Genomic DNA, 144,179 nt, shown 5'->3' with positions numbered 1-144,179 from the left:
AATTTATACCAGTCTGATGGTCCCTTTATGTTGTTACAGGAATGTAAATATGGCCTAAGGATATGAGATTAACCCTGTAGATTTTAAAGCTAGAAGGGATCATTGTAATAATCTAGTTTGACCATAAAATTTCATTTATTATTGCTTGCCATCAAGGCCACACCTACCCACTGAATTAGAATATTTAAATACACCACACCTGAAGGTCTTCACCAACAGTCCCTCTACTTTTTTCCACCCATGTACAGAATTAGTTTTGTTATGCACACCAAGTCATGTGCAGATGAGCCCCACCAATAGAAACACATGCTGCTGACTGTGGGTGGATGTGGGCACTCTGCTAATCAACTGGGTAGCATTTGAATCTCTTCTGGGCAGCCACCCAAGCGCTCAGCTTACAGAGAACACTGGTCTTCACAATATGGAAAGTGAAGAGAGTAACCAGCATGCAATACCTCAATAGCTGTTTTATTCACGGAAGTGTCAATGTGGCAGTTGGACAATCTTTTAAGGTGGCCTGTTGGTAGAAACAGGGTCCCTAATATTTAAAACAGATTTTAGTGCACAGATCTAAGTCTGCAACACTGCTTTAAAATTTGATCTAATTCCCAAATGCTGCATCCTGGAGCAACGGGACAAGAGTGAACAAAAACATTAAAGAAAACTTGGTGCTAAGAAGAATTCCTTCTTCACTGTTCATGGCAATCGACTTTATAGGCTGTGGCTTTATAAAGGCTTGAAATAGAGGTTTGAAACAGGAGAACATGACTCTGTTAATCAGATTGTTTAGCTGATGACAGTCAGATTTTGTTGTGGGAAAAAAAACAAGGCGCTGTTCTCAAGCTGTTGTGGCAAACAGCTGGGAGACAGGAGTTTACATTCAAATGAGAGCTAACTGCTCAATTCATATTGGGACAGTAAAAGTCAGTGGCATTCTTGGAGCTAATCTCACATCCTTACAGTTATGCACGTTAAGCACTGTGCTGGATCAAGGCTCTTTTGCTTTAGTTGACTCAGTTGGAAAACTGGGTTCAAAAGTAGGTCCTCATTGAGCCCAGCTGCTGCTGTATGTCAGCTAAGCAATCTTGAGTAATTAAATTACAATAAAAATTGCTTCTTTCATTAACTAGGGTAATTGACCAAAAAGTGATAGGACTGGCTATTCTCAGTATAATTGGAAGGATATAATTCAGGGTGCAGACTGTGCACGTAAATGGTCATTTATGTCTAGTGTAACTTCAGACTGCTGTATTAAATAGATCATAAATGCCCTCACTCACTTTTCTACTTCTAATCATCACTGATTTCAACAGAGTTAGACCAGAAATGAACTTAGCCTAAGGGTTTAACAACTGGCATTTCATCAAGTTTCTTTTTGTACTTATATTCAAACCTCAGACTCCTTGGTGCTTCTCTTTCACTGTCTAGCAACAAATACATAGATTTCACAAAGTTCAGAAGAAGTTTCCCTACTATTGTTTTTATGTTGTAAGTGTAATTATGGGATGAGTTAATTTTATTTAGTAAGTGCCAAGACATAGAAGCCTTGTTCTTGCATTGCTTACAGTTGCAGAGACATAAGCACCAGGTGATTTACAGAATGGATTAACTTGCAATAAAGATAGTACATCTAAGGATACAATATTGGGCCAAATCCTGAAGTCCTAATTCAATTGTTACTCAGACAAGTTTCCTATTAGAGCAAACTGGAATTTTGTTCAAATAAAAGCTAATTATGGGGACTATCTACAAAAAAACCTCATAAATAGGACACATTTCTCAAACTTAATTTAAGGTAGGGGCTTCTGCTAAGTAATAAGCAAACTTGGGCTGCATCAACCGTACGTGATAAAATCAAATTTATTAATATTGATTTTGTAAAGTAATACAGGGACCCTGAAAAGCTTGAAGAAAGATGACAGTAAAGTTTTAGGGAAAAAAAGAGTTGCTGAGAGGAAGGTACTTGGCTTTTCAGTGCGCGCTCAGGCTTTTGTGCACAAAATGGCTGGGTCTACACAGCACAGCTTTCCCAGCAGGTCCATGCTAATGAGCAGCCTAGAAATTGCAAATGGTGGCTTATTAGTATGGTCTTGCAGCTCATTAGCACAGCCACACAAGAGTTGGGTCTTGGCAGAGGCGGGTGCCAGCAGTAAAGAGGCTGTGTGGATGTGCCCCCACCAGCAAAAAGCCCCTCTGTCTGGGGCATAAGGGTCTGGTGACAGAGGGGCTTTTTGTTGGCAGGGGCATGTCCACACGGCCTCTTTACTGCCGGCAGCCCCTTCCGCTGAGACCGAGTTCTTGCACAGTTATGCTAATGAGCCATAGGACCATGCTAAGGAGCAGCCATTTGCAATTTTGATGAGGCTTATTAGCATGGACCTGCCAGGAAAGCCACGCCATGTAGACCCAGCTAATGTGTTCTCAGCTGGCCATCCACTAACTGTCCCGTCTGTGGTTGCATCTGATCCCTGAAAATCAGAGACTATTCTCAGCTGCCCCTTCACTCTCTCTTCCCTGCATGAAGGGGTTAAAGTTAGAAGAATACAAATTTCTAGGAAAAAATATTTGTCTTCACTACACAGACATTGCCAGTACCTGGGATGGCAGTGAAATCTCATACACTGAGCTTATGACAGAAACTAGAAACTCAACAGGCCCTCCACCTTGTGTTTTTTTTTTGGGGGGGGGGAGGTCAAAGCATGAAGAAAGATAGCAAATGTGAGGGGAAGATTTTAAGAGAAATATCAAAGATGTCACAAAAAACAGTAAGCATATGCAATGGGCAGCAAGCCCCCAGAAAATATTTTTGGTGGTGGGGGTGCTATGGTGTGCAGCTCGTGAGCCACTTGAAATGTTGAAGTAGTCGCCTGGAATATCTTAACTGCCATGGGAGACATTCCCTGACAGCAGCAAGCCCCTGAATATCTTAGCCACCAGGGGAGATTTCCACCAGGCAGCAGAAAGGCCCCAAAATATTTTTGGTGGGGGGACAGTTGAAGTAGTCCCACGTTAATATCTTAGCCACAGGAGACCTCCCCCAGTGGCAGCAAGCCCCATGGGTCCATTACTAGGGGTGTGGGGAGCTTTCAGTGGAAGGGGGGCAGGTGAAGTAGTGCCCCTGAATATCTTAGCAGCTGGGGGAGACTTACCCCCAGTGGCTGCAAAACTCTGAAAACCTTTCCTATCTCAGAACCCTAACCACACAGAAGCCAGGACACTCTGCCAGACAGCACCATGGTCAGCACCGACCAGCAGGCACGGCCTTTTATTGTGTCGGGGGCTACCCACGGGAAAGAACCCAGCTGCCTGGTGCCTGTCAGGGAGGAGGTGGGTTCACGCACAAATGTAAACCACCATGAAGGTGTGGCGGAGAAGCGGCTGGCACCAGGCAGCGCAGAAAAAAAGTCCAAGTGTAGAGACAGAACCATGAACTCCATGCAGGGGCTACTTGTAACGGGTAGATGCACTCACAGTGCTAACAGCAAAGACAGACCTTTCTCAGGCTCTCATACACCTTGAGCCCACAGCTACAGGCTTCCTGGTCCCAATCTGAAATTTAGTCTTCCTGTTACCTAATTCCTGTGCACCTGGAGAGGAGCAGCCAAAGTGGAGCACTGAGGGGCATTGTGGGTTAGATATGGGACACTTTTGGAGACTAATAAATTTGCTTTTAAGATGTGGGGCTTCCATACTGGCCTTTAATCGAGGTTTTGAATTCGAGCCTGACACTATACCCAGCAGGTAATAACAATATTGTGACATCGATATTAGTGCTCCCTAAATCAAGCTAATGGTATTTACAGTGAAGACAGTCACATGGTAATAGAGCTAACTGCCTCAAGTTTGAATTTATCTCGTAGTGGATATACAGCCTAAATAAGGACCCTATAATGGCACAACATAGAAGTTTAACTTTTAGTGTCAATGCTAGACCATATCTAAGAATCTCTGAAGTCAAGATCCTTTTGCAGATTAAATCACAGAAAATAGTTTCTCTAAGGCCTGCATCTTCAGTCTCAGCTGAAGAACTTTTACAGTACATTGAATGGTTTAAAGAAAAAGATCAGAAAGACTAGAATCAGCAGACTGTTCTTTGTTAGCTCTTAGTCACAGTACAAATTCAATAGACTGCGCTGCAGGCATGCGTGGAAATGGCAGAAAGGCATGTGACAATATTGAATAGGCTGGGATTTTTTATTTAAAAAAATTAAGCTAGTTCCCATATTTAGTCATTAATGAAATGGCCACACAAACTGAAGGGATGAACATGAGGGGAATGAACATTTCTCTCATGTATTGCAACAGTTATTCTGTTCTGCATGTATGGAATGAGTTAGTAAACACAAACTTTGCTCACAAAAGCCAGTGTTGCAGACAGGATACATTCGCATTACTGTCCTTACCACGGCTATATACTAACTAGACACGATCATGTACAAACTAGTACTGTATGTGCATAAAAATAGATATATGCTTTTCCCTTATAGGATAATGTTTGAGATATGCCACGACGGTCAATGTTGAGTATAAAGATGGAAATAAACATATTAGGAATGTCTATAGTATCTGCATATATGCATTTGTTTGCTCTTCAGTGGATTTAATAAATTGCATCAGCCATAGATTTATAAATCTCAAGTTGACTACTCTTTATGTGGGCTAACACACGATACCTTGTAATGTTTTGTGTTTCTGTAGCACCCACATCCATCCACCAGATTTCCCAGGGCAGGAATGTGGGACAGCTGGGATAGAGAGGAATACCTGCTTTATAGTTAACAGTAGAAGAAATGCTGGCCATTAACACCTAAGCACAGCTCTACTGTCCTGAAAGTGGCATGTATCTTCAGGATGCAACTTCAGCAGAACAGGGCATATATACATGTGCACAACTGTTTGCAGATTTAACAGCAGGACAGATTTAGTTTGTAAGGTGGGAAGCAAGATACTGAAAATCTTCTAAGAGAGAAGGGCTGAGCTGAATCTGCCTGGATTTGTGCACATCTCCCTGCGTTTTAGTCAAAGCCGAAGTTTGGAACAACAAACATCTCACTGGAATTTAGAATGGAGAAATGTGAAAAGTACCCTTAAACTGGGGAACAAAAGATAGAGAATTTGACCTTCCAAGGATGGCAACCAATGGCCTACAAGCATATGAGGATGTCATGGAGTGTTCCACCCACTACTCATCTGGCACCTCTTTCTGGAGATTAGCTGGAAGTCACACTCCGTGGTCATACACCATCTCTCTCAGGTCTGGTGCTTCACTCTCCTCCTAGGAGATGGAGTTTCCTCTTCATGAAAGAGATAAGGCTCTCCAAATACTCTGAAACTCCCACAATGATCCAGGCATCTGGCACCTCATTGTAACATATCTGATCTATGCCAGACCTTCAGTTCCTGGTAGGAGAGCCCAGGCCAAACCATTACTCTGGGTTCCAGCCCAGGGACCCTGAACCCAGCAGTTCTCACCTTTACTCTCCCAGTCGTCTTAGCTCCTTCTGTAGACTGCTTCCTGGGACTCCTGGGTCCCCACCACAACCTTTTCCTATGGAGACCTGGCTCCAAATCCTTTTCCCAAGGACTGACTGCTGTCCACACATCCATGCAGCCTTTACATTCTCCTCCTCCCTCTTCTCAGGGAAAGATTGCCCTTTCTTCGCTGCAGCCCTGTCTGTTGCCAGCCTCATGGGTTTATTAGCCCCACCTCTTCCAACACAGCTGAATCTGCTAGTAATCAATTCCTTGAGCCCTGACTTTCTCCCAGGTGCAGCCTGTGGAATTAATAGGCCATCTTAACCCCTACAAGTCCTGTGTGGGTTGGTAACCAAATAAAAGCAGGTGAGCTGCTGTAAGCAGGTTGGCATTTCCTGCTGAATAATTTTCTACAGGGGAAGTAATGGCTTTGACTAAATGCCAGCCAATGGGATATGATATGCAGTGCTATATGCCCTGTTTACTTTAGGCAGCAAACTCTGTCACCTGCCTATATTAAAAAGCAGCGCTTTGGGCAGCTGTCTGGCATGGTTTCTACAGGTCATTAAAATAACTAATAATGAAAGAAATCCCAATTACTCAGGTATTAAAAAAAGACATGACAGATTGAGGTTCTCTTTCAACAAATGTAATGAGAATGGCTTACAGTTGTACTGCTCCCCATTCTCATTACAATCTCTAAACTGTAATCTTGTTTTCCTTCTGCCAAGCCTTATTCACAGTAACTTGCAGCAAATCAAACACTAAGTTAAGCCTCTTAAATATTCTTAACTACTCATTTAAGATGGACATCGAACGTTATTGTATGTTAATCATACCATTTCCTCATTCCTACTTTAAGGAAATGAGACATTTCAGAGCATATCTGTGATCAGATATACAGTGAAGTTCAAAGAGAGCTTTGCACCAAATCATAAGGTATGTGATACTGGTCTGTGCCTGATTACACAGCGAAGGTGGGATTTTTCAAAATACACTTATTGGCTTAACTGATCCCACCAAAATTATCACGTGGTTCACCATTAAACTTCAGTTGATGGAGAGTAAAGTGCTGAGCACCTTTAAAAATGGAACCCTCATATTACACATGTGGAACAAAGGCTAGGCTGCTAAATTAGCAGCTTGATTTTCAAAAGAATCCCATGGGAACTGCTGGGTGCATGATACTTGATAAGTCAGTAAGCATGGAAGCAGAGTACTCACCAAAAAAGCCTCCTCCTTTTGCAAATCTTGATCATAGGAATCAGCCACCAAGTTGAGATTGTTACTAGTTGTATGATAGAAAAGTGGATATGGTGTTTGACAGATAACTGCAGCATCAGTACTGGGATTTAACCATTCTTGAAGAAGTGTCTATGTGGACCTTTACCCAAACTTGCAAGTACTATTTAGCAACTATAAAATTTTAAAGTTTTGCTTCAATAACTAAATTGTGACCCAGTTTAATTGTCCTGAAAAAAGTATCTTTCTTGCTGTATCTTGCAGATTATTACAGCAGATCATCATTCACAATCCTGTTGCTGTACAGGTGCACTGATTACCTTTGTAAAACAGCTGCATATAATAAAATGCTGTGATTCCATGCAAATAGCTAGGAAACCCACTCCAAACTAAGAGAGGTTTGGAAATGCATGGTGTGTAATTAGTAGATAACAAGGCATGCTTTCAGTATAACTGCAAAATGCATCAAAATTATAAACTACACAAGCCACAATAGTAACAGAATTTGTTCTTATATCAATTCTCTTATTGCTCAAAACAAATAGCATTTGGACCAAGAGTGAGAAATAGATTAAAATAGGGTCTCAACGTGGCAGGGTCATGTGAACATGTGTCAATAGCTTGCAACCCCTTGCCCTTCCTAAAATGGCTTGGCCTGAGTGTGGTGGGCAATCCAACTAGATTACTGCAACATGTGAGAACAGTTGCTGAGGTGGATATGGGGTGGAAGAGGCTGAGATTCCATGGACTAGAAGGTGTTTCTATGGAAAGAAAGATTCAGCTTTGTGAGCAGATAATCTATGTTTTATAACTAATGATAGCTTATCTGCAGATGTTGAGATACTACTCAGGTAAATGCCTCAATCAAAACATCACTTAGTGAAACAACAACAACAGCACAGTATTAATTCTTTCACAGCAGCTGTATCCCAGAATGCTTCACAGAGCTCACATAACCCTTTCCACAATACCATGAAATTAAATGACACTTGCCCAATGTAGAGCTGGAGTTCAGTCCTGAGCTGCAGCTGGTGCAACTTCGGGACAGGGTCAGAGGTGGTTCTGAGCTATATTTATGGGTGTCTTCTCTCCAACCTAACCTGACCAAAAGCCAGAATGGCCCCCACATCAGTTCAAGCAGCAGCCTAAGCAGAGATGAGTTGTGCCAGCTCTTCTGTTTAGTCAAATGATGAAAGCCAACTGAGTCAACAGCCACTTTTGGCCAGGAACATGGCTCCACACCCCCAGAAAGGGTGGCACTGATGGTAGTCATCTCTTAGCACCACCCAGACCATGGTGCCACCCTCCCCTGCCCCCGGCTTCGCCCCAGCGCTCAGAAACCAAACAGAGCAGAAAAGCCATCCTCCCCCAGCATTTCAAAGGAACCTGGAGATTCCAGCTCCTATCAAACCCTGGGACCTTATGCAGTTGCTGTGTTGACCTCCTGCCCCTATTGACAGGCCTGGTGAGAACTAGAACAGTTTTGTTGTAGCACTCTCTCGGTGTCAGATTGGGCTTCAGTGAAGTCAGTAGGAGCCTTTCCACTCAGCTCAGTAACTCATGGAGTTACTAATGCCACAAAGTAAATCATAGGAAGAATATTAGAGTACATCCTGTAATATATTTATCAAATGTTTACTAGTTCACACAGTAACAACCAACTTTTCTCTAATCACCAAATTGTTAGTTTTTAGTGATACATGACTGCTATTTTGCTTTGCAACCCTTCTGTTTTCAGATGGCTGAACAATTGTGTCTCCTGAAAGAAACTTCATTCATTAACATACATATTAGTCACAACAACAATTTACTTCTGAGCTGCATCCTTTGCTTCTCTACACCTGCAATCCAGGAGAACATTGCAAGGAAATGCCCATAATTATTAGCACTAACATTCCAGACTTCAGTTAATCAGCAGCACTAACAACCCCTCAGTTCAGCTTTTCAATAAATCACCTTTTTAATCTATACCTTGCTTTAAGAAACACTCATCTTAAGCTTATTCTAATTTCAGTTTCAGATAAAATTAATCTGCTACAGTCACAAAAACAGTGTGAAAAGTCCCAATTTTTGGCATCTGAAGGAAGAGGGCATTGATCAAGAAGGCCTGCAACTGCTTATAATCTCTCCTGTTAAATTTAATATAATTCTTTGTCATAGACCTACTTTTAGCATGGACTTAATTTTAAACACATGCTTAAGTTTCATTGACACCATGAAGAAGAGTATAGGATTGGGACTCAGGTACCCATAGATGGTGACCTGAAGGTATACCAAGGACATGGTCTTCACACTTGTCCTCTGGTTCATTACACTTTATAGGCCACATTATATATAGATGAGAATTTTAGAGGTCAGGACTGGGGAGGGGTGTTTCTTTTCTTACTGTCAGATTTTTGTATAAGAATATTAGAATGTACTGAAGCTAAGCACATACTCATTTACTGCCCTGAATAAAGGTGGACTCCAACACATGGTTTAGTGTTTTCCTGAATTAGGTCCCCTACAAAACATATGGTACTATATATGCTTTAGTGTCACTATCATCCATCACAAAATTACTAAGTTGAATATTCACCAACATGTCATTTTTTTGGAAGCGATCAAAAACTTAATTCTCTCTGCAGATATGTTATCACTTGCAACTATTTTCCTAGACAGTCTGTCGCCTGATTTTTAGATTGTGTAATTACTTATGGATTTCCATTTCTCTTTGAGAGTTGACAGGTATGTGACCAGATGCAGCCACAGAAGACCACCTGCAATGTTCCCCACTGACACCTGCCATCTTGCTCTGAGGCTTACCACCCACCATGCCCTTCTGAACCAAAATACTCTCTTCTCCCCCACCTAAGGTACAGAGTTGGGGTTACATCCCCATCCCCCACCACAGAGCAATGCAGTTCTCGGGCACAGCACCTGGGAGATCAACCCACTAAATAAATCCATATCTTTTCTGTGAAAGAGCTTTGTACGAGGAGAGTACATTAGGTAAGCCCATTTTATCAAGGAAAGGAAGATATGCAGTGGTAGCCCACCTCAGGTAATAAAAATTTTTACTGGGCTTGATGATAAATATGAGATTTTACTAAGCAAAAAAACAGTAGAATGTAAGTGGTTAAAAGAAAGACAGATCAAGGTGCTTTAACAAATTAAAATGAAAGAAAGCTAGTTCTATTCTGCTAAGAATGAAAGTTCTTACCCTAAATAGCATCTCTTATATCCAGAGAAAGCTTCAGGTCAGAAAAGATCTTCTCCTGGATCTCTTGTTCACTGTAAAGCACTTCTGTGTCTCCATAGAGTGTGTCAGGCAATTTCCAAGGCAGGCAGAAGACAGATGGAGGAGCCCTTATGACCCTCTTTGTACCTTTCCACTATGAAGGAAATTCCACAGTAGTTCTTGTGTAAAAGTGTACTCCAAGATGGAGGTTGTCATTGAGTGAATCACCTTACCTAAAAAGAAGAAATACAGGGACATCAGCCATTGATTATTGCTGTATCTGGTCAGACCAGCAAGAGTTCTACAGATGTGAATTGGTAAATTTAAATGCCCTTTGTCAGTTAAGTATCCCATCTTATCACAAGCCATCCTCTCACAATACGGTAACCACACCTCCTGTTGAGGGCTTCACAGAAAATCATTTGGAAAACATACGTTGATAATACTCAACTTCAAATACAAAAAGGATCCATAAACAAAAATAAGATTCACAGATCCAGCAGTTTTTACCAATGAAAACAGTTTAACATGAGGCATTTTGTTCAAAGCATCTCTGGAGTTCTTCCTATTTCTATTCATAGCCCATTTTCCATAAAGCATGGAGGGTAGATGGTCCATCACAAGCTCCAGGATCAGGCCCAGTATTTAAGTTATTCTATGGTTGGGAACCTTGATGAGCACAGTTGCAACACTCCCACTATAGGAACTCTTGTATATTTTCAGAAATAGCTTTTTAATACATTTAGCACACACTCAAACCCCCCCCCAAGTTCACAAGATAGAGAAAGTACATTTAAAATTTCGTATACTTTCACCATTCCCTCTAGAACCACCTGAAATGTTACCCACTGGCTTCCTCATCACCATCACCTTCTCCACTGTCACCAGTGGCCATCATGCTGGCTCCTCCCAAAGACTCTCCCCTCCTGCTGCCCTTAGGCTGGGATGCCATTTTTATAACATTGTCACTAGCATTTTGGCTGTCTCTACACTTGCATTCCTCTTTTGAAAGAGGCATGCAAATGAGGGAAATTTAAAATGCAAATGAAGCACAGATTTACATATCTGGCACCTCACTTGCATATTCTTTCTAAAGAGATTCTTTCAAAAGAAGAAAAGCAGTGTAGACATGGCTCTTTTGAAAGTAAACCCCATCTTCAAAAGAACCCTTCTAAAAAAAGTAGGAAGAAGGGTTCTTTTGAAGACAGGGATTACTTTCGAAAGAGCCGCATCTACACTGCTTTTCTTCTTTTGAAAGACTACTCAGATGAGCTGCCAGATACTTAAATCTGCACCCCATTTGCATTTTTTCCCTCATTTGCATGCCTCTTTATATTTGAAACATTCAGTAGGGGATGTTTTATTTCTTCATCTTACTAATGGTGAAGCATCCTTCTCCTATAGGACAGTATATCATTAATCTCAATTTATTATCAGTTTGGTCATTTCATTACCATGGGCCTTTTGTGGTTATCACATTTATCTATCTGTCCTATCCAGTTATTCATTCTGGTCTTAATCTGCTTAAGTTGGGTTTTTCCAAGTAGTGAACACCACTAGCAATCACCTACAGTCCTCAGCTAAAACCTCTACAGCGCATCATCAGGGATTTACAACCCATCCTGGACAATGATCCCCCACTTTCACAGGCCTTGGCAGGCAGACCAGTCCTTGCCCACAGACAACCTGCCAACCTGAAGCAAATCCTAACCAGCAACTATACACCGCACCACAGTCACTCTAACTCAGGGACCCATCCGTGCAACAAACCTCGTTGCCAGCTCTCCCACATATCCACACCAGCAGCACCATTACAGGACCTAACCAGATCAGCCACACCATCGTGGGTTCATTCAGCTGCACATCTACCAATATAATTTATACCATCATGTGCCAGCAATGTCCCTCTGCTATATACATTGGACAAACTGGACAGTCTCTACGTGAAAGAATAAACGCACACAAATCAGATATCACAACTGGCAATATACAAAAACCTGTAGCAGAGCACTTCAATCTCCCAGGCCACACAGTAGCAGACTTAAAAGTAGCTATCCTACAGCAAAGAAATTTCAGGACCAGACTCCAAAGAGAAATTGCTGAGCCACAATTTATCTGCAAATTCGACGCCCTCAGCTCAGGCTTAAACAAAGACTGTGAATGGCTGGCTAAATACAGAAGCAGCTTCCCCTCCCTTGGTGTTCACACCTCCAGATCAACTGCTGGTAGTCAGCCTCACCCTTGCTGACTGAGCTAACCTTGTTATCCCCACCCTTGCTCTGGCTTATTTCTACCTGGCCCTGCAGATTTCCAAGACCAGCACCTGATGAAGTGAGTCTGCTCACGAAAGCTCAAGCTCAACACTTCTCTGTTAGTCTATAAGGTGCCACAGGAACCTTTGTTGCTATTACAGATCCAGACTAACATGGCTACCCCTCCGATACTTGTTCGGCTTGAGGGTATCTTGGAAGCCCTAAGCCATTAAAGGTTGCTTACCTAGGCAAAAAGTCCCAAAGATATGCACTTTGACTTTGCTATCTGGGTGAAAGGTCCAAGGCTTAGGTCTTCTACCTTTGCCTTAGCTCTGCATGCAGGATGTGACCTGTAAGTCCCTTGCATGACATCCAACTACTTCAATATAAACATACAGCAACCTATTACAATAAACAGGATCAAAACCATGTGGAAATAATAACTCTACAAGTATGTAAACATATAGGAAAGCAATCAGGTTAGCCCTAGAGGCTACACACCCTTCTTTTATGGGGTGATATGTAAAATAACCCCCCTACATGTAAGTATGGGCATAAACAGTCAGATGTTTGTTTGGACAGTTTCAACACTTTTTTCCACTGCTTGGAATGAAGGAAGAGTATCATATAGGAGATAGCCTGGACCTTGGTGCATTTCTGGGATGTGCATTGTCATCAGTGTTTGTTACTTGTCTAGGTCTCCTCTTATACTGATTACATTAACTGTGTATATCAGGCGTGTCCAACCTGTGGCCCTGGACATCTAGTAATGCGGCCCCACAAGATCGTAAACTTTTAACATTATTATGTGATTTATATACATTAACTATATTATATATTTTATATGCGGCCCAAAACAGTTCCTCTTCACTCAATGCGGCCCAGGCAAGCCAAAAGGTTGGACACCCATGGTGTATATCCTAGAATAATGAAAATAATCCCAGTAGCAATTCCCTGGGCTATAACCCACCCCTTTAATCCACCATTCTTGCCAAGGATTGTTAAAGACTCATCACCTTTATTAATTAGTCAATAGCTTGTTTGGCTTCATCTGTATTGTTAATTTCCATGAGGTGATCTCTTTATGAGATAACAAGGACTAACTATAATCCTAGCAGGGGAATATAAACAAGAAATGTGGGTGCACTTTGGATAGTTAATGCCTGGTAGTTTGGAACTGACTGAAGAACAGGCTGTTTTCAAAGTTGGAATAGGGGAAATAGGCTCCTTATCAAAGTAGGTTGCTCTGGAGTAACACAGAAATTTGGAGCTGTGACAGGGCGCTCCAAGAGGCCATCTTGGTACCTCTCGATTGTTTACCAAACAAGATTGGCCATTTCCAGAGTGGGCTACCCTCTCTGTCAGTCTTCCACTTTGTCATCATGCCAGGTGAGGCTGACCAAGAGTATCATATAGCATCAGATACTCTCACTGTAGCCCACACAGAACAGGGTCTGGCTCAAACACCTTGCGTCTACCAACATACTTAACTGCAATGTCCTGCTCCCCAAAAACTTGGTGTTTTCCAGCCAGCTATTAGTATCTACAAAGCTTATTGTTCAGAGAAGATAGGCCTTAACACTTAATGCTACTTGCCACAAGTAATGTCTTGCAGGACACAAGCCTGTAGGTTATGTGCATTACTGCTGAATCTAATGCAAAGCAGGATATGTGGCAGTGAATATAATGCAGGTGGGCTACAGTAATACAACAAAAGCAAACTAGCCCACTGGGCTACAAGTCCCAATCAAACATGTCAGACCAGCCCCATTTTTCCCTCACCCCAAGTCCTTCATATTATTATGTATTATCCCTATTATTTAATAGCATCTAGGGTCCAGTCATGATCAGAATCCCATTGCCCAAACTGAACAGAAAATGATGCCTGCCCCAAGAAATTTACAATCTAAAAAGTCAGGGAAGATATAAACGGATATCAAACAAAGCATCTGTTCAGAATTACAGAACTTACCAGGCCTCAGTTCTCTCCCTACAGCGATTGCCTATGTCCTGTGACTGTGTTCTAACCTTATGCTTATACATGTCCCATTATGTTTTCTATGTGCTGCAATAAATTCTTCGGAAATCCTTCATTGTAGACCTATGGCCTTCAAGGTCAATTTTCAAAGGCACAGATGTAAGTTAAGTGCTCAAGTACCAGGTGTTCCTCTGCAGACCTTGCCCTTCAGCTTGTACACCTACTACACGGTTCCCAGGAATCCGGTTTACAAACCCCTTTCTGCATTTGTTAATTGCAAGAGATTTTCAGTCGGGGACACTAGTGGCACCTGTGTGCTTTATAGCACCTGTCACAATGCAACAAATAGGCAAGCATATTCAGCCCTGAGTAGAACGAACAGCATTGCAGCACCCACACCACAGCAAAAGCCCACACATAGCACCATGGCAACAAATACGTCCTTTCAACTTATGCTCTCTTCTCTCTCTGAAAGCTCTTCTCAGGTGCCTCTTACAGCAGTGCCTTATTCTGCAACTAATGCAAAAGAAATCAGTGGAACCACAGAACTATTCACTTACAGACCAGTAAGAAACTGTCAAATAGGCCAGAGCAAGGAGGGTCATCACCCCTTTTCCAATTCTGGCACAGCTGTGAGCCAGCTTCGGCTCTACTATGCAGAGCAAGCACAAGGCACAGGGACATGCACTTCTCTTACAGACTTTATGTCACACCTCATCCTCGATATGACCCCTGTGTGAAAGTGGGGTGGGGGGAGAAGATGCACACTGATAGAACTAATTCAGTTCTACACCACACCAGTAGTCACTGCCACAGGGTCTGCTCAGTCACTGTTTTTGGCACCTTTCCAGATATTTTTGCACTGCGAAAGCAGCCCAGGGCAAGCGCACTTAGGACCAAGGTTCTGACCCAATATAGGAATGAGGGTGGGACTATTGCGACTAAAGGAACACATAGCAAACGAATAAAGCAAGAAAATAGCTTGAGTGCTCCCTGTCTAAGCAATCAACTGTGATGAGTCTGCCATTGTCTCCCACCAACTAATTGTTGTTCTTTGTTAAACTCACAATGGATACCATTTTGTAAGAAAAAAAGATCATGCAACAAGTAGGGGACATGTTGGTCCTTTCATTGCAATTGTATCCATGAAGCAAAGTAATGAAACAGAAAGCAGTTTGTACAAAGAGGATCTATACAAGAGACCTGGTTTATATTCTTTTAAACCTACTCAGCTTATTGGCATAAGCATTTAATTCCAGTAGAGTACCTTGGGTTAGTCAGACTAGAGGACAGGGGACATGCAGTGCTGACATAGCCTGGTGCCTCCTTGGGCTCCCACATCTGTGGTTAGAGAGCCTATGGAGGGCTGTTCAGCTAAACTAGGCTTCCTCATACAAAAGCTACTCACATTTGTGGTCATCAACGCCAGAGCAGCACAGCCTTCCAGTACCCTGGGGAAGGATAAGCTACCCCACAGAGGATAGGGCATGGGACAACCATAGCCTTCACTATCTATTACTCACCACTTTCCCCATGAGGCTTCACCTGCCACCAGGCTCTCCCTACTCTAGGTCAATCCTGAATTCCCTCCTCTCAAAAAAGTAACCTTGTACTGGCTGCTTATCAGTAACCCCCACATGCAAGAACTCCCCTTCCTCTCCCAAAGCTCACTCAAGATTAGCTCCTTTCTTTTCACTGCTCCTGGGCTTTATACCAATGAATCCTCTTCCTGCCCAGCTGAACCTCATTTAATCAGCCCCTCCTGCCAGGCTCCTCCTCCAGGTGCAGCCTGGGCACTTAATTGGACCTAATTTACCCTCTCAGGGCCAGTGTGGTGATTACAGCCAATCACTCCCATAACAAATACATATAAACTGGCCATGAAGGGTCTCGTGCTGGAAATTAAAAGAAAGGTCCTAGACAGCTGATTGGAGTGCATATTTTCCCAAACACTCTCCCAATAGTTGTGGGTGTCAAACTATTTAATGAAAATGAAGAGCAAGCTGGACAGATGTGCAAGGAAGCAGTTGCTTGTGACAGCAGGGAGCAGGACTGAGCAGCCCCAGGGATCATTTCTGGTTTATGACTCTCAGCTGCTTAGCTGGTTTGTTTTTGTTCTCATGATGAGGATCTATCTGTTCACTGGATGTGGGACTGAGCAGGAATTTTCCCCAGGTGAGGTTAGCAGTGGCAGCACCTGGAGCTTTTCCCTTCTTTTGTAATATGTGTGTGTCTGTCACTTGACAGGATTGTCTGGGAACAGCTCACTTAACTTTTTCCCTGCCATGGGTGGAGCCTCAGGCACTGATGTGCCTTGGTCCCTTCTGTTCTCTCCCTGTAGGCGCATCACAGCCTAGTCCTCTGTGGATGGTAACACTTTGGTCTAATCTCAGGCTACAGATACACTACCAGATAAATTTCATTTAATTAAATTCAGTTCTATAATACTGGGTTTTATAAATTCAATTTTGAGTCTCCTCACCTCCCCACAAAGTCAAGTTAGTGCTGTCACACTGAATGGCCAAACATGGAGTGTTGCAGAAGTGTATTGTGAGAACCTTTCCGACAGTTCCCTTAGCCCTGCATTCTGTGCCCTCCCCCGCCAGGCTCTGCTGCACCCCCGCTGCCAGTAGCGCTCACCCTGCTGCCTGGTTCCCAGGTCTCTGCAGCTTGGGGGAACTGGGAAACTGACCAGTGCGGCTGCACTGGCTAGCAGGAGCCAGGAGCCAGGTACACCAATGCCAGTTTCCTGGCCCCTCAGTGCAGCCTCCCCTGCAGTCAGCTTCTGGAAGCTAATTAATTTGATTCAAAGATACGGTGCTTCCACACCAGCCTGCATTTGAACTTGAACTTGATGCTACACTCAGCCAGTTTAAACAATGTTATGATATCGATATTACTGCTCCCTGAGTCAAGCTAATGGTATTTACAGTGGAGACAGTCATTTGGTACAAGCGAGCTAACTGCCTTAAGTCCAAATTTTCTGGTGGTGTTGACATAGCCTCAGTTGTTATGTTTTACAGGTCAGACAAGATGAGTTGTTGTTGGTCCCTACTGGCTTTATATTCTATGGTGCTATTCACCTGAGGCTGCATGTACACTAGGAGATAAATTTTGATCCTTGTTCTTATGAATTTGAATTTGTGTCCACGAAATTTCTTGAAATTCGACCCACCATTTCTCCATGTTGAGTTTCCGCAACCACATTGCCCTATGCAAGTTCGACAGCATGATCAGTAAATTGTGGGTACCTAACCCACAGTGCCTCAGCCCTGGTTGCTTTTGGGTGTTTCATCTTTGAACCCCAGAATGCAAAGCACTGTCTCAGAATTCTACACAGAGATCCACCAGCTCCTGGGGGGCAAGGATGGTGCCCCAGCCAACCGACTGTGGCTGGACACCCCTACCTCTGGTGCCTAGGCCATTGGGTGAGGTGGGGCGGGGAGTACAGCAGTCAGCTCAATCCCCGAGGCACTGCTGGGTCCCTGTGTGGCAGGGCCCACCATGCAAGGTGCACACGACTGTGCTCCCGGGACATCCCCATCCCTCACCCCAGTGGTGGGGACTGCTGCTAAAGATGGGCGGGTGGCAGGGCTGTAGGGCTAGTGTGGCAGGAATGACTCACCATCTATCTTTTCTCTCTCTTACAGTTGCACCATCCAAGGGCTGGACGAGCCACAGCTTGACACTGGGGCCAGCCATCCCCATCAAGTGACTGGAGCCAGCCAGCCCAGGAGCAGCACCAGAGGGGGCTGGCACCCCATCACTGCTAGGGTGGGCCTGCAGATGGAGGAGCCATTGCCAGCCCAGTGATGGTGCCCTGTGGGCCTACATGGCCACACTCAGGAGGCAGACCAACCTCCTGGAGTGGCGGCTATGGGAGGACTGGGAGGGGCAGGTGCAAGGGTGGAGGATGTGGGCCTGGGACCAACGGATGCCCCTCCTGGACACCATCACCTGCACCCAGAAGCTGCTGTCTGTGCTCCCCTACAACCTTCACTCCCCCCCTCACCTCTTCCCCTCCATTCCTAGCCCCCCGATCCCTCTGCCCAGCCCCCACCAGACATCCCACCAGCTGTCCTGGACTTGACACAGTGGCTGATGGCCACGACCACTTCCCCTGCTCCCCAAAGCTCCCCCACCATGCCAGACCCCTTGCCCCCCCAGGCTCCCCCCACTGAGTCCGACCCAGCTGAAGCTCCCCACCTCTGTACATACCCATGTTCACCACCCCATTACAGGGATTCTGAGCCCACGGTGGGAATGGAGCCTACAGACAGCACCACTCAGGGTCCCTCTTTCCCCGCAGGGTTGTGACCCTTCTGCCACTCCTAGACTGAAGCCCTCCCACCCCCTGTCCCAAGCTCCACAATGTATATAGTTATCCATCATTGCACTTCTATTTTGCACACTTTTGTATTTTAAAGTAAACAGTTTATTTACTCACAAACCCCATGTCCCTGGTAAATGCCCATGTCCCTGGGCAAAGGCAGGGGTTGTTGTGGGAATGAGGTAGGGCTGCAGGCCGGAGGCCCCCACTGAAAGTGCTCTGGGAGAGTCATTGGAGGCTGCAGGACCAGCTGTGCCTTAGTGCCTCCCAGGTCCACACCCCATTTCTCTGGGCTTGGTGAACCAGAGCTGCACCCAGCTGTCCATAGCTAGACAGCTGAGGGCACACATGATCTAGTTCAAGTGCCCCGTTGAGACAGTTGTTGAATAGCTCTTGGGTGGGGTCCTCATAAGCCTGTTGTAGGGCCTCATGAACCAGGGCACAAGGGAGTAGATGACATCCCTCATGATGCAAAGTGGCATCTGCACTTCCCCATACTCCAGCTCCCTGTGGGAGACATAGATGCCTGCCTCCATCCTCTGGCACAGGGTGGAGCTGTGGTACACATATGCATCATATGCCTGACACATTCCCCTTCTCTCTCTGGCTCTCCAGGCCCCCCTCTACAGGACAATCCCCCTGCCAGCAGGTCTATGTGAGGGTGGGATGGCACAGTCCCCTGGGGATGGAACTTGTCCCCTCCACAACCCCACTCCTTGCACCCTGACCCTGTTCCCTGAGGGTCCCCCTGTGCTGGATGCCCCATGTCCTCCCCAGATAGGGCCTGAAGCCTGAGAGTGCCCTAGCTGCACACGGACAACCCAATGGTGGACTTCCCCACATTGAACAGGTTCACGATGGAGAGGTAGCTGTCTGGGGGGCAACCCACTCCTTCAGGGGGATAGAGGGTTGCATCTGGGTGCCTCCCTCTGGAGGGTAGGGAACGAGCCAGATTCAGAGCTCCAGGAAGGTGTCCTTCCTCATGCAGAAGTTCTGGAGCCACTGCTGTTCCTCCCAGTGCTCCATGACCAGCTGGTCCCACCAGTCAGAACTGATGCTGTATCTCCTAACACACCAGGGCTACGTCTACACGTGCACCCAACTTCGAAATAGCTTATTTCGATGTTGCGACATCGAAATAGGCTATTTCGATGAATAACGTCTACACGTCCTTCAGGGCTGGCAACGTCGATGTTCAACTTCGACGTTGCTCAGCCCAACATCGAAATAGGCACAGTGAGGGAACGTCTACACGCCAAAGTAGCACACATCGAAATAAGGGAGCCAGGCACAGCTGCAGACAGGGTCACGGGGCGGACTCAACAGCAAGTCGCTCCCTTAAAGGGCCCCTCCCAGACACACTTTCATTAAACAGTGCAAGATACACAGAGCCAACAACTAGTTGCAGACCCTGTATATGCAGCACGGACCCCCAGCTGCAGCAGCAGCAGCCAGAAGCCCTGGGCTAAGGGCTGCTGCCCACGGTGACCACAGAGCCCCGCAAGGGCTGGAGAGAGAGTATCTCTCAACCCCCCAGCTGATGGCCGCCATGGAGGACCCCGCTATTTCGATGTTGCGGGACGCGGATCGTCTACACGTCCCTACTTCGATGTTGAACGTCGAAGTAGGGCGCTATTCCCATCCCCTCATGGGGTTAGCGACTTCGACGTCTCGCCGCCTAACGTCGATTTCAACTTCGAAATAGCGCCCAACACGTGTAGACGTGACGGGCGCTATTTCGAAGTTACTGCCGCTACTTCGAAGTAGCGTGCACGTGTAGACGCAGCTCAGATCTCCTTGGGGATGGGGACAGGCACAGGTTGTGTGCTGGGGGTCCTTGATACTGGTGACAGGTACATCCCCCCCAGAGGAGGTGGAGGACAGCCATGATCGGGGTGATAAGCAGCTCAAACAACTGGGAATGGGTCCAGCTGCTCTGTCATTATGACTATCTAGAAAGAACAAACTCCCACAGAAAGCATGTGAGCCCTGTGGTATATATGATGTCCTTCAATGAGGTAGGCAAATAACAGCATGGGCAGAGAATCTTAGTGGGCGGGAGTCCCTTTAAGGGCACACTGGGCCAGGGCTCCCAGAAGGGAGCGCCGTCCATAAGACACTGTCTGATGGGGTTCCAGGATCTGTTCTGTTGAGAGAGTGGCCAGGGAGTCTGGCCGCATTCTGTCAACTGAGTGGATCACTTTTTTGATCCACTTTCATGTGTGTATGTGCTCTGTTGGTAGAAGTGTTGTTGGACGATCTCTTCCAACAGCAACTTCTGTCAACAGACCACCGTAGTGTGTACATAGCCTCTGAGTGGAGAAAGCTTAGGCCAACACTTCTGTCTATTGGCTTGTAGTAGTACTAGGAGGCATCCTTCGATCCCGAAGGATCATGGGTTTGAACCCCAGTTGGACTGATTCAAGCAGCGTCTTCTGTGGCTGTGCAATCCAATCCAGGAGTGGCAGTCCTTTCCGCACTGTGAGCAGCAGTAGGCAGATGTCACTCTGGTGTCATGGGCACGTATCCTCCTGAAGGCTCTCCTGTCTTCCACTTCCTTCCCCAAGGTAGTTTCATACATAACAAGAGCTTCCTTCACTCCCTGTTTCCAGGCATACCTGTCTGAGGCGAGCGAATGCCAGGTGTTCACACTGATAGAAAGAGCGCGGAGGTCACGCTTGCATGTGTCCTTGTAGCGCAATTTAGGTCTCCCTTTCGGCCTCTTTCCAAATGCCAGTTCGCCGAAGAGGAGGTCCTTCGGTATTCGGCCATCCGTCATGCGTAAGACATGGCCCAGCCAGCGCATATGCCTCTGTGTGAGAAGGGTGAACATGGAGGCAGTGCCTGCCCTCTCAAGCACTGTGCTATTGGGGACCTTGTCCTGCCATGAGATACCGAGTATGCGCCTGAGGCAGTGCATGTGGAATGTGTTGAGCCGCTGCTCTTGTTTTGAGCGCAAAGTCCATGTTTCACTGGTGTACAGCAGTGTGCTCAAAACACAGGCTGTGTAGACCTGCACCTTGGTGTGTACAGTGAGCTTATTGTTAGCCCATACTCGTTTCATCAGCCTGGAGAACGTAGTGGGGGCTTTTCCAATGCGCTTGTTGATCTCGCTATCAAGTGACAAGTTGTCTGAGATCGTCGAGCCTAGGTACACAAACTCATGGACGACTTCCAGTTCGTAGTCTAGCACGTTGATAGATGGCTCGTTACCCACATTTTGGCCCATCACCTGGGTCTTCTTTAAGCTGATTGTGAGGCCAAATTCCATATATGCATACGCAAAGCAAGTTATGAGTGATTGAAGTTCCTGCTGAGTGTGAGCAGCAATAGCTGCATCGTCAGCAAAAAGGAACTCCCTTAGACGCTTCGTAAACACCCTGGTCTTCGCTCTAAGCCTCGACAGTTTGAAGAGGTTGCCGTCCATTCTCGTGCGGAGAGAGGTGCCCTCTGTAGCAGTTCTGAAGGCATATTTGAGCAAAACTGCAAAGAAGACGCCGAACAGTGTTGGAGCCAGCGCACACCCCTGCTTCACTCCGCTGAGAATCTCGAAGGGTTCGGATGTGGATCCATCGTATACGATGGTCCCCTTCATGCCTTCATGGAAGGCCCTAATAATGCTGAGCAGAGGTGGGGGACAGCCGATCTTAGCCGGAATCGCAAACAGACCTTTTCTGCTGATGAGGTCAAATGCCTTGGTCAGGTCGATGAAGGCAATATACAGAGGTTTGTTCTTCTCCCTGCACTTTTCTTGTAGTTGCCTACCAGAGAAAACCATGTCTATGGTGGACCGTTCAGCTCTGAACCCACACTGAGACTCAGGGTAGACTTTCTCCGCAAGACCATTGAGCCTCTTCAGAACAACACGTTCAAATAGCTTCCCCATGGTACTGAGAAGGGAGATGCCGCGATAGTTGTTACAATCGCTTTTGTCACCCTTGTTCTTGTAGACAGTAATGATGTTAGCATCCCTCATATCTTGGCTTGTAAAGGATTGGCTATTCCACATTCCCAGGTTTGTGTCTTAGCCAGATCCCTTGTTTAATTAGTAAACAGCATAAAATACACTGTATATTTTAAGCAGGCACCTCTTTTTGTTAACTATTGCTGAAGTATATTTGCAATGTTGTTCCATAAAAATGTGATATAACAGTAGCATAGTCCAATTAAACAATAATAATTACAAATAATTGCACAGAATCTCAGTCTTTTTAAGGGCCATTTCTAACAGTGAGTTTATGTATTCTAAGGCAGGGTCTACATGTGCCCCTTCCTTTCGAAAGGGGCATGTTAATGAGTGGGTTTAAAAGATGCTAATGAGGCGCTGCAATGAATATGCAGCACCTCATTAGCATAATGGCAGCTGTGGTGATTCGAAAGTGCAGCTTTTCAAATTGCGCACCACCTGTGGAGACAGGACCTTCCGAAAGGACCCCCGCCCCCACAAGTTTTCGAAAGCCCTTCTTCCTATCTGGTGAAAACACCCATCTGTAGAAAATATAAGGCACTCAAGTACTACATGAACACAGATATATAAAAATGCATTTTTCTTTTAGTAAGCATCAAGTTAAACAGTCATTTTGTGTACCTTCCTGTAATCTACATTAAGTCTCCACTTTACCACATTAGAGTCACATTTCTGCTTCACTGAATCCAGGCTTAGTTACTTGCACTGTTTTCATTTTATTGCAAAAATCTATATGAACAAGACCTGAATCTTTAACTCTTGCCTCCACTGAGCCTTTCCCTGGTATTAAACATTCTTAATTTGCACTCATGCATTCTGGTCCACTCCCTGTCCATGTGCAATTATGATTAAGCACTAGAGGTTGACACAGAGCAGTGGTTCCCAAATTTCTTCTAGTGAATAGCTTTTGAGGTGTTTTAGTAGCAGGCTGCTAGTTGTGAATACCAAAGCAGGGTCTTTTCCCTCTGCAGAGGCCCCTTCCTAAGTATAGAGCACAAACAATGGAAATGAAAAGCAATAATAAAAAAGACTGGGCGCTGAATGCTTTTTAGGGTCAAGCACTAAAACCTCCTTTGACAGCTACACAACCCACACTTGTTCTCCTCAAGAGAATTTGACCTCAAGTGAGGAATTGAACAAAGAGCTTGTTTTGTCTGGAGTAGACAAATAAGTTGTTCTAACGCAACAAACAAACTTCAGCTAAAACACACAGATAAACGATGGGAGGGGGAACAAAGCATCCCAGAAGGAAAGCTGCATTCTGAGAAACCCAATTTGTGCAAATTTAAAGAGGAAACATTTCATATGACTTTGTAGTGCACAGCAGAGGGTTAATCCAGCTACAGCGTTATGTTTCACCTTCGTTAGTGATTAACCAAAGCCAAGTAACATTATCATTTTACTTAATATATTTAGATCATAAATATTTTCCCACAAGCTCTCTACAATCACCCAGCAGATTTCAGGTGAAAGTTGCATATATGTGAAAGAGAGGGGTGAGACAAACACTCGGTTGTGGTAACAACACAGGCCCATTTCATTTGCTCAGTTCAGCATGAAATTACTCCCCATCCCCCCCTTTGGAATTACCCCTCTTTATAAAAGAATTATTTCTGCATAATCTGAAACACAAGCATGCTTTAAAATGCTGCACTTCTGTTCCAGCTTTCACCACAGTCCTGATCCAAAAGTCAGTGGAATCAATGGGAATCTGTCACAGAGAGTAGGTCTACCCAGCAAAGTTATTTCAAAATAACAGCCCTTATTTCAAAATAACTATCTAGCATCTATAGAACCGCTATTGTGAAATGATTTTGGAATAGGTAAACCTCATTGTACGGGGAATAGTGCAGTTTTGAAATAGGATCAGAGGGATAGCCTGTATCTGCAAAAACAATGAGAAGTCTAGTGGCACCTTATAGACTAACAGATTTATGGGAGCGTTAGCTTTCATGGGCAAAGACCCCACTTTGTCAGATGCAGGTAACATGGGTATATGTGCACCAAAGGTTATGCTCCCACAAATCTGTTAGTCTATGAGGTACCACAGGACTTCTCATTTGCTATTTCTACACTAGTGAGTTCTTTCAAAATATTTTTTGAAAGACGGGTCTCTTTCAAACTATCCAGGGTGTGTCTCCACATAAAAAGTGTTCTTTCAGAATTAAATCAAAAGAACACAGCGCTCCTTTAAAAAGTGCTTTTCCACTTCTGTTTCAGGAAGAGGGCCTTCTTTTGAAAGCTTATTTAGAAAGAAAATGTGTACCTGCTCCACAGGCCTTCTTCCACGAAAGAGCAGTCATGGTGCCTAAATTTTTGATCCTTGGCCCGTTCTTTCGAAAGAGCAGGTGGCTGGCTGGACATGCTGTTTTGAAAGAGTAGGTCTCCCTTTTGATTGGCTTTTTTGTATGTGGATGCACTCTTTGGAAAGAAGATCTTCCGTAAGATATCATCTGGAAGATCTTTCGAAAGGTTGCTATAGTGTAGACATAGCCAAATTTATTCTGAAATAGTTATATTGAAATAGGGGCTGTTTAGGCAGGGGTTACATCTACACATCTCCCTCCCTTTCACAAGGGGCATGCAAATTAAGAGGGTTGAAAATGTTAATTTGGTGCTGATATGTATATTCATTTCCTCATTTGCATACTGGGGGCCACCTGGAGCATCCAAAGTGCTGCTTCTGAATTGCAAACTAGCCGTGTAGCTCGGGTTCCTTTGAGAGGAAACCCTGCTTTCGAAAGCACCCTTCTTCCCAATTTAGCACTTTAAATCTGCTTCATTTACATGACCCTTCCGAAGGAGAGGGGCCTGTGTAGAAGTAGCCAGGGAGTAGCGCCTATTGCAAAATAAGCCATAGTACATCCAATGGCTCTATTTCAAAACAGGCTCTATTGTGTGTTGACACTGTATTTTGAAAATAGCTAAGTGCTATTTTGAAATGTGTTTTGTGTGCAGCAGGTTTATTTCAAAATAAGCTATTCCAGAATAGTTCTTTGGCCATTACACTAGCTCCCAGCTTTCAAAAGGGGCATGGTAACGAACCACATTGGGAGATGCTAATGAGGCGCTGCCATGAATATGCAGTGCCTCATTAGCTTAATAGTGACCTTGCACATTTCAAAAGTGCCACTTTCAAAACACATGCCACCCATGTAAACAGGGCCTTTCAGAAGGACCAACCCCCAGCCCCGGACTTCGAAAGCCCCTTCTTCCCAAAATCAAATGGGAAGAAGAAGCTTTTGAAGTCTGGGGGTCCTTTTGAAAGGCCCCCTGTCTACACAGGCTGTGTGCATTTTGAAAGCAGAACTTTTGAAATGTGCACAGCTGCCATTATGCTAATGAGGCACTACATATTCATGGCAGCACCTCATTAGCATCTGCCAAAGTGGCTCATTACCATGCCCCTTTCAAAAGATGGGAGCTAATGTAGCCATGGCCTTCCAGAATAGCTTATTTCAAAATAAGGCTGCTGTGTATACATATTGTCTGCATCTATACAGTATTACCCTTCCAGAAAGGGAATGCAAATGACTGAGATCAAACATGCAAACTGTGGGGGGAGGGATAGCTCAGTGGTTTGAGCCTTGGCCTGCTAAACCCCACATTGTGAGCCCAATCCTTGAGGAGGCCATTTAAGCTGCGTCTACACGTGCACGTTACTTCGAAATAGCGGCACCAACTTCGAAATAGCGCCCGTCGCATCTACATGCGTCGGGCACTATTTCGAAGTTAACTTCGACGTTAGGCGGCGAGACGTCGAAGTCGCTAACCTCATGAGGAGATAGGAATAGCGCCCTACTTCGACGTTCAACGTCGAAGTAGGGACCGTGTAGACGATCCGCGTCCCGCAACGTCGAAATTGCTGGGTCCTCCATGGCGGCCATCAGCTGGGGGGTTGAGAGATGCTCTCTCTCCAGCCCCTGCGGGGCTCTATGGTCACCATGGGCAGCAGCCCTTAGCCCAGGGCTTCTGGCTGCTTCTGCGGCAGCTGGGGATCTATGCTGCAGGCACAGGGTCTGCAACCAGTTGTCAGCTCTGTGTATCTTGTGTTGTTTAGTGCAACTGTGTCTGGGAGGGGCCCTTTAAGGGAGGGGCTGGCTGTTGAGTCCGCCCTGTGACCCTGTCTGCAGCTGTGCCTGGCATCCCTATTTCGATGTGTGCTACTTTGACGTGTAGACGTTCCCTCGCTGCGCCTATTTCGATGTTGGGCTGAGCAACGTCGAAGTTGAACATCGACGTTGCCGGCCCTGGAGGACGTGTAGACGTTATTCATCGAAATAGACTATTTCGATGTCGCAACATTGAAATAAGCTATTTCAATGTTGGCTGCACGTGTAGACGTAGCCTTAGGGACCAGGGCAAATAGATGCCAGGGATGGTGCTTAGGCCTACCAAGAGGGCAGGGAACTGGACTAGATGACCTCATAAGGTCCCCTCCAGCTCAAGGAGACACATACCTCCAATTAAATAAGTAAACGCTTCACTTGCATGCTTTTGCACCATCACACTTCCAGACTAGACTTTTCCACAAGCAAAAACAGCTATGTGGATGGGGTTCCTTCAGGGGAAGAAACACCCATTTTTGAAAAAAAAAATTGTTTTGAAAGAACCCTTCTTCCTGAAATGAATGAGGAAGAAGGGTTCTTTGAAAATTTTTTTTTTTTTCCGAAGGAACACTGTATACAAGGCTGATTTTGCTTCTGGAAAAGTCTCTTCCAGACGTGCAATCACACAGGATTCTGTAAATGAAGCATGAGATATGTAAATCTACACTCATTTGTATTTTTGATTTCACTCATTTGCATTCCCCTTCCAAAAGGGGAGTGCTGTATAGCTGTAGCTATCCTGAGTTAGAAATCTGCTTTTGGTAAGCCAGATTCTCTGATAGGGAACTCCACGGATTTCAGTGTTCTAATGGCATCATACCAGTAGAAAATTTGGCCCAACTTACTGGAAATTGGGGCTCTAAAGAAGCAGAGGGAGCTTTGCCATTGATTTCAGTGGGACCAGCATTTAACCCACTGACTTTAAAGAAATTAAAACTTCTTATATTGTGGGCTGATCCAGCACCCACTGTACTTAATTGTTAAATGTTCCATGGATTACAGGGGGAACACTGAGATCACAGTAGCCCATCTGGGCAGCAAGTGTCACCCTCCTACTAAGCTAGTATCTTCTGATGTGTTCCTTAACTTTGCTGTGAACACTATTTCTGAGTGGATTCCCCAATGAATATCTTGCTAGCAACACAGATGGAGCAGTGCAGTTACACATAGATGTGTTAATTAATCACATTGGTCAGTTGCTTTGAAAATGAAAAGAAATAATTGGGACAAATTCAGCCTTGATTTAACTCCAAGTCTACACTATTGATTTGCTCAGAACTGATTGTAAGTATTATTAAATTTTTATTGCTAGTCTTTGTTCAATGTTGTTTATTTTTTCTTTTTTATCATGCCAGCTAGCACTCTCTGGCCATTTGTCTCTCATTGTGGGGAAATTATTTCATGTATTTCGAAGGAGAGAAAGTGAACAGCATTGCTCTATCATATATAGTTACACCAGTATCCTTAAACGGTATCACCCTGTGTTCTAGACCTCACTTTTTTGTTGCAAATGCACAGCCTTAAATCTACCCATTACAGTAAGACATAGGGAGAAAGTCCAAACACCATCATCATTTTTGTTCTAGTAGGCCACATCTACGTGGCCAGTCTCTGTCGACAGACAAACCTTGGCAGTAACTCTGTCAACAAATAGTGTCTACATGCAAAAGCAGATCAAAAGAGCAAGACTCTCTGTCGACAGAGAGCAGCCAGATTGCCCTGCCCCCTCACAACAGAATGGCTGACAGGAAGCTCAGCTGCCCAGGGAACCAGAAGCCCTCTCTGTTGACATAAGTATCTGCATGGGCCCTGTTTTGTTGACAGTAGCATTATAGCTGACCAGGAACAGGGATAGAACTACCAGTGAACAGCTGATCTTTGTTGACAAGCTCTCAACAGACCGCTTTAACCATGTAGACTGCTTGGTGAGTTTTGTCAACAAAAGGCCAGTTTTGTCGCCAGAGGCTGCCCATGTAGACATGGTCGTAATGTCCATACTGGGCTGAATGCTGCTCAAACACTAAGGCCTGCTCTACACTAGGGACCAAAGTTGATCCCAGATACGCAATTCTAGCCTCGCCATTTGTGTAGCTAGAATCAATATATCAGGATCAACTTTCTTTCCTGGTGTAGATGGGGGGTCTTCAGGCTCACAACTATGTCCCACACTCTACGTGTCTGCCTGGAGTACCAGGGTCAATGGATGAGCCCAGAGAGATTGATTTTGCTGAGTATTCACATGTGCAGCAAAACTGATCTCTGGAAGATCAATCATGGCATGCCAACCACATTGTAAGTACAGCTGTAACCTAAGGAGATAGTCCCTATCTTGAAGAGGCTATAATCAGTCCCAGGTGGGCCTTCCCTACTGCTTAGAACAAGTGCCAGGGGCTATGGAGGGAAAAAATGGATGAAAGGCATTATGGGAAAAAGGGAAAGATGGAATAAGAGAAAGAAAAAAGCCAGGGAGCACCTCTATGTGAGGATAGGTAACTAAAGTGAACCTCACTGCAAGTTTACAAGGGTGTGAACAGGATTGAAATATTTATGTACTTCTTTTGGCATTGCTGAGAGAGCCACAAAGAGCACATACCTGCATACACACAGGGCAGGGCGGTGAGGCCTCAGACTGTACATGTATTTGGGGTGTGTCAGGCATTGCATTGCTTTTAATAAAATGGTATCAATGTTCAAATGGCTGAGACGCCATAGACAAAGTGTATCGATAAAAGCCAGTGCTTTCAAAAGTTGCCTGATTTGAAGATATGCCCCACCACTACAGCTCCACTTCAGCTGGAGTTATCCAGTGCAAGGTACCTTGAGTAATCAAAATCACAGGCTGTTTTTAAAAAATGGCTACACCACATCAGGTAGCAGAGTTCCCTGTAAGCTGAGCACATGGGCAGTCACCCAGGAGAGATTCAGGTGTTGTCCAGCTGATTAGCAAAGCACACTCAGCCACCAAAAGTCGGCAGCATGTGTTTCTATTGATGATGCACATCCACACATGCCTTAGTGTATATAACAAAATTTATTCCCTGGATGGATGGAGAAAAATGAGAAGGAACACTGCTGGGTAGGTGCATTTTGTGAGGTTTACTGAAAGTCACATAAAACTTCAGAGACCCTCGAAACAGGCAATTTGGAAAGATAGCTAGTCTGTTAGAATTTGTTTTTCATTGTTTTACATTAACAAGTACTTGTTTGTGAAAGGATGTGTTCTTAGAAAAAAAGCTCTAGTTTTGAATAAAAATAAGCTTTGAGTGTTTAAACTATCACCAGAGTATGGTGCTGCAGCTTTTGGAATGTATATTCTGTTCATCTTAATTTCTGTAAAGTCTGTTTTTTACAGAACTTAAATAATTGGTCATGACAACATCTCTGAGAACCATGACCAACAGACTTTTCACACTCTTGCACACAGAAATGCAAAACTAACGTAGAGCATGACTAAGCACGTAAATAACAAGAAAGGTGATTATTTCACTTCACATTTGCAATATGTACAATCACTGTAGGAATAAAAAACTTAGTTGTATCTATTTACTCCCTCATTTGCAAATGAGGCCCTAGATGGTTTGGAATAGAAACTAATAAATGGAGAAATACCAGCCTGGAAAAGGCTCACTCTATGTTATATTCAGGATATTAGCAGTAAGGGCTATTTCTGTAAAAAGATACATTCTCCAATTGGGTCTTAATTTAGCAAATGGCTTAAGCAAACGTCTATCTTTAAGTATGTGAGTAGTAACTTTAATGAACTTACTAGTCATGCTTAAAGTTCCACATGTGCTGTACTGGATCAGGGCCTTGGGCTTGTCTACACCCAAAAGTTGCACCATTTTAACTGTACCTGTATAGTACTAGAATCCAACTATGCTAACGTGGCTGCAGTTGTACTGGACACATTGTTTATACCAGTATAGCTTGTTCCTAGGCCTTCTACCAATTTAACGTTTTCAGTTTTTAAAATAATCTCATCTTTGGCCAATATAGTTAAATTAGTACAAAAACCACTTTTGACCAAACTGTGGTATAGACCTTGAAAAACTTAATGTCCATTGTGCTTGGACAGAAAACATTACTGAAAATATTTCTTCTCTACTTTGTAGTATAGATAAATATAGTATATGTCGCAGGTGCATGGTGATTAACTGTCAGAAAAGCTCTTCCAAAGTAGTACATCCTTGTTATATTTCAGTATTAAAAAGTTCTGTTCCTTTTTTTCTAACCCTCAGATGCACCCAGCTATCATGAAGCCCAAACCCCCTCAACCTTGTGAAAAACAGAAAAATCCATTGGCGATGGAAAACATGTAAGCATTTTTCACTTGACGTGGTTTTCATTTTTCAAGCTTTTTCATAAGCAAGCCATTGACTTTTAAAAAGTGTTTTTCTATCCAGTGGCACAGACAAAGCCGAAGATTGATTTTTCAAAGGGTCGCAACTGCATTGCTAACTTGTGTGCATCACATCAAATGGGCAGTTACACAGCGAATGGAGGCTTTGAAAATACAAGCACAATAACAGAATGGGGAATTTAGGCATTCAGTTGCATGCACATTTTGTTCACTTAGGGCCAGATCCAGCCCTAGCATAGTCGCTGTGAGCTTTTTCATTTGTTTTTATTTTCTAAAAGGTGCATCATCAAGTCCTTGATTTCTTTGAAAGTCAGAGCCTGTCACTGGTGCCAGCACTGATTGCCCTTTGGCTCAAGCCATGTTCCTCCAAAACCAGTTTGCATGGCTAATTTGAATTACCTTGTGATAATGGCTGGTAAGTGATTGTATTAGCAAAATATCCTCCTGGTTACTAGGCAGGAAGATACCTCTGTACACACATATACCAAAAGATTTTCTGAACTATTCTGGCTCTGATCCAGTGATCCTATTACCACCAGGTATGACAAATTATTTATTTAACTTTCACAAGCAAGCCAAAAACCAAAGCAACTTTAAAAAAAAAAGGCAAAATGCTGGCTCCGTTCTTTACCAATTAGATTCATGAATTAATCGATTTACTCCTCTGATCATTTAAATTGCGTATTTTGAGAACTACAGAGTATTTTGTTACACAGTACAATTATTTTCTTCTACTTCAACCTACTTAATCTATTAATGCTGATGACTACTGAGTGTGCATGTTACTGTAGCAGCAAAACTTAAAATGTACCAGGAGACTACAGTGATAAATTACATGTACATGCTGTGTCATATCCAATTAACTCAAATTGACTGTGCACTGCATTATGCTGTTAGTGCATGGAAGATCAATAAATATGGAGAAAATCCAACAAGGCTTTCTCCATTCCCATCCAATTCTAGTAGGTCTGAGACAAATCATGCTACTATGATGTGTATGCTGCTGCTGAAGGGGGCAGGTGGTGCATAGACACCATTCAAACTTGGCCTATTCAATCCAAACTCCTCTAACTCTCCATTCATGCATAGCAAAACACCATCTGGTCCTATTTTGCCTCCAGCAATCACAGCTGACCAAAAACGATAATAACAGCTGTTGCAAAACAAAAGCCAAACAAAGCGGGGGAGGGAAAGGTTAGAATGAAGTCCAGTGCTGAAAAATACTCCATGAAGTGAGAAATGGAAAAGGAGCCATTCAAATGTCCAAACCCCATTGAAATGAGTAAGCACAGGAGTTCTGGATAAATTTGAAATATTTAATCCATCTGGTCTGAAAAAAAATCCTTCAAAACACAATGGTCAGGTGATAGTATACAGTTGAAATAATGCTGCATAAAGGTATTTAAAAAGTCTTTGTTCTCTGAGCTGGAAACTAATGACCCTGTGTCAGCTAAAAATTAAACCTCCTTATGTTCTTTCATCATATGTCAGCCTAGGTTAATGTGAAAGTAGAATGTGGTTAACTGGGGTGATAAAGTATCGAAAACCTTGGGAAACGAAGAGAGTAGTTAAGTACTTACTGATGATAGAAGGAAAAACATTATTTAATAGATGTATGACACCAAAATCATTAGGCATATTTCCTGTATGAATTCTATATATGTACTTCTGACCTGTAACAGCATGATTGTGTACTCAAACCTGAAGCATATGAATGCTAATTTTTACAATTTGAAATACAAGATGTTCTGCTATTGTGGGTTATGTGAAGCATAGTTTTGTAACTAGTAGGGGCAAAGTAGTTTTCTAATATTCAAGTCTTGACATTTAATATGTACAGTTCTGCTTAATGATTAATTATTTAAACTACAGTAATTAAAACTATTTTTCCTGGAATTGACCATCGATAGTTCAGCAGCAGTGAATCAAATGTGATAACACCCAGAATATATGAAATCATTTAATGAGGGTAATAACACCTGCTTAGAACTTCAAATAGTTGAAAACAGACTTCAGTTGTAATTAACTCTTATTACTAGTGACATTTTCCCAACAATTCTTCATAGGTCTTCAAAATGACAATTATAAGACTAATACACAATTACTGTCACATGCAATTTAGCAATTATTTTTGAAGATGTTTGTCTAAAGGTTTTCAAATAGACTATAAAATCATTCCTATTTTTTGTAAGGGTGGTTAAAACTGACACACTGAAAAATAGAACAGGCAACCTCTGCTGTGACATTTTTAATACATGCAGTCTTCCTCATGTATGCAGTAAACATTCTCCAGATATAATTAGATATCATAGTAAGACTATTTCAAACACTGGTACCTGTCAACTACCACCTATTATGAAATACTTCAATTTATATGTGAATTTGTCTGCTCCAAGAAATCCATAAATTTATAATTAGAATGTCTTGCTGTTCAATATTTGTACATAATGAAGGACAAGAAGATTATGAAATACTGAAAGCAGAATTAATCATTAATAACTCACAATATATAGTAAATCTTTTCACAATTGTAACAAGCTTTTTAGGAATTCATATTCCATTTTTTAAGGTCCTGTCCGGAGTTCAGTAGCCATGGATATCACCTCTAACATGCTCATTCTTTTCAGATTAGGATTCTGCTCAGGCTTGAAACTTGATGTTTTTAACTTTTTTTTATCATAAGCAGTTTTAGATTGTTGCCAGTGGTAATTTGCAATTTTTATCAAGACCTCTTCATTATAGTTTCTGACAGGACAGATGCTGTAATTAATCATGCAAGACAACTGGGGATAGTGGTCACAGGGCACTCATAGTGCCGCTATTACAGGGAAAGAAATGAGAGAAAGGAGGAGTTCTATTCCCTTTCAAAAATGAGAATGGATAAAAAGCACCAGCATCTTAACACTACAGTACAGGAAAATTCCAAATGTGCCATGTGACATGCTTTGTTTTTTAGCCCTATATATCACCTCTTTATCTACCAATATATACCAATACTAATAGAGATGAGCCTGAATCACAAAGTTCAGGATTTCCATATCCAAGGTTTTAAATCAGCCTGGGACAGAACTATGGATCTGTGGCAACAGATGTATCTGGATCTGAAATTCAACAAAGTTCAGCATTTAAAAAAAAAAAAAAAAACAATCCAGAATTTTGATTGAGGATTATTTAGTAATACTGCTACAGGTTGAACCTCGCTAATCTGGAACTCTTTTGTCTGGCAAACTCCATAATACAGCATGATTTTAGTTAGCTGGATGACCACTTATCATGGGTGTGTGGCCAAGTTTCCCATGGTCCCATAAAGTTTGTTTACAGCAACCAGACCTAGCTGTGTGTTCTATGCTGTTATTTAGCTGCAATTTACCCCAAAATGGTAATGTGCATATTGACCTCCCGTTGTCCAGCAAATTCTCTCGTCTGGCACCCTTGGGACCTACTGGTGCCAGATGAGAGAGGTCCAACCTGTAGTCTGCCAGATTCTGCTACCTCGTTTCCTCTAGCAGAGCCTTTCATGTTATCTGTATATTGTGAATGTTCTGTAATGCTACCCTCTATACTGTGCCTGTGGAGTCAGTTAAAGACTCTAAACAAAAGTCATATGCTGTTTCCTCACGTTTCAATGTGGACACTTGTACACATACCAGAGCCGGTCATATACAGGCTCTGCAAACTTTGCCCAGTACCAAGATATGCAGTATGCTTCAGAAAATGAAAGTCAGATGGGAGAATTAAGTTAGTTTTTAACAACAGTACTATCAACACTGAAGATTTTTTCTGATTGTTGCATCAAACACTTCCAGTCCACTGGTTTTACTGAAATGTGTTTATTCTATAGCAAGATAAAAGCATTTATTTTAGATAAGCAAAATACAAACAACTTAATTGCTGCTATCATAACTCATAAAAAAGTATAAAACAGCTTAAAAACACAATAAGCAATGTAGCAATTAATAGCTCATGTTACCAATGTTTACATTAAAGCCTCGTTTATGAAAACTTTACATCACATGATATGAAAACTTACAACTTTTAAAGAAAATATTTACATTGATTATTCAGATGTGGAGCTTCTTTTAAATATTCTACTGGTATTACAGCATATTAAAAACTCTTGCATTTTTAATCTCAGTTTTTGTAATAACAGTTTTATTTAAGTGCATTTCCCTTTTAAAAATACAGTGTTTTAAATCTGAAACTCATCACTTAAACACAGAGTATAATATTCACATTTGTTTTGTAACTGGAATTAACATAACAGTGTAACAGTGTGGATATATATTTTGTTACAAAGTATGGTAGATTTATTTGGAGAAAATCGAAGTGAAAGGACAGGTCAACCCTTTAAGTTTAGCTACTTGCATTTGTTTTTCTGAAAAAATGTAGGAAAGAAAAAATTATGAGCTTTGGCAAAAATCTGTGATTTACATTATTTTCATGACAAAAAATGCCATTAACTACTCATATCATACAAGTGTGATTGTACGAAATCCAATCATCATTTTACAGGTAGTTACAACTGTGCTTGTAAGGGCTTCATGAGTTTAAACTGCCTTGAAGTGCATTACTCACTTTGGCTGTGTCTACATGGGCACAAATCTTTGAAATAGCCACATTTCGAAGATTACTAATGAGACGCTGAATTGCACGTTCAGCTCCTCATTAGCATTAGGACACGTCCAGCCACAGCGCTTCACTGATCGGAATAAGGCAATTTCGAAAGGGGCAGGTGGTTTCGAAAAGGAAAAGCACCGAGCCACATGCTTTCGAAAGCGGAGCTTTCAAAGCACCGCGGCCGGAAGTGACCTAATGCTAATGAGGCACTGAATATTCAATTCAGTGCCTCTTTAGTAATCTTCGTAATGGCCATGAGCATGGCTATTTCGAAGATTTGTGCCCGTGTAGACACACCCTTTTAGAAAAAGACAGGTTACATTATATAATTCTGAGAGGCCATTTTGCAGTCATAACATCCAAGTATTTTTCAGACCATTTGATTCACATATTGTAGGTAAAGCTTAAATAAATTAAAAAAGGCCATCACATGAAAAGGAGCACAGCTTTTTTTAAACCTTTTTAACAAAATGATTTATAGTCAGCTAAAGGATGATACACAGCTACATTGTAGTTCTTTATTGCCTATCTAATAGACACTTTAAAGGATTGTTCGATCTGTTATGCATCTCTGCATAACTACCATCAACAATTTACAGTTTTCATCCAAGTATGGTTAACCCCTGCCCCGTTGATGAATGCAAAGCAATGTTGCAAGAGCATTAATCTTCAGAAAATACTAACCTGCGACAATACTTGAGTCTGTGTTTGGGACTGTATTTGAGACTGGTGCTGCTGAGGTGCTGGCTGAGGGCTCCCAATGGCTGGGATGGGTGAGGTCATCTGTGAGGCTACAGGAGAATGCTGCTGAGGAGAAGGCTGGGACTGGTGTTGCATGTGTTGCATTTGCTGCTGTTGTATTTGCTGAAGTTGTATCTGTTGCAGCTGCTGTTGCATTTGCTGCTGATTCATTTGCTGGTGAAGATGCTGCTGCTGCAAATGTTGCTGCATGTGGTGCTGAAAATGCTGCTGTTGCATTTGTTGTTGGATTTGCTGATGCATTTGATGCTGATGTAGTTGCTGCTGCTGAATTTGCTGCATCTGTTGCTGTTGTAGCTGTTGCATCTGATGCTGCTGGGTTTGCATGGAAGGGTTTACTTGCGATGAAGATGGTGTTGCGACCATATTTGTTCCCATAGAGCTTATCAGCGGAGCTGCAATGTTTGCTGGCATGTTTGGTGCAATGGTAACAGAAGCTACAATCTGATTCATCGGCAGTCTCATGGTTAAAGGTTTTGGAGCAATTGCCCTAGGAAGGGACTGTTGAAGAGTCTGAGGCGATGCAGACACTGTTGCATGTTGAGAAAGAGGAGTATTCAGCAGAAGGGAGGATGACAAATTAGTGGATGCCAACGTTTGCTGAACAGATCGTATTGTCTGGGCTTCAGCTGACTCTGCAGCAGCCTGCATTTGAAAGAGAAATTCAAGAGCTGATATTGCTACAAAAAGAGCATTATTATCAGGGTTACAATTTTATGTGAAGTCCCTTCCTGCCTTTACATACTGTTAATGTAAACGGCTTTATCTGAAGTAGAAAAGAGAACAGGTCCTCAGCATTCTTACAGTTGTTATAGTCGTTTATGTCAGTTATGAATAACAACACTTTTTAGAGTTTGAACAATACAGCTGATCTGCTTTACTGAACAGAAGTTTCAGTAGATTTATTATCTCATTTCTTGTTTCTTCTATTTTAAATGAAATCTGTACAGCAGGGATCCTGGCTAAGAGTTACCCAGATCGATTTAAGGGACCTCACATTCTTAAAGGAACAAAAAGGGGTACTGTTTATGTGGAGAAAAATATCCAGAAGCTGCCACAGACAGAGTGCCTCCCCCACACCAGAAAATATTAATTAACAGAGAGAAATTATTAGGGCTCAGGTTCCTTGATCCACAACATTTAATGCACCACTGTGGAGGGTGTTACAAGTTACTGAAGTTCTGATTCTGACAAGAAGCTAAATTGTGCTCTCCTTGAACCCTGGCAACCCCACCAAAAACCAATCGGTTTTCAGGGTGGAAGAGCTGAATCTGTCCCAGCAGCTTGCTGTTAACTACCCACAGGGATATCGTAACTCAACACATTGTACACTTGCGTATTTGTTCTCCACAAATCTTTCCTGTGACAGATCTGAAGGGCAAAACCTCTTCAACTGACATATAGCATGCATAACAAGCAGTCCTATAGCACTTTAGAGACTAACAAATGTATTAGGTCATAAACTTTAATGGATAAGACCCACTCCCTCAGATGACTGGAAGACTCAGACTACAAGACTACCCCTCTGAAACTATGTAGAAAGTAAGGTTCTCAGCTATTGTTATTAGCGTATCAAGTCTGAGGTCATCACAGACGATTGAAGTTTAAAGGTACTTCAATGGGTGTTAGGCACTTAGGCATTTCTGAAAACACAGGATGCTTACCTGTATCATCAAGCACCTCAGTACATTTTACAATCTGGGCCTGTCGTGCTGACCAGTATTATCTCACGGGTTTCCATGTACTCTCCCTGTCTACAGCCATCTGTTCTCTTGTCTTATAGCTAGATCATAAGACCCTTAGGATGGGGACCATCATTTTTGTCCTGCATTTGTACAGCACGTAGCACAGTTGACTTCTGGTTCATGACTAGAGCTCCTAGCCACTGTATTACTGTAGCAAGACAAATATGTAGTGCAGGAGGGCCATGTCGTTCGCGAGGGTTGGGTGTTGAGAACCCTAGCCATTGCTGAATTTCGCGAATATCTGGACACAGCGCACGGGTGGCTAGGGCACCTCGCAGCGGCTCCACAAGCACCACATGGGCAGCTATAGTGCCTCGTGCCATGTGGCGGTGACAGCAGTGCCATGGCAACAGCAGCATTACTGAATGGGCAGCTATGGTGTCTCATGCCACACGGCAGCAACAGCACCACAAGCGCAGGTGGCTATGGTGCCTCATGCTGTGCCGGTGGCTACAGTGCCTTGCACTGCATGACAACAATGCCGCACAGATGGCTACGGTGCCTCGTGCCACACAGCAGCAATAACAGCACTGCGCAGACAGCTATAGTGCCTCGTACTGCACAGGGGCAATAGTGCAGGGGATGACGAGCCACTTGCAAATAACTGAATTCGCAAATGTTAAATTCACGAATGTCGCAACCTTCGTGTACGAAACTTTGGCTCTTAAGCAACTTTGGTGCTTTTAAAATGAGGATTAGGATAACGTTTTCGACAGTACCCATGTGACGTAGTAGTCTCATATAACAAACCCTTCAAATAATAAAGAGCCATGTTCTGTGGACAATATCGCTTAGTATATCGCTGTTTTCAGTTACAGGAGTGTATGTATTTTTCATCTGAATTATTATAAATGCTCAACACTTTCTCTTGTGATTTGTTGATATTCTTGAATTCTACATGGATATAAGTGTTCTGGAAAGCTAATTTTCATCATTTTCTTGTACTGTCTCCTGATGTTTTACTGTTTGAATTAGGAATTCTTTTGTAATTATTCTATGAGACATTTAATCAGAATATTAATTGTATCTAGTAACTCTTCCATAGATATTTCACTTGGATGTATGCATATACCTGTTGCTTGTATTCAAATGTGAAAGAACTAGAATCAACCCAACAATGTCAATTAAAAGGTTACTTCTCACATAAGGATGTTATAGGCTGACTTTCATCAAACTGCAAGTTGAATTTTATACTCCAGTTTCTTCTAAAATACTCAGTGTGGATCCCTGCCAAGTTGTCCATTTGCAGATATTTTCTCAATTCACAAACAGAGTGCGTTTCTACCTCTTAATATCAAGAAAGACATAGGCCTCAGCACATATCTTCCACCTTGACCAATATCCAATATATTCTTCGTCTCATTGAAAAAGTGTGTATTTGGAATACTCTGCAAATAGTTTGTAAATCCTAATATTTCAAAGTCAATGCATTTGTAATGACCAAATTCTACTTTTACAAACTGTTGCTTACCATGGCATGCATTATTTTGCTTGGGTATTGTCCAATATTACTGTGATTTACGGCTATGTGCAAAACCTAAGAACAGAATGTTGTTTGAAACATTATACAAAGTGTTTCAGAGCTAGATTAAACGAACTCTGGGATTTCAGGCTTACTTTTAGTCATATAACACAATTCCTGTTTAAATAACTATTGCTAAACTCTAGCCTGGGTTTGACCGAAGTCACCATCAGGCTTACCTTAGAAACAAGACTAGCTCGATAGGCAGCAAGTGCCTTTAGATATTCCTTTTTGGCAGCTTCGGTCTTCCTTTTATATACCTGTTAAAGACACAAAAATTAACACCAACTTCAGTTTATAAATTTTTCACCATAAACTAGCACTTGCCAGAATGGTACTTAAAGACATAGTCCTGCTTTTCACTCTATATAAAAGAAACCCATTTAAATGATTTTTTCTTCAATGTTGATAACAGGTCTTACACTGAAACACACTGTACAGTGTCTACTACTCTTGCACATGAATCTCAGTTTTCAGGTTATTGCCTACCTCTTTGAACTTTAACCACAGAACCCTAATGTTTTATTTTGCTAATCCTTGTTATCACTAATCACATCGTTTTATGACTGCTACAAACTGCTATAGTGAATGGTCTTAGCTAGCAGTCAGTAGTATTAAGTATGACATTGTGTCAGCAAGATGCCTCCTTCTCCAAGAAGTGATTTCCATGCTTGTCTCATCTTTCTATCAAAGAAATGTTCTAGTAAGATCAGTTATCAGGGAAACGTGATAGGAATGCAATTTAAAATGCTCTTACAAGAGATGAGGTTGAAATGAAGTCTACAAAACTAGTGAAAATCTCTAAAAAGCAAAGATTCATTTTAGGTGGTATGGATGAACTCCATGTAGAAAAACATCACACTCTATTAAAGGTGGGATTTTGAAAGGTGAAAAAGTTGACCTAACTCAATGCCCACACACTTGAATGGAAACAGAGCTAAGCTAAAGCTGACCCATTTTTATTTTTGTGTATATGGAAAAAAATCACCTTTAAACTGCTAACATTTAGCAAGATGAAAATCTACTGAAGAGATCATATACTGTACATCCCAAACAAGAACCTATCATACTTTGTGACAGAACTGTTTTCCAAATTCGGGAACTTAAGGGGTGATTGGAGATCTCAGAATTGAGAAACAATGTATTTCAAGATCAGAGATTTTAACTTCATTAACCAATGAAAATTAAAGCAGAGTCAGCCACTTTATGAAATAACTCATACTTTGTTACGAAGGGCCAATAAGTATGCCTGCCTCTCTCTATTTCACATTGTTCTGCTTATCTCTGAGAAGTGTATTCTTTTATCAACATGAAAACCTAACTTCTGCTAACAATAGGGGTTCTGCAGAAGTATCAACAGCAGAACAGAACCCCAAGGATTCTATTATTTTCTCAATTCATGCGTAGGAGTTATATGGTTATGGAAAGAAACACAGCCCCTAAGGAAGACAGCTCATCTCTGAAAACTCATTCTACTGTACTAAGTTTTAAAATGAACTATGAATAAAATTTCCAACACTAGACTGATGTAATGAGGCATGCAGGGTTGGCTTCAAAGCTTTGAACCTAACGATCTTTGTAACAAAGGTTCATAAAAAGAAGCAAAGGATATGTGAAGTGTGTTGCACCTTCCCTTCTTCTAGAATATTCAAAAAAAAAGCTTTAATAATATATTATTTAATTATTATATATAACAAGGTACTGTGATGCCATTGTCCATGCTTTCTCCAAACCGACCTATAAAGACTGGGCTTGATGACAAGAGAGTCATCTACATGAATTGATTGGACATCAAAGTTGGATACCACCACCAACCTCCTATAACATGTGATTAGCTCCACAGGAAGTGTTAATCAGCATAGCTCAGTGGAGCAATGTCAATAGACACTAGCTGACAATCCAGCTCCCTGCTAAGTAAATAGTAGGATTCTCATTGTACTTCTTGTTATATACTATGCATCACTGTTCTCTATGTTTGTTACCTGTTTTTGTTCTTCTCCTAGACTGTCCCACATAGATGCTACTATTTTTGAAACCTCTCCAAATGTAGCATTAGGATTCTGCCCTTTAATTGCAGCCTGTGTGTCCCTGAAGAATAGCGCATAGGCTGACACTGGCTTCTGTGGTTCATTGGGATCTTTCTTTTTCTTCTTCTTTGGAGTCTTGGGCTTCTTGCCAGAATCTGGAGCAGCTCTTTTTTCTCCAGTAGCCTAAGAAACAGCAACAAAAATCATTGTTTACAAGGTATATAGTCACTTGAAACATTGTTAGGAAGGTATTTGTACATGAAAATCTTCAGTAGTTCCATTAAACAAATGAGTAAGAGTAATGGACAGGTAATGTTTTAGAATCCTCTCATGCAACCCATACTCAAACCAAGTACAATTAACTCAGGCATTTAGTCCCACCGGCCTCAATGGAACTAAATATGTATATACTAACTATTCAATATTACTAAGGGTTACAGACTCAGTCCCTTAATTATTAGATAGGATAGGCATGTCCTGGATATAAATTCTATAAAAATTAATGCATGATATACACTACGTACTGTGTGGGCTCTCTATAAAAGAGCAGATTTCAGCAACAGAAGCACAAAAATAAGTTTCTTGGGGCACTTCCTAGTCCCTTATATAAGCCTGTTAATTCCAGCTTGGGTCAGGGGTTACAAGTACTTCCCTCCAGCTGCAGAGCAACCATGGACTCAGTCTTTACATTCTACAGAGCTACAGTGAACACACACTGCTACTGCTCCCCAACTCAGCCACTTCTTGTGGGTTGATGGCTGGAGAAGCCGTGAACTGATGGATCCATGTAGTCAGTTTCCTGCCAGGGATCCTGAGAGTGGCATAAAGGAGACCCTCCTGAGTACCCTTCCATGCGTCATGCAGGGGCTTACCACATGTACATGCTCCTGGCATTCCACCCCATTCTGCTGTTCAAATGATACTCTGTTGCAGCAGAGGGATATAGTAAAAAAAGGACTTTCTTTGTAGTATGACTTTGGTATATTATGACCCCTATTCTGCATGTACTATCCATGCACAATTCCCACTGATTTCACCAGGCGATCTGCATGGATGGTACATGGAACCCCAACCCTTAAATAAATCCTCATAGTTCAAATTTTTGTATTAATTTCCGTGGACCTGACCAGAATGTTCCCTTGCTAACAAGTCTATTTAAATCTCAGTGGAAATGAACTCCAGACATACTAAATCTTTTGTAAAAAGGGAAAGGTCAACCTTTATTTCTAGCAAAATGCACATATTTTTAAATATACGACTCCAAGGAATGTTAAAATGTCAAAACTGTTCTAAGTAGATATTGCAGACTGACTGATCTCATCTATAAAATCTGAAATTTGTCATAAAGAAATAGGTTTATGCATACATATACATAACATTACACATCTAAAATATCCTTTTAAAATCACTAAAGCGCTATATTTTGGACACTTCAAAAGCAATTATAATTTTACTAAGAGGCCATCCAAAGCATATGAATATTGTCACAATCATATACTCTACTACTGTATTTTTTTATATATTTTACCTGGCCACACAGCTGTAAAATCAGCAATTCCATTGCTATCTATTCAAAACTATATTATATACAGTCACATGTTACATCACATGCTATAACTTACTCTGTTTGATTCATCTGCATCTTCTTCATTTATAGAGCTGGATGGGGAAGGAGTTGCTGATTTACTTGCAGGAGGTGAAGGAGAAGTATGTGGCAAGGTAGTGCCTCCTAAATTTAGTCCCAGCTGTGCACTTAGCTGAGACTGGTTAATGGTAGTTAACTGAGTAGGAGGCATAACTCCTGACCGAGCAGCATCAGTCATATGAACAATAGATCTCATAATCAAAGAATGATCCTGGCGATACTGTGAAACTTGTGCATGGCTATGGTCCTAAAAAGCATGGAAAGAGCAAATATTTAGCAGTGAACATAAAATAATGTCACACATAGTTTAAACAGTTTTATTTACCTGACAGCGTCAACATAAAAGCTAGTCAGTTTTAAAAATGAGTTAAAAGAAGCGTCAGGTCCAACGTCCTCCCTAGATTCCCCCTACCAATTTTTGGAGCATTAACAATCATTTCCTTATCCTTCATAATGTCTTCCTCTTGTTCTTGTGGTCTAGTATATTTACACAAACAAAAAGGGGAAAAGAATGACTGACTGTGCAGAGAACACATTGAAACCGAGTCCACCCAAACTGCTATCTATGCACGAAGTTAACAGAATGGAAAATAAGAGAAAAGCATTTGCCCCTACTGAATGGCAATTCAGATATTACATAGCTCTTATCTGTAACAAAAATATGCAAAAAATAATTTGACTGAAAGGAGATCTTTTTTATTTCAAGCAAGGAACTTTGCCCTGTAATGGCTGGAACTCAGACATTGCAGCATGGTAGTCCACAGTTCGAATAACTAAAATCACAGCTAAAAGCCCATCCTGCAAATAGCCTACAAAAGAGTTAATATGTACACATAAAATTTAAAAAAAAAAACAAATAACCAAGTGCACGTGGAACTAACATGCTATGTCCCAATTGGTCTTATTTTTCTTGCATATTTTGTCTGTAATTCCCACACTTTTGGGGTTTTTGTCTTCACACATTACAAGCTCTTGGAAGCAAGGTCTGCATTCTTACAAAGCTGTACAGTATCTACAGCATTTGTAAGAGAGAAGATGTGCTGGTACTCTGCCAGCTCCCTGTTCCCCTCCCCCTCAGCCAATCCCATGGCTGGCGCTGATGGGATGCTGGTACTCAGTACCAGCAAGTACTGGCACAAAACAAGCACTGTGTGTAACTAGGTTTTATTATTTTAATTATATAAAGATAAATATTCCATAAAAGGACATGTAAGATGAAAAATGCTCATTTGTAGACCATACTTAATACATGGAGAAAATAAAATTCTCATAAATTGATTCAGAAATCTGACTAATCTATGTTGTCCCAACAGAGTGAAATGCAAGAAGCAAATAAGATTCTGAAAATTCTTTCATTGCTAATAATTTACAGAATAATTAGTAACACGTAAGAAATACCGTTGAACCTCAGCAAACTGCAGGTTTCAGAAGTGCTCAATTTACAGTCCATCCCCAATTTCCTGCTGAGTGCTGAGCTTCCTGAAAAACCAGCCAGAAGCATCTCAGTAGGAGCTAATAAATGCTGAGGTTATTTGACAATCTGGAGCTTATTTTAGTGCCTAAATAAGCCTGATCTCTTTTGGAATTACCACCAAAGAATCACGCTAGCCCCAAAGAATTTGACTAGAGCTGGTCAGGAATTTTCAACAAAGCCTTTTTTCATTAAAAAAGTGACTTCTTCAAAACCAAAAGTGTTTATGAAACAACTTCATATTTGACAAACTTCCTGACTCAAAACAATGTTTAAAAATGTGTTAAAGTTCAAAACATTGCATGTCTGCTTTTTAAAATTAATTATTTTTTTCAATTTGAAACAACTTTATTTAGAAATTTAAGTTAGACTTAAAAGATTTAAAAAGAAGTTTATAATCAAAGCAAAATATTCAAAAGTTGCCAAAAGAACTCAAAACAAAATATTTTTGGTGCAATTTTTTTAAAGCTTTTGGTATGTCTTCCCTTTGCAAGTCTGTCTCAAAAATATTCACATGATGGGAAAATCATTTGCTGCCCAGTTCAAGTTCTAAAAACTGTGAGGTGTGGAAAATCTGGCCGTAGGTACTGCAGGGGTTGGTAATGGAAAGTGAGGGTCACTCAACTTTCCATCCTCCTAATCAGTTTGCCACAGGATTGCCCAGTGCACCAAATTGATGATTCTTCTACGTTAACACTGAATTTAAGATTTTCACATCGTTGTGCTGATATATCCAATATTGAAGCCTCCTTCAATTTGCAGGATGGTCTAGCAAAACATTATGGGGTCACTGATGTTTCCAATGTCATAGCAAAATGGACTGGGGAAGAGCAAGGCTATCCCTCACAGGAAATACCCAACCATAGCAAGTACAAGTACTTCACTGGTGTCCAACACAGATGTACTAGCTCTCCAAATTCCAGGTATAGATCCTACATGCCAGAACCTCAGAACCTCTAAGACCTCATCCAAATTTCCCACGGTCAACATACAAGCTGCTGCTAGCAGGGCTGCTCTGACCTGCTGGACTTCACTTCTCTTATTTCTCAAATGATTTTATTTTCTCCCACTTCTGAATAAAGGAGTCTTGTTCCTTAAGACTTGTCTCCACTATGTGGTGGATGGACACAGCAGCAATCAATCCACCCACCACAAACTGAAGAGTAACTAGTGTCAATGGGAGATCAGCCCCCTTTGACCTCACCACACACAAGAGGCAGTGGTAGGTATTTCAACTTCAGCTATGCTCTTTAAGTAGCTGACATAGATCAACAATGCAGGTAAGCATAAATCAGAGCCTTAGAGAGGAACGTGTATGCCAAAAAATGAAGTACGTGATATAGAAGTGTTTAAATCATCAGACTGATTAGCTGAAATGCTTATTTGCTTCAGGGCACCTTTCTGTGTAATTTATTTTCACTAACTAAAGGGTCACTCTGATTTAGAATTATACTGACAGTAGCATCTAGAAGTCGTTCCAAGTCTTTTTTAAAAAGAGATACCACTTTCTGTACATTAATCCAGTCCTTTTGCTTTACAGATACTGTTTTGCTGCATTAAGAAAGAAACCTGCTATCAAAACAAAGATGGCAATTATTGTAACTAGCTTTCTTTCGGGGTCATGCACAAAGCAGTTTCTAGAAAGAATTCTACTTCTAAAACACTAAACAAAACAGCAGTCCTGTAGCATTTTAAAGACTAACAAAATAATTTATTAGGTGGTGAGCTTTCATGGGACAGACCCATGTCTTCAGATCTGGAAAATTCTGAAGAAGTGGGTCTGTCCCACGAAAGCTCATCATGTAATAAATCATTTTGTTACTCTTTAAAGAGTTATTGGACTGCTGTTTTGTTTTATGAAGATATAGACTAACACAGCCACCTTTCAGTGTCTAAAACACTAGTCTTCCCTCACTTTCCTGCTAGTACTTGAAGCCATCTTTCACAACCTTTACAACAAAGCAGGAGAACAGGAAACCATGGGTTACAAATGATTTACTCTAAGTCCTACCATTTTGGTGAATTCTCTGATTTTAGTGAAACTAAATGTTCTTGACTTTGCTCTGACCCAGAATTTAATTGTATGCACAATCCTATGAATTGTTAACTGTTCCTTCTTTTAAGACGCTTGCACAGAGGACGGAGAGTCCTCCCCTTTTCTATTTCTTAATTATTTTCTTCCATTTTGCTTTAATAAAAATTTAAGTAAAAACACAAATTGGAAAGCAAGCAATGTTTCACAACAGCAACTAGCTATTTTGCATCAAATAAATATGATATGAAAAATAAAATGTTTTAAAAGGTTAATTCATGGTGGTTCTTGTATTCTGATTTGGTAAAAATTGGTTTGCACTGTTATGTGATGTACACCGGGAATACAACTGCTGCATTATAATCAAAGTTATATTCCTAATATATGTATTTAAATAACATGCATGGAGTGTGACTTCAATTATTATTTTGTGAATATATGTCATTGTGAGTAACAGCAGAATACTGTATATGCAGAGAAGATGTCAGAAAAGGAATTAATGCTTTTTTATATTTTTATAATGTTCTGGTATGATTGTACGAAAATGTGGGATATACACAGTTCTAACATTTTTGGTTCACACCCTCCATAAAATTTTTTTGAGCTTTTAAATCAATTTAAGGACATTATTATCATATAACTGACACCAAGATACCTTGTTTATTTCTTCCTCAAACATTTAAAACATGGTGGTTTCCTTACTGGATCAGTAACACTTCCTATAAAGCCAACTGAATCAGTAACACTTCATTATCTTGAGAATTATAAAAAAGAACTTTCACATATCAGGAGTATGAATGGAAAGAATATAAAGAATGTTTGACTTACAGAGTACATGTGTTATCTGATTTCGATTAATACTTAAAACACTGACAAGTGAAATAACAAAGCTCACATATTCAGACTACATCTTTTTAGAATAATCAAAATAACAGCTAATGCTCTGGGCCCAATTCTAGACCCCTTTGTATCTTCATCTAACCTCAATCTGCAAAAATGATCCACAGATGCAGATATCTGCAGATTTGCAGGGGTTCTTGCTGTTACTTATTATGAATTTACATACGATCTGATGTGATTTTCTTTTTAATTTGAAATGTGTACAACTTTCCTAATGTAACTCAAAATTTACATCGGGTTTTAGAAACTGGGCAACACTCCATGGTCCTGTCCCAAAATGACATAAAACACAAGAACTGAGCAGCACCAGCACTAGATCAGGTTTGAATATCTTAAGAGTTCTGGGAATACACACTTATGGAAAAGAGTATGTATCACAGAGATGTATCAGCTGTGAGAGTTTTAGTGCAGTGTAAATACAGCCAAAGTTTCAACCACCTCTGTTTAGTATCTATCTATCAAGACCACTAAAGATAAAAAGTTATGGTGGAGTCCTGTGCAAAAACACTGTTGTGAGGGAGTCAGCAAACTCTGTCCGTCTCATGCTCAGAGTAAGCAATAGCTGTCCCAAAAGGTTTTACCAACAAAACTATCCACAAGCTAATCTAAATGATCACTGTTCATAGTCCTAGAGCTCTGCATTATTATCTCAGCATAACGAGAAACACAGAAGATGAGATCTGAGGAACCAAGAGCATCTCCAGAGATCAAACTGCTCAGTGCTTTGCCAACCTACTTTAAATTTTTTCTCCAACAGTTCCTTTTTAAATTATTGGCCTTTTAAATACTCCCTTTTCTCCCTCCCCAAATAGCCAACAATACTGTGTTTCCCAGGTACTGTACTGAACCAGCACGTTTCAGACTTCAGTATATGATGTGCAATGCGGACAGAGGTGGAAATACACAGCCTTTCCTTCCAACCAAGAACACAGCTAGCTGTTCTTGAAACAGCAAACAGCAGAAACTAAAGTGAACAATTTACTATTCCTTGTGACATAAGCCTGAAAAATTGCCTGACGCAAGGATTTAGCACCGATTTAATTGCTGCTTATGTCCCATTTAGACATTATTTTGAGGGTGACGTGGGTCCAATGGCATTGCACTAGTCTTCTGCAGATGGCAGAATTTCACTCTAAATGAACATGCAATATCAATGGAGCCAAACCAGAATAATTTATCTAGCAACACTTCCACTGAAATTAAATAGAGTCCTGAAGAAAAACAATGTCAGGACTGGTCCCATATATATATCCCTATATGAAGATATGGGACCAGATTCCAGTGCTGAACTTCACAGGCTAATTTTTAAGGAAGGATGTGTTAAATGCCCCCAGTAAAGTATGTGTGCCAAATCCTACCCTTATGTGTGCAAATTATTCTTTCGATACGCCAACTAACCCCTTGAAAACATTGCACATTCTACTGCCCCTTCAGTGTCATGATAAAACAAGCCTTTGTAATATACCAGCTGATAAATTTAATTTGATGCAGAATTTACTTCAATGTAAAAAGCAAATCTATTTGTTGCTCCTGCCTGTAAAATACTCGTATTTTTCAAGTCAGCATCTGTCTGAAGGAAATAGACAATGCTTTGTATCTTCAAAACTGCAGTATAGATAAAAGAATCTATTACTCAATTTTTATAAGATTTAAATTTGACCATCAAAATCATACTAACAGGATGTTTGATCTGTTATGTTTAGATTAAGTCCTTGTTTTTAGAATACAAGTGTCGCTCCATATGGCCACCATTCAAGAAGTATTCATGTTCTGAGAGAAGTCAGATTAGTAAAACAGCAGCCCAGCTACTGTTGTCAGCATCTCCTGTTCCACAGCTATAACAGAAAAGTTTACCTTGTCTTGCTGCACAACAACGGGAAAGCATAAATGACCATCTCCTTTCACAGGAAGTTAAGGCTACAAGATATATCTACAGGTTCCCCCAGAGTGAGTAGCCTTGTACAGCTTCTGCTATTTGAAAACAGTTAGGCTGTACTAAATCTTCTGGACTAAGTGCACCACAAGTCTATCTGGTCAGCAAACATTCTCCCTTCCACTTATGTAGGCACGGTTCATCCCCTAGCGCCCCAGAGATTGCTGCAAGACCACATATCTGCCCATCTGATCCCATGTATTTCCATATCACAACTCATTATGGCACAGAATTGTCTTATATGCCCTTCCATCACAAATAAAATATGAGTTAGGAGGCATAAGCTGTTCTTCCAGCAGTCTGGAAGAAAATCCATTTTAACTTCCTACTTCTAATCCTTTGGTGGGTTCCGTTTCCTCTCTGATGGTTTTTCTGTTTGGCTCATGAGCTTGTCTTTCAGACCTGAGCTGCCACATGGCTGAGGTGGTCTCTCTGGTGTCTCAGCTTCCTCGGCTTCTGTATGCTGAACCACCTCTGCCTGCATAGACAATCAATGTGGGTCCCACCCAAATCTGCAATGGCCTAAAACCAATCCATGATTTCTCCCACTGACAAAGATTCAGGCTGGAGATATTAAGTCACCTTGTAGGTTAATTGCTAGGTGAAAGAGCACAGCTGCAACTCTAAGGAAAAGGCCTTTCCCCAGACACATTGATGGAATTTCTTCTACAAGATTCTATCCCAGTCTAGGATGGTAGCCAGGACAATGAAGGTAGTCAATGACAGCGTTGTTGCCAATGGCTAGAGAAGAATGCAGCCAAAAGGACATCCCAAGACTACTTCTAGGAAACAGCATCTGCTCAAAGGTGACCAGGCATGGCCATTCATTTGGTCTCATCTTGGACAGAGAAAAGATCATGAATATTGGTACCTTGAACAGTGTCTTGAACATTTTTTCCTGGAATTGCTGTAACTGGAGTTGGTCTGCAAATTGGGTTTGCTACTCTTCTAAGAACTCTCTTACTATCATCGAAGTCAGGACTTCATCTGATTATCCACTTTTATACCACTTGCGCAAACATTAAACCACACGAGATACTGCCTTTTCCAACTACATTTGAAAAGCAATCTGTACATAGTGTTGATCCCACTTCCATCTGGGGGTGTGGTTCAATTAATAAGATAACTTCCACTCCAAACAAAAAAAAAAAGAAAAAACAAAGAACTCGTCTGAAGCACGGCTGTTTCTAATCTGTGAATTCATATATTCAAGAATTTAAGGACTACAGTCATGCAGTGCCTATTGCAATACTGTATCACACTGGTTGGCTTTAAGGCAGTCTTGTTATATTTACATTACATTTCCTCACTGCTTGACCACAGTCTAGATCCTTCCTCTCTCTTTCTAGAAAGCCCTCACATATCTGAAATAGGTAATAAGTGACCCACACCAGTGATTTAGTAACCCGTTTAATATTAAATAAGAGCAACATCCCCAGCTCACTAGATAGGTGTCTTAGGCAAATGCTGACAATCTGTAACATAGTGCAGCTACTAAATGTAACCTCAGGTTTCTATATCTAATACGGTAGCAGTACATGTTGAACTAATGGACCATAAATGGGGATTTTCATGTCAATATATTCAGATTTCATTTTATGCTGAATTATACAATTTTTGAAAGAGCATTTGGGGTTTTTGTTTGTACTGTAACAAGTTCACTAGCACTGGGATTTGTTAAATTTACATAAGGAGGAGTGGAAGGAAGAAACATGTCTTATAGAAAAATGACTGTTTTGTCTACCCGGAAACATACAAAATGGCATAGTAAACTAGAGTCTTGCAAAACATGTCAGATGTTTTAGTACATCAACAAGACAGGGAAACATTGTCTTTGCTTTAGTATGGTGTCCTACTGCAGTGGTTGATTGTTGGTGTAAATTGAATAGGCTATATGTACTTGTTATTTCCACCTTTGGAGATCCCAAAAGTTATTTGCAGGTACAAAACAAACTGTCATGATTCCAATGTACATTAGTCTCACTAAGCCTCAACTGAGAATTAAGGGTCTGTACCCCTCCAAGATTCTGAGCACCTTTTGAAAGGTGTTGAATATGCACAACACTCTCTGACTCCTAAGATCACCAAAGGCCCAGGTTCTTGCAGGATTGGTCCCAAGACTTGAAAATCAACTATACAAGCTACTATTCTTAAAGTGCAACTCAAGTATAAATAATTAAACTGCTTATCGTCAGCTGAAATTTAGTAGCACATAGTTATTTTGAGGAAAAAACAAATCTTAGAAAGCAAAATACCTTTTCAGGTAAGAAACTGCCACTATTCTATAAGACTACATCTACACGAGAAACCTCTATTGACAGAAGTCATTGTTGGAAGGGATTTCCCAGCAAAACTTCTGCCAATGGAGCACATCTACACATAAAAGTAGATTGAAAGAGCAAACCCCTCTGTCAACAGACAGCCACGCTGCCCAGCTTTCTCTCAACAGAACAGTTGACAGGAAGCTCTGAAAACAGGGCTGCCCAATAAACCAGAAGCCCTGTCTGTTGTCAAAAAGGTCCCAGAGCATATACATGACTGTTCTGTCATATCTGAATGGGGTTGCTGGAGGATGTGATGGGTTTTGTCAACAAACTGTCAAAAAAGTGTATTTTGCGTGTGGGCGCTCTGGAGTTTTTCTCGACAAAAGCCCAGTTTTGCTGGGAAAAGCCACTCATGTAGACATAGCCTAAATGAACAATTATCACCTTCCAGAATAAGTTACATTTTTTCCTACTGTGGATGGCAATAAACATGTTCATAACAACAACAAGGGCTTGTTTTAATAGAACGTTCCAGGCATTAAACACATTAATGACCCATGAAATAACTGTTTTATCTGTAACACAATAAACAGCACTGCTCTAGCTCTGTATTAATTGAAAATGTACTTTCTCCCAAAATATAAAATTATAACCCTAATATTAAAAAGAGATTACAAGGAAGTTTCTTTGTAAATGAAAATTAAAGATATAAATTAGTGATAGATGTGTGTAGTGAAATAATTGCTTGAAATGAAGATTTTTGCCATTTTAAAGTAACTGTTTTTAAGCTTTAATTCTAGCAATTTTGAGTTAGTCACTGAAAAGCTAAATTAGCAATTTGGGATTAAATACAGTAAGATTTAGATCTTTAGGTTAAAAGAATCACTATTTTGAGACATTTGTAACATTTCCTCCTTCAGTTTGCATACTTATTACCCTCTTTAACAAGATAAATATTGCAACTAAATTCTTTAAACCCACATCATCAGTTGTTTAAAAGTCTCTTCCTGTTATCTCAGTTATAGTTCCCATCTTTTTCTCTTTCCTATTATTATTATTTTTGACCTCAGGGCCACATTTAAATGGTAACGTAATTTAAGATGAGTTTATTCCAAAATGAGTTAAGTGTATCTGGGCACAATCCTAAATTCAGTCAGGGCACTGTCACAATTCTAAAACTCAGATAAGATGAAATCCTCGCCAAACAGGAAACACCATTTCTCCAATTGTCAGCAAAATACATGGAACAATTTATGTAAAATGATCAAGTTTGTTTTTGTAAAATCTATACTATTTTGGATAAAAGAAAAAAATAAGACTGAAAAGAGACAATTACTTTACTGTCTGTTTCTTAGCTATCAGAAAGAGAATTTCGAAATTCATCAAAGCTAACCTTCTGTTATGTACAACAGGCTAAGCTGAAAAGAATGTTAACAAGTTCAATTTTCATTCAATCAGCACTACTGCTCTCTGAAATGTTTCATTGCAGGAAAGAAATAAAAATAATCTATATGGTAATTATGAGGATGAATCCGCCAGTAACTTTCAACTACATGAAAGGTCAGTTCTATTCAAGATATTTTATCAGTCCCCTGCACATACTCCTGTCCTGTCATTTTAAATCTGAACAGCATTTTATTTTCCCATTTACAGCTACCTGCAGAATTAAGTACTTAAGCCAAATAAGAAAAAAAAAAGAAAGAAAGAAATGTTGAATGCTGGCAAAGGCTATAATAGCATGGAGATAAATCGTTCAGCTGCTCTCTCTCAAGCCTCTGGGGCTGCAGATTTTTCTTCTCCTGGTGCACTGTGGGTATTCAAAACTTGTTCAACATGATTTCATTTCATTTCAGGCACTGCCTGAGAAAACTAAATTACAGAATCAATCATACAGAAGGTCAGAGTGAGACTTCATTACAAGTATTGCATGCTTGCATGAATATCTTTCATTTATGACTGACCCAATATGTCACAATAGCTGTCTAGTAAAAATAATCCACTTTCTGAAATTGATGTACTACTGATGTCAATGCTACTCAGCAGGCTGGGCAGATTATAGAGAGGTGTTAAAAAAAGGAACCCTCAGGAGCACAAGTTGTGGTTTTATAGAATTGCCATCTTTTGTAGATTAAAATATTTTTTTCAGATGATCATTTAACCAGACAACAGAGCGTCAATATAAAATATTTTTGCCAGAATATCGCTAGTGAATTCTATTTATTTTGAGTTAGCTATTTATAAGTATAGTGTCTGCATCATGTAAATCAAGGGTTCTTTGAAGTAAAATGGCATCAACTTTCCATTTTTCATTAATTCATTTTTGAATACTAGGATTTTATTTGCATATTATTAAAATGTGAATGTTAATCATACTGCACTCCTTTTATCTCCTCTTTTTGTTGCTGTTTTCTGCTTATAACTATAATAGCATGCATTTAAGTAAGATAAATGTATTGTTCTTGTTGCCAATAATAATGAAACTAATCAGCAGTGTGACAAATTGTCACTCTTTTCTAAAGCAAAGCCAATGTGGCAGGGTAGGAAATCAGTCCCAATACATCATAAACTATCTTGCTCTTAATAGCATGAACAATTGTTAATCCATCAATACAATATTTTAATAACTGCTAGACCACATTTATTCTAAAAATAAACATTTTCTTGTTCTTTGCATGAACTGAAGAATATAAATAAATATAAATCAAGATATAAATTTTCTTATTTTCCTGGTCCTCCTATGGGGACTATCTGAGGAACCTGCAAAAGTATTATGATGTAGCTAGCCAGCTCTATACCCTAAGGGAGACACAGGAGAACCTTGACATAACCTATTTTTAACCATGCCTCTGGCGATTCTGCATTCAAGTTTATAGGTGAGCATGTCAGGCAGTACGTAGAACAAAGCCAAAGACGCACTGTATTAATCATAATTCTGCCCAAGTACATTTTATTTTTTCAACATCTTTGATATAAAATCTCATGACATTTCTTCAAGGTGAAATTCTACTGGACTTTTCAATAAAGTATGTCTATGTCTAGCTAAAATAACGATCCATTATAGTAAACTCTAATGCTTTAAAAATGACAAATGAACATGATGTGATTCATCTCAAAATTATTTTAATTGGCAATGCTCAGCAAAGGAAACTACTGCTTATTTTTCAGTATCTTGAAAGTAATTTAGTAATTAGCAATACACTATCAATGATGCATTAAAGTAAGATTACAACAATATCACTGCTGAAGCGCATTGTTCTATAAGTGTAAAAGAATATCATAATTATTTTATGGCCCCGTCCTTAGTTCCTTCAGATACAGTAAATTCAATTGACCATGAAATGAAATTTCATAGTCAAAATGCCTCCTTTACATTATTTTATAGCTGTAATAAAGCTTTTATAGCTCCCAGGCAAGGTAATTCATGAAATGTATAATTTAAAGATGAATTTTAATATTAATAAATATTTACCAGTTTAATAAAGTGCATATTTTCAACATAAAATAGGAAGTACTGGTTTCATTATCTCTTTTTGGAAGGAAGATGACCATTGAGAATGTATCTGAAGAGTAAAGATAAAGGAGTTTTTTTGGGAAACTTGCATGATGACCATCCTTTATTTTTTAAAGATCCTGAAGCTACTCAGTGTTTGTGGGCAGGAAAAGAGTTTTTTGTAAGTAGAACAGTGTGAAAAAAATGTAATCACTTTAAAACAATACCACAGGCGCCTCTCCCACAGTAAAACCCACAGGGGACAGGCCTAGGGAACAAATTACTACACAGATTTCCCCGAAAAGTTCCTCCCCATCAGGCACTGGGGCCTATCGTACATCTGTTTGTCAGCTCCCTAGTAAGACAGCTCAGTTAGAGCTGTGCTAACAGGGATTCCCCCAGCTATCATTTCCCCAGCAGCACCTGAATGGGGAAGTTTGTTGGGGGAGGAGGGATTGACAGTGGTCTCAGAAAATTTCAGAGAGGATGGTGAAAGGATCAGGTATGTGCTAGCCAAGGCCTCCTCCAATCTGCACCAATGAATAAACGGTAGCTCTGGTATCAAATTAAATGGATACATAATCTAGCCCCTGGTGTCTACCCCTTCCACCCAGATTGAGTGGAAAAGGAAAGAGGTAATTTTGCAGAAGCATAGCTAACCTAGTGGAGGTGGGGGTCAGGTGAAGAGATCTAAATCAGAGGGTCTCAGCCATAAGCAGATCACCATAATTTGTGGGAAATCAAAAATATGAAAAATGCCAAATTGCAGACCAAATCCTGGACACTATGTTCACACAGTCCAACTTGTAAGACCAAGGGGATGTATGAAGGATTTGGTCAAAAACATTCTATAATTTCTGCCTCAACTGTTTGTAGTGTGCTAATGGCATGCATAGGCATTCACATACAAACCACAACAGTACAGGATTCCTTGCTTCTTGGGTGTATGCAACTCCCTACTTCCACTACAAAACCTGAAACTTTTTATTAAACTTCTCTCTCTGGTATAATCACTCTTTATGCTGAACACATACACAAATTCCATGCACAATGAGATCAAGAAATGGAATTATTTGGACTTTCTGCCTGCTCAGCAGTGAGATGCTAAAGAAAGTAATTAAAAAAATAAAAAACATAAGTTGTATATCTTGACCTTAATGGAAAAGATTCAAGTTTGCAATTAAGCCTACAAGCTGTACTGGTCTTTTAGCTGTAATAGAGAAATCCAGAGATGCATTTGCTGCACATGTATTTGTAATTTTCTAAAATTATTGTATCTCTGTGGATATCCAGTCTGTCCATGCTTTTTCATTATCTGGAGTGTTTAATTTTAAAAAAGACAATTTATACAAGATCATAAGATAACAATATGACTTGCTTTCTTCTAGATCACAAGTAAACCTGTATTTCATCAACTTAAATAAAAGCTCCTCCAAAACTGCTAATCTGATTAAATAATTTTTAGGGGGTAAAATATATCTATTTGTATGTATAGCCATTCCTTATTGTGAAATACAGAAACTGATTGAAACTGTAGCCAATGAGTTTAAAATGTAAAGTATTCTAGATTTACCACTGAGACCGTAAATAACTGTGGATCCAGTAGTCCTAAACCCCCAAATACACTCAAAAAAGGGACACTGTAGGAGAAAAAAATGACATGGTTCCCTTTTGTAGATGCCTTCTCCCTCTCCCAAATGAAGAACTGAGATCTGAATCCCTGCAAACTAGAATGAGCGAACAGCATGGGCAATAAAATGTACAGACCCTGCAAGATACATGCACATCTACCAGACACGATGGAAATCTGCTTGAGGAACCGCTGTTACATCTTCTGAAAGCTGCGCCACAACTTTCCCAGCTATATGGTCAGAGATGTCCTGGATGGAGATGCCTCAACCCACTGTTCTCACAAGAGACCTTCCCAATAATAAATTTTTATTCTGGTATTTGGGGTTCATGGTGTACCCAGTGCACTGGCCAAACACTTCCCCACAGTCAGATCTCTGACCTGCAAACCATTTCCATCCCATGTAGGGCCTTCCAGAGGTTGATTGTGCTTGGTCTCTTCTTACCACCACCTCAGAGGCATGCAAGTAGACAGCCCATGAGTTTGCAGATCCTCAAAGAACAATCTTATCCTACATTTTCAAGCACAGTCAAGATACTGAAAACTACCAAAATTATTAATTTAGAAAGATGATTGTCTCCACAGAATATACATTAGTATAGAAAAATATTTCCTTTACTATTGATAAGTTAGTTCAAAAGGGAAAGAAAATAAACATTCTCTGTATTATGCAAACAAGCTATCACTGGAAATTGTCCAGGCATTCCCTCACCTTTCACTCGAAATACAGACAAATAATTCACTTTGAGCTAACTGGGCCAACACAGAAGGAATTTTTAGAGGGGAAGAGCCAGTTATGTACATTCTTTCTGCCCTCAATATTGCAGATACAGCTCTCGTGACCTTATAGAATCATAGAACACTAGAACTGGAAGGGACTTGGAGAGATCACTGAGTCCAGTTCCCAGCCCTCACAGCAGGACCAAACATTAATCCTGGACCAGTAGTCCTGGTCACATTCAGAATTCAATCCCTGAATGCAAATACTTATGTAAACAGTATTACTGGGCTGGTTCCTTTATTGTAAGGTAGAAAAAACAATTCATATGCAACTCAACAGTGTATGGTTTATTAATAACAAAGCCCACATTCCTGAATCCAACAATAGTTCCCTTAAACATTTCCAGTTGCTATAAAGAAATAAATAATGCTATTCTATTAGTCGTAATAGTCCCTACTGGAAGTATTCACTACATGAAGTACTTCAGATAGCAGGTAATGTTATCTGTTAAATATTGGCAAGTCTTTAAAGGTGACTACTGTTCTACAAAATCAAACTGGAGTTTGGAGAGGTTCAATGAAAACATATTTTTACATATTACTAAAATCTGCACATCTATATTTTGACAGGATATAATGCAACAGCAAGAGAAAAAGGACAATGCCTACCATATGTAATCCATTGCTATGGATTACACCATCTTGCTCCACAAGATTGCGTGATATTGTAATAGAAGGAAGATCCAAGCTCTGTGGAGGAAACTGGGGTGTAAATTCATTTCCTTGTCCAGGTAGCTGGTCACCTAGACCCTGAAAGGGCAACAGTATGTCTGCCATTCCCAGAGTAGGGTCTGACTCTGGAGGGGGTGTAATTGGTGGGATCTCAAACTCTTCATCTCCAAGGCTTGGAGTATGGAATGTCTGCTAAAAGAAAAACAAAACCACCAGATTAGTGTGCACTCTTCTAAATATTTATTTTTGGATTTACAAACTAAACAAATTCTCTGTTATTTAGCTCTCAAATAAAAACTCAGGTAATGACAAATTTTGTAAATTTCACATACATAGGGGCATTCTGATTAAAGATTTAAGTCTCACTAGCATTTGGTTTTAATGGAATATCAGTATTAACAGTTTTTTAATGTGTACTTAATTAGCAACATCTGTCTTTGTTGTTAGACTGCACATCAGCTGTACTGAATTTGGCTGTATAACAAATTGCCACTTTATTTATATGTTTTTTGAAATAGCAGCAACAGCTTACATTATTTTTATGCTTCATAAAATACCAGCAACATAGAAGCACATACACACCATTAATCCAGTGCTGAACATCTTTTGTTTCTTTTTTACAACTAACAAACATGAAATATTATAGTTCGATTTTCAATTTCTTTTTTACTCTACTCATGAAGTATAATGGATCCCTTTACATAAAGGTTATTATTTGGCGCTCAGAAATTTATACAATAGCAACAATGAGGTAGTCACTTCCAGGTTGTTTGTTTGTTTGTTTAAAAGCAAGCAAGCATATTTGAACAGTGGTTCATTCTGAAGCAAACACCTGTTAAGATGTCTGGTGTGGAAAATTTATGGCCAGTTATCTTCAGGGTTTGTACATGTATGGTTGTGTGTAGTCTTTATTCAACTATAATCTGAATCTAGTCTCAACAATATTGACCTTTATTTGGGAAAAAAGGACTGTGCTTACTCTGATTTGTTTGTGAGCTAAATGAATTTTTGTATGTTACTTCAGGTTCACTGCTGCTTAACAACAGAAACCTAGTGCTTGAAATTAGGCCATTTTAAACGAACCCAAATCGGAACTCTCTCAATCAAAAGGGACATCTGGCAATCCTAAAATAGGTACTGTCCTCTTTTGGATATGCAACACTGCCCTGTGATTTATTTGTGTTTATTCATTCAAAATTCTACTTGAGAGGGGCAAAACATATTTCATGTATTATTTACACTGTTCAAAAGAGTGTCTTAATTCCAGTTAATTTAAAAATGATATGTTCAGTGAAAGATCTCATTAACTGCTGTAAATTGTCATCCTTCAAAGTGTTAATGATGATATAAATTAATAACCGCTTGAGAGAAGATGGAAACTGAAACACAAGTAAAACCTTTGCTTGCATACAGAACCTGTCAGCTGTCATTATTGGTCTCTCACCAGAAATGATGAGGTCCCAGACTGTTACAGTCTGCAGGAGCAGACTGAGAGAGTCTGCTGAGACTTTAGTGGTCTTGCTTCATTCAGAATATGGCAACTTAATTCTAGATTTGAAAGCTGGTCCTGCATTAGGCAGACATTTGACTTTCATTCCCAGGTTAGAAAACGTGTACATTTTCTTTCTGTGGAGCTCTGAGTTCACGAACACAAAGGATGGATTGGCCCTGAGAAGTGGTTGCCTAATGAACATAACCCTATGGCTGCATTTCCAGTTATTTTGGCACTAATGTGGTCTAGTAACAGATGCAACTGTAATTTGTGACTCATTTGCTACCCCATTACTGCTTAATGAAATCTAACACATCACATTAACAATACGGATAAACACTCATTCTTGATATGTGGCATTTGGCTGTTTTCATTACCACTGTAATTAACACTTGAAATATTATTTCAATAAATATTTAAGGTGCTTTAAAAATGGGTCATGGTAATCATCATGACACAGAGACAGAATCCACACATTTGCTTTGTTTTCTAAACTAGAAGGTGTTCTAGTGCTTACACTGTTATCTCTGTAGGACATTATTTATGGGAATAAAATGGTTTTCTAGCACTGCAGTGTCCATATGCAAAGTCCTAATGAATAAGCTCTGCTCATTTAAATGTAAAAAACTGAGTAACAAAACACATACTGAATGCAGTAATCGCCAAGTTAGGCTCACACTATAATGCAGATATTAACACTTAATCATATTCTTATTCTTTCCTCAAGCAGCGAAATCAGTATCATTAGACTATCTCTGAAACTGTTTTAAGTGTCATATTTATGAGCCAGTTGTAATTATGAGAATGGGATTTTACTTCCTCATCTAAGGGGATAAATCCATTGCAACTGCATAAATACGTAATGCAACCATATAATGCAACTTTTTTTTTAAATTTAAGACAAGTACAGACACAATCACGAGTGAACTGCTAAGTACTAGCACAGAATTAATTCCCACAATATAACTGTTGTAATAAGTAGTTCTAAAAATCTCTATATATGATCCAAGAATGAGGATAAAATAGATATAACCTAAAAGAAAAGTATTTTAGTAATGTAGTCTTAATCCAAATCACTGGGCCATTCAGAGTATAAAGAGGTATGTGATTGGTATTGCAGAAAGTGCCGTTATAACCAAGACAGCATAACATTTATTTTATGAATTGTATTTAAATTATTAACTTTTCAAATATTTCTTTCATTTTTTAGAAGAGCGTGTGCATGGTTAAATGCCATCTGTACTGAAATGTTCAAAACATTTGTTCCTTTTGATAAAAATGCAAATCTGGAGAACTGTTGTATCAACATATAACAGCCAATGTCTGACACGGTGAATTATCACAGCTGGAATTAAATTGTCTCTGAACAGCTGCTGGCAGCAGAGCTTTCATCAATGTTTGATTCAAATGTAGGAAAGAAATTCTACAGAATGAAACATCATGTTGTCATTACAGATGGGGTTTGTGTTCATTATCACAAATAACACTGGAGCCAGTGCCAAACAATATTCCCTTATCTAAGCAGTCTTGTTGGTTAAAAAGATGGTGGCCTTTGTAAAAATGATGTATAAAATACTACTCTTAATTTGAAAGTTCATCTTTATTGGAATAACTTATTTGCCACTTAATTTCATTCCACTTTCTGTTTTATTTTAACAAGTACATGCATGACAGAATTGTCACCTTCAATGAATAAGGTCAGGGCTGCTCATTTTTCTAACCTTTCTTTACCCTGGGGAGATTTATGATATACTCCTTATGTACATATTAAATATCACTTACAACCAGCTTCTGCCTCTCTCTCCATTTTCATAAATCACACTCACACATTTACTTTTTTAGGGAATACATTGTATCCTTTTTATCTTTCCATCTTCATTGGAACAATAGATGTTATCTTTCAGGTATGGCCAAAAAGCAACTCTATCTAGTGCTGATGTCAATACTGCTGCAATGATAATCTAAAACATTGGCTGACAGAAGATAGTGGTCTAAAGAACTCTGTGGTTGGTGCTCACACCCCTTAAAAGTGGGGCTAGTGAAAAGCTAGCAGCCAAAAGCAACACCTCAATGACCAGTCAGCCTCCATCAATTCAGACCCCAGGCTTTTTCCAAGCCCTGGTCTAAAACTTGGCTGAAAATCTTTTTTTCATTCCCACAACACAAACGTTGACGGCAACTATCCTGTTCTGTTTTCTAACTTATGAGAGTGTTAAGAACCCATATTAAAGTGTTTTTATCTATGAATGAAATTAGCATGTTAGCTACTAATGATTTCTACTTCCTTGCTTTCAAAATTTACACCTACTGTGCCTTATATGTGTTTCCTTCTGTTTATAATTTTTTCATACATAGTTTCTGTTGACATGCTATGTAAGTAACAGTCTTATGGCCAGCTAAACTGAATAGTCAAGGAGAGGTGTCAGGTTATTTTCTTTCTCATTAAAGTCTTTATTCTGTGCTCCATAAAACACATACATATTCAGCACTTCACTTTTGATCTGTTGAAAGTCTGTTAATTATCAAAGCAAATAGCAGAATATGAACACAGATAAAAGAAAACAACTCTACCTCATTTGCAGTAAGAAATACATTATTTGCCTCCGTCATGTTCATGTAGTTGTTGTTTCCAAACTGAAAGAAAAAATAGATATTTGGCTTTTAATATATGCCATGATAAACCTTTATGACTAGACAGTTAAAATATATTCTTTATCCTCTCATCTACACAGGAAAGAATTGCTTCTGGAAAAAAAAAAAGAGAGAGAAAAGATGCAAATCTACACAAGTACTTTTGGAGCTCGGATAGTTACATGCAAGTTGGATGATTCAGATTTTTATACTGCTGATTGAATTAACTAGCATCATGTGTATCCCCCTGGTTCTGCATAGGGGAGGACCCACTCTGTGCCTGCAACCTCCTCCTTGTCATGTGGAAAGTGCAGTCAACTGACTATACCACTCGGTCACCTCTCTTAACCAAGCACTTCACGGGTCCATTCTCAGAAATGGACAATAGAGCCCTCGGCTCAGTTATTTTTCTGCAAAGGACCACCTATTACTCAGGAGGCCCTGAAGGCAACCATGGAGTCCCCAGTAGCAGTTTTCAAATTAGAGTTGGTTTGAAAAAGAAAAGAGGGGATGGAGGGTGAAGTAAGTCTGCTAGATTTTGTTTTGCAATTCTCCTACCTTATCTTCCCAAACACATTCAAAAATTTGAACTGTTTTGCTCAATCCACATTCCAGTGGAGTCACCCTGCTAGGGAGCCCATGAGAACAGGGACAGGAGAACTATGCTGAGGATCTGAGACGCATGTGGTGTGCTCAGTGACCCATTCTACCGAGGGCCAAATCCTCCCACACATATAACGAACAAAGAGGATTCTCATCAAGATTCCCTCTCGCAAGCACCGTACCTCCAAACTCTGAATCATGGACATCAGCTGACTGTAGGAGAGAGGTATTTAATTTTTTAGAAACTAGTATGCAAATGAGGGTATTACTAGCATTTGGCTAACCAGTAATTTATGTGCACTGCTCTCTTTAATTAAAAAAAAGCAGTCAAGTAGCACCTTAAAGACTAGCAAAGTAGTTTATTAGGTGAGCTTTTGTGGGACAGACCCACTTCTTCAGACCATAGCCAAACCAGAACAGACTCAATATTTAAGACACAGAGAACCAAAAACAGTAAGCAAGGAGGACAAATCAGAAAAAGATAATCAAGGTGAGCAAATCAGAGAGTGGAGGGGTGGGGGGGAAGGTCAAGAATTAGACTGAGCCAAGTATGCAGACGAGCCCCTATAGTGACTCAGAAAGTTCCCATCACGATTTAAACCATGTGTTAATGTGCCGAATTTGAATATAAAAGTCAGCTCGTCCACTTCTCTTTCTAAAACGGTGCGATAATTTCTCTTCAGTAACACACATACCTTGAGGTCATTGACAGAATGCCCCATTCCATTAAAATGTTGACTAACTGGTTTGTGGATCTGGAGTGTTTTGATGTCTGTTTTGTGCCCGTTGACCCTTTGTCTAAGGGAGTTAGAAGTCTGTCCAATATACAAAGCATCTGGGCATTGTTGGCACATGATAGCATATATGATGTTAGCAGAGGAGCATGAGAAAGTGCCCGTGATTCTGTGAGTAACCTGGTTAGGTCCAGTGATGGTATTTCCAGAGAAGATATGTGGACAAAGCTGGCAGCGGGCTTTATTGCAGGGAAAGGTTCCAGGACTGGTGTTCCTGGGGTATAGACTGTGGCTGTTAGTGAGGATCCTCATGAGGTTGGGAGGTTATCTGTAGGAGAGAACAGGCATGTCACCCAGGGCCTTCTGGGGTGTAGCATCCTGATTAAGAATAGGTTGTAGGTCTTTAATAATTTGTTGCAGTGGTCTGAGTTGGGGGCTGTAGGTGATGACCAGTGGTGTTCTGTTTTTGGCTTTTTTGGGCCGATCTTGGAGTAGCTGGTCTCTGGGTATGCGTCTGGCCCTGTCGATTTGTTTTTTACTTCTCCTGGTGGGTAATTCAGGTTTATGAATATTCGGTAAAGTTCTTGTAGTTATTGGTCTCTGTCAGTTGGATCAGAGCAAATGTGATTGTACCTAAGAGCCCGCTGCCAGTTCTGTCCACATATCTTCCCTGGAAATACCATCACTGGACCTAACCAGGTTACTCACAGAATCACGGGCTCAGTCTAATTCTTGACCTTCCCCCCGACCCCTCCACTCTCTGATTTGCTCACCTTGATTATCTTTTTCTGATTTGTCCTCCTTGCTTACTGTTTTTGGTTCTCTGTGTCTTAAATATTGAGTCTGTTCTGGTCTGGCTATGGTCTGAAGAAGTGGGTCTGTCCCACAAAAGCTCACCTAATAAACTACTTTGCTAGTCTTTAAAGTGCTACTTGACTGCTTTTTGTTTTGATAGTGTATAGACTAGCACGGCTTACTCTCGGTTGCTCTCTTTAATGTCGGCAGTCAAATGATTGTAGGAAAATAGGTAGATTGGTAACTATTTTTACACATCATTTTCAACACAATGAGGCATTTCATAAACTTTGCTTTTTGAGAAGAAATACCATTTGTGTGTTCGGGTTGTCAGCTGAAAACCTAAGCTACAGAGTCTCAGACATCTTTTGTACTCCTGTGGTTCTATTTACTACAAGGCATAGGGGAAAAATAAAATAAAGGGGAGCAAAAAAGGAAAGAGTCCCTAGACCACATTTAAGTATGTTATCTATACTCATTAGTGCTGTTGTAAACTTTAATATTTAATATCTAACATAGCATTGTGGGCAAGAGTGAAAAAGGATTGTTGAAATCTCTGAACAAATCATTAATTTTTTATACAATGTCATTAAAATGGCCTTCTCATACCACAAGAGTTAAGGTTGCATCGACATTTCTATCCTGACCTCCTATTTGCTCAGTTTTATAATTCAAATACAAAAGTTTCCCTGGGTTTTTTCCTTGCCTCACAAAACCTTGAGTGCACTTTATCTGAGGTGATTTTTTTTAAATAAACATTTTCAGCGTTACAGGACTCTACAAGGAGTGTGTGAGGATGGGGAAACATTCGCTTTCACAGCCAACCCCACAATCCTGTGCTCCAAATGACAGACTCTTGTAGTGTGGCCAGATCTGGATGACTCCACACTGAAAAAGCATATTCTTCATCCACAACACTTTGTCTAACTTGCTGCCTGCAGGTCTTGGTGATAAGGACCCAGTAGATTGTACTCTGCAACATCAGAGAACAGGACTGGGGGCAAAAGACTGGATCTTTTCTTGAAAGGGCTAATTTCCCAGAAAGACACAGTAACCTTTTTCCCAACTCAAAAGATGAGACAACTGCAGTAGCACTGGGAGGAGAGAAGGAAGATAGATAATAGGAACTGGGGAGTAATCCAAAGACCATTGCAGTAAAATGATTGTCTTTCTATTGACTTCACTGGCCTTTGGATCATGCCCTTGCAGACTGCAGAGTCTGAAGAGAGAAAAAGGTAGAACAGGGGAACTGTGGAGAGAAGAGACGGAAAGATCCATCACAATTTAACAATATTAGAAAGTAAAACCTGAACCTCAAAATATGAAAATGTAGTTGGTTTCTTTTCAAGAAGCCATACACAAACTGTGTCTGGAACATGATCAAAGTAAAATTGGTATTTATGGCATACATATACTATGCCATAAGTACCACTAACTGTATATCTAAAAATGATTTAGATACAAAATTCACCCAGGGCTTAGTTTTTAGAATCAGCCAGTGCACATTCACAGTAATTTTTTCCAGCCAAGATTTGGTGTGGATTTTTAGCATAGAGACTTAGTACTTATGCACAACAACAGTGAGACTGACATGATAGATTTTCTCATGTCAGTGAGCTGAGAACTAAGAAGGATTTACATGAAAAACTCTAATGTCTCCAAAGGACGTGTTCTTCTCCACAGTAACAAAAGAAATAAAAATCAAATCTGAATATATTCATGTGTAATAGAGTGAGCCTATCACAATTTACTTGGTACAACCAAATTCAACCCTACTATAAAAACAAAAAAGCAGTTATGTAGCACTTTAAAGACTAACAAAATATTTTTTTAGGTCATGAGCTTTCATGGGACAGACCCACTTCTTCAGATCATAGCCTTACCAGAACAGACTCAATACATAAAGCACAGAGGTCCAAAAATTGTTATCTAGGTTGACAAACCAGAAAAATTGTTATCGACATTGGCAAATCAGAAGAGCAGAGGGATGGCGGGGTGGGGTGTCGAGGGGGGGGGAAGTTAACAGTTAGATAAAACATCAAAGTATGTAAAAGGGTCCTTATAATGGGTCAAGTAATTGCTGTCCCCGTTCAAACCATGTGTTAATGTGTCAAATTTGAACACGAAAGTTAGTTCTGAGCATTCTATCTTTAGACAGTTGTTAAAGTACTTTTTCAGTAGAACACAAACTTTTAGATCTTTAACAGAATGACCCACTCCATTAAAGTGCTGACTGACAGGTTTATGTATGTGGAGTTTTTTTATGTCTGTTCTATGTCTATTCATTCTTTGTCGAAGAGTGTTTGCAGTCTGTCCTACATACATGGTGTGTGGGCACTGTTGGAACATGAAGGCATATATGTTAGTTGAGGAACAGAAGAATGTGCCCGTGATTCTATAATTAACATGGTTAGGTCCAGTGGTGGTATCTCCACAACAGATATGTGGACAAAGTTGGCAACGGGGTGTGTTGCAAGGAAAAGTTCCAGGATCAGTATTATTGTGGTGTAGAGAGAAGTTACTCACCGTAGTAACGATGGTTCTTCAAGATGTGTCCCCATGGGTGCTCCACGATAGGTGTCGGGCTCGCCCCGGTGCCGCAGATCGGATCTTTCCAGCAGTTTCTGCCGGACCGCACATGCGCCGGCGCGCACCGCTCCCCTGCGCGCTCCCGGCCATGTGCGCGATCCGGTCCCCGCCAGTTCCTTGACCAACCGCCTCGGATGCTCCTGAAAAACACCAAACAGAGATACGAAGCGGGGAGGATGGGCGGGTGGTGGAGCATCCACGGGGATACATCTTGAAGAACCATCGTTACTACGGTGAGTAACTTCTCTTTCTTCCTTGAGTGTCCCCGTGGGTGCTCCACAATAACTGAATACCCAGCAGTAACCCAAGAAAGGAGGTGGGTAATCGGGTTATGTGCAGCTTGCCCCCGAAAGGAACGCTGTCGAGAGGCGGGTATCCTCTTGGAATACCCGGTGTAGGGCATAATGCTTGGCGAAGGTGTCATAGGATGACCAGGTTGCCGCTCTGCAAATGTCTTTTAGCGCGATGCCCTTGAAAAAGGCTGTTGATGCTGCCACCGCCCGGGTGGAATGAGCCCTAGGCGGGGCCAGTAAAGGAGTCTTTCAAAGTTCATAGCACATCTTTATGCAGGACACAATGTGCTTCGAGATTCTCTGTGAAGAGAGACCCTCTCCTTTTGATCTGGGAGCGAGAGAGACTAAGAGCCTGTCCGTTTTCCGGAAGGACTTAGTTCTGTCTATGTAGGAGGCCAACGCCCTCCTCACGTCCAGGAGGTGCAGGCGTGCCTCCTTGTTGGAGCTATGAGGCGTTGGGTAAAACGAGGGTAAAACTATAGGTTCATTAAGATGGAACTCTGAAGAAACTTTCGGAACAAAGGCTGGGCGCAGCTGTAAGGTTACTGCCTCCTTTGAGAATACCGTGCAGGGCGGCGTTGCCATAACTGCTGCGAGCTCACTGACCCTGCGAGCTGACATGATTGCAAGAAGGAAGGTTGTCTTTATCGTAAGGAGATGGAGGGAAACCGTGGCTAAGGGTTCAAAGGGTGGTCCCGTTAGCGCGCTGAGCACCAGGCCCAAGCTCCACAATGGTGGAAGCGGTTTCCGAGGGGGGTACAGGTTTACCAGCCCCTTCAGGAACCTGGTAACAATAGGATGGACAAACACTGTGGGCCCTTCGTCTTCATGCCGAAAAAGCGGCGAGAAGGACCTTCAACGAGGAGAGGGAGAGCCCGCCTCTCTTGAGGTCCAGTAAGTATTCTAGTATGACAGGTATAGGCACTTCAAGGGGAGCTAACTGCTTGGTGGAACACCATGCAGTGAATCGAGTACATTTCTGATGTAGGTCTTCCTGGTGGAGATCCTTCAGCTACTTTCCAGGACTTGTTGTACTCCCTCCATACATGTACTTTCTAGGGAGCTGAGCCATGGATTAACCATGTTTGTAGGCGCAGGCCTCGGGGGTGAGGATGCACTATGGACCCCTGGGCCTGCGTGAGCAGGTCCGGCGCTACCGGAAGGGGAAGCGGTGGACGATCCGACATGCGGAGAAGCAAGGGGAACCATTGCTGTTGATCCCATGTGGGGACCACTAGGATCATGCGGGCTCTCTCCCTCCTGGCTTTCTGCAGGACCTTGTGGATGAGCACCGTGGGGGGAACGCGTAAAGCAGTGGGCCCTTCCACGAAATCGCGAACGCGTCCCCCAGGGACCCCCGCCCCTGTCCTGCCCTGGAGCAGTATTGGGGGCACTTCTTGTTGTGCTGAGTGGCAAACAGGTCTATCTGGGGAAACCCCATGCCTGAAAAATTGGTCATAGCAGATCAGAGTGGATCTGCCACTCGTGTGTGAGTGCGAAGTGCCTGCTCAGCTGGTCTGCCTTCACGTTGTGAGCGCCTGGTAAGTACGAGGCTTTCAACATTATATTGTTGGCGAAGCACCAGTTCCACAGCCAGACTGCTTCCGCACATAAGGCACGGGATTGAGCTCCGCCTTGTCGATATATATAAAACATGGTGGAGATATTGTCTGTATTGATCCCGACTACCCTGCCTTGTATGTGGTCTTGAAAGTGTTTGCAGGCATTGAACACCGCTCTGAGCTCCAGTATATTTATATGCAGTGACTGTTCCGTAGGGGACCACAGTCCTTGCGTCACCTTTTCGCCAATATGTGCTCCCCACCCCATGTGGGAGGCGTCGGTGGTGAGAAAAATAGAGATTTGTGGTTGGTGAAAGGGTACCCCTGGTAGCATGTTCTTGGGGTTTACCCACCATTGCAGGGATCTGCGCACCTCTGTCGTGGGCGACACCACCCTGCGGACGGTATGGGATGCCGGCTTGTAAACGCTCGCCAGCCAATGTTGTAGGTTGCGCATATGCAATCTGGCGTTCTGTACCACGAATGTTGCTGCTGCCATGTGGCCGAGCAGTTGCAAGCACGTTAAAACCGGCACCGTGGGGCTGTATGTAATGACTTGTACCAGGGAACTGATGGCGCGAAAGTGAGCACTGGGTAGATAAACCCTTGCTGTGATATAATTTATGCGTGCCCCTATGAACTCTATGTCCTGTGTGGGGTCGATCTTTGACTTCGCAAGGTTGATGACCAGGCCCAGTGAAGAAAACATGTTTGCTGTTATGCGTATCATGCGTAGTACCTCCACCTTCGAGGCCCCTTTCAGTAGGCAGTCGTCCAGATATGGGAATATAAATACCCCTTGTCTGTGCAGGTAGGCTGACACCACTGCCAGGGTCTTGGTAAAGACTCTGGGGGCCGAGGAGAGGCCAAACGGCAGAACCTTTTATTGGAAATGTTCTTTGCCGACCATAAACCGGAGAAAACGTCTGTGAGCCGGGTGGATCGTTATATGAAAATACACATCTTGTAAGTCGAGGGCTGCAAACCAATCTCCATCGTCCAGTGCCGTGAGTATAGAGGCGACTGTGATCATCCAAAAGCGTTGTTTGCGCAAGTACCGGTTGAGGCCTCGAAGGTCTAAGATGGGCCTCCAGCCTCCTGTTTTCTTTTCTGTGAGGAAGTATCGGGAATAAAACCCTTTCCCCTGAAGTCACTCCGGCACTCTTTCGACCACCCCTATAAGCATCAGGTGGTCCACCTCATGCTTGAGTTTTGCCTCGTGGGGGGCATTGCTGAGATGAGGCCTGGGCGGAGGTCTTGGCGGTGGGAGCGACTGAAAGGGGATCACGTAACCCGTGGCTATGATCTCTAGTACCCACTTGTCTGTGGTGATCTTTTGCCATTGTGAGTGGAACGGTCGGAGGCGATGATGGAACATTAATTGTGGATGACATTGCGCGATGGTAGTAATAGTGCAGCCCTCGACCTGTCCGTCAAATTTGTTGCCTTTGGGCCTGCCCTGAGGATGCACGGCCTTGTTGGGAATGTCGCCTGGGAGTTCTATCCTGTTGTTGCTGTTGATGCCGCCCTTGGTCGTAGCCCCATTTGTACTGAGCACGCTGAGGTTAGTACGGGTATTGCCGTTGTTGAGGGTAATACTTTTTCTTTCTGTATGGAGAGGTATAAATACCCAGTGTTCTGAGTGTGGCTCTTGAGTCTTTACTGGAATGAAGGACCGAATCAGTTGACTCTGCAAACAACTTCTGCGTGTCGAAAGGGAGATCGACAATTTTTGCCTGCAGATCCCTCGGGATACCCGATGTCTGGAGCCAGGATTCCCTGCGCATGACCACTGCCATAGCCGTTGAGCGTGCCGCCGTGTCCGCTACGTCCAGGGCGATCTGGACTCCTGTCCTGGAAGCTGCATAGCCCTCTTGCACGATGGCCTTCAGCACCGGCTTCTTATCTTCTGGAAGCGAATCCATGACAGAAGTAAGCCTGGAGTAATTGTCAAAAATGTGGTTTGCTAGATGTGCTGCATAATTAGCCATTCTCAGCAGCAGGGTGGAGAAGGAGTATACCTTTCTGCCAAATAGCTCTAGCTTCTTGGCATCTCTGTCCGTTCCCCCCGCTTTGTACTGGGAAGTCTTCGATCTCTGCTGAGACGATTCTACCACCAGAGAATTTGGTTGTGGGTGACTAAACAGAAACTCCATGCCCTTCGCCGGGACGAAGTATTTCTTATCCGCCCTCTTGCTTATAGGTGGAGCGGAAGCCGGGGTCTGCCATATGGTAGTAGCAGACTCCATGATTGCTTCGTCGAGCGGAATAGCAATTTTGGACGGGGCCGGAGGCCTCAGGTTTTTGAAGAGCTTGTGGTGCTTCTCCTGCACCTCTGCTGTTTGGATGCCTTGCGTGAAAACCACCCTTTTAAACAGCTCCTGAAACTGTTTGAGGTCATCCGGGGGGGGCAACATCCCCGGGGGCCATAGCCTCGTCGGGGGAGGACAAGGAGGAACCACTAGGGTAGACCTCCCTTGAACTCTCAGGGTCCTGCTGCCGGTGGTACACCCTCTCACTAGAGGCTTGCGAGGGAAAATCTCGGGGTTCTAAAATCAGCTCCCCTTGAGACAGCTGTGTTTCTGTCCCCGTACGTGAGTGCCCGCGGGGGTACTGGGCGGTCGAGGGGGACCTGCCCCGGGGTGTATGCCTATGGTGTCTATGCCCAGCGTGATAAGGACGACAGTGGCAGCACGGGCACGGTTCCTGGGATGGAGACCTGGACCACTCTCAAGGTGCATACCCCCGATGTCTGGGGGAGCGAGATCGTCTGGATGATTGAGACAATGGTGAAACTGGTTTGTGGTAGTACTCCAGAGGGTCAAATCCCAGAAAAGGCGAGGGTGGCCCGAGCCATGGTGAGGCTGGTTGGAGGAACGGGGAAGGAGGCTCTGGGTAGGCTGGGGGAGACCCATGTCTCCTGGCTGGTGTACGCAGCATAAGGGGAGGACTTGTTGAGAGCAGCCCTGCAGCCCTGTCCAGAGAAGGGCTGCGGTGCCAGGTTTTCACTGCTGCCTTTCCCCTCCCCTGTGGGGCTGGCTCCGCCCCTCCCCGTGCCGGGGATCTCGGCCCCGCTGTCGGCGCCGCACTCGGCACGCTCATCTGCGGTGCCGCGAGGGTGGTCTCCTCCGATGCCTGCAGGCTATGTGCCTGTTGGCCCTGCACCGTTGGTGCCGTGGGGGTCTGTGCCCCTTGCGGCGGTGCCACTGGTTCCGGCGCTTGCCTGGCCGCCGCTCTGAATGCGCGGGCTGGCTGTTTAGTAATCGGAGGCTCAGCCTCTGCCACGTGCGCTGCTGCGCTGCCGCTCGCTTGTGACTGCGGCTGGGGGCTGTGAGCTACGCCCGTCCCGCTCGCTGTGACTGCCGGCAAGGATCAGGCTGGAGAGAGCTTCCTCTGTTTCTGCACCAAGGGGGTGAGAGACACCACCTTCCTTTTATGGAGCCCTGTGGGTCCCTCTGGTTGAGGCCTCTCCGGCACGTCTGGCTGGAGGGCCTTATCAAACAGCAGCATTTTCAGCCGCATTTCTCTATCCTTTCTGGCTCTGGCCGTGAGCTTTGCACAGAAGGAGCATTTCTGGGTGACGTGTGATTCCCCCAGGCATCTGATACATTGACTGTGCCCATCAGAGGCCGGCATAGCTTCGCGGCAGGACTCACACTTCTTGAATCCTGAAGAGGACATTGTGGTGAGTCTTTGAGCTGTTAATAGGGTACTTAGCACCTCCTCTGTGCCTGTTCCCCTCTCACGGACTCCAGCCTGCCGCAGCAGGAGGCCTACTGGCCTTCACGTCCCCGGGGTGCCTCCGCTCCTCCTCTCGTTACCAAGACTTTCTACTTATATATATATATTTTTTTTTTTTTGCAATAAAGAAACAAACAATTTTAATTAGAACTCTGAAAGAGAACTCTAAAACTCTGAAAAACTCTAAATACGCTGACTCTGGCCGCAACCTGAGCAGATTCCGTCTGCAGCCGACGGCGGTTAAGAAGGAACTGGTGGGGACTGGATCGCGCATGTGGCCGGGAGTGCGCGGGGGAGCGGCCCGCGCCGGCGCATGCGCGGTCCGGCAGAAACTGCTGGAAAGATCCGATCTGCGGTGCCGGGGCGAGCCCAACACCTATTGTGGAGCACCCACGGGGACACTCGAGGAACAACCTGTGGTTGCTAGTGAGAATCCTCATAAGGTTCGGAGGTTGTCTGTAAGAAAGAACAAGTCTGTCACCTAGGGCCTTCTGGAGCGTGGCATCATGATTTAGGATAAGTTGTAGGTCTTTCCTGATGCACTGCAGTGGTTTGAGTTGGGAGCTGTAGGTAATGACAAGTGTTGTTATGTTACTGGCTTTTTTGGGCCTATCTTGGAGTGGTTGGTTTCTGGGTATTCATCTGGCCCTGTGGATTTGTTTTCTTCACTTGTTTTTTTTTGTTTGTAACTTTCCTAAGGCAAGACCTGCTCCCAATAAGCCTGTTTTTTTGGCATTATACCTTTAAAAATTACAATGAGGTGCTGTCTTGGGTGTTCACACACTTAAGTACAACATAGGCTGTAGCAGTTCTGAATGACATAACTGTTTTCTCAATTTATGCTCTTACAGTGAAACAAAAGGCAATTCACAGATTAATTAATAATTATGTCTGTGTATCATTCAGAATGTAGAAAGAAAAATGAAAAAACAAGGAAGGTCAAAATGAAGGTTCAGGTTGCAACTGCATTTTTAACCTTCTAAATTGTGGTGACTGAGAATCACAGCTCCTACTTTATATATTTTCAGGAACTGATTTCAGATCCTGCACTGCTTTTGTCAGTGTGTATCACAACTTCAGCATTATGCAATTGTAGATTTTGTGAATGAGAAATTCATTTAAAACAATCTATGTTTTATCAGTGAGCATTTTAAAGATTAAACTTATTATCTAATAATAACCACAGACACAGGAAAATTAAATGGTTATTATCTTAAGGATCTAAACAATTCAAAAAACAAATCAAGCTTAGAGTGAAATAAGAAGTGGGTTAGAAATCCTCTTCTGAACAGTTAGCATGTGAATGTAATTACTGAAGAAACTACAGCTAATCAGCTGTGAATTGTATCCATTAATTAGTATTTGCCCTGGAGAAATGAGAAAAATCAGTAACAATGTTAACACCGCAATGCACTGATGAGTACTGAAACACAGGGCCCTCAGCAGTTAGTCAAGCAGGTGGCTCCAATGGTCCAAGTAATTTTAAAAGCTCTCACCTGAAGTGCAGAGCTGGAATTACAAAGCACTTCTTGCATATCTTTTGTATCTATATAAGGCTATAATTAATGGCTTTTAATTTAGAAACACTTTGTGATCATCTGGGAACAGTTATAAATCATTCTAAATAGAACAAGTAGTTCTATTTTAGTAAAATATTTAAAATTGTGAATAGACTGACAATTCAAATGTTTTGCATGAAATGAGTCAATGCCTTTCTCCCTATATTTCCTGGGGACTGACTTGCAAAGACTGAAACATACCAGTCATTCACATTGTTGAGAAAAGGGGCATAAAATGAGGGCTAGATCCTGCAATTCAATTCACAGGAGCACACCCCTTGTTGCACTCCATTGATTTAACAGACTAGGGCACTGAGGTGGATCCAGCTGCAGGATCTTGCCCTGATGCCATACTGTTTGAGTTGACCTATGTATTTTTGTTTTTAAAAATTACTTAGTAATTAATAATAATAATACTTGCTACTGAATAGTGTCTTTCACCTGAAAGTCTCCAAGCACTCTACAACTATTAATGAATAAAAGTCTCTGGAGCAGCATGCATTATTATGTCAGTTATGCAGAAACAGAGGAACCGTTAAGTGACTTTCACAATCTGTACAGCAAGTCTATAGCCCAGCTGAAAACAGAACAAGTTTTACTGTCTGCCAGCCCTATGTTTAAGCATTAGCTCATGCTTGCTTGATTTCAAGAATCACACAAAGTCCAGTTCCAATACTAAGATTTTACATATGCAAACAGTCTCACTTTTATATATGAACACCATATTTTGCTGGAGCAAACGCAACTGCATGTGCACCATCTTTTCATGTAATTCATTGAAAAATAAGAAAAGCAAGCAAGATAAAACCATTTCGAACCAACTGTAGATCATCTCTGTCATTTGTTATGCCTGATCAATGCCCAGTCGATAAGCGGGAGCTTTGCGTTAAAACTGATGACGTGATTTATGCCTTTAAAATTACAACCGTCCACGGGGTGAAACATCATCCATGGACGTCAGTGGACTCTGGATTTCATCCTTTTTACTCTACAAAAAGGTGAGCAAATGTTTTACATTAGGCCCCACTTTTTGTCCCTGCAATTAACAGCCCCCACCCCCAACACTCCTGTCTAATATAATCCAAACGGATGGAAATTTGGTTATGCCTGTATGAAGAAAAAAGAAAAAAACATTTTCAGAACATGTAAGAAAATAAGTCTGTAGAATGTTAAAACTTTATTAATCGGTATATAAATGTGAATCCACGTACATGAAAACAGTAACATCTTTCAAAATTTTTAATGAGATGGATGAGCCTGAGACCCAGCAGCTGATCATGCTGTGCCCCTATTACAAAATTTCACCCCCCCTCCGCTAGAGCAAAGTTAGATAGATTAGAAGGGAAGGGTTTTGGTTTTTGTTTATGGGAATAGCAGAAAAATGTCTTGTAGCTCATTATTAATGCCAGTCCAAAGCAGTCAAATAATTTCTGTTCAGTATTCCAGTAGTAGATCATTGCTGGCCTTCCCAGTTACATACTTTCAGTTACAAAGCTTGACCTTAAATGCCTGATATCACGACACACTGCAGTTTTTAAAAACATTTTTCCAATATTAGTTCATAGCAGTGATATTCAAACTGAGGTTCAAGAGCTGCAAATGATTCTTTAATGTGTCTACTGCAGCTCTTCATAGCAACTGATATTAAAACCCCGATTTAATTATTAAACAATCTAAGCTATTAATCAATCAGGATACTTTTATATGTTATTAACCAATTGTAGTTGATAAAATAATAATACTTAGTCAAAATAGGAAAAAGAAATCTAGATATAGTTAATCAATAACTAATTCACACTATCATGGGTCTTTTGCATAATGATAATCACTAATTTGGCTCCTGAACCTTTGAAGTCTGACTATCACTAAGTTAAGTTTCTTTCCCATTCTGCATGCTTGTCCTAATGGATGAAGTCAAATCAAGGAGCACATTTAGACCACGTCTACACTATAGCAATGTTTCAAAAGATGATCTCCTGGAAGATCTTCTTTCAAAAGGGTACACCCATGAACAGAAAAGCAGATCAAAAGATCAACCCGCTCTTTCAATAGACAGCATCCACACAGCTCCTACTCGTTCAAAAGAATGGGCCAGGGATCGAAAAATCTGTCCTCATGAAGACTGCTTTTTTGAAAAAGGGCCTACGGAGCATCTACACGTTTTTTTTCACAAGCGTTTGAAAGGAGGTACTCTTCCTAATCTGGGTGTGGAAGTGGGCTTCTGGAACAAGAGCCACATTCTTTCAATTTCAGATTGAAAGAGCTCACTTTGTGTGTGGATGCACCATGTGTTCCCTCGAAAAAGGGCCTGATTATCCTAAAGAACTTGTTCATGTGGACAAGGCCCTAGGCTTTACATGCTATGCAACCCCTTACGGCCCTTTCTCTCTCATTTGTGGTTTTGCCAACTTCAGACACACACAAATTATGAGTCACCACCTGAAACACCAAGATGTTAGCTTAAAAATCACAAGATTTTATAACAAATGAAGTTGTTAGCATTTGTAATCTCATTTTTGAACTTCTATGGTGTACTTATGTTTATAATTTTCAATCTGCTCCTTGCATCTAGAAACTTTTATTTTTTAAAGAAAGTTCAAACTTTCATGAATTCATATGAAACCTACACCTGAGGCAATACTGTCAGGAACACATCACAGGTGAAAGGTTCATAGAATCTGTTTTCCTTTCCAAAATAGCCTCCTCAAAAACCCTAAAAAAGTAAATTTGGGCTAGAGAATGTGTTATTCTTTTGTAGCAATGATAAGGCAAATCACATTTCCAGAAAGTAAAATATAAGCTGCAATACATAATCAACCCTATATTAATATCCTGTTATAAAAACAGGACAATATTTTCACAGCTGTACCAAGTAAGCCTCAACTCTGAAAGTATGAAAAATATGGGGGAGGACAGTCCACTCTAAAATATCCCATGTTTTCAGAACATTAACTCTAAGCGAGATGGGGGAGCAATTTAGACATATAGGGTGAAATCCTGGTCCTGCTGAAGTCTATGGTAGCTCAGCCATAGATTGCTATGGGATGAGAATTTTACCCATAATCAGGGGTCGGAAACCTGTGGCTCCAGAGCCACATGCAGCTCTTTAAGGAGCCGCATGAGGCTCCGAGCACTGTCGCCACTGACTCTTCTTGTGGCTCCAGAGGTTGCCGCTGCTTAAACAAAAAAACTAAATTTAGTTGGCTGATGTCAAACCAACTCAATTTAGGGTTGGTTTGTTTGCTTGTTTAAGTGGAACCAGCCTCCAGAGCCACTGACGAGTCAGCTGTGGCAGGAAGCTCCAGAAGAGAAAGATGCAGCAAGGAAGAGCACCCTAGAAGAGGAAGCTGGCAGGGCAGGGAGACACCCATACGCTGCACATGGGGGAAGTCACACTGGGCCTGACCTTGCTGGAGCCACACTGACAAAGAGGAGGCGAGGGGAGAAACAAGCAGGGAGAGGGTAGCGGCCGTGGAGGATCAGCAGCAGCGTGCAGAGCTCATCAGCAGGCAGGTTAATCCTGGGGATCACAGGGCAGGTTTGGGGCTGAGAGGGGTTAAACCTGGGAATAGGGAGTTGTTTTGGGGCTCAGAGGGGTTAAGCCTGGGGTTGGAGTAGGTTTGCAGGATGGGGGGTAAAGCTTGGAGATGGGGGCAGATTCTGGGGACTCAGGTGAGTAAAACCTGTAAATCGGGGTAACAACCTTCTAACTGGAACAAATCACTGTGTGCACACTGTTCTTAAAACAGGGGTGACAAAAAGTATGGTTTGATGTGATTTATTAAGGACTGTCTTGTATTCACATGTATTGCAACTCCTGAAGTATTATTTTATAACTGAATTTGAATAAAATGACTCTTTTTGCTATTTCAGTTGCAGACTCATGCCATAATTCTTAATAATTCCTAAATAATAACTTAATTGTACACATTAGCATCCTTTCAAATAACAAAACTTGCATATAAATCTGTTTTGAAATTACTGAATAAAAATTAACATTTAGTCTTGAGACAATTCATCACCAGTCTTCACATTTGAAAGAAGCAGAGAAAAAAATGCACTAAGTCACTTGAAGAGAGAAAAATGGATATGATTTTTCAAAATTCCACCCACCTGCTTCCATGGCGCTGGTGGTGAAAGGCAACAGTCCCAGCAGCAAGGTGGGAAGACAACAGCTTCTCCAACCTGGAAGCCTCTAGCACCTATTGACCAGCTGAGATGGAGGGTACTGATTGGACAGTATATAACACAACTCCCATGTCAACCCAAACTAGGAATGGGAATCCAGTCTAATGGATGCTGCAGGTCCATTCAATTACCCCTTTGGGGGTCAGGAAGGAATTTGTCAATTGGAAGAAGACGGGAGTTTTTTTGCCCTCTGCACAACATTTTTAAACCATTGCAATTGAAGTAGGAACATGCTTAGTATCTAACTGTGATACCTGCATGGAGTTGTTATTTCCCTGAAATTTGCAGCCAGTTTCCAGAGTGATTAAAAAGATAAAATAAACAGTTCTCCAAACTAACAGACCTAGGATTTTGGTGATAGGTTTTGGGCTCATGTCATATGTGAGATCTTGTGGCCCTCACTGCTGAGGTCCCCATAATTCTGCATGCTCAGTTCCCCTGGCAAGGGGGTGCAGTGGAGTAAAGAATGGTGCCAGAATTTAGAGACAGCTGAGTCCTGGAGCACAGACTGAGGGTTATATGGTAACCATTCCGCTAACCCCTGCAAAGGAACCAACTAAATGCCCGGCACAGGACATGTGGGTGATAGCTGGATGTAGTCTCTCTCCTGTCTTCAAGTTCAATAAAAATTGCAATCTCCCCCTTAATTCCACATGTCTCTATCCTCATTTTGAAGCTAGGTCTTCATCAAAGTGCTTAAGTGACTTAAGAGGCTAAGTCCAAAAACCATTCAATAGATTTAGGCCACTAGACCTCTTAGGTGCCTGGTAGAATGATCGAAGACATTTCAGCAATGAATGAAAGCAAAAATTGCTGTAGCCATTCTACTATTACCTTTAACTGTGAAACCTGTTGTATATGCCCAACAAAACTCCTCTTATTAGAGACTTATCATGAAAACAAAAAGAACAAAAGGAGAGGCCTGGAAATCAGAATGGCTGTGTCTATGCTTGCATTCCTCTTTTGAAAGAGGCATGCAAATGAAAGAAATTGAAAATGCAAATGTGGTGCAGATTTACATATCTGGCTCCTAATTTGCATATTCTTCTTTCGAAAGTGCTTCTTTCAAATGAAGAAAAGCAGTGTAATGCAGCTCCTTCAAAAGTAAATCTCATCTTCAAAAGAACCCTTCATCCCATAAAAAAGGGAAGAAGAGTTCTTTCGAAGATGGAGTTTACTATCAAAAGAGCCAGGTCTACACTGCTTTACTTCTTTGAAAGAAGCACTTTCAAAAGAATAAGCAAAGAGGTGCCAGATATGTATCAGGTCAGCTGATAGGAATAAGGGAATTTCAATGTTTGCAGGGTCCTTTCAAAAAGGACCCCCATGTGGACGAGCCGCATGTGAGCAAAACATGGCATTTTCGAAGCACCACGGACAGTGACATGCTCATGAGGCACTGAATATTCATTTCAGCTCCTCATTACTATTCTTTGATTTGGCATGGCCATTTCGATGTATTTTCTAAGTGTAGACGTAGCCTTTGTGTGTGTAGATGCTCCCTGAGTTATGTCGACAGAAGGCCCTTTCTGTCAACACACCTCTCTAGTGTAGACATAGCCTATGAGTTCCATTTTCACCTAAACACTTAATTATGATCAGTGTCTTTATAATTATTAGTAAATAAATATCCAAAATGAATATTTGGGGCCAAATACTTAATGGGTTCTTGGTGTGCTGTTTCAACACCATATTCTGCAAACTTTAACTCCTGAAAACTCTTACTGCTAGTGTCATTGACTTCGATGGGAGATTTCTCAGTAAGCATTACAAAGATGTCTGAAGGACTGAGCTCCAACAAAGCACTCTCAAAGAACTACATGTGTGCATAATAGATTTTAGACATTTACCAAATTTGTGTGTGCAAATATTCTTTGTATTTGCCTTTTTGGTAGATAGACATCTACATTCTCTGTGCTCTCATTTCATTAGAATGGCAATGTCAATGGAATATATTGCATTTGTGGCATATTTGGAATAAAGTCAGAAGATGCTTTTAACTGTAGTTATTAATTTAATTATATTGTATGTCATTTCATATAGAAAGATATCTAGTTGCACAAGCGTATGTATGTTTGTATAAGCAGATATGGCATATAAGCATAATAAACACTTTCATATCTGGCAGCCCCAACAAAGCACTCTCAAAGAAATACATGACTGAAAAGTTGCCATACATTCACATATTCTGGATAATACAGAGGTATACCTAGCAATGCATAACACTAAGGAAAAACAAGATTAGACAGTAAGAAACAAAAATGTATGCAGAGAACCTTATTTACCAACAACACTAGTATTGTACACCATAAACGTACACTCAATTTGCTGTATTTATTTGTATTTACTTTCACTGTACTATACTTATTAAAAATGTAACTAAAATTTACTTATGGTTAAAATGCCAGTTATCTGAGAGTTCCAGATGGTAGAATGTCGGATATGAAAGAGTTTACTGTATTATTATTATGGCAAATATATCAGTACTATTTTCATTTTTGGCAAATTAATTCCTGAGAGGTTATACTAGTTTAATGAATAAAAAGAAAGATTATAATCCCAAAAGATGTAATTACAGACCAGAACTATTTTACTTTGCAGGTATAAGTACTGTATCTTAATAATTCCACCAGAGAACATCTTCAATGCATTTGGGCAGATTTGATTTTGCTGCCTGACCAATAATTACAGCTCTAGCAAATACAATGTCTGATAAGAACATCAATTAAGAATGAGCATTGTGTTTTTTTTTAAAAGCATCATGTTCACAGCCTGTCTGATTGAATGAAATGACAAATTAAATTAATGGAAATTGCAAAGTCTAGCTAGCTGGTGGGGAGTCATGCAGAAATTGGGGCAGCACAGACAATAAACTGTCTGTAATTAAAAAGATGAGAAACTGGACTAACGCTACTTCAGCCTGATTACTCCAAACACCACAATATGTACTGAAATCATTCTGACAACAACACCAATGTCTTAATCAAGTGCAGTAAAGGTTATAGAAATATTATTTGTTCCCATGATGAAAACCAATTTACTTTTTCAGTTCACACAAGTATAATGTAAAATAATTCATCAACAGTTACGACCTATTCATCTTATTTTTTTTTCCAAAAAGTGTTTTCACTTTAACTATAGTGAACATATAGCTCCCATATGCCCGCACCTCACCCACTTTCTGCACCTTCCCTCCCACCCTGATTCCACACCCACACACTGCTCCTATTACCTCCCTCCCAGACTGCACACCCGAAACCTTCCTGCACCCTTTCTCTCATCTAGACCCATGCCCTCCATCCTGCCCAGACCCCATAGCCCATAGTCAGGGACACCTGGTGAAAATTGAAATAAAGGCTATTGGTAATGGGCATAACAGTAGCTCAACATAGAAAGAATGGGATGTTCAGTAGGCCAGTGGGTTAGATGACAAATAATCAGCATCCAGAGGGGGCCGCAGAAGTCAGACAGGGCATATAATAAGGAATGGTTAAACAGGAAAGTTGGACTTATACACAATGGTTTAGTAAAAATCATGTTACTGAAAGTGAATATTTGTATGTATTTGAATAAATATATTGGTCAATAATCAGGTTATGGTATATCTTCTGATTTCATCCTTCCTACTTTCCTACACATATTTTGAAACCTCATACAATGTAATTTACTTTCAGAGCTCCATGAAGGCTCAGTACGATGAAAATAGATTAATTATAATTTTGTGAGGTATATTACCATTAGAAAGTACATGTTAGAATACAGAATCATACATTTTCTTCTGCAAGCAAATTCATTTCCTGTTTGCATCTGCCCATAAATTTGCAAGGAAGGAAGACTTTAGAGAACTTTGCCTAAAGAGTATAGTTCATACCTGAAGCAACTCTAAATATTCTCTGGACAAAAGAAGTTAATATCCAAACATTACACTACCAGCCATCCATGTACAGAGCTCCCTGAAGTCGGCTACATCTGCAACTTGATAAAAAAAATCAGGACTGGTCCCACTGAAGTTAATGGCAAAACTCCAATCACCCAGATACCTTGATTTTGCTGAAACTATGACAGTGATCTGAAACTGAGCCACCAGTGTCCAGGCATGCAGAATCTTTTTTAATATTACAGCATTATCCAACCCCCACACCAATTCTGCAATGACATTTGAATATGCTCAGCTTTAAGCATGTGAGTAGTATCATTACTCCTTCATTAATATTAAGCACATGCATTAGTGTTTGAAGGACTGGGATCAGACGCAGAACCACAGTTGTCTTTAAAATTTTTGTATTAACTTCATTAGGACTCAAATTTTAAAGTAGGGCACATACATAAGTGCTTGCAGTACTGCAACCAAGATTTTGTGTATTGTGTTTTATTTAAATAACCAGTGAAGAAAATCTCATTGAGACAAAATCATTTTTCAGGGTCCTAAAGGAGACAGTAGTAAATTAAATTGTATTCATACCTACCCACACTTTATCAAACATACCATTTGCAAATCTAAAAATTTAGAAGTTTTCAATATGCAATTCAAGCCAGCAAGTAAAAACTACAATAATAATAAAACGTTGACAGTCTCTCTAGTTCCAGCCACATAGTTTCATATGAAATCTTTCTTCAGTGAATATTATGGCCAGCAGCGGTTACTTAATGATATTTTGCCAACTATGGGACTGTTGCACTCTCAGAACAGTAAAATGAAGACTACTTAATAGTCTCAAATTACAGCCATTTTCATTTCCTTTAAGAAGTGTACCATCTATAGAAATTACTATCTTTAAAACATAGTTACATTGTATAACGACATCAGCATGATAGTTTTGTTTGCCTTGCCCTGGAAGTAATATAGGATGTGCTACTATGGTCTTAGTATTTGTGCATACTGTACATCATGCAAGCTGTGTGAATAAAATTACTTAATTTAGTAAATCACGTTATAGCCTAAAAGTTTAATTCTTAACTATCGTTACATTAATTTACCCCATTCCAAAGGCAACTTAAATTTTCTCTCATAGATAAATACACCCATCTACACAAATGCACACAAACACTTAATTTCACATTTTTTTTCCTTTCAGGTGTTAATACAAATTCTAAACTTAGACTACCTAATTTACTTAAGTGTTTTAATGTATAGTCATTGTTATTGACACCCTGCTGTCACCTGCAGCTAAAAACATTATAAGGCCAAATGCTCAAATAAATACACATGACCACCACAGACAAGGAGAGTGTCCAATGTTGCTGAAAAAATAATTAAACAAAAAACAAACATTAATACTTGAGAACTGTGTTTTTAATGTTTTTACTGCTTTGTTAATTTTATCCAAGTTTTCAGAGATTTTTCACTGATGAGTTATTAATCTATTTTAATGAGGAAACTCATAAGCACATGCCTACTTGTTGAAATCAGTCTGATTGTATATCAAGGAAAGGAATGTACAGCAAGATAACAGAAGACCTTTTCTCATGTGGCAGAACATCTTGAGTACATATATTTTGCACGACTTCAGGATTCCCAGATAATCTTCTTGGTCAGTGCTTCCTAACCAGAGATACACAGACCCCTTGAAGGTTCTCAAGGGCATTATTGCATGGGGTCCATGAAAAACATTAAAGAGAAATAAAAATTATCATAGAAAATAAGTTTTAAATAGATTGCATAGTTATAATCAATTATTATTTTTAATTGAATATCTTCCAATAATTTTATTAATTGCTGTCTGCAAATTATATTGTTGCGCCTTGTGTGATGAAACAAACACGACCATTAGAAGCATACAAAAGTTAGCAATACATTCAACTTTCATGGGGGTTCATCAAAAGGTTGGGGGGTGACTGAGGATCTGTGAACAGTTTGGGTGGGTGTGATTGGGGGTTGACTAGTGAAAAGCTTGGGAACTACTGTTCTAGGTTTAACTAGTTCTCTGTACTTTATCATAATGTTTGTAATGCTGGTTTATGTATGTTTATTTATGGTTTATCCTTTAAAAAGAAACAGCTCATGAGACATCAGATTTCAGGTTCAGGGGCAGGAGGAAGTTACATTCTTCTCTGCAAGTTCTCTTCAGTCCTTGTCTCTACTGCAGGGTGACACTGCAGCAATCAATCCACTGGCAGTCAATTTAGTGAGTCGAGGAAAGACCCACTAAATCAACTGCTGATCACTCTCTTGCAGAATGAGATGAGTAATGGAGATGAGAGAGCTTTTTCTGTCTATCCCTTGCTGTGGATCCTGTAGTAAATAGATTTAAGCTATGTCAATTTGAGTTACTGTACTAATGTAACTCAGATTGAGTAGCTTCGATCAATACGTTATTGTAGTATAGATTTGCCTTAAAAAGCAAAGACACAGATAGGACCCTATAGTTCCCTCCCCACAGAACCATCTATAGGAAAGTGGAAACTTCTCCAGCTTCTGTGAGGTTTCTCAATGGAGAAAAACTAGTAGCCTCTCTGAATGGATGTGGCTTTCAAACTCTGTGGAATAGAAGGACCTGCAAGACAGGCGAAGCACAACTTTGTATCTAACTTTGGGATCACCTACCCCTTTCCTTTGCTGTAACCTGTGAGACCATCAGGCCCGGTGCAAATCACAACAGCAGCTTTTAGCTAGACTTGAATGGGAGCTGGATTTGGCCTCCTGGCTGTAAAGCTACTGAACCTGGGACTGTACCTTGTCCAAAGAGGACAGGAATCATGCAGGAGGCCAATGATGATGCCAGATTTCAGCTCTATTGTCCTCATCCTATTGGTCAATACAAGCAGAGCAGAGCAGCTGCCACTTTATCCTTCACTTCCTTTAAATACACTTTGTTTCAGCTATTTATTTTTAATTTCTCTGGTGGCAACACAGAGGCAGTTCCTAACTCAAAAAATTTTTATCATATGAACATATGGGCTGTGGCCACACTAGCCCCTTACTTTCAGAGGGGCATGGTAATGAAGCACTTTGGCAGATGCTAATCAGGTGCTGCCATGAATATGCAGCGTCTCATTAGCATAATGGTGGCCATGCGTGCTTTGAAAGTGCCGCTTTTGAAACACAGGCTGCCCGAGTACCTGGGGCCTTTCAAAATGATCCCCTGATTTTGAAAGCCCCTTCTTCCCAAAACCAAATGGGAAGAAGGGGATTTCAAAATCAGGGGGTCGTTTGAAAAGGCTCCCTACTACACTGGCAGTGTGAATTTTGAAGCTGCACTTTTGAAGCGTGGGCGACTGCCATTATGCTAATGAGGTACTTTATATTCATGGTAGCACCTCATAAGCATCTGCCGAACTGCCTTATTACCATGCCTCCTCTGAAAGGAGGGGGCTAGTGTGGACACAGCCATGCAGTTTGTTTTTCAACTCCATAGCACTAAGTTAACTCAATCAAGGCATTAATCAAGTCTCTCATACCTATTTTAGCATTTCGTATAAGCTGTCTAACCACTGAATCTAAGCATTTCTGAACATAATGACAGTCTTTACTCTTAGATTCCCAAGAAATAGTTTTATCCCACTACATTGCCACAATATTTTCTCACATGAATTTAAAGTGATGTAATTATTCTGCATTTGGTCTAAAAGCAGCTTTTTTCTTCTAGAATCTTATTATCAAATTTCATTCACTTCAGTTAAAATTCTAAATTCCACTCTGCACCACATTCAAATCTAATACACAATTGCAAATTATATCAAGTTTTATTTGTAAAATTGATAAAGAGTGAAGCACATACAGACATTTTATCACAATCATAAGGGAAGCCACTTTTTTGGTTAAGTACAGTACATGAATGCAATCTTAAATATCTCATTTCTTAGTAATTTTGACACTATTGTACCTTTCATGTCTTCCTTGATGGAATAATCTCAATTTCAGCAAACACTGCTCAACCTCATATGAAAAATTAACACATTTTACTTTTAAAAGTTTGTATTAATTCTACTTCATTGTATACAAGCCTGCATCAGGTAACACAATAATGGTATCTCTCAGCATCATGATCTTGGCCCTACAATGAATATACTAAAGCAATGGTGTCCAACAAAAATTGAAAGATTGCCACACTTTTGGTTATTGTCCTTCCATATTCACCACAGCCCCAACCCTCTCAATAAATGCCCTTCACCTCCCCCACAGCCGGGCACTCCCAGCCCCCCCATTCTAAATCAATGCAGGCAACTCACCAGAGCCGCCAAGGCCACTGGGGCTGCTGGGGCTGGAGCCACTGGGACCACCACCATGTGCTTCTCCCACCAAGTGGTGGCGTGTGTGCGTGTAGTGGGTGGACGGCACTCCTCATGTGCAGCTCTAGGATGAGCCACATTTAAAGACTCCAAGAACACATGTGGTCCCAGAATCAGACACGCCACACTGCAGCGTCCTGTTTGCCACACATGGCAAGTTGTGAATGTATTGGATACTGCAGCACTACAGAGAGCAGAGCAGAGTTTCAACAGCCCCGAAGTAAAAATTCCCCACCCAAAATCATCACAGGAAAATGGGGACTTTTTTTCCCCACATCTTTTCCTCTCAGTATTTTTCCTTTCTACATTATTTATTTATACCAGCACCAACTATGCACTATGTTGTTTGCAAATACTGAAGAAGGATGCTCCAAGGAGTTCACAAGCTTAAGAAAAGACACAAGCAGAAAGAGAGTAGTGGAAGAGATGCATCAAAAATTCATTTACATGTAAGTCTTCCTGATTTGCTACAGGCAACAAAGCAGAAATAGGCCTTTAAGAGGGACTTAAATATGGACAGTTGTCATAGCTTTGCAGATGAGACTGGGCGGGGGGGTCATATCATGCACAGAGGATCACATGGAAGAAGCCACAGAGGTGCTTGTACAAGAAGCTGACAGAGGTGTTGTCCACGTTGAGACCCTTGCCACAGTGAAGGGGTTTTCAAATACTAAAATTTTAAGGTAACGCATATAATTGTCTTCTTTGATACACTTGAGCCGTGTCTACACGTGCACGCTACTTCAAAGTAGCGGCACTAACTTCGAAATAGCGCCCATCACGGCTACACGCGTCGGGTGCTATTTCGAAGTTAACTTCAACGTTAGGCGGCGAGACGTCGAAGTCGCTATCCTCATCAGGAGATGGGGATAGCGCCCTACTTCGACATTCAACGTTGAAGTAGGGACCGTGTAGTCATTGCGCATCCCACAACTTCGAAATAGCGGGGTCCGCCATGGCGGCCATCAGCTGAGGGGTTGAGAGACGCTCTCTCTCCAGCCCCTGCGGGGCTCTATGGTCACCGTGGGCAGCAGCCCTTAGCCCAGCGTTTCTGGCTGCTGCTGCAGCTGGGGATTCATGCTGCATGCACAGGGTCTGCAACCAGTTGTCGGCTCTGTGGATCTTGTGTTGTTTGGGGCAACTGTGTCTGGGAGGGGCCCTTTAAGGGAGCGGCTTGCTGTTGAGTCCGCCCTGTGACCCTGTCTGCAGCTGTGCCTGGCACCCTTATTTCGATGTGTGCTACTTTGGCGTGTAGACGTTCCCTCGCTGCACCTATTTTGATGTTGGGCTGCGCAACGTCGAAGTTGAACATCGACGTTGCCAGCCCTGGAGGACGTGTAGATGTTATTCATCGAAATAGGCTATTTCGATGTTGCTACATCGAAATAAGCTACTTCGATGTAGGCTTCACGTGTAGACGTAGCCTTGGTCTCTAATATAGGAAAAGTAATACAAGCCCTGGTGGCTGAAGTATATATCTGTGTGATGGTTTTATCCTAAGGAAAAGGGTACTTCTTTACAAATGTGCATAAAGAGTAAATATTTTTATTGGGATTTTGGCTCCAAGATTTGAATAGGAAAACAGGGAGTACTCTCACCACTCACCCAAATCTCTACCTGAGGCTTCAGGCCTTGAGGCTGAAGTTAAAAAAAGCAGCTCAGACACACTTTTTTAAAAAAGCGACTGTACATTATTTTCTCCTGTTCTTTATCTTGCCTCATCAACCTAAATTCTGCAGCATTCGTTCAGACTTGCAGAGAATTGAGAAGGTGAAACAACTTGCAAGACAACACTCTTAAAACAACAATAAAGTTGGCTAGCCATTAAAATGCTTTTATATGAGACTTTCTTCCCCCTTCCTTTTCTACATTAAGTACAGAATGACTGTAACAGCTAGTCCTAAGAAAAAGAGGAGAAAGAAACAAGTTCTGAAATTCATAAGGGCAGCTCGGTAGGACAAACGAATCATCAAGGGAATCTGGTAAAGGTAATATTACAGAGTTGGTTTCCAAGAGACTCGAAAGAAAAAAACCCACAGAAAATCAAACTGCAAGCAACCTTTTGTGCAAGGGTTGTGGAGGAAAATAAGAAGTAGTAAAGAAAATCCTGAATAAAAACACCTGAAAGTGATGAGAAAGAGGGGAAAGGCCATTTGTCCACATGGATTAAGCAATAATCTTTGATTCACATGTTTTAGTAGTGTTGTATTACTACTAAAATATCATCCGCAGCTATACTATTTGCTACAAAAATAGTAAAGAGAGATATCACTTTTCATGCTTCAAATGGATCATCTTCCGGCCACAGGAAGAAATTCCTATCACATTAGATGATTTAAGCAAATGCACTGTGTGCATATGTGCACACACCTGTATGACCATTACACTCCTTTCCATAAGCAGTCACCTACACGGGATACTTCAAAAACAGATAGACTAGATGAACAACAGATTTTTTTTTCCCCTAGAATGTCAAAGCCTTATGATCCCGTGGAAAGCTTTCAGAACTGGTAAACGTTTCACTCCTGAGACTTGGCTTCTAAAAAGGTTAGCTTCAGGTAAGATGGGTGCTGTGGTGGTCTGGTTCATTACCTCTGAAGTCTCAGTCACATCAGTAGCTCTAGGTATTGCTGTTCCACACCCTTCTCTGTCTTTTTCAGTGCTATACACTACGGACACTTTTTTGAGCTCAAATTATTAGGCCCCCATTAGTTTAGCTTCTTTAATGGACTTTTATTATTAGACTCTCAATGATGAAGCATCACAAGAGATCAGAAATATGTGTATACCTCCAAAACAGAAAGGGAGGTCAAACCCAGTATGTTTGTATGGCAAAAGCAAAAAGTATACTGTTTCTTCACATATTTATCTCAATATTGTTCTCAGCATTCAGAATGCTAAAACAAGCAGCAGCAAGGAAAGATTTTTAATGTACCTATAGTATGCATACACATCAGTTGACTTGTGCCACATGGTAGTGGATACCTGAAACTGAAAGCCTTGCCTCACAGAAGTCGAGAGCAGAACTCCCACTGACTTCACTGGGTCAGGATGTCCCTTCAGACCCATATTTAAAAAAAAAAAAATCTCAGCTTGCAGTTAGGGACCAAACTCACTGGCCACATTTTTGAGAAGTCACTATGCTTCATGTTGAACTCTTCTGAAAATCTGATCTTGTTTATACGGGAGATAAACTCTTGAAATCTGGTCATTAATCTGTATAGCAGTCTCCTCTAACTAAGGAGTAAACTGAATGTACCCTACATGGAACATTAACCTCAGCACTGGTTAAAATTTATATAACTGCCAGATAGTTTACGCTTCACTATACCACACTTCCAATGATCTTATGGGAAGGAATTAGGATTAGTACAAACAGAATTATACATGTAAGAATTTAAGTTTAGAGAAAATGATCTGGCTTATATCAAGTTGACACTTTCAGGTAAGATACTGCATTATAATAACTTACACTTGCAATAATAATTTTGATTGACATATAATTTTTACTAACTAATGCTTGGCATCCACCCATAATGTGCAACGTACCATAAACTGTTATGAAAAATAGCTCTGTGTTTTTCAATATTTACAGTGTGCTTTTATTTTGTAAATGGCAGAGCTGGCAGAAAATGCAGGTTATTAAAAACAGTTCAGCTATAAAGAATACCCCTTTCCCTACAAAAAGAAGTACTTTAGCAGGTGACAAATGTTCACAATAAGACTAAATAAACTTTCAATGTTAAAAATGTGATTGCTTTGTTCAGCTGCTCAAAACAGATTTCTCCCTCAGCTATATTTGCATATTTCTGAAATTCCCTCTCAGACCCACACATTTAGTTTGCAAAATCAATTTTCTTTTAGACAAAAAGTGAGATTTGGTCTAATGATTTTAAGCTTTTAAATAAACATGAACTGACTTGATGTAAAGAGCTCCTCCTTTCAAAAAAAGAATCTAGCTGTTTACAAAGAAAAGAATTCTTTGCATCCCTGAATATTAATTGTCAGTAACACATTTAAACATGCAAAGAGCGAAAATAAAACCTAAAAAGGAAAACTGAAAAGAACTGCAACCTAATTATCTAGCTACAAATATAGATTGACACTAAATTTAATTTTTAAGGAACATTATGTTCCAAAGTCAATATTTATATACAGAAAGCATAAGAAATACCAAACTATGATATAAAACATTTATTGCTGCTTTTCTATAGTAACATGCAATACTTGTGTTTATAAGATAGCTTCCTCCGCATCTGAAAAGAAGGACTGTTCTGAAATTCAGCAGTTCTGCAGAATCCTTAATAATAAACACTCTCTACATGCAGTTTTTCCAGGCCTGCTCTGCCCTGCTAATAGTTATTGTTTGCACAACTGTAACTAAGTACATTACCAACCAGTTGTTCAATCTATATAAATTTAAGAAACACACATTGCCAAGGAGTGACTCATATATCAGTCTATTATATGCTGCAGAGCTGACTGCATTAAACAAATCACTCTCCCTACAGCTGAAGAATAGAAGCTATATACAGAGCAGAGGTTATTGTCTAATTTAAATCTTGGCTCACTTCCCAGTGTGGTACAAGATTCCAATTTGTGGAAATGTTGCTCTCTGCTACTGCCAGAAAGACTGCAGAAAATGGTATTGGGTGCCTTCCAGAAATATGTCTGAAAAATGCCAATCAACAAGTCACTAAAGATTAACAGTATGACTGTACCAAATTAATTTAAATTATAGAAACATACGGATAGGATGTTTGCATTGCACTTAGCAGAACACCTGCTTCACAAACAGCTATGTTCCTTCTACAAAATAAACAATATGTGTCAAACACCTTAGGCCTGCTGCTCAAACTAGTATAAAATGTACAAAAATAAGTTGTTAAATTGGTAGGTGGATGTTTATTCAGTGCCACCATTTTGGAAAATGTAAATTCCTTCTTTATTTAAATCTCAGGATACAAACTATGTTACGGTTATTTAGTCTATATTAAGATAATTTTAACATTATAAGGAAACAAAGAAGAAAAAAAATAAATGTCTCTCAGTTCCATTTGACAATCCCAAACTGGTGTGAGCATTTTACCAAAATTAGCTTCTGCTCTTGTAACAGTCCTTAGTCCAGTGGGTTTGTTGTGTTTTGTGAAAACAGCGTCCAACAAAGATGTTATTACATTTTCAATATAGACATTCATAAGATGTATTACAGAACCCTGGAAAATACTAAGTGATGAGAAATTATACAGCCAATGTATATTTTATATTTCCTTGCTGTTGCTTCACCTGTTATTTTTACAAGACTCTTTACTATATATGATCATGTCATCAAAAAAAAATCTATGTAATTCCCAGCATACTTGCATATTAGCATATACTGTATTTCAACGGAAGAGGAAGGAAGCTGTTTTATGTTTCTCTTCACTGCTTTTCTATTATTGCCTAGCTAATGGAAATACATCAAACAAATGTTCTACAAGAGCAATAAATATTAAAGTTGACCTATCCATCTGGGAGAAATGAGAACAATACTGCTCACTTTTAGCCCAAATATGACACTGATAAATGAAGCTGTGAGATTCCATCACACATTTTCGAGAACCTGGGCTGAGCGCCCACCACGTGATTCTCGTACCATCAATTTTCTCCATTCATCTTCATTAGGCAGTCACTTGAACTGCCTCCCAACATCCCTGTCAAACTTGAACCTTTCGGGGACTTGCCGTACTTTCTAGCAATGTGCTCAGAATGCCCCATTCCTCTCTTTTGGGGATGGGGGGAAAGCTTAAACGAACACAAAAGAAAATATACAATATTTCTTCTGGAGACAGAGAACCATCAAATGCTATTCGTTATTTTAAAAAGGAAAACACAGCACCACACATAAAGCAACATATATAGCATCATGATAATAAATCTAAAACCAACATGATAGCTGACACAGAAAGTACATATGTACATGAACAATCACCATTTGGCCACAAAACGACAATCACACGTTCAAATAAGGATGTACAGGGCACCTTATCACAAATGAAATGCCTTCCATTTCCTTACTCAATCACTTTTTCAAGTGAGCTGGAACAGACAGGCACAGCATTCTTAACCTAACACAATAAGAGTTTCATCACATTACGAGTTTTACATTACATTCCCATTATTTTCTTTTTGAAAAGTACAATAACAGCACTGATTTGATTATTCTGTATTAGTGAAAATGGATACCAATTCAATATGAATTTGCCAATATAATAAAAAGCTATTAATAGGATTCTCCAAGACCCCTGGTAAGAACCTTTATACCTTTATAATCACCAGGGGAAATCAAACAGGCAAAAGATACTGAAAGGGAGTGAAAGTTTTGACATAAAAATAACTTGAAAATTCATGCAATTACAACAATCAAGTAAGAGAGAATGCACAATATTGTTTAGATTTGTAAAACACACTCTCCTTGTCTTTACCATACAAATTACTTGATCTCTCTTACAAGGGTCCTCAAAATCGTGTGTGTGTGTATAATATTATTATTTATATTTAGCATAACATAGTCAAAGACTGTTCTAGTACAAATGTATCCCGATATATTTCCTTCTAGGAATCCAGTTTATTCACACTGAGTAACACATGAGTATTTTCACAGAACTACAGTAAACCCTCGATTTTATGGACCTTGATTTAGCAGACTTCAGGAACAACTGGTATCTGCCAGTCCCTCCCACTCCCATTGTTCCCGAAATCCTCTGGGGTCCATCAAATCCTAACACTCCCCAACCCCCACAAAAATTATGTTGAGATACTTACCATTACTGTGGCCTGGAGGAGCAACCATTCCTCCAGGCAGCCACCATGTACTCCTCCCACCAGTGGTGGGGCACATACGTGCTAGACGGCACTTGTGTATGTGCCCCACCCCTGGTGGGAGGAACACGGGGTGGGGTCTGCTGCGGTGGCAGCAGCTTCTCCAGGCCATATGGCAAGGTCCAGCAGCTCCAGCCAGATGCAGTGGGTTCCCTGTGGTCATGCACAACGGGACAGATCCAGTTGCACACAGCAGGTTCAACAGTACCTCCAGCAGCAGTGGCTCTGGTGAATTCCCAGCTTTTTTTTTTTTTTCTGAGGGGAGGGGACTGGGGCCAGGGGATCCTAACAGGGGTGGGGTGGCAGTAAACCTTCACATTTGATGGACATTCAGGAATAAATGTCCCTTCATTAGTCCGTTACATTGAAGGTTTACTGTACCAACTCCCTGGAATTAGGAACATGTGAAAGTGTAGTGTTGCTCAACACAAGTTAAGATTGCATAACCATAACACACACTAACAACACGTATTTCATTAGGTTCAACGGAAAAGGACAAAGTAATTTTTAGGCATATGAAATATATTACTTTTATGACAGACACCTGAATATATGAACTAGATCTACCTCACAAAAAGCAGTTACTTCTTTTTTAATAAAAATCTAATTCAGTATTAGATGATGGGGAAAAAAATAGAAGTCTTTCCAGGCGTCTATTATACACAAAGATACATCGTAGCCCCTTTGCAGTCAGTGGAGCTACTCACATGAACAGGAGTATCTGTGAGAGTAAGGAATACAAAGTCAGCCCCTTATTCTCTATGTTTTTAGCTTCTGAGCATCTCAGGACAGGGATAATTTCTTCTTGTCTGTTTGTAAAGCGCATTCGACATCCTGAGTGCTTCCATAAAAATATTACATAATCATACCACGTAGTAGAATATGCATGAGCTAGGACTCCATTTTAGTCTCAATCCTAATATTGCTTTGTCGACAGTACATATCTTAAATAATCAAACAGCAGCAACTCCTTTCGACATTTCCCCCACAAGTTTACTAGAAAATGTGCAATTCACAAGAAATGGATTGATTAAACATTATTTGGAATTTAACTGCTATTATATAGTTTTCCCCTTTGATATGCCTTACTCACACTCATGTCAATAAAAAAACTGAGCCTCTCTTTAAAAAACAAAGAAACTGATTCACCCCTGCTTGTTCAAATACACCATGGTAGAAGATTTGTATGCTATTATTACAATGGCTGGACCCTGAAGGCCTTCTGGCCCTCTTGGATGGCTCAAAGTTCCAAGAGTGTGCTATGTCTTCTCTACTTGTGAGACTGCAGAAATCTAATTGATAGACCTGAAATTTCTAGGGAGAGGATTAGTCCAAGATGCTGGCATCCTCTGCAGTTTTACAATGATGTTGACACCAGACAGAAAATCTTTTGAACTTTGGGGAGTAGCACTGCCTCATAGCATTCTTCCTACTATTGCTAAGGATGGATTGTACCACCTTCAAGTATGACTTCTGGTGGTTCTTTTTCCATCCATATACCAGGCCATTAGGTGAAAGACCGCTTGATTGAAATGTCTGCTGTTGCCTCTGCTCTGAGTCAACAAGTCTGGAAAAAGCTGTATCTGGACAATGCTCAGGAACCACTACTGTCACGACCACCTGGAAGCTCAGCCAGAGCTGACTAATGGGATTCCTCATAATGAGGATTCTGCTCTGAGGCAGCTATTCTTTGGCATAGATTGTGTCTAGATTCACCTCCCAAATACCTGCAGGCTGCAAGAGAACTAAAGTGGATTTTTCTACATTCACCTGGGGCTCACAGGAGTATATGTTGTTGTCCATACTCCTGATGAGATCTCCTTGCCAGTAAACAGCCATCAAAGTAGGGGAACACCATGGACCATATTAGTAGAGGTGGGCAGTCATTATCGATTGCTTCTTTGTGTTAAGATGAAGTAAACATCCTTTAAATGTGGAATTAAATGTGGAAGTAAACATCCTTAAAAATCCAGAACTCTGACCCAATCACCCACATTCAGTGAGGAAATTATAGAGGCCAGAGTGATTATATTACCTGTGCTGTGTTCTCTCGCACATCCAAGGTGCCTTGTATATCCTTTGATGATGGAAAGGATCTTCAGATCAGACACTGTTCTTGGGCAGTACTGTCTGCTCTTTTCAGCAATTACTTCCACTATTACCATGTTTAGAGTGCAGTGCATATTCTATTATTTTATGTGGCCCAAAGCACATCTCCATTCTTTTCAAGGTGGGAGCTCAAGTGGTGAGACTGTGCCAAACTGTCTCGGTTGGTTCTAAGATGGCTTCATTAATTGGGAATGCAACCGTACTGGGGTGAACCAGTACTCTGGAGGATGCATAGTAGATAATGAGAGATCTTGAGTGCTCAAAGTTTTCCGTAGTCATCCACTGAAGAGAGGCCAGCAACCTGGTTCTTCCTCATTGAGATCCTCCTTTTCTTCAATTAGTTCTTGAAGCTGAGATTCTTTCCTGCATAGTGAGGGTTGTTTCAACCACTGATGGTATTTTAAGGATTCAGGCTTCTTTCTTTCCATTGCTGTGAGCTTCTTATAGATGACTCCTTTTCATGCCATTTTAGTAGAGCCAAACACTGTCATATTGTCCTCACTGATACCAGGGATGGTCTCACTCTTTCATTTAGCACCAGTTTTGGGGTACATTTGTTTTTTGAAGCTGTGAAGACAGTGCCATGCTCCACATGAGCTTCTGGCACTTCCATAGTGGGGCAGAAACTCTAACTCAATTTGCATGGTACAGGGGAGGAAGTCTTATTTTTATAAGGCCAACAGGGAGATTTCTCTCATTTCTTATGAGGGTTTTTCTTATCCTCGTCATACCCATTTGGAGAAGTCCTTGGTTCTGCTCCTACAGGCTGTGGAGCCAGGATCCCTATGCTTGCAAGGTTACTTTTCAGTGCTTATGCCCCAATGTACTGTGGGTTCTGATGGGCTATGATTAGATTGGGACCTTACATCATGATCCATTTGGACTCTTCAAAGTCAGTACTCTCAGGCTGAACCAGTTCAGCTTGGAAAGGACTGGCAGATGCTGCACACAAGCTGTGTCTACACGTGCACGCTACTTCGAAGTAGCGGCACTAACTTCGAAATAGCGCCCGTCGTGGCTACACGCGTTGGGCACTATTTCGAAGTTAACTTCGACGTTAGGCGGTGAGACGTCGAAGTCGCTAACCTCATGAGGGGATCGGAATAGCGCCCTACTTCGACGTTCAACGTCAAAGTAGGGACCGTGTAGACGATCCGCCTCCCGCAACGTCGAAATTGTGGGGTCCTCCATGGCGGCCATCAGCTGGGGGGTTGAGAGACGCTGTCTCTCCAGCCCGTGCGGGGCTCTATGGTCACCGTGTGCAGCAGCCCTTAGCCCAGGGCTTCTGGCTGCTGCTGCTGCAGCAGGGGATTCATGCTGCATGCACAGGGTCTGCAACTCGTTGTCGGCTCTGTGGATCTTGTGGTGTTTAGTGCAAGTGTGTCTGGGAGGGGCCCTTTAAGGGAGTAGCTGGCTGTTGAGTCCGCCGTGTGACCCTGTCTGCAGCTGTGCCTGGCACCCTTATTTCGATGTGTGCTACTGTGGCGTGTAGACGTTCCCTCGCTGCGCCTATTTCAATGTGGTGCTGCGCAACGTCGATGTTGAACATCGACGTTGCCAGCCCTGGAGGACGTGTAGACGTTATTCATCAAAATAGCCTATTTCGATGTCACCACATCGAAATAGGCTACTTCGATGTAGGCTTCACGTGTAGACGTAGCCACAGAGAGCTGGTGGGCTTTCTTGAGACAGTAGAGACTGATGTCACAGTAGTCACTGACCACAAAGCTGCGAACAAGCCACCCAATTCTTGAAACTCATGACCTTTAGCATAAAAGGTGCCTCTAAAAATGAGGATGGGGTCCTGAACAAGTATACTAACAACTGTATCCTAACTGTAGATTATAAATATCCATTGTAAGTAGATTTTAAACATCTGGAGTGGAAACATACGTAAGCTAAAGATGCAGAACTGAAGAGGCTCAGTGTCAGCCCATAGGCAGCAGAAAGAAATGCAAGAAGCTATCAGTCTGCAGCGGGCCTTACACCCAGGTCAGCTACAAGCGGAACAGGAGTGGACTGACAGACACTGCAAGCACAAATCTTCTGCTCTCCAGTGCACAGAGCACATCTGTGTATAAGGTGGCATATAATAGGGACTATCATTTGAAGGCACAACAATGTTGTGTTGTCATAACACTGTATCATCCTTAACAGTATAACTATTACTTCACCATGATTGGTCAGGCAAAATAATTTTATGGTTTTTGGTGATTCAGAGGCTCACCAGTTCCTCAAGAGTGAGCACTGCTGAAGTATCGTTGAAAAAGATTTGACCAACACCTTAAGAAAAAAAAAAGCACTTATTGCAATTGTGCCATATTGCATAAATGATACTTATGGATCTATTCATGCAAGATTCTGCCCATTTGGAAGGAGCTTTGCACTACAGAACTTGAGTATTTAGCTATATCTAAACAGAAACCCATTGAGAGGTTGAACTCCAGTGAACTTCTTTATAATTTTATTCAGAATGCCCTGCAAAACGTGGTTCAGTCATGAAACTATACGATTTATAATGCAGTATTGTTTATGTCACATCTTCAAAGTGAGGTTATCGCTGCAGGTTAATGGACTTATGTTCACAGAAACTATGATTAGAATAGGTTTACCTATGGTGACCTGTACTGTGCATTATACAGGGGAAAAAAACCATATCTAGCAGCAAGATCGTTATCAACCATCAAAACAGAGTCCTATACACCCAACATACTAAATTCAAGTGTGCTCATTAGACTGTGGCCATGTAGTACACATTGAATCAGTGGTTAAAACTTGTAACAAAAAATATTGAACTGAAAATTAATAGAATAACATTCTATCTCAATGCTAATGACGTAATCTGGAAAATAATTATGTGCAACGTTTCAAGAGAACTATGATATACATTTGTGAAAATGTTTAAAATATTCATAGCTCTTTAGGCATTTTTTTCAGCAGATGTTATAACAATGAAGAAAATCATCAGATATATTATTGGAAGATATGGTGCTATTGTCTTTTATAAAATTCTGAACATGTACTTTCTTACTGACAAAGTAAATATTAAAATTAATGTTTAGAAATTCTAATGCACAGAAACAACAGACAGAATTTTTTTGTTAGGGTGTTCTTTATCCCCTGCTGTATCAGTTTAACAGCATTTTTTACTACTTACTGCATAAAAATAAAGTTAATAGTATGTCCCTTTCCCAGATTTTCTTATTTTAATTGTAATTATGAAACAATGTAGTGTAAAGGAAAGAACATGTTTATACATTTTCAAGTGTAACTGACACATGGTTGTTACAGAAGAAGAAACATGGAGAAACTAGGTGGAAAAAAAGTATTTAATAAGTTAATTAGAACATTAATGAGAATAGGTGAAAGATTCAGAGAAAAAGGCCAACTAATCTTTTACAGCTTGACAGATCTGCAACATCGAATTTGCATGGGCAAATATTCAACTTGTATGTGCAGCCAGATCAAGCTGTATCTGTAAATTGGCTTGTACTTGAATGCCATTTTTGCATGCACATTTACACTTCCATATTGTTCAAAACTGGGCCTTTAAAGTTTGACGTTATATTACAAATACAAGAAGTCCTGTGGCACCTTATAGACTTACAGATAATTTGGAGCATAAGCTTTCATGGGCAAAGACCTGCTTCATCAGATGCATGAATGGCGGGGGTGGGGGTCAGAAACCCCTCTGAAACACCTCCACTCAGGCATCTGATGAAGCGAGTCTTTGCCCACGAAAGCTTATGCTTCAAATTATCTGTTAGTCTATAAGGTGCCATAGGACTTCTTGCTGTTTTTGAAGACACAGACTACCTCAGCTACCTCTCTGATACTTGTCATTATGTTGCAGTGGTTCTTGCACTCAAGTAGAGTTATTCTAATGTGATACTGAATTTGTTTAGAAACTAGTAAAAATGTATTTAACAAAAAAAGTATGCAAGGGTGCACTATAAATAATAGTTTCCATAACTTATTCTAAACTAATCTAGAATCTGGGACAAATACTGCACACTTACATCCCCACCAATGTCACTGTCATCTGTAAATAGTGGAGCTGGCCTTAAATCATGCTTTTTCAGAGGAAAGAACAAAATTTCCTTCTCTCTTAGTTAAAAACCTGATAAACATGGGAAGAATGAAAGAGGATTTTAAGTGAAGACTGGTAAAAGAGTTTCAAAATATAGGCAAATTGCCACTCCATATACAGAAACCTTCAATAAATTGGAACTGGAGTGCAGTAAACCCTTGGTTTAATGGACTAATGCAGGGAAGGGGTGTCTGCTAAACCCTAAAGCCCATTAAATATGAAGGTTTACATAGTGACCCTTCCCTAGGCTCCTCCCAGTCAGGGTCCCCCAGCGCCCTTCCCCCCATGCTCCCAAATAAATGTCAGAGACTTACCAAAGTGCCAGACCCAACGTTACCAGACCCGACATATGCTCCTCCCACCTGGGGTGGAGCACATACGCGAGTGTTGTTCACCAGGGAAATGCCCCACCCCTGGCATGGTGGCTCTGGCAGCAGTCAAGGCCACAGCAAAGGCTCCGGCCATGGCAGCTCCTCCAACTGCAGCAAAGGCCCCAGCCATGGTGGATCTGGGGAGTTGCCTCACACACTCTCTTGGGGGGTGCGGCTGGTGGATTTAGCGGACTTTGGGAATAATGTGGGGGACTGGCAGACATCCGTTGTTCCCAAAATTTGCTAAATCTTTGCAAAATTTGCTAAAATTGAGGGTTTACTGTATTAACTGTGCTATTTTTAAAAGATGACTTGTATTCTTGACACTTTTCTTAATGTAATGGAAACCTAATGTTTGTCTATAAATTGAATTTCTGTTCTTTAGCTACATTCCTAAACTACATATTCCGAGTATCAATCCAGCCAATAGAATCTCTGAAAATGAACTGATTAAACTTTAGTGGTCAAGAAATTCCCTCCTTTTCTATTCAGAATCCGAGCTGGGATTGAGAAATCCAGAACTCAAGATGGCGAGGGCATTAAGGCATTTTTAAGACACCTCCGTGATTCCTTAATCCTCGGTTATCTGTGTTAATCTGACCTGCCAGCTCAGAGTAACCTAAATGTAACTGTTAAGCTACAGTACTCCAGTCGTCCATCAACACGGTGGGTTAGCTCAGCATTGTTGTCTCTCAGGCTGTGGATTTTCCCTCTTAGGTCTGCCTGGGTAAGTTCCCAGTGTACACCAGCCCTGAGTTCTGCCAGTGCCAAAACAATCCCAAGGTCAGTAGAAGGAGATTGTCAGGATACAGGGAATGCCACCCACAGCCCCAAGTTCAGCTAAGACTAAAGACTTAAAGGGAGAAAAGCTCAACTTCTAAAAGGAAGGCATTTTAAGAAAGGTAAATTGTGACGTGGGAGACACATTTTTTGCCCTACAAAGCCCAACAATAGTCAACCAGGCCAATAATTTTGTCACAGATGTTTTACAGTAAATTTAGACAACAACAAAATTTCACTATTCTTAGATAGATACAATCTCTGGAGTCCCCTGCATATTTCACGTGTGGCATGTGCTATCTGCAATATGGAGCCTCATTCTACTTCTCTTATGAATTCTGAATACTCCACAAGCAGCCCCAACTGAACAAATGGTGACACAGCTAATCCATATTCCTGTTTAAATGTATGTTTCAGATACACAGCTTTTATAGACAATAGGTATTTTTCTCTCCAGAGGAGAATCTGATTTTTTTTTTATTCGTAAGAATTGCTGCTTTCATTTTTTACTTCATTCAAATACAACTGCCACCGATAAATCATTCTTCCTAATATCTGTAGCAAAGACAGCTCTTTGGAGTGGGAGATCAAAACACATGGCAGGCAACTAGAAAGTGCCTGTCATTTTCCTCTATTCCTTTGACCATTCTCCTTGTATGTCACCTGACTGATCTCCCTTGATAGTGCATTCCCCAGTTTGGAACTGAAAGGGATGTAAGCTAAAACTTGCCAAGACAATTCTTATAATGGAACTCCTACTTGCAGATGTTCTACTGTACTCAACAGCAGCAAAGAAGCCTTGAGGTATAAAATTATCATTGTCATCTTAGGCAGGTCTATTGGCCTATATTGATATAACTTAAGAAAAAAACCCAATGTTCTTGAGTGATGCAGATAGACAAGAGTCTCTCCCCTTCACATAGCCAACCTGTACTGGGAGATGAATTAACTATTCTGACAAGAGAAGCTCTCTCATGAGCATAGTAGCATCTTCACGAAATCTCTATAGTTCAGTAATGGAAGGCAAGCCTTTAGATAACTTATCCTAGCTGCTACTGTATTCCTAGCTGAAAGTAGTTATTATCCATTGGACATTATTCCAACACAAGAACTGAAATATCTGTTACTGTAGGGTGGTAGAATGATTGAATCTGCTTCACTCAAACTCGTATTTTTGTGTCCTCTCTCTTTTGGAGAACAATAGGCTCAGTTCCAGAAAACTAGCAGAACTTGAGTGAAAACAAAGGTTATGTTCTTGGTACTTTTCTGAAATGTGAGGCTTTGGGTAGGTCTACACAGAAAAGTTATTTTGAAATAAAAGCTGTTATTTCAAAATAACTATCCTAGGCTACATCTAAGATTTGTAGACAAAACTCACAGAGCATCTCACACAAAATGCATTTTGTAGACAAAAACTTTTGACAAAAAAGCTGTGTAGACACTCCAGCGGGCCCTTTTGACAACAGAGTGGATCAAAAGATTGATCTGCTTTTATGTGTAGATGCGATCTGTTGAGAGAAGTTTTGTCAGAACATCTCTTCTGACAGTAACTTCTGTACACAGATGATTCCAGTGTAGACAAAGCCCTAGTGTCTACACAATACAACCACTATTTCAAAATAATTTTGAAATACCTGTTGGCTTATTTTGAAATTGGTAAAAACTCATTCTACAAGGAATAGCCCCTATTTCAAAATAGGGGCTATTATGACCAAGAATAGAGCCTATTTTGAAATAAGCCATACGGCATCCAATGGTCCTATTTCAAAATAGGCTCTATGTGTATAGACGTTGTATTTCAAAATAGCTAAGTGCTATTTCAAAATGCATTCTGGCCACTTCTACACATGCACAATCCTCCAGAAGAGTGACGGTTTCTTCCGGAATAGCCATGAAGCATCTACACATGCAAGGTGCTCTTCCGGAAGAAATCCGAAAGAAGACACCGCATCTTCAAGAGTCCCTATTCCACTCCCAAACAAGGAAGAGCACTTTCTTCCAGAAGATTCTTCCAGAAGAAAGCATGTGGAGATGCTCGTGGACTGCTTCTTTCAGAAGTGGTCCACCACAGCGACAGCCAGCTGGAGTGCAGAGTCACTCCAGGAAGCCCAAGCAGGGCACTGTGGTCCCTAGGTCCTGCCGCTTTTAAAGCTGCAAGGAAACAGAGAGCCTGTGGCAGGAAGCTGAAAGTGTGGAAGGAGGCAGCATGTGCAAGGCTGCCAGCCACACTCAACCTGCGTGAGTCACCAAGCACCAAGTCAGCCAGATGGCCAGAAGACCAGCACCCGCTGCCCCCAGGGCAGCCCCAGGGAGCTGGCTGAGGGCACCCAGGACTCTGACCAGGCTTCCAAATGGAGGGTCCCCTCCTGGACAGAACCAGAGCTCCAGGACCTCCTGGGGCTCTGGCGTGACTTGGAGGTGCTGCAGGACACCACTGGGCACCGGAGGAATGCCCCTGCTTTCGTATGGCTCACCCAGGGCCTGGCTGCCTGAGGCCACCCTTTCCGGACCCCCAAGCAGGTCTGGTGCAAGAACTGCACCAGGGTGCATGCGGGCCCAGGACAGCATTGACCAGTCCAGCTGGGCCCCAGCCAGCTGTCCCTTCTTCAGGAGGCTGCGGGACCTGCTGGTGGGGGACAGCACCTCACCACCCCACGTCACTGTCAAGACACCATATCAGAGCCCCCTGCCACATCGGAGGGGGAGGCAGATCCTGCCTCAGTGCCCAGCGGCCAGGACGTTGATGTCTCATCTAGTGGGGAGTTGTCCGATGACTCCTTGGTCATCAAGCTGCCCTCTGCCACGAGAAGCCAGGCCACCTCCAGTTGGGCATCATTTGACCTGTTCGAGGCCACGTCAGGTAAGTGCGTGCCCTGGTATATGCCTGGGGGGGCACAGCTGGGGCAGATGTGATGGCTCAACCCCAGATGGCCTGTCCCAGAATGCGACCTGGGTCCACAGCCATGCCTATTGGCAACATCCGGTACCTTCCTCCATGGAGAGCCCAAAGAGTGCGCTGGGAACCCTCGGGTGGCATGGCTGTGCCCAGCCCACCTGCTCCCTGGGCAGGGAACCCCCACACCTGAACACCCCCCATGGCCTGCTACCCATTCCCAGGGGCAACTCACCACGGACAGTGCCACCGTCATGCCATCGTGCCTCACTGGCCAGTGTAACGGGGCACAGGAGACCACACAGGGACCATCGCCAGGACACACCCATCCCTTGTGTCCAGGGTGGGGGTAGCCATCCAAGGGAGGCTCGGGGCATGGCACCGAGGATCTGGATGTGGCTCTGAACCCCCTCTCTCCCCACCACCCAGTCTTATAACAGCTACATCCAAGGGACGGGAAAGCTGGACAAGGAGCCCAGGGCTCCCCAGTCCCACCCAGGCTGGAGGGCCCAGCAGCCCAGCTTGGCCTAGCCCCGGCACCCACAGCACAGCGGCCACAGGTCTAGAGGTCCTGACACTAGAGCTGTGACGATGAGGCCATGACTGCACAGCCACCCTCCAGCACCAGAATGCACTGGTGGACAGGTGGCTGGTCCTGGATGAGACTGATCAGAACTGGCAATGGGACACATGGGGGGAGGTGGTGGGGTTGCTCCGCACCGTGTGCAGGACCCTGGCCAGCCAGCCCCCAGCCACCCCAGAAGATCATGCACGTGTAGAAACGGCCTTTGTGTGTAGCAATGTTATTTCAAAATAAACTACTCTAGAGTAGCTCTTCAGTAATTTAGACAACATATAAAACAAATCCTTAAAATTACCAATACTCAAACAGGGACATTTTAATGAAAAAACAACAGTGCTACCAAAGTCTCATCTACAAAGGCTATATTTGGAATATTAGATAAAGTAATTGAATGTGATATGGATTCCATTTCTGCATTACTCAAGGAAAAACATATACATGTTGCTAAAATGACAAGTTGTTTTATACAGCTGAATGTACCCTTAAAAACACAAAGGAAAAAATATAAACAAAGGCCTGGATTTTCAAGTCTATATGGACAAAGTATTATATGCATATGCAGTCTATATGCTATAATAAGGTAAAGTGCAGAATCTGTGTAAATATAAAGCCATTTATGTGTATTACTGAATGTGTCTTTCAAGAGTCAGTACATGCTTTGTATTTCAGGCACTTTTTGTTTTTGGAAGGTGAAGGAATACATTTTCATGCCTTTGACTGATTGTAAATGGTTCTCTTAAGGTAAAAAAAAAATTACAAAAACTGAAAGAAATGTGGCAAGTCCAAGGACTACAGGAAAAGGAAAGTAAAAGAATATTATGAAAAAATAAAGATACCTCTTGTTCTTTACAGCTTTACTGGTGCTTATAAAAGGTCCTTTTGTGAGGATCAAATCAATGTCCAAAGAATATCCATTTTGAATTTTTCGAACAATGGGTAGTTTTTGAGTTATTTCAGGCCTAGGTCAGCTCCTGAAGTGTCTGTTCTACTTCTTAGAAGACCAAAACAAAAGGAATGTCCTCCTGTGATTTTTTGTTTGGCACAAGTTGGGATCAATTGGGATGACTGCTCTCGAGTAATCTATGGGAATGCTTTACAGTAATAATTATTACTCCCAGCAAAAAGCATTTTCAGAACTGAAACCATATTTTTTTATTTGTTACTCAGAACTTTCTCTTCGTGGGGAATGAATAGAAAGCAATGTCCAAGAGGAGATAATTCAACAAACCTTTTCTCTTTATCATGACATATGCATTTATATCTGCTATTTACTTTCATTTTGGTTGGCTTGATCTGCAAATAGGTGTCATTAAAACTGGAAGCCAATAATGGGTACAGTTTTCCTTTAGAGCAAGTCTGTAGCTTCACAGTGCCAAAAGCTCTTATTTCCCTCTTCTGAGATTACAAAGATTTTGGAGGGTCCTTGAGGCTAGAGGAAAAAAACTGAGGAAACTGGTGCGGCTGAGAATTATCTTGCAATGGAATAAATCGTAATAGGATCACGGCTGCATTTTCTTCCTTTCCTTTCTTGTCAAAATTATGGACCTGAAGTTGGCCTAGAATACAGATGGCACATACCCACTTAACCTGTTGTGGGCACCAGCATTCTAAAATCATGACTGGTCCCCCAGATTACCATATTCATACTTCCAAACTGATAACGTCTAATGGACAAAAACATGCCCATATCCAAACTGACATGCCTAATGGACACAAATGCTTCTTTTAGACATTTGTAAGGATGTTGTGATTTCTTGCAGTAAGATCACCGGTAAATTTAAAAGGATCACATTTTGCTTATTCTTTTGATCTGTAAATAAAAATCATGTTTGTTTTGACACAATGCTTGCAATTGCATTTGGAACTAATGCTGAAGGCTATTTATATTGCCTAAATCAATGGTTTGTAATGTTTGTTCTTTCTTATCTGTGCAGCTTCACTACAAAAGAACAACATGAAAAAAGATTTCTTCCCAGGAAAAGGAAAACTGGACAGCACAAGAGACCTGTCATTCATTCCCTTGCAAAATACAGCATTCTGAGACTAGAATATAATTAGGTTTCCATTCCAAGTATTTCAATGCACACTCAACCTTAGAACACTATGCATGAACCTTTTAATTAGCATGTTATCTTCAGTGCAATTAATATCTTGTTCTTCAATATGTTATCTTCAAATTAAAACTTTTACTATCTAAGCCATACTAATCAATGTCCTAAGAGGCAAGACACAGTTCAAGAGAAATAACCAGTATTATATGTCATCATAATTACCAATTTTTTCACACCTAACATGTAAGTAATTTTTAAAATATTACACAGATATTAGCCTTCAGCCTGCTTTTTCCTCCACATAACACACAATAGTGAGTATATCATTATTGTATCAAAACACAAAAAACACAAATTAGAACATACAAAATACTCTCTGCTTTGCAGAATTGTCGCAATATAGGAATAAGTTGTAACAAAAACAATTGATTCCACTTCATTTCCTTAAATTAATAATTCCCTTGACCAGAATCAAAAATATTCCTTGCTATTAGATCTATACTGAGCAATGATAGTAAATAGATAAAATGATCTTGTGATCCATTCAGATGCATCTCGCAGTCCAGATTTGGCTCATGGTCCACCTTGCTCTAACTGTATCACCTAGAGATTGTTTTTTGCATTGATAAATTTCTTTGATTAAACTCATGAAGCCTGATTAGTTCACACTTAAGAAAAAGTTTTTGCTTTTTTTTCCTTTACTATAATAAAATAATTAGAAATACTTGGTGACTGGAAGGAAAATATGGTGTACTGCTTTAGGTGAAGGGCTAGAGCCAAGCTATTTGGGTTATTTGGGTTCTATTACCATTTCTGTCCTTAGATTGCTATGTGTCCTTGGGCAAGTCCTTTGCCTCAGTGTCTGTATCTATAAAAACAGAGATGTTAATACTTCTGATCCTTACACTAGTGTTGTGAGACTCAAATCCTTAACATATGTGAAATGCAGCTGAGTCCCACCAAGAAGGCACTGTACATCTCATTAGGTATCACATGTAATAAAAACTCAGATTTCTTCCTGTGTTTTGTACAAGATACTGTTCCTCATAAACTAAAATCATTCAATACTTTAACTTCACAAATTACTGTTAAAGTTTCTGCTACAAGCTGTTAGGCTATGAATTTATTCATTCAGCACAACTAAGGACCCGCTTTGTGCATCTGATGAAACAGGTCTTTGCCCACGAAAGCTTATGCTCCAAAATATCTGTTAGTCTATAAGGTGCCACCAGACTTCTTGTTCTTTCATCACAGTAATCCATGTTGGTATAGTGGCTTATCAATGGAGATAATAATGTCAATGGAGATAATGGCTTATCTCTCATCTCTCTTTCCTGGTTCGCTACTATTTTTGGTCAAGGTCTGGACCCTGACCAAAAAAAAACAAAAAACTTATTACTCTTGATTTAGAGAATCACTGTTAATCAAAATGATTAGCTTACACCGGCAGAAATACATTTTGTCCACATTATGACTTGTTTATTATGCTGCAAAAAAAGCTGTGTGGTTATTTTTCATTACACACATCTAGTGTAAACAGTCTGGTACGCTAAGGATCAATTTTAAATCTAATATAGACTTACTCTATACTTACTTTCCTTTAAAAGAAATATTTTAAAATATTTAACTGTGTTTGTTTTCTCTACAGTATTATAACATTCTTTTTATGAGACAAGGAGAAATGCATCTGGAACTTTCTCAATACAATATTGAATAACCATTTTTCTAGCAATTTTTTGGATTCATAAGGCCACATTAGCACTAAAGCAGTGCTATATCTCTATTTAAAAAACTACAGTGTAGACATTGGCTACAGCAATGGGATGGATTCTCTCACCACTGCAGGTAACCCACTTCCTCAAGAGGCAGTGGTGATGTCTATGCTGAGGTTTTAAGGCAGCTTTATTACATCTCTCAGGGATGTGGATTTTTCAGACCCCTGAGATATGTAGCTATGCCAATATAACTTTTCAGTGCAGACCAGCAGGATTCCTGGAAAACACTTTGCATACACCCCCTGCAGGCCTTCACTACAGATGAGTTCTGGTGCTATCAACATTTAGGCAGCTTGAAAGGCAAGTTCTCTCACCTTTGAAGACCTCGACAATGATCTGTTACAAATTGATTATATCGTCAAAATTACCAAGGCTTCAGCTCATGATTTTGGAAGAAAGCCATTATGCAGTCCCCAGTCAGTACAATTTTCATAGGCTGCTGGGACATACCAGAGAGAAAAACTGGGGTTCTTGCAGCCACAGTTCAATGGAGGTTATTCTAGGCTGATGGCTGAAATTAATCTCATGTCCCTGGGTTACACTTTCTCCTCGCTCTCTGGCTAAGGATACTCAAATCTTGCATCCCCAACTGAACAAGACCGAAACAACTTTCTGGGGCCTCTCTGGAGATCCGAATACGGGCTGGATGCAAAGCCCACGAAGTCGATGGATATTTATCACTAATGGCTTGGTCTTTGTTTACTTTACGCTTTATATTTACTGCAATTCATTCAGCTGCTGCAGAAGCTCAGAAAATGAATATGATGTAATTTGGTACTTATGTGGGTTTCACTGTAGTACTAAAAGTAAAAACATAAATTTTAATTGAAAAAGATTTTCCCTATTTTTATTGATTTTTTATCATTATGAATGAATCCAAACTCCCAAGATATTAGCTATGCAAGAAAATAAACTTTGTTACCACAATATCTAGAAGTATTGTCCTTATACACATTCCATTATTTAATATTTATTATTCGCACTTCCTCTATAACAATTTGTCCATACTTTTATGTCAGTGGCCAAATTGCAGGCATTCATCTAAATAAAAAAAAATCTAATTTTAGGTTGGACTTTACTGAACAGTGAACAAAATATTTAAACCATATGAGCTATTTAAAAAAAATTCTCTTTCATTAAGCTGCAATCATTTATTTGGATTTTCATTTCCAAAGGGAATAAGATTTTGTTTAAGAAACAGGATTTGCAAAAAAAAAAACAAAAACAAAAACTTGAGCATGTGGTTTTAATTTACATTTAATAAAACTGTGAGATAAGTGAGGAAACAGGTGCTTATGCAGATGATATTGCTAAATGTTAATATATGTAATGTCACTGAACAAGTGTTAACCTTACTCTTTTCTGAAGATTTTCTTAATATTAGATCTGCTGGTAAGGAATATGACATATCCACCGAATGTTCAAGGTTTTTTAAGGATGAAGTTCATTAGTTCATACAGTAGCACATCTTCAGATGGTATTTCTGTCCAGTTTTAGGAAACCACTCTTGATATCTACTCCATATATATTGAACCTCCTACAGATTTATTTGATTCTCAATAATTACTATTCTCTGGTAGAAGCCATATGTTATTACTGTACACTGCACTCCCACAAGCTGTCCACTCAGTCTATTTTAATAAATCTCTGCCAGAATTGTAGGAATTTGATCCTGTTTAAATTTAATAAGGATCAGAATACAGCACAGCTCAAATACCCCTGGGAGAAATAGATATTTTGCATAGTTATTGAGTGCCCTGTTCAGAGACACAACGTGTAAGTCCTAGACCATCAACCTTGAATTAAAAAGAAAAAAAGATTAATGTGTTCAAAGCTACTACTTCTTAAATAACAAATTAAATTAGCACTTAATAAAACATTTTCTTTCCTGTACTACTGTTAAGGATATCAGCAGCATTGTTGTTTTAATATAAGTATTCTAATATACAACTGCTGAATAATTATAATAATATATAAGATAGTGACCATTTTAAAGTGTTTTCATTTCAAAATGACATACATTGACAAACATACCCCAAAAATTTACTTGAGATCACTTTCCACTACCTTTCAATTCAATGCAACATAAAACTTACCACTGTCTTCAGTGGGAAGAGGATCAGGTGAGAGCTAGCATTACTGAAACAAAGCCATTTGCAGCACCAAACACGCACAATAGTTTACCTTCTGAGAACAATGGATAGCAGGAATATGTGATAGTCATCATACAGTATCCTTGCATTTCCTTCTTGGTCTCCAGAACAATTTCTAGTTTCAGATTTTATTCTCCCACGTTCTAATAACAGTCTGGATTGTACAGTAGTCTCTTGAGTTACGTGACGGTTGCAGTCCCACACACCCTCACATAATTCCAATTTTGCGTAGGTCAGGGGGTGCATTTTTTCCCCAGCAGAACACATGTTCTGCAGAGGGGGAAGCACTAGGGGCACCTGGACCTCCTTTTGAAAGTTAAGTACTGGGGATGGGGGAGGCAGTTGGGCAAGGTTAAGCCTGTTGGTGGGTTGGGGCCATGGGAGGGGAGCAGGGGGATTAAGCCATTAAGCCTGGAGTCGGTTAGGGCTTCAGGCAGTTTGAGGGGGTGGAGCTGAGCCAGGGCCGCACAGCCCTGCGGGGGTTGAACAAGAACCATATGGTGGGGAGGGCGGTGAACCAGGGCCGCGTGGGGTTTGAATTGGGGCTGCGTAGGGGTCCCTAATGCAAGCTAAGTGCAACTTGAAATTGTGCATTTCAAGGGACTACTGTAGAGATTTTCAATATTGCTTTACAAAGGACCACGTCCACTAATCTGACTGAAACCACTCCCCTTCTCAGCCACCGGCATGGCAAAACATCATTAGCAGTAACAAAGACACTATAACACAGTCACACTAGTGGAAAGTATGATGACCATTAGATACTATCACAAACATACAGGGTCTGCATATGCCAACACTGCACTTAAAACCCATATATCTCAGAGGATGTAATCCTAATCACAAAGACTACCCCATGTGTTTTACCACACTGGAAAATTGAAGTCAGTGGAGTCATGGCTTATGTGATAAAACAAAATTTTATCTTAAATGTTCTGATTGTGGGCCCAGTCATGTTTCCAATGAATTCAATGGCAAATTCATTTCCCACTCTCCCCCTACCCCTGTACCAGGTCTTCAGAGCTGACTTAGCATGCCAATGATACTTCTTCATCTGGGATTTCTTTTGTCCTCATTTGTTTCATTACAAAATTCTCAAGCTCGTGATGATGAAAGGCTACACACAAAGGTGAAGATAAACCAGAAAGTCTACATTAATAGCCACAATAATAATAGTCAACATGAAAAAGACTATTGTCACAAAGTTAAACATTAATAAATAAATTTGAAATAACACCAAACAATGAGATATATACAACATGAGGAGAAACATTTATTTTAATGACATGGATTAAATATATAGCTAATCTTTTTATGTACCATTTGTACTACAAGGTTACAATGGCTGTGTCTACACTAGCAAATTTTTTCAAAAGATTTTTCGAAAGATGGGAGCTCTTTCGAAAGATCCCACAGAGTGTCTACCACAAAAAGTGTTCTTTCAAAAGTAAACCAAAAGAATGCAGCACTCCTTTCAAAAGAGCTCCACCACTCTTGTTTCAGGAAGAACGCTGTCTTTTGAAAGCTTCTTTCAAAAGAAAATGTGTGCAGATGCTCCTCAGGGCCCTTCTTTCAAAAGAGCAGTCCTCATGGCACCAGATTTTTTGATCCCTGGCCCATTCTTTTGAAGGAGCAGGGACTATGCGGACACTCTCTTTCAAAAGAGCAGACCACGCTTTTGATCTGCTTTTTTGTACGTGGACGAACTCTTCTGAAAGAAGTTCCTTCAGAAAAGATCTTCCAAAAGGGCTTATTTTGAAAGATCTCTGTAGACATAGGCAATGTGTTGGCAATTGTTATAGATCCAAAGACAAAGCAGACACTGAAGAATAATGAGGGATCCATTCATATAACACGGCAAAGCTTAAATAGTAAGGGGCAGAGTTAAGTGCGTAGTGAAAGGCTTAACTAAATTTCTTTGCTTTTATGAGTTTATGTCTTTCAACCTTAATGTTATTTCAACTTTGCATTTTATGTTTCTCATGAAGATATTCTGCTGAACAGTACTTCCCTTTCCTCAGTTCAATATAACAAAAAGACTTGAATGCCTATTTTGAAAACCATATTGCCATTATATTCAGCCTGTATTTCAATATAGCATCAATATTTAACTACTTCATTAAATGAAGTGTGACTTTTATAGTGAAAATGTCAGTCTTTGCAGTTCATTAAATTCATTTAAAGCATAGCTGCTTGATTTTTTTTTCCTGAAGGAATAAAGGGCTATTAACTGAAGGCATAAACTTGACATTAGCATATATCTTCTCCTTCAAAATCAACATTCAAGATTTGTAACAATCATCACAAATTTACAGGACTGTTTGTATCTTTTTGCATTATCCTTGTTTGTATAATAGATGTCATTTTTATAGCACACACAACTGTTTAGCCCAGTTGGATATGACCAATGGAATGTCACAATGAATATTAAGATGTCATGTGTTATTATGAATCTGTTGAATTCTGGATGTAGTATTAAAAATACATTATTCTGAAGCGTGCATCTGGAAAATAAATCGTATGGGATGTGAAATTTAATAAACTAGTGGAATCCAACAGAGCTTGTGAGTGGTGTACTTCTGTTTCATGAAACATTATTTAGTGAGCTTCTTCTTCAAGAAGGAGGAGAAAGGAGGAGTGATATTATCTGAGAAGAAGGAAAATAGTTAAAACTTTGTTTCTGGAAACAAAGCCCCAAATATTTGTCAGATGAAGAGTCCTGGTTCCTTCTCTCTGGGACTTCTGTGATTTGCATGCGTAAAGCTGGAAAAGCTAATTATATCTGATAATATCTGTGATTACAAAATTCTTTAACAAGAATTAAGAAGCTGATATGAAATTTACTATGACAGACATAGAAGTTGTGAATGCTTTCTGCTAATCTTACCATTCTCAAATCTGGCTAGACTAAATACATATAACAACAAAACATCAGTTTTGTAAGCCACAAAGTTCAAATTACTGTTTAAACATGAATCACGTGGTTAAGATCTTCTCTTGATTAGACAGAGCTGTAGCATCATGATGATGATTTTCTTTCTATTGATCAGTGTTTTTATTAATTGAGTATCCATCCATCCAGTTCATTAAAATACTGCAGGGCTCACATTTTCTGAAACATTTTGTGATTTTGAATTTTTCAATTTTTGAGAACCAACTAGAAACACCTTAAGGGGTTGATTCTCAGAACTTAGAAAGTGCTTCAAATTTGGCATCCAAATAGGATGAACTCAAATACATTAGTCAATTTAGAAAATGTAGACCTTCACTTTCTGCAGTTTAGGTCCTGCAATGAAATTTCAAAGAGGCACTGGTGTATAAAAATATATCACCCAAACAACTGTGTCCCATTTCAAAATCAACTCCCTTCTATGCTGTCTTTCTAAATAGCTACGTCTAGACTACAGAGTTTTGTTGACAAAACTTGCAGAGCATTCACACTACAAATGCAACCTGGCGACATAATTTCAACAGAACTCAGCACTTTTGTCAACAGCCTTCTGCCACCTCTCCCCCATGAGGCAGATTGCCTTTCTTGATGGAATCTGATGGCAAAAAAGACACGTGGATGCTCCTGGGCACCCTTTGTTGACAGACAGGGCTTCTAAGTTACCAGGCAGCCCTGTCTGGTGTGCATCCGGTTGGCCATTCTGTCGAGAGAGTGGCTGGGCAATCCGGCCACTCTCTGTTGACAGTGGAGTGACAGAGTGGTCTGCTTTCATGTGTGGCCACAATCTGTCAACAGAAGTTTTGTCAGATGATATCTTCCAACAATACCTTCTGTCGACAGACTGCTGTAGCGTTACATCATCCCATCTGTATGCTACTCAAAATGTGGACAGACATACACAGGAGGAAGAGGAGAGGAAGAATGCATTAATTTGCATTGATTTGTGTCTACTATAAAAGTCACATCTTTCTAATCAAGAGACCTGTTTTCCATTACCTTTATCTTTGGAAAGTAGAATTCTTTTTTATAAAGACACTTTCTGCCTCTCCAAGTCTGTACTGAGAGCAGGCCTGCCAAAGGGGGGAACGGGAAAGGGGCTCTGAGGTGTGTAGGAGACCCAACTCTGCAGTATTAGCAGCACTAAGGGCTGACTGTTTTAGCCCCACACCTCTGGGCATACAGAGAGAGGCCCCCCAGCCTCCCGTCTTGCCCAAGGGCGTGTGATGGCTGTCAGCCCCATTGACTAGCACACTGTCATTTCTTTCTGTGTGAGTTAAAAGTAGCAGAATCTACAAGAACTGGCCTACAAGTTTGATACCCGAAGTCTCAACTACCTTTTTCCCCCGATGAGATTTCTACAACACTCACAGGTAATAAAAACTGACCAAATAGGATCAAAACATAATGCTACTACACTGTAATCATTAAAGAAAAGCAAGGAATTAGAAAAAAATAAAAACTTGTTTACGATAACAGCAGTCCTAACTCTCAGATATATAAAATCGTTTACAAATATCAGTGTGGCAAGTTCCAGATCAATGTACTGGAGATAAACAGCCATTACATTGTTATTTTCTACACCGCTAGAGCAACCAATCTAGGCTGATGGACTCTAAATAGCAGTTCCTTACAGCAAAACTAAGTGGAGTTAAACTGAAGTCATTGCTTTCAGGATGTCATGGCTGAACACACAACTACAGAGTCAAAAATGTCCAGCTTGGTGTAGCAAATCCATATGTTGCAGGCAGACACAATAATTGGGTAAATCACACAAACACACACACCTGCAGTGTTGGGATTGGAATCCCAGGGATTCTGCTTGAAAACACAGTTATGTACTACTTGAAGTAAAAGAAAATCTCCCTGGAATTTAAGTCATAATGCGTATGTCTATACTAGGAACTAACTTCAAAGTTAGGGCACTACTTCGAAGTAGCCTGCAGAGAGTCTACTCACTTCTTCCCTTACTTCGAAGTTCAAAGTTCACTTTGAAGTGGGAAGCACAACTTCGAAGTCCTTACTCCATTCCTGGGAATGGAGTAATGCCCTGCTTCGAAGTTTATTTCAAAGTAGGGTGTGTGCAGATGCTCAACTTCAAAGTCTTTTACTTTGAAGAGTTGTACTTTGAAGTAAGCAACTTCAAAGTTATTTTTGTAGCGTAGACATGGCCAATAAGTTCCTTTTCATGGATCAACCACCAAATGTCAAAATGCACTCACTCTCTCTTTGAAAGAGAGAGAGAAAGAAATGAATTTATACCACATAGGCAAAACAAAATAGAGCTGGCCAAATGGGCATTTTGCAAATTTCCTTCACCTCATGTCTCCATCCAGGAGGAAGCTACTTTCTTCGTGGAACGTACTTTGATCATAAGGCCAGAAATACTTTTTGGAAGCTTGCCTCCAAAAATCCCTCCATTAATTCATCTGATAATTATAAAGTTGGACATTACTATTCCATTTTTGTGTCCCTTCATAGGATAAACAGGTGATTTGACATTCTTCATTCTTATTCTCTACCCCATCTCAATACATATCATCTCACTGACATACAAGGAGTAGCAAACACAATCCTATTGTTAGCAACATGCAAGTAAAAACTATGGAAAGATATCTCTTGGTTCAAGTGAAACTCAGAAAAAAAACCCTATATATCCCATTTAGCACCCTTTGGATGTTATCAGTCTTCTTAGAATCAAAGTTTTTCAACAATAAACTCAACCACACTCTCAATGAAGAGATCACAAGCAAATGAAATTCCATCTAGTGACCAGATAATTTCCCCCTACACAGCTCTAAAGAAGAGATCTGGATTCTGAAATTACTAGACTTAGTCCAAGCCTTTCTGAATAAATACTAATGGCAATTGGTGCTTAAATAGAACTTTTCCATTTTACATTTTGGGGAATTCCCTCTGAATTCATAATACAACAACAACGATGATGACAATGATGACAGAATATTAAAAGCAAATAAAGGCCCCAAAGAACTCTACAACCATCTTGCACAACAAATGAGGCTCAAACAGTCAAGGGGGGGAGGTAGAATAAGAGTGAAAAAGCGGGCTGACAATCATACTACCATGTAGTTACTTAGTGATGTATATACACATCATGATAGTTTTTCTTTTCACTAATGTTTTCTTTAGTTCCCCTTACTGCCCTTAGACTTGTGGCAGAAGTGAACTTTTTAGTACTGGAAAGTGGTGGGGAGGATATGTGTGCTGAGCCCTTTTTAAATGAAAAGGAGGGATCTTAGAATACATCTACACTTATGGGAACATTGACATGCTGGTGGTCAATCTTCCAGGGTCAGATTTAAGCATGCCTAGTGGAGATATGCTAAATTGAATTGTCATGGTGCCGTCGCTGACCCCAGTGTTCCCGCCAGTCATGAGGAGTGAAGAAAGCTGACAGGAGAGTTTCTTCTGCCAACCTCCCACTGTCTAGACGGAGGCAAAAGTCAATTTTAGATAAGTCGACTCTAGCTATGCAAGTTGTGTAGTTGGATTTGTGTATCTAAAATCCATCCTACCTCCTAGTGTAGACCTGGCCTTAATCTAGCGATCTTCAAAACAGAGTATTATATTGGGAAATTACACAATAATCTGATCTCTGATTTAACTAACTAAATAAATAAATAAATAATTTCACCACTCCACATTTTTCTATGGAATTAGAGTGAAATACTGGCAATATCACACGAGTTTAGGAAACTAAACAGATCAACATATCTGAGAGGATATAATATAAATAGATATGAAGGGTATATAACTTCCCCCGTCTTTGTGGTAGTTGGGAAATTATTTTTAGATATTTTAGTGCTACTAGTTTTAAAAACAGAAAATAGAAGCAAAATTCACAACTGAATTCTAGTTGAGAGTGTCATTTTATGAATGATCATTTATCTCTCTTCCAGAAATCTCCCAAACTGGAAGACTTCCAATCTGCTGTTAGACAACAGATACAACATCCATTTCAAGGATCTCCAGATTTCATTAATTATGGTGTTAAGGCAATCTCCTGATTTACTGAAGTTAAACAAAGATGAAAGAATCCTTGTAACTGAAGCCAAAAATTGCACTTAATCACTATGGTTGCAAAAACAAATACCTACTATACATATGAGGATGACAAGGATGAAAGCATTAACAGATATGGAACAATTTATGACTGAATCAGATTAGTAAATGGACTTTTTGAGGATTGATGGTCATAGTGGAATTAAATTGTTCTAAATGTACCCCCAGTATAACTTCTGTAACAATGCCCTTATATTGACTCAACTCTGTTGTAATTCTTTTGCTCTGACATACTGTATTACTTCTATATATGAATATATATGTTACCATCCACAATGCTGTTTGCCTTTAATAAAAATATCAGTGACTAGATTATAAATAGAAATTGTGGACTAATTTGCTAAGCAAAACAGCATTTTACCTGTCTCTGCCACAAGCAAACTACCCACGTCAATGGTCAGGGTAGATTTAGATACCTAACTTTCAAACCAAACAGAAAAAGAGGTACAACTATTTTCCTGAAAATTGCACAGGATCAAACCTGGACTGCAGTAGGCAGGGTAGACTTCCTAGAATGCTTATAGCTAGGCCCTTCTCCATCTTGCAAAGCACTTTTTTATATTAGCAGGACCTGAAGTAAGGTACGCCTAGGCCGTTGGACTAAGAAAAAAGAAAAGACACCCAACACAGTAGTTTGTTATTGACTTTAGACAAAAACAGGTCCAAGGACAACTGAACTTACATACCTCTGTGACGAGATATCTATTCTTTTGCACTGCCCAAGTGAATGAGGGCTTAATTTTTAAGGGCATACCCCAAAAAGCCATGAACACTTCCAACGCCTTGAAATTGAGGTTACTGATTTATAAACATCTCTAAAAGGAATCAACACTCCTGAGCCAACAAGCACTTCAACTCCCACGAGTCATATCCTAAGTTGATGTAAACCATCAAACCACTCTGAGCTATGATAATTTGCACTAGATGAAGATCTGCCCAACACCCAGAAGAAGCAGCAACAGTAACAATCTAATGTAAGAAGAAAAAATCTTCTCATCTGTTTTAGGCTCCTGTATACTCCCTCCTACAAGACAATTCTAATTTCATTGTAGAGAGAATAGCATTATAGATAAGTATGTCTCAAAGAAAGAAAAACAAGGCGTTTTTAATGCGGTCTCTCTAAGTCCAGGAATGCCTGATGATCAGCCACAGCACAATCCTTGTAGTTTCCATTCAAAATCATTTTTTCACTACAAAATGAGTCATTCATTTGATCCACAATTGGCCTTTTAACCTTCTGTTATTCTTTAAAGATGGCAAAATAAAGTACATGATTGAGCATGCTTCCAGAAGAGAGACTGGTTTCTCTTCTGAGACATCAAGGAGGTTATTTAGCAGGCTTGACATCATCCATCTCTGTACATAATTCATAACATAGAAGAGGGAAGGGGCTAAGCAGGTTTGGAATCAGTATAAATTAAATATACTATTTCTGGGAAACTACTGACTGACACAGAAGTCTGCAGAAAGATTGGCTCCTGCCTTCATTAGCCAGTGGGAGGATAGCTCAGTGGTTTGAGCATTGGCCTGCTAAACCCCACTGCTGTGAGCGCAATTCTTGAGGGGGCCATTTAGGGATCTCAAGCAAATAGATTAAAAAAAAGTATCAGAGGGGGGATGGTGATAGGTTCTACCAAGAGGGCAGGTGAGTAGATTCAACAACCTCTGAAGGTCCCTTCCAGCTCTATGACAGCAGTACTTCTCCATATAGTGACTGCCCTCTAAAACCAATTTATTTGAAATTCTACTCTAAAGGTTGATGGATGCTTCTAAAACCCTTCTGCTGGAGGTTCTGAATTATTGTCCCACTTATGCTTTGCTTTGCCAAAAGAGATATACCCTCACTAGCTCCTAACAGATTAGCCCACCCTTTCTGGTGGACCTCAGAACACCCTGGAGTGCAAGGACATGGCATATGAAGCAATTCTGTGTGGTGGTGGTGGTGGTTGTTGTTGTTGTTTTGTTTGGTTTTGGTTGTTGTGGTTTGTTTGTGTTTGTGTTTGTGTTTGTTTTTTGGTGTAGAAGAAAATGATGGTTGCTGCTTCATAAAGTAAGAATGCAGGTCCTAAGATTTAGTTTTTGGCTGGATAGTCCATTTTCATTAGCAAGCAGATATGCCACTGCTGATGGTAAGACTGAGCCATTGCACGTAGTGGCTGTTGTATTTAAGTTGGTGCTTTAACTAGGCCATGGATGTCTAAGAACTGAGGCACTAAAGCCAGGTCTCCACAGCCTGGGACATCTGACATTCCTGCAGTTTACTTTTTCAGCAAATAGTTTGTGAATCTTCGATTAAAGCATCAATGTATGATAACTATTTCTCTCTTCAGTCTGCTACAGATTCTCCATCAGAGAACTATGAATAGGATCATGATGTCATCCAGTTTTTCCTGCCCTTCGATGACTTTGAAAACCAGAGGTTGAGAAAATGGAGTTACATACGTTTCTGACAAATTTCAGCAGAAAGTCCAGGACTAGGTTAAATGTGTAGAAGAATCATAATCCTCGTTTTCTGAATAAGAACTTCTAAGAGAAGAGCTTTTGTCCAAGAGAAAAACTTCTGTAGTTAGAACAGAGGGAGGAACAGCTTCCTCCCGTTTGCTCACCACCATCCATCAAAGATGCATTATCTGAAATCTTCTTCATGTTCCTAAATTCAAAGATGTTAATGCAGCATTCATGTTAAAAACTTTGATAAATAAGGTAATAGAGAAAAGCTACGAACACGAGCTCTCTTGTTAGCTACCAAAACCCTTCATAATGAAGGAAAAATATGAGTCCATTTCTCTTACATTTTTGTAATTTCTAGACTCTTATTTTTTTATTTAACTTATTATTAGTTGTTTGAGTCACAGAAACTCTGTAGGAGAATAAAATCTAAAATAGCACAAAGCTCACACATCATCATCATCTGAATCAAGCTCTTTATCATCACAAACCATACTGCTCCTTTCTCAGGATAAGATAACTTTGAAAAACTTCTATTTAGAAATAATTCTGCATAGGCATACTGCCAAGCAACTTGAAATGTGATGCAGAAATAGCAAGCATGAGGACCATAAAGTTATATACAGATGGTATGCAGGAGACTAGGACCAAAAGCACGCTATACGAAATCCAACTGACTCTAGACAAGACAAGAAAGGAGTACTGATCTTTCACAACAAAAAGTATCCTATTACTGATTTTGTGAAATCTCATTTCAACCGAGTCAGACCCTTAAGCATGGATTAAATTTTAAAGAGTGACTATATAAAAAGAGACCAAGAGGTAGCCATATTAGTCTGTACTCCAACAGACTAACTGCTGCTTTGTTTTGTTGGTATCTAAAGAGTCATTTTCTGACTCAACAATTCTCATTCCTATGTACAAGTCATGGGTGCAAGCTCTTTCTGAACAGAAAGTTTATTACATTTTATTGCAATTAGTCCTACAGAGTCAACACATCTACAAAGTGAGGGAGATGGAATATTTTCTTGTTCACGTATCATCAACACAAGTGTTAAAGCACCAGATTCTGTGATCTACACTCAAGCAAATCTCCTATTGACTAAAGATATGAATATAGTAATGTAGGTAAAGGCTTTCTGCACTATGTTGTACCACCAGTAATCCACTTATGCAATTGGAACTTAGGCTAGAACACACTACCACAGAAGATCGATCCGCTCAGGGGCTGCCAACAGGGCTCCAAGGCCCACCCAGCTCTCAGTTGCAGGGCTGCCAGGGTTCCTCTTTCCCCTATATGGGCTCCCAGCTGCCCCCCAGCCAGGGTTCCTGTGACCAGGGCTGCCAGCGGGGCTCTGCGCCTCAGCTGGGGTTCTGTGACTGGGAGCCATTTGGGGCACAGAGTGCCACCGGCAGCCCCAGCCATGGATGGCAATTTCCATGACAATTCCCACAGTCCTGGATTTAGGCCAAAATGTCACTGTGGAATATTTTTGCATACATGAGGGATGCAGAACTTTTCACGGAAATTTGGGACCATCCCGCACATTGTGGGATATCTGTCAACCCTATTCTATCTGCTTATATACCACTTATAAAAGTCTGTTACAGCAGAATGTTCCAAAGTTGCACATGAAGAATATATAATTATGTAGGGAAGTATCTTCTGAGTCCCTAGAGTAACAATTTTATATGTATATACAACAACCTATAGATTTTTGCTTTCTAAACATCTTCCACAAGTAATACAGGCCAGCTACTCTGATACTTGCTTTTCAAATACTGAAATCTAAAGGCAAAGATAGCAGAATAAAACAACAAGAAGTCCTGTGGCACCTTATAGACTAACAGATATTTTGGAGCATAAGCTTTTGTGGGCACAGACCCGCCTCATCAGATGTATGAGAGGGGGTTCCAGAGGACGGTTTAAATATATGGGCTCATGAAAAGGAGGGAGTCCCAGTCAAGAGGAGGGCCAGGGTTGACAAGGTCAGTTCAGTCACAGAGGATGTGGCCCATTCTCAGAACAGAGGAAGTAAGTTACCTGTTGTATACTTTATGCCACAAAACAACAGGTAGATCTCAATCAAAAAACCAACCATTCAAGCCTCTGTGCAGGCTAGGATGTCAGATTGCAGCATCTGAGTAAGGCGTAATTCGTCTATATGTCCTTATATGCCTGATATGCATACTTCTTGGGCCTAACTTTCAATTCACTAAAGCCTCATCATCATTGTGGCAGAAAAAGGGTGCCTTAAACTGTGCGTCTCAAAAAAAAACTGGGTAGAAAGGAAAACAGGAGTACAGGCTGCATGACTTCGTTTAAAAAAAATAAAAAAGCTTACAACACAAGCCATACATTGTTCTTTGCAAAAGGTCACAAGCCAATTCACCATATTCTATATAGTTTTGCAAATTCTTAGGAAGCCACAGACTTCACAGTCACACAAGTAGAGAGATTATTTTCCACTGAGATCCATGACGATATGCAACATAATTATTTCACGTTGTAGGCCCAAATTGTGCTCTCATACATGTTTGCAATGCATTCTGAAGCAACCACGGCTTAAGTGCACGTGTCTATGACAGATGTTGACTTGAAACTATTTACATGTAAGACTGAAGTGTTTCTAACGATCTTAAACAATGCATAGAAAACTCCATCTTGGGCTGTAGTAAGAAACCACAACCTCAGAGTTGCCTATCAGTAAATTTACATCTATTTAGTACATAGTTGCTTGTCTATTAGTAGTAATAGCAGTAGCAGCAGTAGCATTACAACTTTATGCTTGTAGGTTCAAAGCCTCACAAAGTTACTCTTGCAAAAATTATTTTCTAAAGCACACTGAATATCAAGTTCCAATTAAATTAATTAAATTCAATACTGTTCATTCTGCCAACTGAAATTGCTAAAAAAGGCAAAACTCTGCCAATCAGAAACCAGCTTATGAATAAAAGCATAATTTCTCAAATGTGGTTTTAAGAATAAGCCAGAGAATGCCAATTTCCTAAACCATCTGAAATGCAGCTATTTATAAAAGCAGCATGATAACTATAAATAGAATGCCTATAAAAGAGCTCAGTCATGAGATAACTATCTTCTGCTTTGAAAGTAGCTCTCCTGTGCCTCTCTGTCAATTTTTGCACAATTATCACCCAATTTTTCACATTAAAATGAGATATCTGCATCAATTTTGGGTATTAAAACAGGCCTCAATGTTCTTACAAACACTTATATATGTGACTGACTACACATGCAAGTCATCTCTTTGAACTTAATGGAATTACTCATGCATGCAAAGTTGTTCATATGTGGAAGTACTTGCAGAGTTTAAATATGGATTCAGATGCCTAACTTCAGGTATCCAGTTTTCAAATGTTTGCTAACCTCCATCTCTCATTCACTCTCTTTTTTTAGCTACTGCCCTTTTTTCCATGTTAAACAAAACCCTTCAAATTTCAGCATCATGAGATGAATTACAAATGAGAACAGCTGTTCTTTTTTACTACGGGAAGAGTCTGTTTAATAGTAAAAGCAGTTTAACTGCAACAACAATCAACAAAAAAGGATTTGCAAACTCGGCTTGAAAGTAGCTTTTAAACTGAAAGTTACATGTAAACTTTACTATCGTTTTACTTTAGTGACTATGAGACATCCACAAAAGCTCAACCCATAAGAAGAGAGAAAAACAGTAAGGCCCTTACACCCAAAAAACTGAATGACTTTTCCTATAAAACTGTGAAAGACAATTGATCCCATAATACATAATATGAGCTTCTGGATTTAATTTACACATGTATGTCTATATAGGTGGGTTTTCCATTAAGCTGCCGTAGTAATGAGGTATCTTTTGCTGAAGAAAAGGAAATGCAGGTGTAAAGGTGTTGAGGCCCAAATCATTCCTTTTATACATTAATGAGGAGAAAGGGAAAGAAGAGATGCACAATTGCCTGTCCAAAGAGGCTTTCAGGACCAGCATTTGATAACATCCAAACAAAAAGAGTTGCAATATACAGAATAGCTAGAAAGAACTAAAACCCTTCCTCCAGCTGCTGTCCAACAACACACAAACATACTCTTTACCTTCTGTGTAAGGCACATCCATCTCTTCTCCACCAGATTCATCTCTTGTGTATTCCTGCTGCAAACTTGTGGCCAGGAAGAATAATAAGGGGTCACAATGACCCACACATTGAGAAAATATGTGTGGTTTTGCAAAGCGGAATCTGAGTTGCAAATTATTTTTCCCATAAAACACCAAGAACAGGTTTCTCTAATGCCCATGCAAGTCAATAAAATGATTCCCACATTCTTTATACCCACTGAGGTCTGATTCAAAGTTAAAAAAACAAAAGCCCTAGTGGAAAAAAAAAATGAAAAATATCCTTAATTTTTACCCAATAGACCTGCATCAGCTTTGAGGGACTCTGCCAACCTGATTTTAAACTGAACAATTTCAAAACATTCCTGTTTTTGACAGAGCACCTCCTAATAGTGTGTTAATTTTTGAGAGAAGGAGGAGGATAAATTATTAAATTTTATAAGGGCGTTTCTGCTCCCATGCTGTTTATAAAGAAAAGCAAGCCAGTTAACTGACTATGCAAGTGAAACAATGAAAATGACTTTATACGTTTCAAGTGCTGTCAAATACACCATCTATCTCAATATGCAATCTGCATATCTGAGGAGTAATTCTAGAACAAAGCATTTCCCTCTCTTTGTTCATACAAGTTGAATATTTGCATTCAATTTCTGTATTTTTCAATATGTTGTTTTCATTGCAAGCAGAGAAAACACACACAAAATAGTGTTTGGATTTGGGTTGATAGGTACTAGAATACTAGGAAACAAACATGAAATAGTAACTTTGCTATAAAAATATATTTAATAAGAAGATGTCAACCATGATCTCATCAAAAGCTTTATCTTGAAGTAGCAAAATAGTAGAGACCAGTAGATTCTTGTGTGACTTTGCTACCTACATTTCTGATTAATTTTCCTCCATGAGGTTCTCAAATCATCTCCAAGATAGTAAGCCAGCAGTTCTCCAAGTGGGTTGTGATCCCATTTTAATGGGGTCACAGAGCTGGCTTAGACATGCTCAGGTCTGGGGAAGAAGATCACGCTGCACAATCTGGACCTTCAGCCCCGGGCATTACGGCTCAAGTTACAGGCCTGGGATTAAAGCCCTTGGTCTTTAGCTTTGGTCCTTCCATTCAGGAGACTGGGCTCATGCATCCATTCTTCCTGGAGTTATAAAGTAAATGTTGTTGTCAAAAAGGGCCCAGGTGCAATGAAGTTTAAGAACCCTTGCAGTAGGATGACTGAAACTCTGTCAATATGTAAGGGAGGTTGGGTACCAGAACACTGATATAAGAGTTTCAACCGTCGGAGTACTCAGCCTTGCCATTAGATAGTTGGCTGCATATTACCATTGCATTACCAAATTTTACATCATGCTGTAAGCAGCAATATGAGTCTACAGATCAAAAAGGCGGATCATTCTCTTGATATCTTGATTCAGCAAATATTTAAGCCCTTCAGTAATTCCACTGAATTATCTATTTTATGCCCACGTAATTTAAGTGTTTTTGTATGCCGCTTAATTCAGTGAAACTACTGAAATCCATTATTAGTAATTATAGGTGAGACAAGGTCTGAGTAAGAGCTGTGACGCTTTTCCCTTCCACTGGGAGAAACTGGTCCTCTTAGATATATTACCTCATCGGATCTTGCCTGTCTCATATCCTGGACCAGCAAGGCTACAGCAGCACTTCAGATCAATAATAATTGTAATATTTACATTGCACTAAGAACCAACTAAAGGGCAACTATGTTCTTTCCAAAGCTTACAACTGAACATTGACAATACAGCTTTTAAACTTTACTATACATGAAAATGCTACCTTCTCTCTCTCTTTCTAGCAGTTTCCACTTAGAGTACTGTACTGTGTTTGCTCCTTCCCCTCTGCCCCACACCACTCCCTCCAGTTCGCCGACCACTGGGATCCCTGCTACTGCCTGACTGGTATTTCTGGTTCCAAATGAGGTGTGTGGTTGGTTGACTAATCAGTTTTTAACGTGGATACTCACACCTCAGAGGTTACTGCAAATGGTAGAGTTTACAATCTACAAAAAGTTACTCACAAACACAAGTGCTGGCAGTAGCATGTTATTAGTACTTTAATATAGCTATCAAAAGATCTCATCACTTCCCAAACAGAACTGAATGCAAAAATTGTATACCAAATAACACTATTTAAAGTAAGCAATCTTACGAGAACAGGTCTCAAAAGGTCATTTAAAAATAATCCTCATTTATTTTCAAGAGAATGAACTTGTTACAAACTATCTCTTCATAATTTAAAAAAAGATCTGTTTGGGTCTTCCATATGGCATACTAAAACATACTGCAGAAAACCTTTAACAATAAACTACAGCACTTGATTTTTCTTACACTACTGTACTTTATTAATAGTGCTTAGCGATTAAATGATAATTAGTTGTAATGAAACTTGTTGACAAATCGTCATGAGAAAACAGCTTCTGTTAACTGTTTTTGAAACCAACTTCTCACTGTGTTTTATGAACAAATGGTTTATGCAATACAGAAGTTGTATTATTTGAACAAAAGTTATACACTGCACAATCAATTAGTGTCACCACTGTGCACAGGCTCCTTCGAAACAACACAGTCCTTTTGTAAAGTTGCTGCCTTTGGCATATAAGGGGGCTTGTTTTTGAAGCTAGCTATTGAAGAAGGCTCAATCATGAAAAGCTGTAGATCATTCTCAGAAAGATATTCTACAAACTGTAATTTTTATCCTACTTTGGATTTTCACTGTTCTTCATGAAACCTGTATTAGTAAGCACAATGGTTTCACAAAGGTATTTCAGTGATACCAGAATTCATTTCCCTTTGGAACAAAGAGAATCTAGATGGAAACTTGATAGTCCTCAGATGTCAGAGGGACCATTTTGCACTATTCTCTGGTTCCTCACTGAAGTTGCCTGTGCAATGCTGAAATGTTGAGGGGTGTGTTACCATTTGGACAGAATCACTGGGCATAAAATGGCAATCCAGAAAGAGTTGACATAGTTAGAGATAACAGACCTTTAATTTGGACTTTCTTCATTTCATAACCATTCTCTTTATGCTGAATTATTTTGGGTTATGTGGGGAAACCTATGCTTAAATAATCAGCCTAAGCATGACTGATATTTCTGTCTGAAAAGGCACACTGCTGCATATAGGTCTTCAGGCATTCAGTTTGTGTCTGGGATCTTCAGCCACCAAAAAGAAACAAAAGTTTTCCTTTATGTCACTACTGTACAGCCAGACTAAAGGCTCCCCATGACCCAAGCTATTCCAGACTACTCTCTAACTCTATTAAAATATAGGATAAGCCCATTGTGAAAGCCATAAGATACAAAATATTTCCTCCAAAATGTCAAACTTTAGCTTCAAAATATGGATTTTCATACCCAAATTAAGGACCCAAATTTGAAAATTTTTGACCTTCAAGAATGTCTGGATGGAATGAATACACTATATTTCAATAAAAATGCAAACTGTTAAATAATGCAGCAAATTTTGTTCAGTTACACTATAATTCCTTCAGCACCAGGCTGTGAGGTTTTTGTTTTGCTTTGTTTTTTCATCTTTTCTTTCTTTTTTCAAAAGCACCATGAGAATTTCAGCTGCCATGCAAGCTTCCTTATTCTATGTGACAAATGGTAGTTCCATAAATATTTTCAGCTCCAGGCATGTAATCTACTCAATAACTGGAAAATGTTTATTTAGAAAAAAAAATTACTCTATAACCAATGTCCGAAATTACTTTCTATCAGCAGAACCATAAAAGGGAGCACAAGAGAAGCAGACGGTGTAACAGCTGGTCTCTTTCAACTTTTTGTAATATTTTTACAACTATTTTATGGTGAATTTTGTAGCCCACATAAATATGAGGCCAGGATTAGTAAGAGGCATACTGCTGTCTCCTTACACAATTCTGCCAATCAGAGATGAGTCTCACCCTTGGGAGCCACCATCAGTCATAACATAGAGAGAGCCAGGTTGTACCCTTTGATTATCCAACTACTTCCACACCAGTACGGAAAATTTATGAATGACTGGCCCGCTCCTGTAAAACATGTAAGCACGTTTCACTTTAAGTATGTAAATAAGTTACATTAAAGTCAATGAAATCCATCATGGAACCAATAAGGCACTGGACTAAGTTCTTGATTCTTTTCCCGGTTGTGCTGGTAACCTGAGACAAATTACTTAACCTTTTTGTGCCTCTGATTCACCTATCACCCTTTATCTATTTATTCTGTAAACCCTTTGGAGCAAAATGTTTGTATTATGGAAGCTTCTAGACGTTTTTAGATTAGATTCTGTTTTGCTAGGAAGTGTACAAACAACACTTGGAATATTGTATAATGTACTTGGAGTTAAACTTGTGCTGAAATACACTGCTGGATTGGAGCCTGATTTCCATAACTAATATTCTTCAAAACCAAGGTGCTACGTCTTGGAATAAATTACCACCGCACTGAACAGCCAACAATGTGGCATAAAGCTTAAGTAGCAACAACTTTTTAAAGGCTGTTCTGGTGTAAGAAATCAAGTTACCTTCTTGTGTATTGCATACATGCGAGCAAAGGGTTGGGTTGCATCATTTATGCCTGAGCTCTCTTTAGGAGTAGGCAGGGCCACATGGCCTCAAGAGGAATGACAGGGAGATTGTCCCATAAGTGGAAATTGTGAGGGAGGAGCAGACTATTAGAGTGAGCATTCTGTTCCAATGATTATAGTGTATTTACCCAACATGAATCAGTCTTTGTACTGCAATTTTTAGACACCAAAACTCAACAGTTAATTTGCAGTGGCTGACTCATCAATTGTTAACTACACTTTTTAATCATGCTGGCAATGTTTTCTAAGAAACTGTTCTGTTTATGTAGTGATATATTCCAACATGAAATAAATTTTACTTATTAATAGCACACTTCTTTCCCCCCAGTAATTCAATTGTCACAGGTAACGCACATTCCAGGAAGAATAGGAATGCAGATTGCAACAAGGACGCAGCATGGTCAAGTGAACAGAGAACTCCGCTGGGTACCTAAAGATCTGGGGTGAAATCCTGGCCACACTGTAAGTCAATGGGAGGCTTACAGACTTCATTGGTGCCACCATTTCACCTTGAGTTCTATGCTTTCATTTCAGCCCTGTGACTAAAGTAGTTTACTTTGCCTAAGAATATCTTTAAAAAAAAAAGCCTTCAAAACATCCTTTGTAAACACTGTTTTAAATGGGGGTGGGGGGGCTATATTTTCCATGAAGGCAAGTAATAGTAAAGATTAGGTGTACTATTTATTATAAGTGGAAGTCAAATCTAACTCACTATAGAACAGGAGCTTCCCCTTCCAGAAACTGAATCACAGATTGCCCTTCTATTCTTGAAACACCTGCACAGCATGATGTTGCTTTCCAACTGACCATAATGGGAAATGATACCTACCAACCACAATAACATCACTAGGAATTGTGGGTGAACACAGCCACTGAAGATCAGGGTCTTGCCATGCAAAGAATTATGTGTAGCAACTCGCAAAAGATAGCTCCTTTACAAATTCTCCTCTGACCATAAAAGTGTCTTCTGCTATAAACTGAAGGCTGGCCTACTAGTCTTTATCAAAACTGTGCTAACAGGCACAGAAAAATAAAACTTATATGAGATTTTCCAAAAAGCCTACAGGTCAAGAAGTTGGTAACTTCTAAGGTTTGTTGCCTATGTGCTCTCCTTCCTCTCCTGCCGACAATGAAAAAGTATACAGTATGGTGATTTTCAATGTGAACTTTATGGGCATGTGCACTTACAAAATTCTGGTTTAGATGCAAGATTTTGGACATGAGAATAACTGGCTCAAAAAGAATTTATACACTGGACAGCAGTGGCTCTTGAAATAAGTATGCAATGTGTATAACACAATAAAATATTAATGAATAAATACATTCAGGCTAAATAAATGATGCAGGTTTTCAAAATTAGTTGGCGTACCAAAAACGGTGCATATTTACTAGGCATTTTAGCACGTGCTGTAACTGCGTTTAAAGCTTGAGACTCCATCTTCAATTCATGTTATCCTTCTTTTCTTTTAATATGAACTATTAACAAAGCAGCATGCTAATAGCCTCTGTGTTGTATTCACTGAGCGCATGCGCAATGTGTGAGTCGCATACATTCCCCGGGAAGTCCGTTCTACATGTCCAAGTATATCTGTATGTTTTCAATAGCAAAGCAGATCCCAGAAGAGCACTAACAAGCTTGAACATTGCAGCAGTTAAAATCAGAATCATTTTAAACAAAAACAGAAAAGTACACTTGTGAGATCCACTTTGTCCTTTTTTCATGAGAAAGTTTCTTCCTTCTCAGATATCGTGCCATCCATTTATTTTGATCCCAAATTATTTCTCCCTCTTACAGTAAGCTCTGTGTTTCCTCAGACTTTACCTAGGCATTCACAAAGGATAGGAGAACCAAAGTTAATGTAAGTTAACATGCGGAACAGCACCCTTGCTTTCCCCAACACCTCATGGAGTGCCTCACAAAAGGCCCCAGAGGTTGGGCAAACACAGCACCAGCAAAAACACAGTGTGAAAGGGACCTTTATGTGCATGTGAGAGGGCCCAGTGCTAATAGCTGAATGTGCTATTGACACATTGCAGTGCAAACAGCTAAGTCTTTTTCAAAATAGCATGAGTCACAGTGTCATTCTGAAGTTTGCGTTTTCCAGATTTTGCTAATATGTGAAACAAGCTATCCTGATATTTCTTAAACACATATTTTGCAAAGAAACTGAGCCACTGGGGAACATACTCCTTCTAACTAGCAACATCTGTTCTGAAATCCACACAAACCACAAGAAAGGTGTGAAAAACAAATAGAGTAAGCAGTAGGGCAACTTCTCTGACAGTCTCCAAATCAAATTTATATGTTTATTCCTTTTTAAAATTAGCATTAATACATAAGCGTCTAGATAATCCTCCACTTTAGTTCGAGACGCGCTAATACTCCTCTGAAATAACGCCAAAGAACAGAATGAGTTATTAGAATAAGCCTTTTCCTTCCATCACAACAGAGATGCACCTCTTCCATCACAACTCTGCTATAATATAACACTGGGAGCAGAAGTGGGTCCGCCCGCGAAAAACTTCTGCAGGGCTGGCTCCTGGAGAGAAATCCCACTCCGCTGCTATGGACTCAGAAGCTGCCCATTGTTCCCCACATGCGGGGAAGAAGAGAGCCCACCTTAAAAGTTATATTTAAAACCACTGCACAAGCGCTCGGACCGGATGAAAACACGGGCTTCCTCAGGAGCTCTCCCGTGCGACCAGCGGCAACCCTTTGAACAGCTCCATCGCGTAACACGTTTGTGTTTACAGCTGGCAACGCAACGTGACAAAGCTGTGCCTTTCGGCCGGGGGGAGATGGAGATAGCCTCCGAGAGCAAAAATGCCCGCGGCTGCCTCCATCCAGGCACGCCGAGGGGAAACTTGGAAAGGACGCTGGGTCCCATGCTGCGATTTCGAAATGTAAGTTTAACCCAGTCCTTAAAACTCCCACCTCCCGATCGCTCCCCCCACCCCCCGGCACACAAGCTCTAGTACGTACGGAACGGGAGAACGAGGAGTAAGATTAGCAACGGTCACCTTGTTGTAGCTGTAGTAACCCAAACACTGGGCAAAATCCAGATTGGACGGGTCTCCGGGCAGAGAGCTGCCAGCCGCGGCGGGGTAAAATCTTACATCCATTCTGGGGGGCTGGGGTCCGAGAAGGGCCCTTGGAGGAAGCGCTGGGAGGTTGTAATAGATCCACCGTCACGTCCCTTCCCCGGGTCTCTGCTTCGGGGGAAGGACCAAGTTGCTGGAGCTGGCGAGGGAGCGACGCTTCTTTGGAGGCGGGAGGGGGAGGAGGAGGGAGGACAAGGGAAGGGGCCGAGAGAAGAAAGAGGCGGCGGAGAAGGGCAGGTAAACACGGCGGGGAGCGGGGGGCGGAGCAGCCCAGGTGGGCGCCTCGCCGCGGCCGGGCCGGGCGCTGGCTTGGTAAGAGCGCGCTGCCAAGCCGCAGCCTGTGCCGCTGCCTGCGGGAGCAGCTGGACACAAAGGCGCCACGCGACCGGCGCTGCCTCTCCCCCGCGGCGCCCGGCCCGAGCTGGAGGGTGCTGCGCCGCGAGCTCCGCCCGGCTGGCGCGAGGCGGAGGGGAACAAAGGCTGCCCCGCTGCCCGCCAGGCGCCCCCTACTCGTGGCAGGCGGGAGCTGCAGCGCTGGGGGCGGAGGCTGCCTGGAGCGCACAGTGCCGCGGAGCCGCCGCCTGGCCGCGCGACCCGGGAGCAACGGGTCAGGGCGGCTGGTGGAGCGCCCCGCCCTCCCGCGGCTGGCGCTCTCTGCGCCCCGGCAGCCGGCCCGCGCTCCTGCACTCCGCGCGCTGCCGCCGGGCATTCCCCCCATGCGCACGCCCCGCCCGGCTCCACAGCCCCCCTGCGCGCCCGCCCACTGGGGGCACACTCGGGGAAGGTGTCCCCACGGGGCTGTTCGGTTGCCCAGACACCTGCCCTTCCCCGCAGCTAGGGAGGCAGCGGAGACCCGACCCAAAGTGCACCGCACGTTGCCCAGCCACACCTGAGTGCCTAGGCAGCGTGGCAGCAAGTTTGCACAGCTGTGCACACCCAGGGCACACCCAGGACACAGTGCCTGCACATACCCGATCAAACCCCCAGTAGAGTGAACAGAGAAAGTGCTTGTACACACACAGTCAGTATGCAGTGTGCACTCAGAAATGTAAGGCACAGTGTTTAAACCAGTGGTTGAAGTGTTACAGAAATGCTTAAACTTTAACACTGTGCCCCCTGGGCATACTGTGCGCACATAGATGCACACATGAAACAAAGTGCATACAGCCTGGACACACAGCTGCACATGCAAGTAGCCTGTAATCTACCCCATGTAAATATAATGCAAAGTTCACACAAAGTGTACAATATGTTCAAACACATACAGTGAACAGCAGCAGGCTTTTTTGTGAAGAAAAAAAAAGGAGCTGGTACTCAGCCAGCTTCCCACCCCCCAGCCTCCACCAGTGTTTCAGTGGCTGGGGCTGACAGCGGGGTTTCACGCTGCAGCTGGCTCCTTGCTGCTGGGGACCCCTGCCCCCCATTTGGGTATCCTACAGCTGGGGGTGCCAAGGTGCAGCTACCCACTGGCCAAAAAAAAAAAAAAGAAAAAAGCGCCAGTGAACAGTGTATACATATATACAGGCCTAGCCCTCCCTATTGCTCTGATCCATTCATTTGCTCAGTTTCCTTCAATCCATGTACTCATGTTTCCCAACTTCTTTGAGTCCTTCCTGCACTCCCCCTTGTTTTTACACTTTTGTAGTTGCCTCTTACTCATCCATCCTTCCTGGGTTTCCAGACTGGACTACAGATTCCCTAACAAGATCTACTCTTCCTTTCTTCCTCCTTAATACTTTCCATATCCTATACCTACAGATACAAAACTATTATTCACTTGACAATTTTCTGATGATTTCCCTAGCATTACCTCTAGTCTGTGTTCACTTGACTCAAACTTTCTTTTTTATTTATTGATTTATTCTTTTTCATACTTATTTATTGTTGCTCTTTTTTTGCACTCAAAGCAATTCCAAAAACTGGACGTAACCAAAACTTTCACTTCCTGTCTTATTTTCTTGAAAGTTCTAGGTGAGCAACTTCCACCACTGCATTAAAAAAAAAAACAAAAGCCAAACATTGAAGCTTGTTTTGTAATGTACTTTCTTGATTCATACTGATATCTTGCTAGCTGCACTTGGAAGTAGAAGAAAGAATAAAGTCTTCTAGCATAATATCAGACTAAGGCTTCTAAAACATAATATCCTGCCCACAACCCCTTTCCCTCAAATTCTTTGGGAGACAATGTGAAAGACAAAACAGAAATCCAAGTATGTAATACTCAGCCATAGTCACCACATTATTGGTTCTGCTGTCACAATAATAATGCATGGCAGCTTTTGTATCCCAAAAATGTTAGCCACAAAACTTTTCAACAAGACCTTGTATAGTAGCACTCATTTTTCTGTACATTTGTTGTAGGAGGGGACATGGTTGTACATCTGCTCTTTGTAGTAGTAGCATCCTTCAGTCTACGTAGACTATGGATCGTGCCCTTCGTAGTTTCGTTTGGCATCCTCATTTGCAGCGTCGGCTGTGACTGTGAAGACCCACACGAAAGTGACTGTCCTTGCTGCATCTTTTGCATATGTAATGAGTGTCTGGCAGGTCCTTGCTGTGCTTTCTGTGGGCTCACTTCTCTTTTGCTAGCTGTGTGATCCTCAACTCACCCTTCTGAAGGCCATTGTATAGTTCCTGCCTCCATCTGCTGCGCATTGTACCCTTCATAAAACCAACAGAAAAATAAAGCGTTCTTGTGACCCCAACTACGAAAGAGCCAGCAACAGAAAAAAGATAGATCTGTGGATCTTAAAGAAGGCTGCAGACCCTTCTCTTTACTCTCCAGCAGTTAGAAAGCTGAGGCAGCCTGCCCTTGAGGATAGGACCACCCTAATGCTCAGCTGCAACTCCTTAAACACTTCCCAGCAACAGAAACTTGCAAGAGATGTGACCAAGGGTCCTCATCCTCTTGAGAAGAGGGGATATTCATGTACACACTGCAGTTCTTGAAATTGTACTGTGTTCATAATATTTTTAATTTCATTTAAAAATAAGCAATGGATTTCAGCACAAAATATATGTTATACAAAGAAGTGCCAGATTACTCTTAGAATATGCTCCTTTTTAAAGACTCCACAGAAAGAGGCAGGGGCAGCCTTTAGGATCCAAGTGGCTAATTTCAAGTCTCCTAATTTACAAGAAAAAATAGATAAGTATAATTTTCTTGCACTTTCATAGGTCTGAGGAAATGAGGGAGAGACAACTACGTGAGTAAGTCCTGAACCACAATTTTAGTTGAGACCCACATAAATGGAACTCTGTCCAACCTATTAAAATCAATTGCACAGTCCAAACTGAAAATCATCCCCATTATATTATTCCATAATCAAATGTGAGCTGGTCTTATATATTTAGGAGCATGTACATGTGTTAGTGTGCATGTTTTCATGTGTGTTTGCCTGTGCATGAAAGAAGATGATCCATTTTGCACACTATAGGCAGATTGGGCTGCAAACTTGAAATGAACAGCCTCCATTTTGATGGACCCTACATTAACCTTTGCAGAGACACATGGGATTTTAAAAGGGGACATAGCAGTTATTAGGGCTTGTCTTTACTTACCACCATGTCAACATGCTGGCAGTCGATTTTCCAAGGTTGATTTAGCACGCCTACTAGGGACGTGATAAATCGAACACTCAGGACGCTGCCGTCAATCCCAATACTCCTCACAGTTACGAGGAGTAAAGGAAGTTGACATGAGAGTTTCTCCTGTTGCCCTCCCACTGTGGGAACAGCACAGAAAATCTATGCAAGGTATGTCGACTCCACCTACACAATTCACAACTGCTGCTGGAGTTGCATATTTATATCAATTTTGTTCCCTAGTGTAGACCTGACCTTATATTTGTTACATCCAGTGACATAATTGACTCCTGCTCACACAGGCGAATCCAAAGGACAGCATCTCTGATTCTTTGCCATACAGCTCCCTTAGGCTCCAGCTGGGATGCCATGGGAATCACCATGTCACCCTAACATCCTTTCCATAGACTCTCCTCAGGCTCAGCCGTCAATACACTGATTGCAAACATCCCAGTTATGGGGAGATGGTGGTTGCCTTGAGCTAATGCAACCTCCTAGTTGAAGGACTCCAGCCCTGAGATGCCTGAACCTTGTTTTAGGCTGATCCCAGAGAGGATTGGCATAAGGCGCAAAAAGTCTGCTAGCTCAAAAACAGGCTTTTGAATCCAAACATTGAACATGTCATGGAGGTGCATCTTTACTTACCTGACAGATACATTGATGCCATATACAGTAAACTTTTTCCTATCCCTCATTCAATTATCCATAACTCTCAAATAACCAGCCTTTTAACCAAAAGTGAATTTTAGTTACGTTTTCCATAAGTACAGTATACTGAAATACAAATAAATTCAGCAAATACAGTATAAGTTTACAGTGTACTATACTACTGTTGTTGGTAAATAAAGTACTCTGGATACTTCTTTTGTTTTTTGTTTGTTTTTGTTTTTTTATTTCTTACTATTGAATCTTGTTTTTCTTTCATGTCATGCATTGCTAGGCATACCTTTCCATTATCCAGGATACTTGAATATCTGGCAACCTCCCTGTCCCAGGACTTCTAGATATGAAAGAGAATACTGTAAAGTCCTGGGATAAGAAAGGCCATACACCTTGTATATGAATGCCTCAGAGCAACAAGTTATGCTCATCCAAATGCACTAATCAGGTTCAGTCAGTGTCTGCCTACTTCAATCCTCCAAAGAATCAAACCTAACAATGTATTTTAGCCAACAGCAAAAAATGGTTGAAATGGATGTGCAGTCATGTGCAACATGTACCATGTCACTAAAAGAGTTACATTCATGAGACAAAATTAGTCATTTGCAAACTCAAAAAATTATAAGTGCAGAACATAGTCCAGAATTTATATAGCTCTTCAGAATGTAAAACTTTATTGGTGATTTCACCCACAAACAACACTGACAGAAAAATAATAGGTAGACAGGGATGGCAAACCAATTTCTAGAGGAGAGAAGAATTTTGAATGAGGCTTAACAAGTACAAACATGATAATCTGTCTATTCACTTGGAGACTATACTTCTGAAAGGCATTGAAGCAAGGTAGGAAAAGTAGCTTCTTAACTGTGACTCAACACATTATTTATGACACGTAGTTTTTCTGAAAAACTATCACAAATCCGAAGGTAACTCCTGAGAGCCTTATTCTGGTTTTATACAGTTTTTATGATGTCAGTGTATAGGCATATTTCCACTGAATACAATGGGACTTGCACAAGGTGAGCATGATTTGTCCCCAAGAGTCTAATTATTTTTGGCTACAGCTGACTGAAAATTTTCCAACAGATTGGGCTTATTTCAAATACATTTTGTTTATAAATAATGTACTATATACCTTAGAAACTTTGTGTCAGTCCATCCATTCATGAGTCTGCTTTTTCAAGAACTCATTTGAAATGTAAGGGCTAGTACCACCAAATTTGGTATGCAGCTTCTGCTTATAGTACCTTAAAACAAGATAAGATTATGGTTGTTTCAGGACAATGGGTTGTGCTTGGAATTTGATTATTTCTCATAAAATGGAAAGCAGGTGGGGTCTGGTAGAAGGAATAATTATACTACAGAATGACCAAAGGGGACAGCAATAGGCCAGGTCTTACCTAGGTCACTATGGACCCTATCCCTACCCTCCAACTTATCTACCAGTCCCCCTACCTTTGTGTCATCCACAAATTTGCTGAGGGTACAATCCATCTCCTCATCCAGGTCATTAATAAAGATGTTTAACAATATCGATCCTAGAACTGGTCCTTAGGGTACTCCACTTGAAACTGAAACTGACCACCACCCAGACATTGAGCCATTGATCACTACACACTGGGCCTGACTGTCTAGCCAGCTTTCTACCCACCTTGAAGTCCATGTATCCAATCCACATTTCCTTAACTTATGGGCAAGAATACTGTGGATATTGTGAATATCTACTAGATATTCCAGACCGCTTGTCTGTTTGTGTGTCTGTTTGTCCCCAAGCTTAGGGATATGCATCCCAATCCCAAATATGCCCACTGCAGCTGGAGTTGCCATGGACAGGTGCTTCTCACCTGGCCCCAAGATGCTACAGTGAGAAGGCTTGGGTTATCCTCTCTTCCCAGGAAGCCTGCATACTGAACCCCTCACTCCTAGCCCCACCCCAGAGTAATGATTTAAATGAACTAAAAATGCATTTGCATTAAGGACCTAAGCAATGCTGGGTAAATCTTCTACAAATATAATCTTTTTCCAAAGTGAACAAAATATTTTTATTTTATTGAAATAAAGCATTTCAACTGACCTGAAAGAAAAAAAAATTTCAAAATTTTTGTATCACAGAAAATGTAGAAATGTAGTTAGCCACAGGATGGAAGTATGACTATCAAGTGGCTGCTCAAAATTAACCAAGAAAGAGCAAAGGTCAAAATCATAGAAACTGGGATGTATGCTAATTACCCTTCCTTTAGAACAAAGCACTACTATTTATAGGAGATATATTTCCATGGAGAATTTAATAATTTTGAAAATAAACCAGGTAAAGGTTTTGTTTTCTCAACAACTCTTCAATTTACCTCATGAAGTGAACTTGAATAATTGCTGCTAGAATTTTCATCACTACATATACATCCAGCTATACTGGTCTCGTGGACTGTGTCTATACTAACATGTCCTTTCAGAAAATCAGGCCCTCTTCTTAAAGAACAAGCGGAGTGTCTGCACACAAAATGCTCTCTTTCAAATTCCTTTCGAAAGAACACAGCACTTCTTCCAGAGGCCTGTTCCTCTCCCAAATGAGGAGGACAACCTCAGAAAAAAGGGTGTGTAGATGCTCCAGGGGGCCCTTTCTTTGAAAGGGTGGTCCTCATGGTGTCTGATTTTTCAATCCCTGGCCCGTTCTTTCAAAAGAGCGGGTGCTGTGTGGACGCTCTATTTCAAAAGAGCAGATTGCTCTTTTGATCTGCTTTTTTGTGTGTGGACTTGCACTTTCAAAAGAAGATCTGAAAGAGATCTTCCAGAAGCTCATCTTTCGAAAGATTTCTATAGTGTAGACACAGCCATTGTCTCTATTCAAAGACAGAATGGTCTATTTGAGTTCTGTCATTTATATCTTTAATCTTAAAAGCACCCAGTAGTGTTCACTCTGATTATTCACTTTGATATCCTCCAACAGAGCCCTGACTTTGCCATTCTACTTTCTTCTTTCCTTCAGAGCAGTTGTATTTGTGAAATATTTGTCATTTTAAGTGAGTGTTCCATTCTTTTCATGGTGTAATAAAGTAAGCATCTTTCTGCAGCAAATGGAATACTGTTGCCAAGGTCTTTGAAGTCAGCCTTGAATTTGAAGCAACTTTTTGAAATGTTCCCTTTTGGTAGTATTATAACTTAAGGCTAGAACTCCAAACATTTATTAACTCTGGAGGTACCATGTAAGAGCTGACTCTTCAATCGTTAGCTAAACTTTCTTCTGAATCATTATCACAAATCAATTATCCATAAAGAACACCAGACTTCCTATCTATGAAAACTGCAAAAATATATTTAAATGAACCAGTAATAGACATAAAAGTCTGCTGAGGATTTCTCCCCTTTCACTCTTAGGGCAAGAAAGGAGTTAAAAAAATACACCTCAAATTGGAACATCTTGCCCAGCCAGACGGCAGTCTTGCCAGTACAACAGCTGAGAATCAATAATATTTTGATTCCGCCCATGAAATAACAGTTATAGTGATGACTTTTGAGTTAATATGATTAACAGCATTTTAATTTATCACAATTTATCTTATTCTTGGCCATAGCACTTCTCATCTTAGGATCAGATAGCATTTCTAAATGAAACCAATGACAAGAAATAGGCTACCTCTCTCCTAAACAATGAGTCTGATGCAGACCACTTTTATTATTAGCGTGAATTTGAACCAGGTATTCATTGAGATCTATGCTTCTGCTCAGCAAAACTGTCCCAGATACACTGGGCAACGTTAGAAACATTCACCACACAGTGCTGCAGTAAATAGGGTATTTTATTGTGGAAGCAGAGTGGCCCAGTAGCCAGGAGACTAGGTTTTAACCATCAGTTTGTTGCTATTCTTCAGCTTGATCTCAGGGGCACCTACAGAGCCAGGTGGGAGGATGGTTTGGCACTATGCCCTGGAAGGGGTGAGGCCAAGAGCAGAAGGGGTGGAGCAAAGAGCAGGCATTGGCAGCCTGAGCTCCGGGTCCCTTTGAAATGCTGAACCTGGGGGCAACTGCCCCTCTGCTTCCCCCACACTCCCCTGGCAATGGGCCTGTTTGATTTTCAACAAATCACTTAAGCTACTTAACCTCTCTTTGCTTCAGTTTCCATGTTTGTAAATTGGGAGTTATGATACTAATAATCCAGTTGAGAAAGGTCACATAAGAGCCAAATATTGTTATTACAGTGTTCTTCTTCTCAAACCCTTGTACTTCGAGTGGAGCATAAGTCATCTACAAATCTCCTCCTTTTCAACCTGTCTTGGGACAAAACTTCTAGCTGACTCTAGGAGTACACCAGTTGTCCTTCAATCTCAGTAGATCGTTTCCACATTGTCCGAGGTTTTCTTTTGCATTTTCCTGGCAGGTTCCGTGTTAGAGCTTGATGTACTATGCTGGATGATGTTTTTCCGAGAGTGTGCACTAGCCATCTCCACTTTCTTCTCTTGATTTGAACATCAAGTGGTTCTCTTCCTGCTCTGTTCCAAAGCTCTTCATTTGTGACAAAGTCTTGCCTCTTGAGGTGAAGGGTGTTCCTCAGGCATCTGTTTATGAATGTCTATAGCTTGTGCTTTAAAGACTTTTTAGTATGCCAGGCTTCACATGTATACAAGAGCACACTCTTCACATTTCTGTTGAAGATCCACAATTTTGTCTTTGTAGATATTATTGGTGAGCTCCATATGGGATGAAGAGTCTCAAATGCAGCTGTTGCTTTCCCTATCCTGGCATTAATATTCTTGTCTGTCCCTCTGTCTCTGTCCAGAACACTTCCCAAGTAGGTGAACTGCTCCACATCTTCCAGTCATTCCTTCCCAGTGTGATGGTGTTGTTGATGGACTGGTTGGGCCTCATTGTCTTGGTATTTCCCTTGTTAAGCTGTAGGACAGAGAAACTTGAAAGAGCTGTATGACATTACATGGGAGATAGCTGGGTCATAGAGAACAGTAAATCAGTCAGTACAGGATTAGGAGGGGCATGTACTAACAAGCCCAAGTGAGCAGCTCAGTAGATGGAAGAAACACTCTGAAGAGCTACTGAACCACCCTGCCCACAGGGAATGTCTAGAGTTACCACCTGCAAATATACCTCATTAACAGCAACAGACCTACAAAAAAAATCAGAAAAGCCATTGCCCGTCTCAAGAGCAGAGAAGCACATGGTCCAGACAACATCCCTGCAGAAGCAATCAAGGCAGGTAGTGAGACATCAGTCAACATGATGTATAATCTCTTTGGGAAAATTTGGGACACTGAGGTGATCCCACAGACTGAAAACATGGCTACCTAATTGCGCTTCCCAAGAAAGGCAACCGGAAGGAATGCAAGAACTGGAGGGGCATCACATTAATGTCTATTCCAGGAAAAGTGTTCAGTAGGATTCTCTTGGAGAGATTGCAGTACATCACTTAAAATACAAAATATCACACTATTGCAATCACTTCAGAAGTGAAAGGCTGTGTCTACACGTGCCCCAAACTTCGAAATGGCCATGCAAATGGCCATTTCGAAGTTTACTAATGAAGCGCTGAAATGCATATTCAGCGCTTCATTAGCATGCGGGCGGCAGCGGCGCTTCGAAATTGACGAGCCTTGCCGCCGCGCGTCGCGTCCAGACGGGGCTCCTTTTCGAAAGCACGCCACCTACTTCGAAGTCCCCTTATTCCCGTGAGCTCATGGGAATAAGGGGACTTCAAAGTAGGTGGCGTGCTTTCGAAAAGGAGCCCCGTCTGGACGCGCCGCGCGGCGGCAAGTCTCGTCAATTTCGAAGCGCCGCTGCCGCCCGCATGCTAATGAAGCGCTGAATATGCATTTCAGCGCTTCATTAGTAAACTTCGAAATGGCCATTTGCATGGCCATTTCGAAGTTTGGGGCACGTGTAGACGTAGCCAAAGTGATATGTGGGGTTGGTTGAAATCCTCTCTTTTATGGTCTTTGCCTGAATCAAGAAATGCAGAAATTTGTGAAACTAGAAAAAGCTTAATGTTTTCAAATTCCTAAAAATATTTTTCCAAATATTTGTCCTTGTTTGTCTGAATTATTGCATCATTTCAACTCGCATCTAACTTATGAACTATGATAGTGCAGAAAAATATTATTTCAAGTAATTTACTATCTTTGGAGTATGGTACTGGTATCTTATATTACCTTATTTCCACTAGAGGCCACCCCAGGGTTACACACATATGAGTTTTATTAAATGCCACTCTTAAATTAAAAGAAAAAGGGGACAAATAGCTTTCAAGCATATACCGATGCACACTCACGACTCATGCAGGTGAAGGGTTGCATAAATACAGTGGAGGAAGTCGAGGCATCGTGAGTCTGGCATGTCTGCCTGCATCTGTGAATCCAGGGTAGAGAGCTAATCATATGGCCTCCTTGTCAGCTTGTGCTCTCTCGCTAGTTTTTGCTCTCTTGCCAGCACAGTACTTAGGAGCAGTCATACCATCCACCATGGTATGGATGGGCCTCCTGCCCCTCCTCTCTCAAGCCAGCCAAGCCTAATCCTGAAGAGTAATGATGGCAAGAAGAAGAAAGCCTATAGCTTTGTACCCACCTTTTAATATGTTTCAGTCGATAGTTCTTCTCCTGCCCCACTGCCCCAGGATGCTGTATGACCATTAGTTGGCACCAGGACCCCAGGGGACTTTGATCTTCACTTGATGGGGCCTCTTTCTCTTTCTTGGGTGGATTCTTTTGCAGGGCTCAGCTCTTCTTTATTCTGCAATTAATTGCAATTAATGCAAAAAGTAATTAATTAAAGAAAACAAATGATTGCAATGGCTAATTTAATTATGGTTAATTGGATTAACCGTAAGGGACTCCATAAAGTTGTAAAGGCTTTAAATGATACTAAAAATATATAGACTGATAAGTAGCCCCTTCCTGAAATAGGCACATTTTGGAAGATAAACTATTTATTATGTTGAGGAATAACAGGTCTTCTGAAGGAACCCCATCTACATGGCTGCTTTTGCTTCCGGAAAAAGGCTCTTCCAGAAGTGACATCTCATGGGAATATGCAAGTGATATGCCGGTGATATGGTGGAGAATGGTGTAGCAGAGGCCTCTCAGAGAAGGGATCTGAAGAAGACCCCACTGACGGGAAGGCATGGGATGTGTAGGCCTAGGGATGACAGTTCTATGACCACCACCCACAAGAGGAGAAGATGGGTGGTAGTAGTTGGGGACTCCCTCCTAAGAGGGACAAAGTCATCCATCTGCCATCCAGACCTGGAATCTTGGGAAGTTTGCTGCTCACCAGGAGCTAGAATCCAAGATGTGATAGAGAGACATTGGAGGGTAGGGATAAGGTCCAGAGTGTCCTAGACAAATTGGAGGACTGGGCCAAAAGAAATTTGATGAGGTTCAACAAGGAGAAATGCAGAGACCTGCACTTGGGATGGAAGAATCCCAAGCATTGTTACAGGCTGAGGACCAACTAGCTAAGTAGCAGTACAGCAGAAGAGGACCTGGGGACTATAGTGGATGAGAGGCCTGATATGAGTCCACAGCATGCCCTTGTAGCCAAGAAGACTAACGGCATATTGGGGTACATTAGGAGAAGCTTTTCCAGCAGATCTAGAGAAGTTATTATTCCCCTCTACTCAGCACTAGTGAGGCAACATCTGGAATATTGTGTCCAGTTCCTGGCCCACCAGTATAGAAAAGATGTGGACACATTGGAGAGAGTTCAGCAGAGGGGAACAAAAATCAGCTGGGGGCTGGAGCATATGACCTATGAGGAGAGGTAGGGAGATTTGGGCTTATTTAATTTGCAAAAGAGAAGACTGAGGGGTGATTTGATAGCAGCCTTCAACTTCCTGAAAGGAGGCCCTAAGAAGATGGACAGAGACTGTTTGCAGTGGTGACAGATGGCAGACCAAGAAGCAATGGTCTGAAGTTACAGTGGGAGAGGTGTGGATTGAATACCAGGAAAAAACTATTTCACTAGCAGAGTGGTGAAGCACTGGAATGTGTTATCAAGAGAGGTGGTGGAATCTCCATCCCTAGAGGCTTTTATGTCCCATCATGACATGGTCAGGGCTGGGATGATTTATTTGGGGTTGAATCTGTTTTAGGCAGAGGGCTGGACTAAATGACCTCCTGAGGACCTCCTGAAGTCCCTTCCAGCTCTAGAAT

The 144,179-nt window shown here is 41.0% G+C and overlaps 1 protein-coding gene across 5 annotated transcripts; it reads right to left on the bottom strand.

Moving 5' to 3' along the window:
* Positions 1-34,747: 34,747 nt before the first annotated feature.
* TOX3 (TOX high mobility group box family member 3) lies at positions 34,748-132,189 on the bottom strand. Of its 5 annotated transcripts, none has more exons than XM_075008601.1 (8): positions 131,704-132,189; positions 62,484-62,546; positions 58,358-58,612; positions 43,226-43,495; positions 41,559-41,786; positions 39,756-39,836; positions 36,235-36,954; positions 34,748-35,308 (listed from the first exon to the last, which is right to left on the bottom strand). In XM_075008601.1, the coding sequence occupies exons 1-8, from the start codon at positions 131,803-131,805 to the stop codon at positions 35,291-35,293; spliced, it is 1,737 nt and encodes a 578-aa protein (XP_074864702.1). In that variant the 5' UTR covers positions 131,806-132,189; the 3' UTR covers positions 34,748-35,290. The 5 variants fall into 5 exon arrangements, with proteins under 5 accessions (XP_074864702.1, XP_074864706.1, XP_074864705.1 ...); XM_075008605.1 differs by having other exon boundaries at positions 131,666-131,819; XM_075008604.1 differs by having other exon boundaries at positions 34,748-36,954; positions 58,358-58,609; positions 131,704-132,188.
* Between the last annotated feature and the right edge of the window lie 11,990 nt (positions 132,190-144,179).

Source organism: Carettochelys insculpta, chromosome 14, assembly GCF_033958435.1.
Source record: "Carettochelys insculpta isolate YL-2023 chromosome 14, ASM3395843v1, whole genome shotgun sequence".
NCBI classification, from domain to species: domain Eukaryota; kingdom Metazoa; phylum Chordata; order Testudines; family Carettochelyidae; genus Carettochelys; species Carettochelys insculpta.
Note: the sequence above shows the minus strand (reverse complement) of the source record. Positions and strands in the feature narration are given on the sequence as shown.

What these genes read in the sequence shown, in the direction of transcription:
- TOX3 (XM_075008601.1), bottom strand. Translation starts at nt 131,805, where the DNA reads ATGGATGTAAGATTTTACCCCGCCGCGGCTGGCAGCTCTCTGCCCGGA. An exon ending in GTTACTACAGCTACAACAAG is followed by an intron (nt 62,547 to 131,703) that starts GTGACCGTTGCT and finishes TTTTTCTTTCAG; the next exon opens with TTTGGAAACAACAACTACAT. An exon ending in TAGGAGAAGAACAAAAACAG is followed by an intron (nt 39,837 to 41,558) that starts GTAACAAACATA and finishes TGTCTTTAACAG; the next exon opens with GTATATAAAAGGAAGACCGA.